Below are 105,157 nucleotides of genomic sequence, written 5' to 3' on the forward strand. Positions count from 1 at the left end.
CCATCTAGAAGACAGAGACATATCATTACATACAGTATAGAACACCATCTAGAAGACATAGACATATCATTACATACAGTATAGAACACCATCTAGAAGACATAGACATATCATTACATACAGTATAGAACACCATCTAGAAGACATAGACATATCATTACATACAGTATAGAACACCATCTAGAAGACATAGACATATCATTACATACAGTATAGAACATCGTCTAGAAGACATAGACATATCATTACATACAGTATAGAACACCATCTAGAAGACATATCATTACATACAGTATAGAACACCATACATTTACATTTACATTTAAGTCATTTAGCAGACGCTCTTATCCAGAGCGACTTACAAATTGGTGCATTCACCTAATGACATCCAGTGGAACAGCCACTTTACAATAGTGCATCTAAATCTTTTAAGGGGGGGGGGGGGGGGGGGGGCAGAAGGATTGCTTTATCCTAGGTATTCCTTGAAGAGGTGGGGTTTCAGGTGCCATCTATAAGACATATCATTACATACAGTATAGAACACCATCTAGAAGACATAGACATATCATTACATACAGTATAGAACACCATCTAGAAGACAGAGACATATCATTACATACAGTATAGAACACCATCTAGAAGACATATCATTACATACAGTATAGATCACCATCTAGAAGACATAGACATATCATTACATACAGTATAGAACACCATCTAGAAGACATAGACATATCATTACATACAGTATAGAACACCATCTAGAAGACATAGACATATCATTACATACAGTATATCATAGACGACATGTATAAATCCTTACTTTATATTTCCTGTAACACTTTCCATTACAGTATCCTTATTACTGGTTAGGGTTACTGCTGCTAGTACAGTGGAAGAATGAGGTATCACAGTACTTGTTACACCACTGTACTAACAGGAACAATTACACACCAATAAACACTGTAATGTAAAGTATTACCTCATTCTCAATGATCAGTCAATACATCCAGTATTAATTTCCCCTACAGTACATTGTATCCACTTCAAGTCCCCCTCCCCCCATTGTAGCTAATCATAACACATTGTTCAGTTTTACAACCACGTATGAGTTATTATGGAGGCTTATAGTTAGTGTCATAGCACATCAGTTTAAGACATTACAACATTCATTAAAAACATTATAATATGTACTTCATAGAAACTGTTACCCTTTATATATTCTAAACACTCTATTTAATGTATTCCATAATAAGGGTCCTAACCTAGGAACTAAAATATTTGTCTCTATTAACATTAAATACAGCTCTCTCCCTCTAATCCCACCCCTCTGGCAAAACCAGGAAGTCCCTCCCCTTCACAAACTCACTTCTGAGGAAACGAAACTGATCTGAGTCTCTGTGTCGTCTGTGTGAGAGTGAACAACCGTCCAAATGGCTCAGCAGGGAGTTCTGCTGGACCAGGACCAATTTTGTTGTTCTGTCTGTCTGGATCTACTGAAGGAGCCGGTGGCTATTCCCTGTGGACACAGTTACTGTAGAATCTGTATTGATGGCTGCTGGGATCAGGATGTTCTGAAAGGGGTCTACAGCTGTCCTCAGTGCAGAGAGACCTTCACTCCAAGGCCTAATCTGAGGAAAAATAACATGTTGGCTGAGCTGGTGGAGAAACTGAGGAAGGCAGGACTCCAGGCTGCTCCCCCTCCTGCTCTGTGCTATGCTGGACCTGGAGATGTGACGTGTGATTCCTGCACTGGGACCAGAAAGCAGAAAGCCCTCAAGTCCTGTCTGGCATGTCTGGCCTCTTACTGTGAGACTCACCTCCAACCTCACTATGAATCTCCTGCTTTCAAGAAGCACAAGCTGGTCAAAGCCACCGCACAACTACAGGAGAAGATCTGCTCTCATCATGACAAACTGCTGGAGGTTTACTGTCGTACAGATCAGCAATGTATCTGTTATCTGTGTACAATGGATGAACATAAAGGCCATGATACAGTGTCAGCTGCAGCAGAGAGGACTGAGAAACAGGTAAGACCAGAACAACTTGTTGGTGACTGTCTGATAAACAAAGAATTAAAGATACAGTAGGAACTAAGGCTGTTTGAATATGAGATCATTCAAATGAAATCGATCCTCAGCAGAACAAATATGAACACAAACCTTGATTATGTTAACCCAGATTCTCCAAATGTATCACCATTTTCTAAAGTCAAACACTAATATCATTATGAATGTCTAAACTCATTGATACATGGCCGACTGTAAAACTATAATCATTCACATAGCAACATAATAATATAATTTCACACAGATACATATGAATACTAACACTCTATGGGCCCGATGTCACATTACTATACTATTGATCTACTGGACTAATAAAGCTTGATAACTCATTGAAGAGTGATTCTCCACAGATGCAGCTGGGGAGGAGTCAGCAGAAGGTCCAGCAGAGATTCCAGGAGAGAGAGAAGGAGCTGAAGGAGCTCCAACAGGCTGTGGAGTCTCTCAAGGTAAGTATTGTTGACCAGAGGAGACACACCATTACACCAAGAGGACATTCCCTATTGGGCCGACACTGAATTTGTAGTTGCAGGCGGGGCTACGTCATCACATAGCCTTGAGTAACCATGACTGATTCATGTCCCTATACATTAACATGGAGCTCTCTCTTTCTCTCTCTCTCTCTCAATCCAATTAAATGGGCTTTATTGGCATGGGAAAAATATGTTTACAATGCAAGTGAAATAGATAATAAACAAAAGTGAAATATACAATCAGAAGATAACAGTAAACATTACACAAACAAAAGTTTCAAAGGAATAGAGACATTTCAAATGTTATAATTCAAGTGTAAACAGAGAGCCGTGCGCCAGACTGAGTTCTGGAGGTGAAATGGAAATGAATGAGGGAGAGTTAAGTGAGGTAGAAGGTGTGGTGAAGAGCTCAGAACCAGAGCCTGGCATCAATGGACATGATAAAGAAGAATCTGGTGCAGTAGGAGTTACATTTTTGGAGAAAGTGGATCCATACCTTTTGGCAGATCCATTAGTGGTTTCAGGGTGGGTGGGAAAGGAGTTGGGTGCAGTTGAATCAGTGAAGGTAACCTAGGTAACCTGTAGTGACTTGTGATATTTGTTTGTGTTTCTTCTGACCAGAGGGAGTGGAAGCTCCGTGTCACACAACTTGGTCAATATCTGTTTCTTGCTTCGCTCTTAGGAACAGCACACCATTGAAATGTGTGATTTCTGGTGTAGTGTTAAGTGTGGAGGTGGAGCAATTGAAGTTGAAGATTCCAGGTGTTTGTAATGCCCGCGGTTTGGTGTGACGCAGACCCGGTGGTGAGCGTGGTGAAAAAGAGGAGTCACTGTCAGTCCTTTTGAGTTTTGAGTCTTTACCCGACAAAGTCATGTTAGGATATATCAGTTATCCTGTTAGAGTCTTTGTGTTGAATCCACTGAGCTGTTTCAGGTGCAACGTTTATGGTCAAGTTGCAGCAGTTTGTAGGAGGGAGATTCCAAGATGTGGGAAGTGTGCAGGAGGTCATGGGATAGAGGATTGTGTCGTTTTGGTGGATAAAGTTGTGTGTCAACTGTAGGGGTGTCCATGTTGCTGGGGATCAGAAGTGCCCGGTGAGAGAGAGGCAGGTTGGGGTGGATAGAGTCAGAGTTGTGCAGAAGGTGTCGTATGCTGAGGCAGTGAAGAAAGTAGAGGAGGATGGGTCAAGGGTGAAGGATCCTGAGAGGATCCCTGTGAGTAGTAGATCTGTGCAGCACAGAGGGATAGGCCAACGAGTGATATATGCTTCAGGAAGGTTAGCTTCTTAGCGTTCATAGAAATGGTTATCAACTGTACCACAGAAATGGAACATACATCACAGAAAATAGATGTTGTGGTGGCAGCTGCAGAGAAGTATTTGGTCATACGAGATTTGACTTCAGAAGAGTTCCAGGGTGTGTTGAGTGGTGGTGTCCCGTCCTCCCAGGCCGTTGGCATGGTGCAGGAGCAGATAGGGTCAATGCAGTTGAATGGGGTAGTGGGTTTTTAATGACTGCAGGGTTAGTTGTAAGGGTTTTATTTAGTATTATTATAATTTCTCCTTTTCCCATGTTGTATCACAAAGTAAATAGATTTATATTATAGTCCAGTTGGGGGAGGTAATGCAACATATTGGATGCCAACTGCCGTTAAACTCCAAAGAAGAATAAAAGTTATATTAAGGGGAATACCTAGTCAATTGTACAACTGAATGTATTCAATTGAAATGTGTCTTCCCCTTTTAACCCATCCCCTCTACATCAGAGATGTGCAGAGGGCTGCCTTAATCTACATCCACGGCACCCCGGGAACAATTTCATTCATTAATTAACAAAAGTTAATTGCCTTGCTTAGGAGCAGAATGACAGGTTTTTCCTTGTCAGCTCAGGGATTCGATCCAACAATCTTTCGGTTACTGGCCCAATGCTCTAACCACTAGGCTATGGCTAGTGTTGTAAAGATGTAAATTCAATTCAAGGGGCTTTATATAATATCTTAACATTCTCAAAGCAAGTGAAGTAGATATTAAACTAAAGTGATGAGTTGGTTGTGTGTGGGTGCTGTGGGTCGTGTGGAAGGATACTATACTTTTTCTTTACTTTTGGTTCTTGCGTATTTTCTTTGTTTTTCCAAATGTATTTTCTGATGGTGGAGGGTTTGTTTGTTGGTTTCCGCTGTTTATCGTTTAGAGTTGAGTAGGGGTCATTTGTTTGGGTGGTGTGATGGCCATCATAGTGTCAGTCGAATGGGGAAGAAACGCTGTCGCTTCGGAATGGCTTTCGATACGTTCTGGAGAATGGGGTGGAGTACGTTTTTGCTCATGGTCGGCGAACAGGTGGGAGTGGAACATATACACTCTGCATCCAGAATGAACAAGGCAGTGGTTGTGTTAATGAAAAGTCTTGTATCCTGGCTAGTTGCGAGTGGGGTGTAATTGTTCTGATTACGCCTCTTTCGACCCCGTCAACAAGAGTAGTGGTGGCTAATCTGCCTCAGTTTATTACGTACGAACAGATCAACATGGAGTTGGTTTTATTTTCGTAAATTTGCAATTGGTTTTCAAGTGGTCTGGCTAGGTGCCAAGCCTTTTGCATTTTGGTACACCAGAAGTACATTCATTTCCAATGGAACCCTGCGTTTTCCTTGCAGCATTGCGTTGCAGAGGAAGTTGCAGTGTGTTCGTTGTGGTGCGTATGTTGGATGTATCGTATGCGTCAAACTGTATGTGTAGATGGCTTGACAGAAATGTTTGTTGCATATATTTCCAGCTGCGTACTATTTTGCGCAAAACTCCATCGGTGTGATCAAGGCTTTCAAGGTTAATCAGGGGGAGATTTTGTATGTTTACTAACACAGATAGTTTATGGTGTTTTGAGGGGACATAGAGCATAATGCTAGTGCAGACAAGTGAGACCAGCCGGCGGCGGGGACTGTACCTGCCTGTCCAGGAGGGGGGACAAGGCCTGGTGGACCTGGAGAGCAGGGTGGCAGCGTTCTGACTCAAAGCAGCACAGAGGCTACTGTACCGTATGGAGGTGGGCTTAGCGGGAGTGAAGGGGCATCAGTGGCAGGGGGTTGTGGGGGCTGAGAGCATGGCAGGGTATAGGTGGAGGGTGCTCTATAAACTCCGAGTGCTGGAAAGGTCAGGGGTCGTCCAGTGGATGGTATTACATGGAGCCCTCGACACCAATAGCTGGTTGGCTCGGGATGACCTGGGAGTTGGGGAGGGGTGTCCGTTTTCTGCAACGACAGACTGTTCATCATGTCTTTTCTGTGTTGCCAGGGTAATGCCATTACTGTTGACGCCTTAGGGTTGAGTTTGAGTTTTACAAAATGATCAACAGTGTGGAGATGTTTCAGGAGGTATGGGGGCTCAGGGGGGCTGTCTGTACGGCTGGAGAGGAGGGGTTGGATGTATGGTTGGAATGTGGTGCTGGATGGTGTATTGTACTGTGGTGTTGGGTACTGTATAATGTGGTGCTGGATGGTGTATTATACTGTGGTGTTGGGTACTGTATAATGTGGTGCTGGATGGTGTATTGTACTGTGGTGTTGGGTGCTGTATAATGTGGTGCTGGATGGTGTATTATACTGTGGTGTTGGGTACTGTATAATGTGGTGCTGGATGGTGTATTGTACTGTGGTGTTGGGTACTGTATAATGTGGTGCTGGATGGTGTATTGTACTGTGGTGTTGGGTGCTGTATAATGTGGTGCTGGATGGTGTATTGTACTGTGGTGTTGGGTGCTGTATAATGTGGTGCTGGATGGTGTATTGTACTGTGGTGTTGGGTGCTGTATAATGTGGTGCTGGATGGTGTATTATACTGTGGTGTTGGGTGCTGTATAATGTGGTGCTGGATGGTGTATTATACTGTGGTGTTGGGTACTGTATAATGTGGTGCTGGATGGTGTATTGTACTGTGGTGTTGGGTGCTGTATAATGTGGTGCTGGATGGTGTATTGTACTGTAGTGTTGGGTACTGTATAATGTGGTGCTGGATGGGGTATTGTACTGTGGTGTTGGGTACTGTATAATGTGATTGTGTGGAGGTTGTGGTGGCACGCAATGTGTTTTTATGAAGGGGGGGTGTTAGTGTAATGAGGATGGCTCATTAAATTAAGACAAGTCAGTCTCTCTCTCTCTTTCTCTCTTTCTCTCTCTCTCTCTCTCTCTCTCTCTCTTAACAGCACTCTGCACAGGCAGCAGTGGAGGACAGTGATCAGATATTTACTGAGCTGATCCGCTCCATTGAGAGAAGGCGCTCTGAGGTGAAGGAGCTGATCAGAGCCCAAGAGAAGGCTCAAGTGAGTCAAGCTGAAGGACTCCTGGAGCAACTGAAGCAGCAGATAGCTGAGCTGAGGAAGAGAAGCACTGAGCTGGAGCAGCTCTCACACACAGAGGATCACATCCATTTCCTCCAGGTAACTAAACTGCCTTGTTACATGTGATATGAAATTAACTTAATGTGAAACTACTCATCTCAATCATTATGTTGCCCTGTCCCTCCCCCTTTCCCTGTCCCTCTCTCTCACCCTTTCCCACCTTCTCTCTCTCTGTCCCTCACTCTCTCTGTCCCTCTCTCTCTGTTTCTCCCCTCTCTGTGTCCCTCTCTGTCTCCATCTGTGTCTCTCCATCTCTGTCTCTCTCTCTCTCTCTCTTTATCCCTCTGTTCCTCTCTCTCTCTCTCTCTCTCTCTCTCTCTCTCGATCTCTGTCTCTCTGTCTGTCTCTCTCTGTCCAGAGTTATCAGTCTCTCTCCAGTATCAGTGTATCTTCAGACTTAGCCAGCATCGTTGTCCGTCCTCTTCAGTACTTTGGAGATGTGAGTAAGACTGTGTCTGAACTGAGAGAGAAACTAGAAGACTTCCTTAAAGGAGAATGGACCAAGATCTCCACTACAGGTGTGTTGAAAATAATAACAACATCAACTTTAGACCATTGAAAGTTCCCTACTAGTCACATACATGTGGAATATGGTATGATGATAACATTCCCTCTCTCTGTCAATGTGTTTGTGTGTCTGTAGTGAATATAGTGGAGGTTGTACTGCCTCCAGAGCCCAAGACCAGAGAACAGTTGTTACAATGTGAGTCTCTTTATTGTGAAGTAACTAACAGTCTCTTTTTACTGACACTCCTAACAATCCCTCTAGAAATATATAGCAATAGTAGATCTAATCAAAGACTGGGTATCTATCTGACTCCTCATATTTCTCTGATTTGATCTCTGCTGTGCTCTAATCAAAGACAGGGCAGATACAGTATCTGACTTAACTTATTGTTCTAACTCTCCTCATTGGTCTCTGCTCTGCTCTTCTCCCAGATTCCTGTCAGCTCACACTGGACACAAACACAGCAGGCACACGCCTTTCTCTGTCTGAAGGGAACAGAAAGGTGACCTATACACGCCAAGTCCAACCATATCCTGACCATCCAGACAGATTCACCAACTACGAGCAGGTTCTGTGTCGAGAGGGTCTGTCTGGACGCTGTTACTGGGAGGTGGAGTGGAGTGGGGAGGATGTTGAAATAGCAGTCTCATATAAAGACATCAGCAGAACAGGGACAGAGACAGGTAATGATGGTGCATTTGGATACAATAACAAGTCCTGGAGTTTACAGTGCTATACTGGTGGTTATTGTTTCAGACACAATAATGTTGAGACTAAAGTATCAGACCCTCAGTCCTCCAGAGTAGGAGTGTACCTGGATCACAAGGCAGGTACTCTGTCCTTCTACAGTGTCTCTGACACAATGACCCTCCTCCACAGAGTCCAGACCACATTCACTCAGCCCCTCTATCCTGGGTTGTGGCTCAATGGTACTGCCGAGCTGGTTAAACTGTAGTAGGGTCCACATAGATACTAGTCATGCTGGTGTAGTCTATAGCTGAGCTGGTTAAACTGTAGTAGGGTCCACATAGATACTAGTCATGCTGGTGTAGTCTATAGCTGAGCTGGTTAAACTGTAGTAGGGTCCACATAGATACTAGTCATGCTGGTGTAGTCTATAGCTGAGCTGGTTAAACTGTAGTAGGGTCCACATAGATACTAGTCATGCTGGTGTAGTCTATAGCTGAGCTGGTTAAACTGTAGTAGTGTCCACATAGATACTCGTCATGCTGGTGTAGTTTATAGCTGAGCTGGTTAAACTGTAGTAGGGTCCACATAGATACTAGTCATGCTGGTGTAGTCTATAGCTGAGCTGGTTAAAATGTAGTAGGGTCCACATAGATACTAGTCATGCTGGTGTAGTCTATAGCTGAGCTGGTTAAACTGTAGTAGGGTCCACATAGATACTAGTCATGCTGGTGTAGTCTATAGCTGAGCTGGTTAAACTGTAGTAGGGTCCACATAGATACTAGTCATGCTGGTGTAGTCTATAGCTGAGCTGGTTAAACTGTAGTAGGGTCCACATAGATACTAGTCATGCTGGTGATGATGGTCCCCAGATATAATGGTCTGTTTTTCTGTAGAATCATTTGACTGACTGTATAGTTGAATTAAAATGTAATGTACTTATTTTTATTAAATACAATGTTTTAGTCTTGTACATTTCCATGAATCATGATGTGTGGTGTTGATGTATATTGGTTGTCATTCAGAACCATTGATATGTTTTCTCAATTGGTTCTCTGTCTCTATGTAATTCTCCTCAGTGGCATTGAACAGGTAGTATCACTAACTAACTAACTAAACTATATAGGACGGACACAGATTAATCCTAGTCCTAGACTAAAAAGTATGTTCAATGTAGATGTCCAGGAAACCGGCCCCAAATTTGGCATCTTTCATCCTCCCATACTGCTCAGTCCAGCAACATTAAACCTGTCCAGCAGGTGGTGATATTGACCAAACAATAAAACCAGCAGATATCTTGACTTGCCACTCAGTAATGTTCAGAATAGTACTTTAATATCATTGGAGATTGATGGTCTTTTTAATCCGCTATCCAGAGTCAGGAACAGATGAAGTTAGGTCTGCTACTGTTCAGTGATTAAATATGATTTATGGTGATGGGAAATAAAAAATCCAACACTCAACTTCATCTAGTAATAGTTTTCCTTTGTTATTTATTCCAAGGTGTCTTTAACTTATAAATGGATTGTGTGGAGGTGAGCTAGTGGTGTGGCTGATAGAATATAATGAAAAGGGAGGATGGGAGGGGAAATGGGCAGATATATCAGACAGATGAGGGAGAGAAAGATTTTCATACAGGAGTTAGTGTCTCTGTTCCAAATAGCTCCCTATTCCCTGCGTAGTGCACTAGGCTTCTTTAGTATAGATCTAAAGTAGTGTTCTAGATGTTAGATTGTTTCTCCCTGTCATTACAACATGACAATATGGTAATGACTTCAGTGGTTTCCACCTCTTTGTTGTTATTGTTATTTTGTTATGTGTGTTGTCAGGTTGTTCCTCTGTGTTCCTAATTGAAAATCCATTAACAATGAATCACAAACAAATTATATTCCAGTTGTTTAGACAATTTCATGTCTGACATCCCCAAGTTCTGTTCAGACCTATTGAACTGGGTCACATTCTACATGGTGACTTGTATTGATAGTCCATACTGGACCTAACTGTGGTTAACCAGACTGGAGGGGTTCTGATCATATATTCCCTCATCTCCACCTGATTATTATATATTTCTCTCTCTCTCTCTCTCTCTCTCTCTCTCTCTCTCTCTCTCTCTCTCTCTCTCTCTCTCTCTCTCTCTCTCTCTCTCTCTCTCTCTCTCTCTCTCTCTCTCTCTCTCTCTCTCTCTTTAATACAGTAGTAGTCTGGAGGGAATAACAATGTCCCACTTTTGTATGTGCAATTCATTATATTTAACCTTAATTTAACTAGGCAAGTCAGTTATTAAGAACAAATTCTTATTTACAAGGATGGCCTTCCAAAATGTAAAATGCTTCTTGCTGTGACAGGGGCCTGGGATTTAAATAAATAAATAAATACATTATAAATATAGGACAAAACACACATCACAACAAGAGAGACAACACAACACCACATAAAGAGAGACCTAAGACAACGACATAGCAAGGCAGCAACACATGACAACACAGCATGGTAGCAACACAACATAACAACAACATGGTAGCAACACAACATGGTAGCAGCACAAAACATGGGACAAGCATTACTGGGCACAGACAACAGCACAAAGGGCAAGAAGGTAGAGACAACAATACATCACACAAAGCAGCCACAACTGTCAGTAAAAGTGTCCATGATTGAGTCTTTCCTATTCCCCCTCAGGAAACAAAAAAACATTTGGCATGGGTCCTCAGATCCTCAAAAGGTTCTACAGCTGCAACATCGAGAGCATCCTGACTGGTTGCGTCACTGCCTGGTATGGCAACTGCTCGGCATCTGACTGCAAGGCACTACAGATGGTAGTGCGAACAGCCCAGTACATCACTGGGGCCAAGCTTCCTGCCATCAGGACCTCTACACCAGGCGGTGTCAGAGGAAGGCCCTAAAAATTGTCAAAGACCCCAGCCAGACTGTTCTCTCTACTACCGCATGGCAAGCGGTACCAGAGCGCCAAGTCTAGGACCAAAAGGCTTCTGAACAGTTTTTACCCCCAAGCCATAAGACTCCTGAACAGGAAATCAACCCGGACTATCTGCATTGTTGTTTTCATGACATTGTTGACGGCGCTCTTCTAAAGTCACATCCCTTATTTTCAGAGAAACTGAATGCAGATTGTTCTGTACACGGATCAAATAGACATCTGGAATCCACTAGGATCCTTTGCATCAAAAAACAAGTTGTTAATGGTGTACTACACCCTAGGAAATATACATTCAAAATGCAGCTCTAAACTGGCTGCTATCAGGCTACCTGCCGTGGCTAGATCAGCAGACCTCCGTCAATCTGGTGGAGATGGAATATTGAATAGAATCTATGAAGACATGGATGCATTGTACAGTGGGGTTAAAATGCTAACTATTAACGGAGAGAAAATGATATATGGTGCCATGGTCTCTCTCTGTGGAGACACTCTGACACAACATGAACTAGCAGGGCTCAGAGGGTGTGGGCTTTGCCTACAGGAAGTGCAGACACTGTGAGGGTTCTTTTGAGGACATGCAGACACATATGCTAAAAGGACCTTGGAGAAGCATGTCAGACAATGTGATGAAAGAGAAAAGGTAAAGATGGACTTGCTTCACAACAGCCTGAGAACAACCTATGGGATCAATAGAAGGAGCAAGTTAGTTGAATTCCCAGCCTTTGATATCATACAACAAACTCCGCAAGACGTTATGCATGTAATTCTGGAGGGTGTTGCCCCATTGGAAATCACATGTGTTTTGAATCATCTTGTTGAGTCAGGACATATTGATTTGGACTCAGTGAATTCGTCTCTTCTTTGTTTCCCTTATTCCCCTCTAGACATTAGAGATCAGACATCCCCCATGTCTGTTAGTACATTAACGTCAATAATGGAAACTTAAACAGGCATCTGCTTGTCCTGCTAAGGATATTGCCATTTGTTTTGGAGAGTTAGGAATTCAATGCATATATACAACTGATAATTGAGCTAATGGAGATTGTACAGATATTATTTGCACCTGTTCTTTCTATTGTGACTGTGTCTAGGTTGAAGTTACTCATTGAAAATCATTTGAAGCATTGGAAGGAGCTTTTTCCAGGACCACAACGTTACACCTAAACAGCATTATGTGATACATTTGTCATCACAGATAAAGTCATTGGGTCCACTGGTTAGACATATGTGTAAGTGGTTTGAGTCTAAACATTGTTTCTTTAAACAACGGGCTTCCAAGCTCCATTTAAAAAATATTTGCAAGTCTTTGATCAATCAGAACCAAATATGAAAGCTGCCAAAATGTAGACAGTTCAATGCAGTCAATTGTTTCAAATGAAAAGGAGACGGGACCTGTATCAGAGGTAAAGATCTACAATATGTATGTGGAAAAATGAGGGACTTCCTAGGTTTCAATTAAGTAAACCATGCTGTATCAGTCAAATGGCTTGTAATAAATTGTAATAAATATGTAACTCAGAAGTCTAAGATCTTTGAATGGTAATATGCCAGAATTTGGACTGGTCAAAAACATATTTCTTGTTGATTCTAGGCTTAATTGTTAGGAATATCAACCATTTCAAACTCTACGCTTTGATAGAAATGTCATGGCTTATCAAGTTGACTTATCACCTTGCTCAGGCCACTGAGTTAGTGGAGGCTGAAAAACTGGTTGATTTGACCTCTCATTACACAATTAGCAACAAGAGCCAAACTTATGTACAAGTCAAATACCATCTTGGGGATGTAATAGAATTGTACAACAGTTCAAATGTCTCATAGTGTGTACCCCGAATATGAAAAGTGTACTCTTTGTTCTGTACTGTATTTTGTCTACATGATTACTGTCCTGTGTGTAAGATTGACAATAAAACAGTGAATTCCATTTGGTCATTATCTGTTCTTAATATGTGAAGACAAAGCAGTTTTGTACTTGTCAGTGTTGATCAAACAGCTTTTTAATTCTGGTAATTCTAGTTCCGAGCATTAAGTTACTCAGAACCAGTAATACAATCTCAGTAACAAGTTACATTATCTTATTAAGATAATTATGGACAAGCTTGAAACAAGTGAAATGCTCTAACATAAAAACTGCCTGGTAAGAAGAAATATCTTGTCAGACAAAAAACAAGCATATATTGCCTAGATTTAAGATATTTAATCTTACTTAGATTTCATTTTTTGCAGTGTAACCAGCTCAGCTATAGACTACACCAGCATGACTAGTATCTATGTGGACCCTACTACAGTTTAACCAGCTCAGCTATAGACTACACCAGCATGACTAGTATCTATGTGGACCCTACTACAGTTTAACCAGCTCAGCTATAGACTACACCAGCATGACTAGTATCTATGTGGACCCTACTACAGTTTAACCAGCTCAGCTATAGACTACACCAGCATGACTAGTATCTATGTGAACCCTACTACAGTTTAACCAGCTTAGCAGTACTATAACAGAGCCAAAACCCAGGATAGAGGGACTGAGTGAATGTGGTCTGGACTCTGTGGAGGAGGGTCATTGTGTCAGAGACACTGTAGAAGGACAGAGTACCTGCCTTGTGATCCAGGTACACTCCTACTCTGGAGGACTGAGGGCCTGATACTTTAGTCTCAACATTATTGTGTCTGAACCAATAACCACCACGATAACACTGTAAACTCCAGGACTTGTTATTGTATCCAAATGCACCATCTGTCCCTGTTCTGCTGATGTCTTGATATGAGACTGCTGTATCAACATCCTCCCCACTCCACTTCACCTCCCAGTAACAGCATCCAGACAGACCCTCTCGACACAGAACCTGCTCGTAGTTGGTGAATCTGTCTGGATGATCAGGATATGGTTGGACTCGACTTGTGCATTTCACCTTTTTGTTCCCTTTAGACAGAGAGAGGTGTGTGTGTGCTGTGTTTGGGTCCAGTGTGAGCTGACAGGAATCTGGGAGAAGAGCAGAGCAGAGACCAATGAAGGGAGTTAGAACAATAAGTTAAGTCAGATACTGTATCTTCCCTGTCTTTGATTAGAGCACAGCAGAGATCAAATCAGAGAAATATGAGGAGTCAGATAGATACCCAGTCTTTGATTAGATCTACTATTGATATATATTTCTAGAGGGATTGTTAGGAGTGTCAGTAAAAAGAGACTGTTAGTTACTTCACAATAAAGATACTCACATTGTAACAACTGTTCTCTGGTCTTGGGCTCTGGAGGCAGTACAACATCCACTATATTCACTACAGACACACAAACACATTGACAGAGAGAGGGAATGTTATCATCATACCATATTCCACATGTACAGTGGGGAGAACAAGTATTTGATACACCGCCGATTTTGCAGGTTTTCCTACTTACAAAGCATGTAGAGGTCTGTCATTTTTATCATAGGTACACTTCAACTGTGAGAGACAGAATCTAAAACAAAAATCCAGAAAATCACATTGTATAATTTTTAAGTATTTAATTTGCATTTTATTGCATGACATAAGTATTTGATACATCAGAAAAGCAGAACTTAATATTTGGTACAGAAACCTTTGTTTGCAATTACAGAGTTCATACGTTTCCTGTAGTTCTTGACCAGGTTTGCACACACTGCAGCAGGGATTTTGGCCCACTCCTCCATACAGACCTTCTCCAGATCCTTCAGGTTTCGGGGCTGTCGCTGGGCAATACGGACTTTCAGCTCCCTCCAAAGATTTTCTATTGGGTTCAGGTCTGGAGACTGTCTAGGCCACTCCAGGACCTTGAAATGCTTCTTACGGAGCCACTCCTTAGTTGCCCTGGCTGTGTGTTTCGGGTCGTTGTCATGCTGGAAGACCCAGCCACGACCCATCTTCAATGCTCTTACTGAGGGAAGGAGGTTGTTGGCCAAGATCTCGCGATACATGGCCAAATCCATCCTTCCCTCAATACAGTGCAGTCGTCCTGTCCCCTTTGCAGAAAAGCATCCCCAAAGAATGATGTTTCCACCTCCATGCTTCACGGTTGGGATGGTGTTCTTGGGGTTGTACTCATCCTTCTTCTTCCTCCAAACACGGCGAGTGGAGTTTAGACCAAAAAGCTCTATTTTTGTCTCATCAGACCACATGACCTTCTCCCATTCCTCCTCTGGATCATCCAGATGGTCATTGGCAAACTTCAGACGGGCCTGGACATGCACTGGCTTGAGCAGGGGGACCTTGCGTGCCCTGCAGGATTTTAATCCATGACGGCGTGGTGTGTTACTAATGGTTTTCTTTGAGATTGTGGTCCCAGCTCTCTTCAGGTCATTGACCAGGTCCTGCCGTGTAGTTCTGGGCTGATCCCTCACCTTCTTCATGATCATTGATGCCCCACGAGGTGAGATCTTGCATGGAGCCCCAGACCGAGGGTGATTGACCGTCATCTTGAACGTCTTCCATTTTCTAATAATTGCGCCAACAGTTGTTGCCTTCTCACCAAGCTGTTTTTCTATTGTCCTGTAGCCCATCCCAGCCTTGTGCAGGTCTACAATTTTATCCCTGATGTCCTTACACAGCTCTCTGGTCTTGGCCATTGTGGAGAGGTTGGAGTCTGTTTGATTGAGTGTGTGGACAGGTGTCTTTTATACAGGTAACGAGTTCAAACAAGTGGAGTTAATACAGGTAATGAGTGGAGAACAGGAGGGCTTCTCAAAGAAAAACTAACAGGTCTGTGAGAGCCGGAATTCTTACTGGTTGGTAGGTGATCAAATACTTATGTCATGCAATAAAATGCAAATTAATTACTTAAAAATCATACAATGTGATTTTCTGGATTTTTGTTTTAGATTCCATCTCTCACAGTTGAAGTGTACCTATGATAAAAAGTACAGACCTCTACATGCTTTGTAAGTAGGAAAACCTGCAAAATTGACAGTGTATCAAATACTTGTTCTCCCCACTGTATATGACTAGTAGGGAACTTTCAATGGTCTAAAGTTGATGTTCTTATTATTTTCAACACACCTGTAGTGGAGATCTTGGTCCATTCTCCTTTAAGGAAGTCTTCTAGTTTCTCTCTCAGTTCAGACACAGTCTTACTCACATCTCCAAAGTACTGAAGAGGACGGACAACGATGCTGGGTAAGTCTGAAGATACACTGATACTGGAGAGAGACTGATAACTCTGGAGAGAGAGAGGTACAGAGAGACAGAGAGCAGGAGGGAGAGAGACAGAGAGGGAGAGAGAGAGAGAGAGCGGGAGAGAGAGAGACAGAGAGAGAGAGACAGACAGACAGGACAACATAATGATTGAGATGAATAGTTTCACATTAAGTTAATTTCATATCACATGTAACAAGGCAGTTTAGTTACCTGGAGGAAATGGATGTGATCCTCTGTGTGTGAGAGCTGCTCCAGCTCAGTGCTTCTCTTCCTCAGCTCAGCTATCTCCTGCTTCAGTTGCTCTAGGAGTCCTTCAGCTTGACTCACTTGAGCCTTCTCTTGGGCTCTGATCAGCTCCTTCACCTCAGAGCTCCTTCTCTCAATGGAGCGGATCAGCTCAGTAAAGATCTGATCACTGTCCTCCACTGCTGACTGTGCAGAGCGCTGTTGAGAGAGAGAGAAAGAGTGAGAGAAAGAAATAGAGAGAGAGAAAAACAGAAGAAAAAAAGAGAATGAGAAACAGACAGTTGAAAAAAGAGAGAGAAAAAGAGAGAGAGACAGTAGGTACAGAAGCCTCTCTGCTGCTTTGAGTCAGAATGCTGCCACCCTGCTCTTCACGTCCACCAGGCTTTGTCCCCCTCCTGGACAGGCAGGTACAGCACAAACCCCCAACGGTGACGCCCCGACCAGAAAATAATTCTCTAAGTTGCTCTGTAGTTCCACAAGAAGACCACCGGGGGGGTTGAGAATGGCCAGTTTCTGCCATAGGGAGGATTCTGCCAAGTTGTTGATGATCAGCACCCTCCCTCTGTGTGACACTTGGGAGAGGAGCCACCTCCACTTTGTCAGCCTCGACACCACCACTTGTGACACTCCTTCTCAGAACTTCCTAACCTGGGCCCTCCGCCTGACTGGCTGTCAGCTCTGGATCCAATGAGCCGTTTGAAAACAAGGCCTCCCCCCCCCCCCCCTTCATCCTCCATCGGCACAATACCGTCCTCCTCCTCCCCAGTCTGTCCCCCTGGACTTCCTCCCTGATCAGTGCCTCTTCCCCAATGACAGGCAATATTTCCTGGGATGAGCCCACCAAGCCCTTACCCACTGGAGTCTCCGTTACTACAGCAACCTGCCTCTGCTAAATGACTCACTAGCTGAACAATCTTTAAATCGCCTTTTTTTTAGGAAGATTTAGGCTCTTAACCCTAGTGGCTCTGGATAAGAGTGTCTGCTAAATGACTCACATGTAAACTAGGGCTCTTTGAAAGCGTGGCAATAACTTATTAACTTTTCATTATTCACAGACAGACTCCTCTGAAGGCAGGCAGGCAGCACACGCCTGATCCCACTGATCCTCAACACTGGGGTACCACAAGGGTGCGTTCTCAGCCCTCTCCTGTACTCCCTCTTCACCCATGACTGCGTGGCCATGCACGCCTCCAACTCAATCATCAGGTTTGCAGACGACACAACAGTGGTAGACTTGATTACCAACAACGACGAGACGGCCTACAGGGAGGAGGTGAGGGCACTCGGAGTGTGGTGTCAGGAAAATAACCTCACACTCAATGTCAACAAAACAAAGGAGATGATCGTGGACTTCAGGAAACAGCAGAGGGAGCACCCCCCTATCCACAGACGGGACAGTAGTGGAGAAGGTGGAAAGTTTTAAGTTCCTCCGCGTACACATCACGAACAAACTGAAATGGTCCAACCACACAGACAGCGTGGTGAAGAAGGTGCAACACTGCCTCTTCAACCTCAGGAGGCTGAAGAAATTTGGCTCGTCACCAAAAACACTCAAACTTTTACAGATGCACAATCGAGAGCATCCTGTCGGGCTGTATCACCGCCTGGTAGGGCAACTGCTCCGCCCACAACCGTAAGGCTCTCCAGAGGGTAGTGAGGTCTGCACAACGCATCACCCGGGGAAAACTACCTGCCCTCCAGGACACCTACACCACCTGATGTCACATGAAGGCCAAAAAGGACAACAACCACCCGAGCCACTGCCTGTTCACCCCGCTATCATCCAGAAGGCGAGGTCAGTACAGGTGCATCAAAGCTGGGACCGAGAGACTGAAAAACAGCTTCTATCTCAAGGCCATCAAACTGTTAAACAGCCATCACTAACATTGAGTGGCTGCTGCCAACATACTGACTCAAATCTCTAGCCACTTTAATAATTAAAAATTTGATGTAATAAATGTATCACTAGTCATTATAAACAATGCCACTTTATTTAATGTTTACATGCCCTACATGACTCATCTCATATGTATATACTGTACTCTATACCATCTACTGCATCTTGCCTATGCCGTTCGGCCATCGCTCATCCATATATTTATATGTACATATTCTTATTCATTCCTTTACACTTGTGTGTATTAGGTAGTTGTTGCGAAGTTGTTAGATTACTTGTTAGATATTACTGCATGGTCGGAACTAGAAGCACAAGCATTTCGCTACACTCGCATTAACATCTGCTAACCATGTGTATGTGACCAATAACATTTGATTTGAGTAGTATATACACTTTATTCAGTACTGTTGCTAAATAATTCCAATAGATGGGAGCATAAGACAGTTAAGATTAGTTTAGGTCAAGTACAAGCAGCCAACTCAACAAGCCTCGCCAAAAGCTTGTTCCGTCAGCGGCAGCGATCACTCTGCCTTCTCCCACAAGAGAGCGGCATGTTGAGGTAAATCTACTAACCGTGAGGGTTGTATGATGTCATTTATTGTCGGGCTGGAAGATGCATCGTCTTTTCTATTCCGAGGCTGTTTACTCCCAATCTGACATATTAACATGATGTCAAAATGCATGTTTACTAGGGTTGAGGTTAACACATCTGACTAGTGATTATTTGACTGGGGTTCAATACCTGCTATAGTTAATATTGTTTTGTTCTACCAAAAGCAACACAGGACTAATACGAGATATATAGCTAACTGTAAAGTAATGAATGAACATTTTAGAAAATCATGGGACATATAGTCTTTGGTTGCATGCTATTTTATGTCAATCATATTGCTGCTTGTAGCCTATAACTGATCAAATCAAAGTTTTTTTGTTACGTGCACCGAATACAACAGGTGTAGACCTTACAGTGAAATGCTTAATTACAGGCTCTAACCAACAACGCAAAAAAAGGTATATTGTGAACAATAGGTAAGTAAAGAAATAAAAACAACAGTAAAAAGAGTGAAAAATAACAGTAGCGAGGCTATATACAGACACCGGTTAGTCAGGCTGATTGAGGTAGTATGTACATGTAGATATGGTTAAAGTGACTATGCATATATGATGAACAGAGAGTAGCAGTAGTGTAAAAAGAGGGGTTGGTGATGGGACACAATGCAAATAGCCCGGTTAGCCAATGTGCGGGGGCACTGGTTGGTCGGGCCAATTGAGGTAGTATGTACATGAATGTATAGTTAAAGTGACTATGCATATATGATAAACAGAGAGTAGCAGCAGCTTCGTGGTCTTATGCTGCCATCTATTTGGAATATTTTGCAATTAAAAGTTATTTATTCACATAAAGACATTGGTGATGCAGCTGAGAAATTAAGTGTATTTTTCTTATTCATTCCAGAGATCAGTCTCAAACCTGCCCAACGCCAATTGCAGCCATTTAGAAACAACATATCATAACAAAGGTTATTTATTAATTTAAAGAAATGTCTTCTGGCTGTTTAAAATCGGTCACATCTTGAAAAAGAGAACAGGGACATGCGTTTTGTTTAGGTTTTACACCTTTATCTGAATTTAAAAAAATTGATAACCATGACAAATCTTTAACGTTTGATGGCTATGTGCCAACCATCGCTAGCAATGTTTTTAACCACAGGCGTACCCAGGTGAACAGTGACCAAGTATCTGTAACCTAGTTAATAATAAGTTACCTGAGGTAAACCTACAAGGTTAGCGTGGGCTGATCTCATTGATAACAATAGTGAAGCTGACATTGTGACGCAGAACAATGGACTGGGAATATAACTTTTAGAAGGTGAGTTGGTGCCACAGTGTTCAATACCACTAATAGGAGCTGGCAGGGTGAAACATCACCTAAAATAAGACCTGTTTGTTCAATACAACTAATAGGAGCTGGCAGGGTGAAACATCACCTAAAATAAGACCTGTTTTTCAATACAACTAATAGGAGCTGGCAGGGTGAAACATCACCTAAAATAAGACCTGTTTGTTCAATACAACTAATAGGAGCTGGCAGGGTGAAACATCACCTAAAATAAGACCTGTTTGTTCAATACATCTAATAGGAGCTGGCAGGGTGAAACATCACCTAAAATAAGACCTGTTTTTTCAATACAACTAATAGGAGCTGGCAGGGTGAAACATCACCTAAAATAAGACCTGTTTGTTCAATACATCTAATAGGAACTGGCAGGGTGAAACATGACCTAAAATAAGATCTGTTTTTCAATACAACTAATAGGTGCTGGCAGGGTGAAACATGACCTGAAATAAGACCTGTTTTTCAATACAACTAATAGGAGCTGGCAGGGTGAAACATCACCTAAAATAAGACCTGTTTTTCAATACAACTAATAGGTGCTGGCAGGGTGAAACATGACCTGAAATAAGACCTGTTTTTCAATACAACTAATAGGAGCTGGCAGGGTGAAACATCACCTAAAATAAGACCTGTTTTTCAATACAACTAATAGGTGCTGGCAGGGTGAAACATGACCTGAAATAAGACCTGTTTTTCAATACCACTAATAGGAGCTGGCAGGGTGAAACATGACCTGAAATAAGGCCTGTTTTTTTGCAATTACTTCAAAACTACGGCAAACAGCTGGGACATTTGATAATATTATATAACTGGGCTCCTTGGCGAATGCAATGAACTAGTTTTATCAGAAAATGTTGTTAAAAATGTCCAGGCTAGTCCTAGCCCCCGCTGCTGGCTGGTAGCGCTTGTCTGCCCTAAATCCCCACACTATCTGTGCTAACAAACCCTTTGTACCACCACTCCTCCTGTTTAACCTTGAATTTTGTTAACAAACACTTGCCTACGAAAAGAGACACCTAGCTGACAGTACACAAAACAAAAACCACTCACACATGTACCAAAACGAACCAACTCTTTACGGATCTGTTCATTCTTAATAAACGGAGGCAGATTTGACACCACTACTCTTGTCGAAATCGGCACCAACACACCCCTCACAAAAATCATACTGGTAACTAGCCGGGCAACAAGACTCACCTTTTTCATTACCACAACCACCGCCTTGTTCATTCTGGCATGGCGCCACCTACTGTGCTGGAGTGTGTTCAATCACGGTTTACAACATTTCTAAATCCTCTGACCTCACTCAGTACTTCTGAGAAGAAAAAAAAATAGCCCTACTAACTTCTAATAGACCCTCCCCCATCCCCAAAATCCCTTCCAAACCCCCCCAACCCCGTCCAACCTCAATGACCCTACACTTCAATCTCCCTCTCTTCAACATACTTACAACAATATAACAACACATGCTCCACCGTTTCATTGATCATACCCTCCAGACACAAACCATTCACATGCTGCCTGTCACGACTTCCGCCGAAGTTGGCTCCCCTGCCTGTTCGGGCGGTGCTCGGCGGTCGTCGTCACCGTCCTACTAGCCGCCACCGATCCCTTTTTCGATTGTCTGTTTGTTTTGTCTAATTAGTTTCACCTGTGTTTCTGTTGTTTGGTTTAATGAGCTTCCCTATTTTTAGTAGGTGGACCCGCCCTTGTTTTGTGCGGGATTGTCTTTATGTTACGTGTGTGCGTTTTAGGTAGAGGTGGATTTATTTTCTATTTTACTTGGCACCCTGTGTTTTTGGGTTGTCACGTTGTTGTCTGCGCCCTCTATGTTTGGGCTTCTCATTTTTGTGTGCATAAGTAAAAAGCACTTTTCCCCAGTAGAACTCTCTGCGTCTCATTCCTTCACCCACCTAGTCCCGCGTGACACTGCCAACCAGATGGAATGACCAGTTCAATGTACAATGTCCTAAACACAATCGAGTAAACACCACCTCTTCCTTCCTTATCACCCATTCCCTCAATTCTCCATAATAACATTAATACCTCCAATAGTAGGTCACTCCTATTAGATTTACCAGATGATAAACTATTCAATACAGACAGAGAATCTGAGCATACTATCATTCTAACAGGTTGTACGTCCTCAACCCACTGGAGGACAACTATTATCACCAACAGTTCAACTGAGTATACTGACAGTTCATCTGTTAGTCTTCTACATATCTGCACATCAAATTCAGGAAGGTAAACGCCTGCTCCTGTGCTCCACCATCTGGGTCCTTGGATCCATCTGTGAAAAGTGGTAAAAAAACACAACAACTTCTACCAATGTAATTGTCAACCAGTTTCCCTTCATCACTGACTTCTGACCAATCCTTCCTTTTCTCTACCAAGGTTAGATCAACAACAGGATCTGGGAGTAACCATGGAGGAACATCCCCTCTCACCACAGAAGGGCCAACCTCCAACTCCCTCAAACCACTCTCATCAGCAAGCTTTCCAACTGTCCAACCAAAACCACCGCCTTGTCTACTAGTATATTCCCACAGTCATCTAGAACAGTAGCAGTGGGATGCTCAACCTCACAGCCTTTCAACCCAATAAGCTAATGACAATTTATTACACCGTATATCCAAAGGCATCTCACCTGCCTCCACTAGTAAGACACATACAGATGTTGATTTAAATGCACCAATACATATCCTTAAAGCTATATAGTGGATTCTGTCCAGCTTCTGAAGACAAGTCTTTGCTGCTGTTCCATAAACTATACACCCGTAATCAATTGTCGTCCTGATCAGAGCTCTATAAATATCCATCAACAATTGTCTGTCAGCACCCCATTCATAACCAGAGACCCACACAACCAACTACCACGAAAGTGATGGAATGAGAGAGAGAGAGAGACATCGTTACAACACTGTACAACACCCTCACCCTTGACCCATCCTCCTCTACTTCACTGCCTCAGCATATAACACCTTCTGCACTACTCTGACTCTAACCACCTCAACCTGCCTCTCTCTCACCGGACACTTCTGATCCCCAGCAACATGGACACCCCTACAGTTGACACACAACTTTATCCACCGAAACTACACAAACCTCTATCCCATGACCTCCTGCACACTTCCCACATCTTGGAATCTCCCTCCTACAAACTGCTGCAACTTGACCATAAACGTTGCACCTGAAACAGCTCAGTGGATTCAACACAAAGACTCTAACAGGATAACTGATATATCCTAACATGACTTTGTTGGGGAAAGACTCAAAAGGACTGACAGTGACTCAACTGTTTCACCACGATCACCACCGGGTCTGCGTCACACCAAACCGTGGGCATCACAAACACCTGGAATCTTCAACTTCAACTTCAATTGCTCCACCTCCACACTTAACACTACCCCAGAAATCACCCAGAAATCACTCATTTCAATGGTGCCCTGTTCCTGAGAGCAAAGCAAGAAACAGATCTTGACCCAAGTTGCGTGACACGGAGCGCCCACTCCCTCTGGTCAGAAGAAACACAAACAAATATCACAAGTCCACTACAGGTTACCTAGGTTACCTTCACTGATTCAACTGCACCCAACTCCTTTCCCACCCACCCTGAAACCACTAATGGATCACAAATGGATCTGCCAAAAGGTATGGATCCACTTTCTCCAAAAATGTAACTCCTACTGCACCAGATTCTTCTTGATCATGTCCATTGATGCCAGGCTCTGGTTCTGAGCTCTTCTATAACACCTTCTACCTCACTTAACTCTCCCTCCCCCGTTCATTTCCATTTCACCTCCTCCAATATCTCTATTCCTTTGAAACATTTTTAGTGTAATGTTTACTGTTCATGATTGTTTATTTCACTTTTATTTATTATCTATTTATCTTGCTTTGGCAATGTAAGCATATGTTTCCCATGGAAAGAAAGCCCTTTGAATTGATTTGAATTGAGAGAGAGAGCTCCATGTTAATGTATAGGGGACATGAGTCGGTCATGGTTACTCATGGTTATGTGATGAGGTAGCCCCGCCTGCGACTTCAAAAACAGTGTCTGCCCTCAGCCCAATAGGGAATGTTGTCTTGGTGTAACGGTCAAGACGTTGGTTTCTCCTGCAGTAGACCTGGGTTCATATCCTGTCGGTTACATTAAACAGTCTATTCTCTGAAAGGGGTCCAGACATAGTGGGGTCAGTGGGATTGAAGAGGGGCCCCTCTCTCTTTCTGACTGGAGGAGAGAAGTGAACTGGTGTGTCTCCTCTGGTCAACAACACTCACCTTGAGAGACTCCACAGCCTGTTGGAGCTCCTTCAGCTCCTTCTCTCTCTCCTGGAATCTCTGCTGGATCTTCTGCTGACTCCTCCCCAGCTGCCTCTGTGGAGAATCACTCTTCAATGAGCTATCAAGCTTTATTAGTCCAGTAGATCAACAGTATAGTCATGTGACTTAGGGCCCATAGAGAGGAAGGTCTAAAATGAGGAAGTCCATTTACAATATGATATTATGTTGCTATGTGAATGATTATATTTTTATGGTAGGCGTACATGTAGCAACTTTGGACTCATAAAAAGGCATTCAGAATGATAATAGTGTTTGACTTTAGAAAATGGTGATACATTTGGAGCAAACTCAATATACTCAAGGTTTGTGTTCATATTTGTTCTGCCGTGGACTGATTTCATTTGAATGATCTCATATTCAAACATCCTTAGTTCCTACTGTATCTTTAATTCTTTGTTTTTCAGACAGTCACCAACAAGTTGTTCTGGTCTTACCTGTTTCTCAGTCCTCTCTGCTGCAGCTGACACTGTATCATGGCCTTTATGTTCATCCATTGTACACAGATAACAGATACACTGCTGATCGGTACGACAGTAAACCTCCAGCAGTTTGTCATGATGAGAGCAGATCTTCTCCTGTAGTTGTGCGGTGGCTTTGACCAGCTTGTGCTTCTTGAAAGCAGGAGATTCATAGTGAGATTGGAGGTGAGTCTCACAGTAAGAGGCCAGACACACAAGACAGGACATGAAGGCTTTCTGCTTTCTGGTCCCAGTGCAGACATCACACGCCACATCTCCAGGTCCAGCATAGCACAGAGCAAGAGGGGGAGCAGCCTGGAGTCCTGTCTTCTTCAGTTTCTCCACCATCTCAGCCAACATGTTATTTTTCCTCAGATTAGGCCTTGGAGTGAAGGTCTCTCTGCACTGAGGACAGCTATAGACCCCTTTCAAAACATCCTGATCCCAGCAGCCCTCAATACAGCTCCTACAGTAATTGTGTCCACAGGCAATAGTGACCGGCTCCTTTAGTAGGTCCAGACAGACAGAACAACAGAACTGGTCCTGATCCAGCAGATCTCCCTGCTGAGCCATTTGGACAGTTGTTCACTCTCACACAGACAGACGACAGACTCAGATTAGTTTTATTTTCTCAGAACATAGTTTGTGGGAGGGGGAGGGACTTCCTGGTTCTGCCAGAGGGGTGGGGTTAGAGGGCGGGACTGAGAAGTTAGAGGAAGGGAGGGAGAGAGAACTGCATGCAACGTCAAGAAGGAGACAAAGAGTTTAGTTCCTAGGTTAGGGCCCTTAATATGGAATAAATCCAACAAATGTGAGTTGTTAGAATATTTTAAGTGTAACAGTTTCTATGAAGTACATATTATAATTATTTTAATGACCTTTATAATGCCTTATAATACACTTATGTGTTATAACACTGATTATAAGTGTCTATAATAATTAATAAGTGGTTGTAATGGGGGGAGGGGTGGGACTTGATATTGATACAATGTACTGTAGTTGAAATGAATACTGTATGTATTGACTGATCATTGAGAATGAGGTAATACTTTACATTACAGTGTGGTTATTACTGTTAGGTCTAGGGTCAGGGTTAGAGGTACTACATTCAGCAGTAACCCTAGACATATCTAGGACTAAACAGAGAAGACGTTTTACAATCAGAGTACTTTGTATCTCTTCTTAGTCATACAGATCCCCCACATCTTATAGGTGGACGGGGTTATGAACATATTCAATACATTACTTCTGAAACCAGATGAAATGAAACTGTATTTCAGCAGGAAAAGCTTCTCTAATAATCCTAACCATGGCTGGGTGTCTTCAGAGACTGAGAGGTATAGAGACACACTGTCAAGTCAAAACATCTGGCTGTGATTTCATGTCAAAACCCTTATTCTATTCTAGTCTTTATATTATATTGTATTATATTCTATGATAATATATTATATCCATAGGCTCCACTCAGTATAGTGTTAATGATGACTGTTTGTTGTGTACATTGATTGAATGGTTAGGACTATCTCTCTGTATTCACAGTTTAAATCCCAAGAGACCAAGAGACCTAAAGGAAGCCTTCAACACTGCATCCCTTCATCCTGTCATAGTAAACAACCTGTCTGTCTATCTATTGTGACAGATGTAGACACAGCCAACTTCTCTGCTGTGGTTGTTGCTGCTATCAGTGTTCAGGTCAAGGTACAAGGTGATTGTCCTCACTGTGACCCATATACAGAGTTCAACCCCTCTGGGTCACGGGCGCCGTGGACGTAGATTAAGGCAGCCCTCTGCACCTCTCTGATTCAGAGGTGTTGGGTTAAATGCGAAAGACACATTTCAGTAGAACGCATTCAGTTGTAAGTCTAAAAATATATTTTGCTTCGTTGTTTTTACAGCATAGTTCCAATATGATATTGTGAAGTAGCATGTACATGAATAACGTTTTTTTTTAACCTTTATTTAGCTAGGCAAGTCAGTTAAGAACAAATTCTTATTTACACTGACGACCTAGGAACAGTGGGTTAACTGCCTTGTTCAGGGGAAGAACGACAGATTTTTACATTGTCAGCTTAGGGATTCAATCTAGCATAGCAACCTTTTGGTTACTGGCCCAACGCTCTAACCACTAGACTACCTGCCGCCACATTAATAATAAAATACTCAGCCTGTAGTTGTTTCACCTGGTCGTTGTTTCTCAAAGGCACCAGGTAAATGTGTTTCATAGATACCTGGTGCCTCTTCAAAACCACAGTTAGGTCCAGTATGGACTATCAATACAAGTCACCATTTAGAATGTGACCCAGTTCAATAGGTCTGAACAGAACTGGGGGATGTCAGACATGAAGTTGTCTAAACACAACTGAAAAATCATTAGTGTGTGATTCATTGTTAATGGATTTTCAATTAGGAACCAGAGGAACAACCTGACAACACACATAACAACATAACAATAACAACAAAGAGGAGGACCCCACTAAAGTCATTACCATATTGTCATGTTGTAATGACAGGGAGAAACAATCTAACATCTAGAACACTACTGTAGATCTGGTCTAAAGAAGCCTAGTGCACTACGCAGGGAATAGGGAGCTATTTGGAACAGAGACACTAACTCCTGTATAACATTTTTTCTCTCCCTCATCTGTCTGATATATCTGCCCATTTCCCCTCCCATCCTCCCTTTTCATTCTATTCTATCAGCCACACCACTAGCTCACCTCCACACAATCCATTTAGAAGTTAAAGACACACCTTGGAATAAATAACAAAGGAAAACAATTACAAGATGAAGTTTAGTGTTGTATTTTTTATTTCCCATCACCATAAATCATATTTAATCACTGAACAGTAGCAGACCTAACTTCATCTGTTCCTGACTCTGGATAGCGGATTAAAAAGACCATCAATCTCCAATGATATTAAAGTACTATTCTGAACATTACTGATATACTGAGTGGCAAGTCAAGATATCTGCTGGTTTTATTGTTTGGTCAATAGCACTACCAGCTGGACAGGTTTAATGTTGCTGGACTGAGCAGTGTGGGAGGATGAAAGATGACAAATTTAGGGCTGGTTCCTGGACATCTACATTGAACATACTTTTTAGTCCAGGACTAGGATTAATCTGTGTCTGGGAAACCAGACCATATAGTTTAGTAGAAAGTAAGTGATACCAGCTGTAGTGGGCTGACTAGTCCTGAATTGTCCTTTTGTTCCTGGACCATTTTCCATGCAGCTCCAGCTGACAGAAAACACATCAATTAGGGCCGAGCCTCTAAACTGTTCAATGATACTGAAGTGAATTACATAGAGACAGAGAACCAACTGATTGTTTGGTCAATAGCACCACCTGTTTATCAGGTATCTCCACTTATAATCTCTAATGAACTTGCTGTTTAGTCTAGGACTAGGCATAATGTGTGTCCTGGAAACCGGCCCATATAGTTAAGTTAGCAAGTAAGAAATACTACCTGTTTCATGCCACTGAGGAAAATTACAGAGAACCAACTGAGAAAACATATCAATGGTTCTGAATGAGAACTAATATACATCAACACCATACATCATGATTCATGGAAATGCACAAGATTATTTTTTTTTTAATTATATATAAGCACCTTAAATCTCTTAAAATTCAAATCAATCAAAGTGAAAGTATACACGTACAAATCAAAATGAAAGTATTGAATTTTAATTCAGAACATCTGAAGATCAAATCAGTTAAATCTTTCTAGATAAAACAGAACAGAATTAATCATCACATCTGGGGACCATCACCACCAGCATGACTAGTATCTATATGGACCCTACTACAGTTTAACCAGCTCAGCTATAGACTACACCGGCATGACTAGTATCAATGTGGACCCTACTACAGTTTAACCAGCTCAGCTATAGACTACACCAGCATGACTAGTATCTATGTGGACCCTACTACAGTTTAACCAGCTCAGCTATAGACTACACCAGCATGACTAGTATCTATGTGGACCCTACTACAGTTTAACCAGCTCAGCTATAGACTACACCAGCATGACTAGTATCTATGTGGACCCTACTACAGTTTAACCAGCTCAGCTATAGACTACACCAGCATGACTAGTATCTATGTGGACCTTACTACAGTTTAACCAGCTCAGCAGTACCATAGACATAAAACCCAGGATAGAGGGACTGAGTGAATGTGGTCTGGACTCTGTGGAGGAGGGTCATTGTGTCAGAGACACTGTAGAAGGACAGAGTACCTGCCTTGTGATCCAGGTACACTCCTACTCTGGAGGACTGAGGGCCTGATACTTTAGTCTCAACATTATTGTGTATGAAACAATAATCATCACTAAAGCACTGTAAACTCCAGGACTTGTCATTGTCTCCAAATATATTACCTCTCACTGTTCTGCTGACGTCTTTATATGAGACTGCTGTAATAACACCCCTTCCACTCCACTCCACCTCCCAGTAACAGCGTCCAGACAGACCCTCTTTACACAGAACCTGGTAGTGGTTGGTGAATCTGTCTGGATGATCAGGATATGGTTGGACTTGGTTTGTATAAGTCACCTTTCTGTTCCCTTCAGACAGAGAGAGGCATGTGTGTGCTGTGTTTGGGTCCAGTGTGAGCTGACAGGAATCTGGGAGAAGAGCAGAGCAGAGACCAATGAGGGGAGTTAGAACAATAAGTTAAGTCAGATACTGTATCTACCCTGTCTTTGATTAGAGCACAGCAGAGATCAAATCAGAGAAATATGAAGAGTCAGATAATACCCAGTCTTTGATTAGATCTACTATTGCTATATATTTCTAGAGAGATTGTTAGGAGTGTCAGTAAAAAGAGACTGTTAGTTACTTCACAATAAAGAGACTCACATTGTAACAACTGTTCTCTGGTCTTGGGCTCTGGAGGCAGTACAACATCCACTATATTCACTACAGACACACAAACACATTGACAGAGAGAGGGAATGTTATCATCATACCATATTCCACATGTATATGACTAGTAGGGAACTTTCAATGGTCTAAAGTTGATGTTGTTATTATCTTCAACACACCTGTGGTGGAGATCTTGGTCCATTCTCCTTTAAGGAAGTCTTCTAGTTTCTCTCTCAGTTCAGACACAGTCTTACTCACATCTTCAAAGTACTGAAGAGGACGGACAACGATGCTGGGTAAGTCTGAAGATACACTGATACTGGAGAGAGACTGATAACTCTGGAGAGAGAGAGACAGAGAGACAGAGAAAGAACAGAACCAAATAATTGACCGTTTTAATTTCATATCACATGCAGCAAGGCAGTTTAGTTACCTGGAGGAAATGGATGTGATCCTCTGTGTGTGAGAGCTGCTCCAGCTCAGTGCTTCTCTTCCTCAGCTCAGCTATCTCCTGCTTCAGTTGCTCCAGGAGTCCTTCAGCTTGACTCACTTGAGTCTTCTCTTGGGCTCTGATCTGCTCCTTCACCTCAGAGCGCCTTCTCTCAATGGAGCGGATCAGCTCAGTAAAGATCTGATCACTGTCCTCCACTGCTGCCTGTGCAGAGCGCTGTTTAGAGAGAGAGAGAGAGAGAGAGAGAGAGAGAGAGAGAGAGAGAGAGAGAGAGAGAGAGAGAGAGAGAGAGAGAGAGAGAGAGAGAGAGAGAGAGAGAGAGAGAGAGAGAGAGAGAGAGAGAGATAGAGAGAGAGAGACTGACTTGTCTTTTTTATTATTATTTTTTATTCCACCTTTATTTAACCAGGTAGGCCAGTTGAGAACAAGCCAAGTTCTCATTTACAACTGCGACCTGGACAAGATAAAGTAAGCAGTGCGACAAGAACAACACAGAGTTACACATAAACAAACGTACAGTCAATAAAACAAAAGAAAAGAAAAATAGAAAAATCTATGTACAGTGTGTGCAAATGTAGAAGAGTAGGGAGGTAGGTAATAAATAGGCCATAGAGGCGAAAATAATTACAATTTAGCATTAATACTGGAGTGATAGATGTGCAGGTGATGATGTGCAAGTAGACATATTGGGGTGCGAAAGAGCAAGAGGGTAAGTAATAATATGCTATTTACAGATTGGCTGTGTACAGGTACAGTGATCGGTAAGCTGCTCAGACAGCTGATGCTTATAGTTAGAAAGGGAGATATAAGACTCCAGCTTCAGAGATTTTTGCAATTCGTTCCAGTCATTGGCAGCAGAGAACTGGAAGAAAAGGCGGCCAAAGGATGTGTTGGCTTTGGGGATGACCAGTCCAATATACCTGCTGGAGCGCGTGCTACGGGTGGGTGCTGCTATGGTGACCAGTGAACTGAGATAAGGCGGGGATTTACCTAGCAAAGACTTATAAATTACCTGGAGCCAGTGGGTTTGGCGACGGATATGTACTGAGGGTCAGCCAACGAGAGCATACAGGTCACAGTGGTGGGTAGTATATGGGACTTTGGTTATTAAATGGATGGCACTGTGATAGACTGCATCCAGTTTGCTGATTAGAGTGTTGGAGGCTATTTTGTAAATGACATCGCCGAAGTCAAGGATCGGTAGGATAGTCAGTTTTACGAGGGTAAGTTTGGCGGCATGAGTGAAGGAGGCTTTGTTGCGAAATAGGAAGCCGATTCTAGATGTAATTTTGGATTGGAGATGCTTAATGTGAGTCTGGAAGGAGAGTTTACAGTCTAGCCAGACACCTAGGTATTTGTTGTTGTCCACATATTCTAGGTCAGAGCCGTCCAGAGTAGTGATGCTAGTCGGGCGGAATGGTGCGGGCAGCAATCGGTTGAAGAGCATGCACTTAGTTTTACTAGCATTTAAAAGCAGTTGGAGGCCAAGTAAGGAGTATTGTGTGCCGTTGAAGCTCGTCTGGAGATTAGTTAACACAGTGTCCAAAGAAGGGCCAGATGTACAGTATACAGAATGGTGTTGTCTACGTAGAGGTTGATCAGAGAATCACCAGCAGCATGAGCGACATAATTGATGTATACAGAGAAAAGAGTCACCCCGAGAATTGAACCCTGTGGCACCCCCATAGAGACCGCCAGAGATCTGGACAACAGGCCCTCCGAATTGACACGCTGAACTCTATCGGAGAAGTAGTTGGTGAACCAGGCGAGGCAGTCATTTGAGAAGCCAAGGCTATTGAGTCTGCCGATAAGAATGCGGTGATTGACAGAGTCGAAAGCCTTGGCCAGGTCAATGAAGACGGCTGCATAGTACTGTCTTTTATCGATGGCGGTTATGATATTGTTTAGGACCTTGAGCGTGGCTGAGGTGCACCCATGACCAGCTCGGAAACCAGATTGCGTAGTAGAGAAGGTACGGTGGAATTCGAAATGGTCGGTGATCTGTTTATTAACTTGGCTTTCGAAGATTTTAGAAAGGCAGGGCAGGATGTATATAGGTCTATAACATTTTGGGTCTAGAGTGTCTCCCCCTTTGGAGAGGGGGATGACCGCGGCAGCTTTCCAATCTATGGGGATCTCAGACAATATGAAAGAGAGGTTGAATAGGCTAGTAATAGGGGTTGCAACAATTTTGGTGGATAATTTTAGAAAGAGAGGGTCCAGATTGTCTAGCCCAGCTGATTTGTAGGGATCCAGATGGATAAGTGGATAAGTTGCTGCAGGGGCTGCTGAGATGTTGGCCGGGGTCGGGGTAGCCAGGTGGAAAGCATGGCTAGCCGTGGAAAAAATGCTTATTGAAATTATCGATTATCATGGATTTATCGGTGGTGACAGTGTTTCCTCTCCTCAGTGCAGTGGGCAGCTGGAAGTAAGTGCTCTTATTCTCCATGGACTTTAAAGTGTCCCAAAACTTTTTGGAATCAGTGCTACAGGAAGGAAATTTCTGTTTGGAAAAGCTACCCTTAGCTTTCCTAACTGACTGAGTATATTGGTTCCTGACTTCCCTGAAAAGTTGCATATCGCGGGGGCTATTCGATGCTAATGTAGAACGCCACAGGATGTTTTTGTGCTGGTCAAGGGTAGTCACGTCTGGGGTGAACCAAGGGCTGTATCTGTTCTTAGTTCTACATTTTCTAAATGTGGCATGCTTATTTAAGATGGAGAGGAAAGCACTTTTGAAGAGCAACCAGGCATCCTCTACTGACGGAATGAGGTCAATATCCTTCCAGGATACCCGAGCTAGGTCGATTAGAAAGGCCTGCTCGCTGAAGTGTTTTAGGGAGCGTTTGACAGTGATGAGGGGTGTTTGTTTGACCGCAGACCCAGTGCGCACGCAGGCAATGAGGCAGTGATTGCTAAGATTCTGGTTGAAGATGGCAGAGATGTATTTAGAGGGAAAGTTGGTCAGGATGATATCTAAGAGGGTGCCCATGGTTACGGATTTAGGGTTGTACCTGGTAGGTTCCTTGATTATTTGTGTGAGATTGAGGGCATCTAGCTTAAATTGTAGGAAGGCCAGGGTGTTAAGCATGTCCCAGTTTAGGTCACCTAACAGTACGAACTCTGAAGATAGATGGGGGTGATCAATTCAGATATGGTGTGCAGGGCACAACTGGGGGCAGAGCGGGGTCTATAACAAGCGACAACGGTGAGAGACTTGTTTCTGGAAAGGTGGATTTTTAAAAGTAGATGCTCAAATTGTTTGGGCACAGACCTGGATAGGATGACAGAACTCCGCAGTTCTATCTTGTCAGAAATTGCTATAGTTATAGTATAGTACAGGATTTTTGGTGGCCTTCCTAGGCCAGGATTCAGACATGGCTAGGACATCTGGGTTGGCGGAGTGTGCTAAAGCAGTGAATAAAACAAACTTAGGGAGGAGGCTTCTAATGTTAACATGCATGAAACCAATGCTTTTACAGTTACAGAAGTCAACAAATGAGAGCGCCTGGGGAATGGGAGTGCTGCTGGGGGCTGCAGGGCCTGGGTTAACCTCTACATCACCAAAGGAACAAAGGAGGAGTAGGATAAAGTCTAAAATAACTGGTCATCTAGTGCGTTCGGAACAGAGAGTAAAAAGAGCAGGTTTCTGGGCGCGGAAGTATAGATTCAAGGCATAATGTACAGACAAAGGTATGGTAGGATGTGAGTACTGTGGAGGTAAGCCTAGGCATTGAGTGATGATTAGAGAGGTTTTGTCTCAAGAGGCACCATTTAAGCCAGGTGCGGTCACCGCATGTGTGGGGGGTGGAACATGAGGGCTAGCTAAGGCATATTGAGCAGGGCTGAAGGCTCTACAGTGAAATAAAAACAGCAATAGACAAGGCATATTGACATTAGGGAGAGGCATGTGTAGCCGAGTGATCATAGGGTCCAGTGAGTAGCTAGGTGTGCTAGAGGCACGGCAATTCAGACAGCTAGCAGGCCGGGGATAGCAGCAGGCTAGCAGATGGGCCTCAGGCAGACGTCGCAATTGGAGCGTCTGTTGAAAACCCCTCGGACGGTTACGTCGGCAGACCAGTCGTGATGGATCGGCGGGACTCCGTATCGGCGGCAAAGGGTCCAGGCCAAATGTCAAAAGAAGTATTAAAGCCCAGGAATTATCTAATGGAATTCTTAGGCTAGCCGGGAGAAGGGCCTAGCTTGAGGCTAGTTCCAGGCTAACTGGTGCTTGCTTCAGGACAGAGACGTTAGACAGGAGTAGCCACTCGGATAGCAGCTAGCTAGCTGCGATGATCCAGAGTAAAGGTTCAGAGCTTGCGGTAGGATTACGGAAATGTGGTAAAGTAAAGCAGTCCGATATGCCCTGCTGATGACCGCTAGCTGTGGCTAACTGACTACTAGCTAGTAGCTAGCTATCTGGCTGTCTTCTGATGGGGGTTCCGGTTCAAAAGTGTAAAAATAGCAGATCCATTCCACATCGGGTGAGGCGGGTTGCAGGAGAGTATGTTCAGTCCGTAGATGGAAAATGAGATTTAAAAAAGAATACAAATATATACGAAATATATACAAAGATAAACTTTTTATACAAGGGACGGGACAAGACAATCAAAACAGACATCCCCACTGCTACGCCATCTTGGAGCCATCCTCATTACACTAACACCCCCCCCCCCCCCCTCCTAAAAACACATTGCGTGCCACCACAACCTCCACACAATCACATTATACAGCACCCAACACCACAGTATAATACACCATCCAGCACCACATTCCAACCGTACATCAAACCCCTCCTCTCCAGCCATACAGACAGCCCCCCTGAGCCCCCATACTTCCTGAAACATCTCCACACTGTTGATCATTTTGTAAAACTCAAACTCAACCCTAAGGCGTCAACAGTAACGGCATTACCCTGGCAACACAGATAAAACATGATGAACAGTCTGTCATTTCAGAAAACAGACAACCCTCCTCAACTCCCAGGTCAACCCGAGCCAACCAGCTATTGGTGGCCAGGGCTCCATGTAATACCCTCCACTGGGTGACCCCTGACCTTTCCAGCACTGGGCGCATATAGAGCACCCTCCACCTATACCCTGCCATGCTCTCAGCCCCCACAACCCCCTGCCACGGATGCCCCTTCACTCCCACTAAGCTCCTAATGTGTCTAACCCATTAAACTTTTTAGGGATAGGGGGCAGCATTTTCACTTTTGGATGAATTGGTGCCCAAATTGAACGCCCTCCTACTCTGTCCCAGATGATAATATATGCATATTACTATTACTATTGGATAGAAAACACTCTGAAGTTTCTAAAACTGTTTGAATTATGTCTGTGAGTATAACGTAACTCATATGGCAGGCAAACTTCCAAACGGGAAGTGAAAATTCTGAAAAGGGTCGATGTGAAAGTCATCGCCTATTCAAATCCCTGTAATTTATGGATCTGTTTGCACTTCCTACGCCTTCCACTATATGTCAACAGTCAGTAAAACGTGGAATGAAGCCTCTAGTGTGATGTGGGACCGGATGGGAGGTGTTTCAGTCACTGGTCTGGCAGATTGCCAGTTGCTGGTCACGCACGCTAGTCATGGAATGTGCATGTGTGCCATTACTTTTACAGACATGAAGAAATGCTCCGGTTGGGACGTTATTGGTTATATATGATAACAACATCCTGAAGATTGATTCTCAACTAAGTTTGACCAGTTTATTCGACTTGTAATATAACTTTTTGAAGTTTTCGTCCGACGTTTGCCTTCCCTTGCGCCAGTGTTTGGACACGTGTACTACACATGCTAGCTAAAGTTGCTAATTTTACATAAGTAATGGACACTATCGAACAAAAAAACCCGATTTATTGTGGAAATAGGATTCCTGGCATTGCATTCTGATGAAGATAATCAAAGGTAAGGGAATATTTATGATATAATTTCGTATTTCTGTTGACTCCAACATGGCGGAGAAATGTTATTTATATTTGAGCGCCTTCTCAGATTATTGCATGCTGTGCTTTTTACAAAAGTTTTTTTAAATCTGACAGCGGTTGCATTAAGAACCAGTGTATCTTTAATTATATGTAAAACATGTATCTTTCATCAAAGTTTATGATGAGTATTTCTGTTATATGACGTGGCTCTCTGTAATTACTCCGGATATTTTGGAGGCATTTCTGAACATGGCGCCAATGTAAACCGAGATTTGTGGATATAAATATGCACATTATCGAACAGAACATAAATGTATTGTGTAACATGATGTCATATGAGTGTCATCTGATGAAGATGTTCAAAGGTTAGTGATTCATTTTATCTCTATTTCTGGGTTTTGTGAAAGCTATCTTTGGCTGGGAAAAATGTCTGTCTGTTTTTTGGATTTGGTGGTGAGCTAACATAAATATATGTTGTGTTTTCGCTGTAAAACATTTTAAAAATCGAACACGAACACCACCCACCCTGAAATCACAAATGGATCTGCCAAAAGGTATGGATCCACTTTCTCCAAAAATGTAACTCCTACTGCACCAGATTCTTCTTTATCATGTCCATTGATGCCAGGCTCTGGTTCTGAGCTCTTCACCACACCTTCTCACTCACTTAACCCTCCCTCATTCATTTCCATTTCACCTCCAGAACTCGGTCTGGCGCACGGCTCACTCTGTTTGCACTTGAATTATAACATTGAAATGTCTCTATTCCTTTGAAACTTATGTTAGTGTAATGTTTACTGTTAACTTCTGATTGTTAATTTCACTTTTGTTAATTATCTATTTCACTTGCATTGTAAACATATGTTTCCCATGCCAATAAAGCCCATTTTATTGGATTGAGAGAGAGACAGAGAGAGAACTCCATGTTAATGTATAGGGGACATGAGTCAGTCATGGTTACTCAAGGCTTTGTGATGACGTAGCCCCGCCTGCGACTTCAAATTCAGTGTCGGCCCAATGGGGAATGTCCTCTTGGTGTAATGGTGTGTCTCCTCTGGTCAACAATACTCACCTTGAGAGACTCCACAGCCTGTTGGAGCTCCTTCAGCTCCTTCTCTCTCTCCTGGAATCTCTGCTGGACCTTCTGCTGACTCATCCCCAGCTGCCTCTGTGGAGAATCACTCTTCAATGAGCTATCAAGCTTTATTTGTCCAGCAGATCAATAGTATAGTCATGTGACATAGAGAGGAAGGTCTAACATATTGAGGAAGTCCCTTTCCAATATTATATTTTCTATGTTGCTATGTGAATGATTATAGTTTTAACAGTCGGTGTAAATGTATCAAGGGATTGAGACTGAACTTTGGACTCATTAAATGGCATACAGAATCATAATAGTGTTTGACTTTAGAAAATGGTGATACATTTGGAGAATCTGGGTTAACATAATCAAGGTTTGTGTTCATATTTGTTCTGCTGTGGATAGATTTCATTTGAATGATCTCATATTCAATCAGTCTTAGTTCCTACTTTATCTTTAATTCTTTGTTTATCAGACAGTCACCAACAAGTTGTTCTGGTCTTACCTGTTTCTCAGTCCTCTCTGCTGCAGCTGACACTGTATCATGGCCTTTATGTTCATCCATTGTACACAGATAACAGATACACTGCTGATCTGTACGACAGTAAAACTCCAGCAGTTTGTCATGATGAGAGCAGATCTTCTCCTGTAGTTGTGCGGTGGCTTTGACCAGCTTGTGCTTCTTGAAAGCAGGAGATTCATAGTGAGATTGGAGGTGAGTCTCACAGTAAGAGGCCAGACACACAAGACAGGACATGAAGGCTTTCTGCTTTCTGGTCCCAGTGCAGACATCACACGCCACATCTCCAGGTCCAGCATAGCACAGAGCAAGAGGGGGAGCAGCCTGGAGTCCTGTCTTCTTCATTTTCTCCACCATCTCAGCCAACATGTTATTTTTCCTCAGATTAGGCCTTGGAGTGAAGGTCTCTCTGCACTGAGGACAGCTATAGACCCCTTTCAAAACATCCTGATCCCAGCAGCCCTCAATACAGCTCCTACAGTAATTGTGTCCACAGGCAGTAGTGACTGGCTCCTTCAGTAGATCCAGACAGACAGAACAACAGAACTGGTCCTGGTCCAGCAGAACTCCCTGCTGAGCCATTTGGACGGTTGTTCACTCTCACACAGACAGACGACACAGAGACTCAGATCAGTTTCGTTTTCTCAGAACATAGTTTGTGTGGAGGGGGAGGGACTTCCTGGTTCTGCCAGAGAGGTGGGGCTAGAGGGAGGGAGGGAAGGAGGGAGCCAGTGAGGTAGAAGTTAGAGGGAAGGGCGTGAGAGAGAGAGAGAGAGAACTGCACGTCTAGAGGGAGACAAAGATTTCAGTTACTAGGTTAGGACCCTTAATTTTGAATAAATCTAACAAATGTGAGTTGTTAGAATATATTAAGTGTAACAGTTTCTATGAAGTACATATTATAATTATTTTAATGACCTTTATAATGCCTTATAATACACCTATGTGTTATAACACTGATTATAAGTGTCTATAATAATTAATAAGTGGTTGTAATGAGGGGGGACTTGATATTGATACAATGTACTGTAGTTGAAATGAATACTGTATGTATTGACTGATCATTGAGAATGAGGTAATACTTTACATTAGTGTGGTTATTTCTGTTAGGTCTAGGGTCAGGGTTAGAGGTACTACATTCAGCAGTAACCCTAGACATATCTAGGACTAAACAGAAAAGACGTTTTACAATCAGAGTTCTTTGTATGTCTTCTTAGTCATACAGATCCCCCCCACATCTTATAGGTGGATGGGGTTATGAACATATTCAATACATTATCTCTGAAACCAGATGAAATGAAACTGTATTTCAGCAGGAAAAGCTTCTCTAATAGTCCTAACCATGGCTGGGTGTCTTCAGAGACTGAGAGGTATAGAGACACACTGTCAAGTCAAAACATCTGGCTGTGCTTTCATGTCAAAACCCTTATTCTATTCTAGTCATTATATTATATGCTATTATAAGATAATATATTATATCCATAGTCTCCACCCAGTATAGTGTTAATGATGACTGTTTGTTGTGTACATTGATTGAATGGTTAGGACTATCTCTCTGTATTCACAGTTTAAATCCCAAGAGACCAGGAGACCTAAAGGAAGCCTTCAACACATCCAGTCATAGTAAATAACCTACCTGTCTGTCTGTCTGTCTGTCTGTCTGTCTGTCTGTCTGTCTGTCTGTCTGTCTGTCTGTCTGTCTGTCTGTCTGTCTGTCTGTCTGTCTGTCTGTCTGTCTGTCTGTCTGTCTGTCTGTCTGTCTGTCTGTCTGTAGATGCAGCCAACTTCTCTGTGGTGGTTGTTGTTGCTATCAGTGTTTAAAAAAAGTACAACTCTATGCACAACGACTACTTTTAATAAAAAACAAAATAATTAAACACATTGACTTGAAGAACAATGCAGATGCAACGTTTGGTAACATAATGACGTCACAAAGAGCACAAACCCTCATTCTATTTGACATTTTATAGTGTAAATCTGAGTCTCAGTGTCACTCTGCTACTGTGGAATTGTCCAGTTGTTAAAGAAAGTTCAGGATAACAGCTTATTCCGTTCAACAATAATACATGTTAAAGAGGTTTGGAGCTTCTTCATCAAAGCACTATTGCAACATAGTGTCAGAATGTTACAAATACACAATCACTGCAGGCCACCCTCTTGGTTCTGGAAGACCAGAGGATTCAGTGGTGTAAACAAGACACCACTGAATCCTCTGGTCTTCTAGAACCAAGAGGTTGGCCTGCAGGTGAACAAGACAGCACTGAATCCTCTGGTCTTCTAGAACCAAGAGGGTGTCCTGCAGGTAAACAAGACACCACTGAATCCTCTGGTCTTCTAGAACCAAGAGGGTGTCCTGCAGGTAAACAAGACACCACTGAATCCTCTGGTCTTCTAGAACCAAGAGGGTGTCCTGCAGGTAAACAAGACAGCACTGAATCCTCTGGTCTTCGAGAACCAAGAGGGTGGCCTGCAGGTAAACAAGACACCACTGAATCCTCTGGTCTTCGAGAACCAAGAGGGTGTCCTGCAGGTAAACAAGACACCACTGAATCCTCTGGTCTTCTAGAACCAAGAGGGTGGCCTGCAGGTAAACAAGACACCACTGAATCCTCTGCAGCTTCTATTAGGGACAGGAGTTTTCCTGGCTACGTCTCCTGGCAGGAAAGACTTTGTCTCAAGTTATATTATTGTTTACAGAGTGAGTCCATGTAACTTATTTAGTGACTTGTTAAGTACATTTTTACCATTTCCCCTCCCATCTTCCCTTTTCATTCCATTCTATCAGCCACACCACTAGCTCACCTTGGAATAAATAACAAAGGAAAACTATTACTAGATGAAGTGAAGTGTTGCATTTTTTATTTCCCATCACCATAAGTCATTTTTAATCACTGAACAGTAGCAGACCTAACTTCATCTGTTCCTGACTCTGGATAGTGGATCAAAAAGACAATCAATCTCCAATGATATTAAAGTACTATTCTGAACATTACTGATATACTGAGTGGCAAGTCAAGATATCTGCTGGTTTTATTGTTTGGTCAATAGCACCACCTGCTGGACAGGTTTAATGTTGCTGGACTGAGCAGTATGGGAGGATGAAAGATGACACATTTAGGGCCGGTTTCCCGGACATCTACATTGAACATACTTTTTATTCTAGGACTAGGATTAATCTGTGTCTGGGAAACCAGACCATATAGTTTAGTAGAAAGTAAGTGATACCAGGTTGTAGTGGGCTGACTAGTCCTGAATTGTCCTTTTGTTCCTGGACCATTTTCCATGCAGCTCCAGGTGACAGAGAACACATCAATTAGGGCCGAGCCTACAAGCTGTTCAATGATACTGAAGTGAATTACATAGAGACAGAGAACCAACTGAGAAAACATATCAATGGTTCTGAATGAGAACTAATATACATCAACACCAGACATCATGATTCATGGAAATATACAAGATTAATTTTTTATTTTATTATATATAAGCACCTTAAATCTCTTAAAATTCAAATCAATCAAAGTGAAAGTATACACGTACAAATCAAAATGAAAGGATTGAATTTTAATTCAGAACATCTGTAGATCAAATCAGTTAAATCATTGTACATAAAACAGAGCAGAATGAATCATCACATCTGGGGACCATCACCACCAGCATGAGTAGTATCTATGTGGACCCTATTACAGTTTAACCAGCTCAGCTATAGACTACACCAGCATGACTAGTATCTATGTGGACCCTACTACAGTTTAACCAGCTCAGCTATAGACTACACCAGCATGAATAGTATCTATGTGGACCCTACTACAGTTTAACCAGCTCAGCTATAGACTACACCAGCATGACCAGTATCAATGTGGACCCTACTACAGTTTAACCAGCTCAGCTATAGACTACACCAGCATGACTAGTATCTATGTGGACCCTACTACAGTTTAACCAGCTCAGCTATAGACTACACCAGCATGACTAGTATCTATGTGGACCCTACTACAGTTTAACCAGCTCAGCTATAGACTACACCAGCATGAATAGTATCTATGTGGACCCTACTACAGTTTAACCAGCTCAGCTATAGACTACACCAGCATGACTAGTATCTATGTGTACCCTACTACAGTTTAACCAGCTCAGCTATAGACTACACCAACATGACTAGTATCTATGTGGACCCTACTACAGTTTAACCAGCTCAGCTATAGACTACACCAGCATGACTAGTATCTATGTGGACCCTACTACAGTTTAACCAGCTCAGCTATAGACTACACCAGCATGACTAGTATCTATGTGGACCCTACTACAGTTTAACCAGCTCAGCAGTACCAATGAGATTAAACCCAGCATAAAGGGGCTGAGTGAATGTGGTCTGGACTCTGTGGAGGAGGGTCATTGTGTCAGAGACACTGTAGAAGGACAGAGTACCTGCCTTGTGATCCAGGTAGACTCCTACTCTGGAGGACTGAGGGCCTGATACTTTAGTCACAACATTATTGTGTCTGAAACAATAACCATCACTAGAGTGCTGTAAACTCCAGGACTTGTTATTGAGTCCAAATGCATTATCTGCCTCTGTTCTGCTGATATCTTTATATGAGACCGTTGTAATAACATACACCCCACTCCACTCCACCTCCCAGTAACAGCCTCCAGACAGACCCTCTCTACACAGAACCTGGCACTGGTTGGTGAATCTGTCTGGATGATCAGGATATGGTAGGACTTGGCGTGTAGTGGTCACCTTTCTGTTCCCTTCAGACAGAGAGAGGTGTGTGCATGCTGTGTTTGGGTCCAGTGTGAGCTGACAGGAATCTGGGAGAAGAGCAGAGCAGAGACCAATGAAGGGAGTTAGAACAATAAGTTAAGTCAGATACTGTATCTACCCTGTCTTTGATTAACCTGTTAGTGTGTAGGGGGCGCTATTTTCACTTTGGGGAAAAATCGTGCCCAATTTAAACGGCCTCGTACTCTATTCTAGATCGTAAAATATGCATATTATTATTACTATTGGATAGAAAACACTCTCAAGTTTCTAAAACCGTTTGAATTATATCTGTGAGTAAAACAGAACTCATTTTGCAGCAAACTTCCTGATAGGAAGTGAAAAATCTGAAATCGAGGCTCTGTTCCAGGGCCTTCCTATTCAATTGTTTGAAACCTATGGATATACATGCACTTCATACGCCTTCCACTAGATGTCGATAGAAAGTGGGAGGTGGAATGGGGTGACTAGCTTGATCTGAGGTCGAACAAGAGCTCTTGGAATGACGTGACCACAATTTCCTTTGTCTACCAAGGCGCGGGAAGGACATCAGCATTGGCTTCTGAAAAGCGTTCGGTGTAGACGGCTAATATCTCCGGCTTTGATTTTATTTGATACATGTGACAATATCATCGTAAAGTATGTTTTTTCAATATAGTTTTATCAGATTATTCAACGTTTATCGGGAGTTTTGGAGTTTTCCGTTCTCTGCGTTAGGTGAAGATGGACATCTTCGCGCCACTTGGCTAGCTAAGGTTGCTAATTCGACAGGAGAAGAGGACATTCTAAAACCAAACAACGATTTATTCTGGACAAAGGACTCCTTGTACAAGATTCTGATGGAAGCTCAGCAAAAGTAAGAACCATTTATGATGTTATTTCATATTTCCGTGGAAAATGTTTAGTCCTATTTTCCTTCCTTTTTGCGGGCGCTGTCTCGCTATAACGTAAGCTGTTTGTTATGGTGAAGTTATTTTTTTAAATCTAACACGGCGATTGCATTAAGAACTAGTGTATCTTTCATTTGCTGTCCAACATGTATTTTTTAGTAAAGTTTATGATGAGTTCTTTGATTAGATTAGGTGACTGTCCAAAATATCTCCGGAGATTCTGGTGAATCGATGCTATGTATAACTATGTATAACCACGGTTTGCAGCTCAAAATATGCACATTTTCGAACAAAATATAAGTGTATTGTATAACCTGATGTTATAGGACTGTCATCTGATGAAGTTGGTCAAGGTTAGTGATTAATTTGATATCTTTTGCTGTTTTTTTGCGATCGCTACCTTTTGCTGCTGATAAATGCGGTTGCGTGTTTGGCTATTGTGGTAAGCTAATATAATGCTATATTGTGTTTTCGCTGTAAAACACTTAAAAAATCGGAAATATTGGCTGGATTCACAAGATGTTTATCTTTCATTTGCTGTACACCATGTATTTTTCATAAATGTTTTATGATGAGTATTTAGGTATTTCACGTTGCTCTCTGTAATTAGTCTGGCTGCTTCGGTGCTATTTGTGATTGTAGCTACAATGTAAAACTATGATTTATACCTCATGTCACGTCCTGACCAGAGTTCTTATGTGTTGTGCTTGTTTTAGTGTTGGTCAGGACGTGAGCTGGGTGGGCATTCTATGTTGTGTGTCTAGTTTGTCTGTTTCTGTGTTCAGCCTAATATGGTTCTCAATCAGAGGCAGCTGTCAATCGTTGTCCCTGATTGAGAATCATATATAGGTGGCTTGTTTTGTGTTGGGGATTGTGGGTGGTTGTTTCCTGTGTCAGTGTTTGTGCCACACGGGACTGTGACGGTTAGTTTGTTTTGTTATTTTGTAATTGTATATTGTTTTCATGTTATTAAATCATGGAAACTTACCACGCTGTACATTGGTCCTCCGATCCTTCTCGCCTCTCCTCGTCCGATGAGGAGGACGACTTAGACTGCCGTTACACCTCAAATATGTAAATTTTTCGAACAAAACATAAATGGATTGTGTAACATGTTATAAGACTGTCATCTGATGAAGTTGTTTCTTGGTTAGTGACTAATTATATCTATATTTTGTCAGTTTTTTGAAAGCTACCTATGCGGTCGATAAATAGCGTTGTGTGTTTGGCTATTGTGGTGAGCTAACATAAATATATATTGTGTTTTCGCTGTAAAACATTAAAAAAATCGGACATGTTGGCTGGATTCACAAGATGTTTATCTTTCATTTGCTGTATTGGACTTGTTAATGTGTGGAAGTTAAATATTTAAAAAACTTTTTTTTTGAATTTCGCGCTCTGCGAAGGCAGCGGAATGTTGTGGGTGTTCCGCTAGCGGAACCCCGGGGCGAGAAAGGTTAAAGCACAGCAGAGATCAAATCAGAGAAATATGAGGAGTCAGATAGATACCCAGTCTTTGATTAGATCTACTATTGCTATATATTTCGAGAGGGATTGTTAGGAGTGTCAGTAAAAAGAGACTGTTAGTTACTTCACAATAAAGAGGCTCACATTGTAACAACTCTTCTCTGGTCTTGGGCTCTGGAGGCAGTACAACCTCCACTATATTCACTACAGACACACAAACACATTGACAGAGAGAGGGAATGTTATCATCATACCATATTCCACATGTATATGACTAGTAGGGAACTTTCAATGGTCTAAAGTTGATGTTCTTATTATTTTCAACATACCTGTAGTGGAAATCTTGGTCCATTCTCCTTTAAGGAAGTCTTCTAGTTTCTCTCTAAGTTCAGACACAGTCTTACTCACATATCCAAAGTACTGAAGAGGACGGACAACGATGCTGGGTAAGTCTGAAGATACACTGATACTGGAGAGAGACTGATAACTCTGGAGAGAGAGACACAGAGAGAGAGAGAGACAGAGTGAGAGAGACAGAGAGAGAGGGGCAGAGAGAGAGGGACAGAGAGAGACACAGAGAGACACACACAGGGAGAGAGAGACAGAGAGACACAGACAGACAGAGACAGAAACAGAAAGAGAGAGACAGAAAGAGACAAAGTGAAAGACAGACACAGCCAGACACAGACAGAGACAGAAAGAGAGACACAGAGACAGAGACCAAGACAGACAGAGAGAGAGACAGAGAGAGAGACAGACAGACAAAGAGAGACAGAGACACAGAGAGAGAGAGAGACAGAGGGAGACAGACAGACAGACAGACAGGACAACATAATGATTGAGATGAATAGTTTCACATTAAGTTAATTTCATATCACATAACAAGGCAGTTTAGTTACCTGGAGGAAATGGATGTGATCCTCTGTGTGTGAGAGCTGCTCCAGCTCAGTGCTTCTCTTCCTCAGCTCAGCTATCTCCTGCTTCAGTTGATCCAGGAGTCCTTCAGCTTGACTCACTTGAGCCTTCTCTTGGAGAGAGAGAGAGAGAGAGAGAGAGAGAGAGAGAGAGAGAGAGAGAGAGAGAGAGAGAGAGACTTTGACTTTTGGTCTTTCTTTATTGAAACATTCTCATTTCATTTAACACTCACCCCCCCCCCCCCCCCCCCCTAAAATAAAAAAATATATCCTGTACTGCATACATGTACCATACTCACCTTTCCATCTACCACATGATACAAATCACCATACACAAAAACAATACCCTCTCCTACAACCGTATATCCAAAACATCTTCCCCAGCAATACAGACAGCCCCCCCAACACATCATATCTCCTCAAACATCTCCACACATTTGATCAGTTTATAGAACTCAAACTCAACCCTAAGGCGCGCAGAGACCATCCCATTAAACAGTAGTAAAGGGTCTGTTATCCCCCCACCTTTGACCCTGTTTCTCCTTGTTAGCCAAATAGCTAATTTTGCCTGAGCAAACAGAAAATTCAACAAAACACATTTTTCTTTCTCCTTACTCGAATACCTGTATCCCATTATAAACATCCCAACAGCAAAAACCACCCCCAACCTGTCACACAGACATTCCAACAGAGACATTAATGGCATTAACCTGGTGCACACAGAAAACACATGAATCACAGTTTCTTTCATTTGACAGAAAGGACACCCCTGCCCAATTCCCGGATCAACCCGTGCCAACCAGCTGTTAGTGGCCAGGGCTCCATGAAGAACCCTCCACTGGAGGTCCCCTGACCTCTTTGGTACTGGGGGTTTGTAGAGCGCCCTCCATCTAAAACCCACCATACTCTCCGCCCCACATACCCCCTGCCACTGATGTGCCTTCACTCCTGTTAGGCTTCTAATGTTCCTAACCTTAACGCAGAGGTTGTAGAGGGCTTTACCTCCCACCCCCTCAAACTCCCCCAGGCTCGGAGTGTTAAAATCTAACAAGTCCTCCAGACCCCCTTGCCAGTCTCCAGTCTCTGCCGTCACCTGCAGTGGCGGAAACATTGGTGGCCCCTCTCCCTTTGGCCTCTCAAACACCCCCCTTACCGGCTCAGACAGTGCCTCCTGGACCTCCTCCAGGAATCTCTCCAGCAGCCTAAGCGACGTTATTCCTGTTTGTTGCGCCAAGACCTCCGGGGTTTTCCACCCCTCCTCTCCCAGCAGTCTCAGGTCACCTAGCCTTTGTAAACCCCCTGCCATCAGTTGCCTCTGCAGGGTGGCCGACTGAACCGATCTCAAAGGGATGGCTGGGTTGTGGAAAATAGGCTCCTCCCACACCCACTGCCCAGGCTCCACACCCCCTTCTCGTGTGGGCCTTAGCAGCTGCCAGGCCCTCAGCACCGCAGAGTAAAACTCTGAGAGACCTGCTGTACTCAGCCTCTCCAGCTTCATGAGGAACAGCTGCCGGTCCAACCCTAATCCGCCAGCTCTCCTCAGCAGCGCGCATGCTGGTTCCCTCCAGCCAACATCAGTATGGTACAGCAGTCTCTGCACCGCCTTTAGCCGGAAAGCAGCCATCCTGCTCTCCAGTTCCACCAGGCCCTGTCCTCCTTCGTGGACGGTCATGTACAACACTGCTGCCTTCAGCCAGTGATGTCCCGACCAAAAGAAGTCCACCAGCTTGCGTTGCAGGTCTGCAAGCAGACCGGCGGGGGGGTTGAGGACAGCCAGTTTATGCCACAAGGAAGATGCCACCAGGTTGTTGATTATCAGCACCCTCCCTCTATATGACACTTGGGACAGGAGCCACCTCCACCTGGCCAGTCTTGACACCACTGCCTGTGACAGCCCCTCCCAGTTCTTGCTGACCCACCTCTCCGAGCCCAGGTACACCCCCAACACTTTAAGCCCTTCACAACCCCACTGCAAACATCCTGGAAGCAGAGGAGGAGCCCTATCCCCCCATGCCCCACATAACAGAGCTTTGCTCTTTCCCCAGTTTACCTTAGCTGATGAAGCTCCCTCGTACACCTTCAGACTGGTCTCTAGTTCCTGCATATCTTGCCCATCCCTGACCATCACAGAAACATCATCTGCATATGCTGAGACTGCTATTCCTGTCACCACCTCCATGGCTGTCCAGCACACTCCCCGCAGTCTCCTGCGTAGCAGTCCTAAAAAAGGCTCAATGGCTAGTGTGTACAGCTGCCCAGATAGAGGGCATCCTTGTCTAATGCCCCGTCTCACCCAGACAGGCCTACTGAGCCCCCCCCCCACCTTAACCATACATGACGCCCCAGCATACAACAGCTTCACACAGTTCACAAAGCTCTTCCCAAACCCAAACACAGACATCACATTAAACAGATACTCATGATCCACTCTATCAAAAGCCTTCTCTTGATCTAAAGAGACCAGTCCAAAGTTCACATTAGAACCTCTCGACAAGTCCAACATGTCCCTAATCAAGAACAAGTTGTCCGTGATTGAGCGTCCCGGTACACAATATGTCTGGTCCTTGTGTATTATAGAGTCCAGATGGGACTTCAGTCTGTTAGAGAGGACCTTGGCAAATATCTTGTAGTCCGCACAGAGTAATGCCACAGGCCTCCAGTTCTTAAGTTCACACAAGTACCCTTTTTTGGGCAGGAGAGTCAGAGCCGCCCGACGGCAGCTCATCGGCAACTCTCCTACCTCGACGCATTCACGCAACACGTAAAAGAAATCCTGTCCAATAGTTCCCCAGAATTTTTTGTAAAACTCCACTGGAAGTCCATCGACCCCGGGTGCACGACCGGGGGACATCTGGGTTACGGCCTCTGCCAGTTCATGTGACAACAGAGGAATGTCCATTTCATCTCTCTGTGCCCGAGAGAGCTTAGGGAGTCCTGCGAACAAGACCTGAGCACACATAGGATCACACATTTCTGCCCTATACAATTCAGTATAAAACTCCACAGTCCGCTCCCGCATCTCCCCCACCACAGAGGTCACCCGCCCATCAGACAGCCGTAGACAATGCATACCCTTGGCTTCACTGCTCTGTCTTTCCAAACCAAAGAAGAAGGAGCTGGGAGCATCCATCTCCTTGAGCATGGAGAACCTAGCTCTTACAAGTGCTCCCTTTGCTTTAACCTGGAAAAAACTACCCAGGTCCCTACGTAATTCGGCTAAGTTAGCCTGGAGGCCTACATTGCCTTGCCCCACCATCTCTACCTCCATCTCACTAATACACCGCTCTAGTTCCCCCAATACTCTCCTAGCCTCTGAGGATGAGAGAGCTGTGTACTGTTGACAGAAAAGCCGAATTTGCACTTTCCCCACATCCCACCATTGACTCAGAGACTCATACTCCTCTCTTCGCTGCCCCCATCTTTCCCAAAAAGTCTGGAAACCTGAGCAAAAAGTGGCATCTTGTAAGAGCTTTACATTGAACTTCCAATAAGATGCCTGCCGGGGCCCTGGTGAAATAGACAGCCGAGCCATGGTTATGTGGTGATCCGAAAAACCCACTGGGAGAATGGTAGCACCCAGCAGCCTATTGCTCTGATTCCTGGACATGTAAAAACGATCAAGTCGAGCTGCACTCACCCTAGCCCCAAAAACCTTCACCCACGTATACTGTCTTGTGTTTGGATGTTTAGTTCTCCAAACATCCACTAGGTCAAACTGATTAAAGATGTCCCTTAACACTCCCACTCCCACTGACACTGAATGAGGCTCTTCCCCATTTCTGTCTTTTGTAAAATCCATTGTACAGTTCCAGTCACCTCCGATCACCAGCGTCTCCTCAGGCGCTACTTGTGAGAGTTCCTGTCTAAGACTCCCAAATAGAACCCCTCTTTCTCTCCCTGTGTTAGGCGCATACACATTTATAAAGACAAAACCCATGTTGTTAATTTCTGCTTTAACAACAAGCAACCTGCCCCTACACACCTCCTTTGAGGAGCAAATTTTTACAGCCAGACCCGGTGCAAAAAGGACTGCCACCCCTGCACTAAGATTTGTCCCATGGCTCAACACACTTGCCCCTTTCCACCAGAGCCCCCAATCAACTTCATTCACCACATCACTATGCATCTCCTGCAGAAACATCACCTGTACTTTTATTTGTTTTACATATTCACCCAACACACTCCTCTTTCCCGCATCTCTGGCGCCATTTATATTGAGCGAGCCTACCCGAAGAGTCTCCATAAGAAGTGGGAGAAAAGCCAGCAGAGAAATAGACCAATAGCAAAGCTCAAAAAGCCCCAGTGTCAGTAAGAAATTAAACATTTAAACAGTGTCTGAAGGTAAACCTTTACGCACTGTTGTGACCCACTTCCTCAACCTAAAACGTTTCCTGGGTGAGAGGACACCATGCCCCTCATTTCTCATAGCATGTTGTACTGATCTTACAAACTTTCTAGTATCAGGAAAAAAAGCCTCAAGATTAACTTTTTTCCCCTTAGTCTCATTCAGGAACCTTGTCAGTTCTCTCAACGTGTACTTAGACCCCTCTGGTTGACTGGCTGTCAGCTCCGGGCCAATTGAAGAGGAGTCTGAAAAAAATAACTCCTCATCCTCTTCCTCAGACTCACTTTCCTCCTCTTCTCTATCTCCCACCCTGACCACCTGCCCTTTCTCTCTGGTTAGGGCCTCACCCACAGCAACAGGCAACATTTCCATGGTGCCTTTGTCCACACCCTTTTTCCTTTTCCTCTTGACACCCTCCTCCTCCCCCCTACTCTCTTACTCTTCCCCACTATACTCTCCTCATCCACTAGAATAACCTGACTAGACCCAGTATCATCTACACCACCCTCCATAGCGTGATTCGGCCCAGCATCATCTGCACCACCCTCCATAGCATGACTAGGGCCAGCCTCAGCTACCCCACCATCCATAGCTTGACTAGACTCAGCCTCTGCTATACCACCATCCATAGCCTGCCTAGACCCAGCACCCTCTACACCACCCTCCATAGCATAACTAGGCCCAGCCTCAGCTACCCCACCATCTCTAGCCTGACTAGACCCAGCCTGTGCTTCCCCACCATCTCTAGCCTGACTAGACCCAGCCTCTGCTTCTCCACCATCTCTAGCCTGACTAGACCCAGCCTCTGCTTCTCCACCATCTCTAGCCTGACTAGACCCAGCCTCCACTACCCTACCATCTCTAGCCTGACTAGGCCCAGCCTCATCTACACCACCATCTCTAACCTGACTAGGCCCAGCCTCTGCTGTCTGCATCTCCTTACCCCCTGCACTTTGACCTCGATTTCCCCCACTGGCGCTTGTACCCTCACCTTGTCTACAGCCTTTGTGTGGGCACGCAAAACTCTTGTGCCCCAAATCCCCACATTCAAAACACCGTAGACTATCTGTGCTGGCAAAACCTGCATAGAGCCCCTCCCCATGTCTCACTTTAAAGTGCACATTTAGCTGTTGCTCGTTGTTGTTCAGAAACATAAACACTTGCCTCCGGAACGAAACAACGTGTTTAACGGCATCTGCCTGAAACCCTGCTGACAGTACACGGAAACCGCTAGCAAACTTACCAAAACGACTCAGCTCTTTCCTAATTTGATCATCCGTGATAAACGGAGGCAAATTTGCCACTACAACTCTCGTTGAAGGGGTAGAGAGAGGTGAAATTGACACCAACACATCCCTTACAAATATTCCGCTAGCAATTAGCCTACCGACCAAATTAGCCCTTTTCATGAACACAACCACAGCTTTGTTCATTCTAGAAGCAGAATGTATAAACTCAGCTCCTACCTGTTCACCGACCGCGAGCAGAACCTCCTCCACCTTAACTCCGTTCTCAGGAACACACCTGAATCCATGCTGAATCGACAGCGTCTCCTCCGCGCTAGGCTGAGAAGCCATCGCGCACACTACACCTTCCAACCCCCAGGAAAGTTACTCTGTCCTCTTCCACCCTAACTTTGAAAAAAAACTTTGGATACCGCTAAAAACAAATATTGCATTAACCCTCCACCATAGAAAATAACATGTAAAGAAAAGAATCAAGAAAGTTAGTTAGGATAGAGCTTTCCACACCAAACACTCAGACTCCAAAAACACCCAGCATGCACCGAGAGAGAGAGAGAGAGAGAGAGAGAGAGAGAGAGAGAGAGAGAGAGAGAGAGAGAGAGAGAGAGAGAGAGAGAGAGAGAGAGAGAGAGAGAGAGAGAGAGAGAGAGAGAGAGAGAGAGAGAAATGATCAAATATACACACAAGAAATTCCAATTGGCTATACTAAAACTCTTTAACATCATCCTTAGCTCTGGCATCTTCCCCAATATTTGGAACCAAGGACTGATCACCCCAATCCACAAAAGTGGAGACAAATTTGACCCCAATAACTACCGTGGGATATATGTCAACAGCAACCTTGGGAAAATCCTCTGCATTATCATTAACAGCAGACTCGTACATTTCCTCAGTGAAAACAATGTACTGAGCGAATGTCAAATTGGCTTTTACCAAATTACCGTACAACAGACCACGTATTCACCCTGCACAACCGAATTGACAAACAAACAAACCAAAACAAAGGCAAAGTCTTCTCATGCTGTGTTGATTTCAAAAAAGCCTTCGACTCAATTTGGCATGAGGGTCTGCTATACAAATTGATGGAAAGTGGTGTTGGGGGAAAAACATACGACATTATAAAATCCATGTACACAAACAACAAGTGTGCGGTTAAAATAGGCAAAAAACACACACATTTCTTCCCACAGGGCCGTGGGGCGAGACAGGGATGCAGCTTAAGCCCCACCCTCTTCAATATATATATTAACGAATTGGTGTGGGCACTAGAACAGTCTGCAGCACCCGGCCTCACCCTACTAGAAACTGAAGTCAAATGTCTACTGATGATCTGGTGCTTCTGTCCCCAACCAAGGAGGGCCTGCTACAGCAGCACCTAGATATTCTGCACAGATTCTGTCAGACCAGGACCCTGACAGTAAATCTCAGTAAGACCAAAATAATGGTGTTCCAAAAAAGGTCCAGTCACCAGGACCACAAATACAAATTCCATCTAGACACTGTTGCCCTAGAGCACACAAAAAAACTATACATACCTCGGCCTAAACATCAGCACCACAGGTAACTTCCACAAAGCTGTGAACGATCTGAGAGACAAGACAAGAAGGGCATTCTATGCCATAAAAAGGAACATAAAACTCAACATCCCAATTAGGATCTGGCTAAAAATACTTGAATCAGTTATAGAACCCATTGCCCTTTATGGTTGCGAGGTCTGGGGTCTGCTCACCAACCAAGAATTCACAAAATGGGACAAACACCAAATTGAGACTCTGCATGCAGAATTCTGCAAAAATATCCTCCGTGTACAATGTAGAACACCAAATAATGCATGCAGAGCAGAATTAGGCCAATACCCGCTGATTATCAAAATCCAGAAAAAGAGCCGTTAAATTCTACAACCACCTAAAAGGAAACGATTCCCAAACCTTCCATAACAAAGCCATCACCTACAGAGAGATGAACCTGGAGAAGTGTCCCCTAAGCAAGCTGATCCTAGGGCTCTGTTCACAAACACACTCCACAGAGCCCCAGGACAGCAACACAGTTAGACCCAACCAAATCATGAGAAAACAAAAAAATAATTACTTGACACATTGGAAAGAATTAACAAAAAAACAGAGCAAACTAGAATGCTATTTGGCCCTTAACAGAGAGTACACAGTGGCAGAATACCTGACCACTGTGACTGACCCAAACTTAAGGAAAGCTTTGACTATGTACAGACTCAGTGAGCATAGCCTTGCTATTGAGAAAGGCCGCCGTAGGCAGACATGGCTCTCCAGAGAAGACAGGCTATATGCACACTGCCCACAAAATTAGGTGGAAACTGAGCTGCACTTCCTAACCTCCTGCCCAATGTATGACCATATCAGAGACACATATTTCCCTCAGATTACACAGATCCACAAAGAATTTGAAAACAAACCCGATTTTGATCAACTCCCATATCTACTGGGTGAAATACCACAGTGTGCCATCACAACAGCAAGATTTGTGACCTGTTGCCACAAGAAAAGGTCAACCAGTGAAGAACAAACACACTTTTGTAAATACAACCCATATTTATGCTTATTTATTTTCCCTTAACCATTTGTACATCGTTACAACACTGTATATATACATAATATGACATTTGTAATGTCTTTATTCTTTTGGAACTTCTGTGAGTGTAATGTTTACTATTAATTTTTATTGTTAATTTCACTTTTGTGTATTATCTACCTCACTTGCTTTGGCAATGTTAACATATGTTTCCAATGCCAATAAAGCCACTTGAATTGAATTGATTTGAGAGAGAGACTGACTTGTCTTAGTGTAATGAGGATGGCTCGTTACACTAACACCCCTCCCTCCTAAAAACACATTGCGTGCCACCACAACCTCCACACAACCACATTATACAGCACCCAACACCACAGTACAATACACCATCCAGCACCACATTCCAACCGTACATCCAACCCCTCCTCTCCAGCCATACAGACAGCCCCCCTGAGCCCCCATACCTCCTGAAACATCTCCACACCGTTGATCATTTTGTGAAACTCAAACTCAACCCTAAGGCGTCAACAGTAATGGCATTACCCTGGCAACACAGACAAAACATGATGAACAGTCTGTCATTGCAGAAAACGGACACCCCTCCCCAACTCCCAGGTCATCCCGAGCCAACCAGCTATTGGAGTCCAGGGCTCCATGTAATACCCTCCACTGGATGACCCCTGACCTTTCCAGCACTGGGAGCTTATAGAGCACCCTCCACCTATACCCTGCCATACTCTCAGCCCCCACAACCCCCTGCCACTGATGCCCCTTCACTCCTGCTAAGCTCCTGATGTGTTTAACCTTGACACTGAGGGTGTACAGCACCTTACCCCCCACCTCTGAAAACTCTCCCAGGCTCAGAGTGTTAAAAGTCAGTAAGTTCTCTGGACTCTCCTGCCCGTCCCCAGTCTCTGCTGTCACTTGCAGTGGTGGAAACGGTGGTTGCCCTTCCTCAGGTTGCTCCAGCCCCCTCCTCACTGGGTCAGGCAGAGCCTCCTGGACCTCCCCCATGACTCTCTCCAGCCCATAGATCTTGCTCATCCCTAACCAACACAGAGGTCATCAGCGAGGCCCCTCAGGCTTTCTAAAGTCTTCGAAAGACAAGTTAATAAACAGATCACCGACCATTTTGAATCCCACCGTACCTTCTCCACTATGCAATCTGGTTTCTGTGCTGGTCATGGGTGCACCTCAGCCACGCTCAAGGTCCTAAACGATATCGTAACCGCCATCAATGAGAGACAATACTGTGCAGCTGTATTCATCGACCTGGTCAAGGCTTTCGACTCTGTCAATCACCACATTCTTATCGGCAGACTCAATAGCCTTGGCTTCTCAAATGACTGCCTCGCCTGGTTCACCATCTACTTCTCAGATAGAGTTCAGTGTGTCAAATCGGAGGGCCTGTTGTCCGGACCTCTGGCAGTCTCTATGGGGGTGCCACAGGGTTCAATTCTCGGGCCGACTCTTTTCTCTGTATATATCAATGATGTCGTTCTTGCTGCTGGTGATTCTCTGATCCACCTCTACGCAGACGACAACATTCTGTATAAATATGGCCCTTCTTTGGACACTGTGCTAACAAACCTCCAAACAAGCTTCAATGCCATACAACTCTCCGTCTGTGGCCTCCAACTGCTTTTAAATGCTAGTAAAACTAAGTGCATGCTCTTTAACCGATTGCTGCCCGTACCCGCCCGCCCGACTAGCATCACTACACGGTTCTGACCTAAAATATGTGGACAACTACAAATACCTAGGTGTCTGGTTATACTGTAAACTCTCCTTCCAGACTCACATTAAGCAACTCCAAACCAAAATGAAATCTAGAATCGGCTTCCTATTTCGCAACAAACCTCCTTCACGCATGCCGCCAAACATACCCTCGTAAAATTGACTATCCTACCGATCCTTGACTTCGGCGATGTAATTTACAAAATAGCCCCCAACACTCTACTCAGCAAACTGGATGTAGTCTATCACAGTGCCATCCGTTTTGTCACCAAAGCCCCATATCCTACGCACCACTGCGACCTGTATGCTCTCGTTGGCTGGCCCTCGCTTCATATCCGTCGCCAAACCCACTGGCTCCAGGTCATCTATAGGTCTTTGCTAGGTAAAACCCCACCTTATCTTAGCTCACTGGTCACTATAGCAACACCCACCCGTAGCACACGCTCCAGCAGATATATTGCACTGGTCATCACCAAAGCCAACACTTCCTTTGGCCGCCTTTCCTTCCAGTTCTCTGCTGCCAATGACTGGAACGAATTGCAAAAATCTCTGAAGCTGGAGACACTTATCTCCCTCTCTAACTTTAAGCATCAGCTGTCTGAACAGTTTACTGATCACTGTACCTGTAAATAGCACACCCGACTACCTCATCCCCATATTATTACTTACCCTCTTGCTCTTTCGCACCCCAATATGTCTACTTGCACATCATCACCTGCACATCTATCACTCCAGTATTAATGCTAAATTGTAATTATTTTCACCTCTATGGCCTATTTATTACCTACCTCCCTACTCTTCTACACTTGCACACACTGTACATAGATTTTTCTATTTTTCTTTTCTTTTGTGTTATTGACTGTATGTTTGTTTATGTGTAACTCTGTGTTGTTGATTTTGTCGCACTGCTTTGCTTTATCTTGTCCAGGTCGCAGTTGTAAATGAGAACTTGTTCTCAACTGGCCTACCAGGTTAAATAAAGGTGAAATAAAATATACATACAAAAATTAAAAGGCTGCTCCTCAGGCTGCTTATGCTTCATTGTTTGTGATGCTATAAATTGTTATTTTATGGTTGTAAGTGATAAAATGAACTGGAGCATTTTATATTTTGATGATGATGAAAGATAATTTGTCAACAAAATTACCTGAGGAAATATATTTTCCATGGTCCTCTTCTAGCTTTTAAAGGTCCCGCCATATCTCATAGCTAACGTTACCTCAAAAAAGAAAGATAACTCGAACAAAATGACTTAAAAGGAAATACATTTTTCCATGGTCCTCTTGACTAGAGTTTAAAGGTCCCGCCATAGCTCTATCCTCATTGGTCAATTCTTGGTTACTTCTTGGTTGCACTGGCGTCTCGGATTGGTTGGCGAGGGCAATTCTTGGTTACTTCTTGGTTGCACTGGCGTCTCGGATTGGATGGCGAGGGCAATTCTTGGTTACTTCTTGGTTGCACTGGCGTCTCGGATTGGTTGGCGAGGGCAATTCTTGGTTACTTCTTGGTTGCAGACGGCGATATGATTGGTTGTCGCAACCAGAAATTTCCTCGACTCACCCTAGTCAAGGGGGCCGGGGTTCAATACCTGCAATAGTTAATATTTGTTGGTTCTCCTAAAAGCAACGCAGGCCTAATACCAGATATATAGCTAACTGTAAAGTAATGAGTGACCATTTTAGAAAATCTGATATTTTATGTCAATCATATTGCTGCTTGTAGCCTGTAACTGATGCTTCGTTGTCCTTCGTTCCTGCCCCACCTATCCCACGACAATTGCTGGTTACTATTGCCTTGCAATAATAACTATAATAAAATAAAAAATAAAAGGCAAATGCTTACATAGCATTTATTGTAATAAAACATATATTTAGTACCATAATGGTATTTACTAACATAATATTATTATTAAAATAGTTCTAGGCTACCCTACCCTAGAATTAGGGTTAAAGCTAAAATAGGTTATACGTAGGGTTAGAGTTTCTGTATAGCACTTTGATATCTGCTGATGTAAAAAGGGCTTTATACATGTGATTGATTGTTAGGTTCAGGGTATTTAAAGAGAATTACTGTTTGGGTTTATAGCTCTCTTGCTCCTCCCTGTGGTCGTCTGTGGGTACTATATACCTCATTAACAACACTTGATAGGCTCATAATCTGAGGTAGCAACTGCATCAGAGTTACAAATCAATGAGCTCCAACTATCCATTTGGTTTACAACTCAGTGAACATGCGCAGCATTCTCTCTATTTGATGCCTACTAACTAATAGATTTTGACCCATATCAAATTACCCAACAGCCATTTAGAAACATTACGCTGTAATAAAACAATTGAAATAAGGTTATTTCTTAGTTTAAAACATGTATTCTGGCTGTTTAAATTGGCCACATCTTGAAAAAGAGGCTAGAAACATGCGTTTTGTTTAGGTTTTAAATATTTTTATGGCAAAAAATATGGTTAACCATGACCAGAAAATATTTAATATTTGACGGGTATGTGCCAACCATCTATTTCAGTATGATATATCAGAATTGCATTCACTTACAATGAAATTCTGTTTTTCCCTTGCAGCATTGCGTTGCAGTTGCAGTGCATTTTGTGTGGTACATATGTAGGATTTATTGAATGTATGTAAGGCAATAAATAGGCCATGGTGGCGAAGTAATTACAATATAGCAATTAAACACTGGAATGGTAGATGTGCAGATGATGAATGTGCAAGTAGAGATACTGGGGTGCAAAGGAGGAAGTTAAATAAATACAGTAAGGGGATGAGGTAGTTGGATGGGCTGTTTACAGATGGGCTCTGTACAGGTGCAGTAATCTGTGAGCTGCTCTGACAGCTGGTGCTTAAAGCGAGTGAGGGAGATATGAGTCTCCAGCTTCAGTGATTTTTGCATTTCGTTCCAGTCATTGGCAGCAGAGAACTGGAAGGAAAGGCGACCAAAGGAGGAATTGGCTTTGGGGTGAACAGTGAGATATACCTGCTGGAGTGCGTGCTACGGATGGGTGCTGCTATGGTGACCAGTGAGCTGAGATAAGGCAGGGATTTACCTAGCAGAGACTTGTAGATGACCTGGAGCCAGTGGGTTTGTCGACGAGTATGAAGCGAGGGCCAGCCAATGAGAGCGTACAGGTCGCAGTGGTGGGTAGTAGATGTTGATTTAAATGCACCAATACATATCCTTAAAGCTATATACTGGATTCTGTCCAGCTTCTGAAGACAAGTCTTTGCCGCTGTTCCATAAACTATACACCTGTAATCAATTGTCGTCCTGATCAGAGCTCTATAAATATCCATCAACAATTGTCTGTCAGCACCCCATTCATAATCAGAGACCCACACAACCAACTACCACAAAAGTGATGGAATGAGAGAGAGACATCATTACAACACTGTACATAGACATAATATAACGTTTCTTCTTCTTTGGAGTTTAACGGCGGTTGGAATCCAATATGTTGCATTACCTAACTTTATCCACTGAAACTACACAATCCTCTATCCCATGACCTCCTGCACACTTCCCACATCTTGGAATCTCCCTCCTACAAACTGCTGCAACTTGACCATAAACGTTGCACCTGAAACAGCTCAGTGGATTCAACACAAAGACTCTAACAGGATAACTGATATATCCTAACATGACTTTGTTGGGTAAAAATTCAAAACTCAAAAGGACTGACAGTGACACCTCTGTTTCACCACGCTCACCACCGGATCTGCGTCACACCAAACGACGGGCATCACAAACACCAGGAGTCTTCAACTTCAATTGCTCCACCTCCACACTTAACACTACCCCAGAAATCACTTCTTTCAATGGTGCCCTGTTCCTGAGAGCAAAGCAAGAAACAGATCTTGACCCAAGTTGCGTGACACGGAGCTTCCACTCCCTCTGGTCAGAAGAAACACAAACAAATATCACAAGTCCACTACAGGTTACCTAGGTTACCTTCACTGATTCAACTGCACCCAACTCCTTTCCCACCCACCCTGAAACCACTAATGGATCTGCCAAAAGGTATGGATCCACGTTCTCCAGAAACGTAACTTCTACTGCACTAGATTCTTCTTTATAATGTCCATTGATGCCAGGCTCTGAACTCTTCTCCACACCTTCTACCTCACTTAACTCTCCCTCATTCATTTCAATTTCACCTCCAGAACTCAGACTGGCTCACAGCTCACTCTGTGTTTGCACTTGAATTTTAACGTTTGAAATGTCTCTATTCCTTTGAAACTTTTGTGAGTGTAATGTTTACTGTTAATTTCTGATTGTTTATTTCACTTTTGTTTAGTATTTATTTAACTTGCTTTGGCAATGTAAACATATGTTTCCCATGCACATAAAGCCATTTGAATTGAATTGAATTGAATTAAGAGAGGTGTGTATAGGGGACATGAGATAGTCATGATTTTTCATGGTTATGTGATGAGGTAGCCCCGCCTGTGACTTCAAAATCAGTAACGGTCAAGATGCTGGTTTCTCCCGCGGTAGATCTGTGTTCATATCCCGTTGGTTACATTAAGAAGTCTATTCTCTGAAAAGGCTTCCCAACAGTGGGGTCAGTGGGATTGGAGAGGGGCCCCTCTCTCTCTCTCTGACTGAGGAGAGAAGTGAAATGGTGTCTCCTCTGGTCAACAAGACTCACCTTGAAAGAATCCACAGCCTGTTGGAGCTCCTTCAGCTCCTTCTCTCTCTCCTGGAATCTCTGCTGGACCTTCTGCTGACTCCTCCCCAGCTGCCTCTGTGGAGAATCACTCTTCAATGAGCTATCAAGCTTTATTTGTCCAGTAGATCAATAGTATAGTAATGTGACATAGGGCCCATAGAAAATAGGGATAAACATTTTGAGGAAATGTCTGTGTGAAATTATATTATTATGTTATGTGAATGATTATTGTTATTGGGTGTTTGATAACGAATAACAATGGTGTTTGACTTAAGAAAATAGTGATAAATTTGGAGAATCTGGGTTAACATATCTATATACTCAAGGCTGGTGTTCAAATTTCTTCTGCCGTGTGTCAATTTTATTTGAATGATCTCATATTCAAACAGTCTTAGTTCCTACTGTATCTTAATTATTTGTTAATCAGACAGTCACCAACAAGTTGTTCTGGTCTTACCTGTTTCTCAGTCCTCTCTGCTGCAGCTGACACTGTATCATGGCCTTTATGTTCATCCATTGTACACAGATAACAGATACACTGCTGATCGGTACGACAGTAAACCTCCAGCAGTTTGTCATGATGAGAGCAGATCTTCTCCTGTAGTTGTGTGGTGGCTTTGACCAGCTTGTGCTTCTTGAAAGCAGGAGATTCATAGTGAGGTTGGAGGTGAGTCTCACAGTAAGAGGCCAGACACGCCAGACAGGACATGAGGGCTTTCTGCTTTCTGGTCCCAGTGCAGACATCACACGCCACATCTCCAGGTCCAGCATAGCACAGAGCAGGAGGGAGAGCAGCCTGGAGTCCTGTCTTCTTCAGTTTCTCCACCAGCTCAGCCAATATGTTATTTTTCATCAGCGTAGGCCTTGGAGTGAAGGTCTGTCTGCACTGAGGACAGCTATAGACCCCTTTCAGAACATCCTGATCCCAGCAGCCCTCAATACAGCTTCTACAGTAACTGTGTCCACAGGGGCTGGTGACTGGTTCCTTCAGTAGATCCAGACAGACAGAACAACAGAACTGGTCCTGGTCCAGCAGAACTCCCTGCTGAGCCATTTGGACTGTTGTTCACTCTCACAGAGACAGATGACACAGAGACTGATCAGTTTCCTTTTCTTATAAAATAGTTTTGGGGTGTGGGATGGTCTTCCTGCTTCTGCCAGAGAGGTGGGGTTAGAGGGAGGGAGTGGTGCAGGCAGGGAGGGAGGGAGGGAGGGAGATAACTGCATGCAACATCAAGAAGGATCGAGAAGATTTTAGTTCCTAGGTTAGGGCCTTTAATAAGGAATAAATCTAACACGTGAGTTGTTGGAATATATAAAGAGTAAAACTTTCTATGAAGTACATATTATAATGATTTTAATGACCTTAATAATGCCTTATAATACACTTATGTGTTATAACACTGATTATGAGTGTCTATAATTATTCATAAGTGGTTGTAATGAGGGGGGACTTGATATTGGGGCGGCAGGTAGCCTAGTGGTTAGAGCGTTGGGCCAGTAACCGAAAGTTTGCTAGATTGAATCACTGAGCTGACAAGGTATAAATCTGTCGTTCTGCCCCTGAACAAGGTAGTTAACCCACTGTTCCTCGGCCGTCATTGTAAATGAAAATGTGTTCTTAACTGACTTAGTTAAATAAAAATGTAATAAAAATATTGATACAATGTACTGTAGTTGAAATAAATACTGTATGACTGATCATTGAGAACGAGGTAATACTATCTCTCTGTATTCAGAGTTTAAATCCCAGGAGACCTAAAGGAAGCCTTCAACACATGGCTTCATCCAGTCATAGTAAACAACCTGTCTGTCTGTCTGTCTGTCTGTCTGTCTGTCTGTCTGTCTGTCTGTCTGTCTGTCTGTCTGTCTGTCTGTCTGTCTGTCTGTCTGTCTGTCTGTCTGTCTGTCTGTCTGTCTGTCTGTCTGTCTGTCTGTCTGTCTGTCTGTCTGTCTGTCTGTCTGTCGATGCAGCCAACTTCTCAGCGGTGGTTGTTGTTGCTATCAGTGTTAAAAAAAATGTACAACTCCATGCTCAATGACTACTTTTAAACAAAAATAATAATAATTAAACAATTAAACACATTTACTTGAAGAACAGTGAAGATACAGAACAAAGAGGGTGGCCTGCAGGTAAACAAGACACCACTGAATCCCCTGCAGCTTCTATTAGGACCAGGAGTTTTCCTGGCTACGTCTCCTGGCAGGAAAGACTTTGTCTCAAGTTATATTATTGTTCACAGAGTGAGTCCATGTAACTTATTATGTGACTTGTTAAGTATATTTTTACTGGCCTACAGAGCATTCTAGAAGTATTCAGCTCCTTTGACTTTTTCCACATGTTGTTACCTTACAGCCTTATTCTAAAATGGATTAAATTATTTTTCTACCTCATCAATCTACACACAATGCCCCCATAATGACAGAGCAATGACAGGTTTTTGAAATGTTGGCAAAAATAAAAAATGTAAAAATACTGAACTATCACATTTACATAAGTATTCAGACTCTTTACTCAGTACTTTGTTGCATCACCTTTAGCAGTGATTACAACCTCGAGGCTTCCTGGGTATGACGCTACAAGCTCGGCACACCTGTATTTGGGAGTTTCTCCCATTCTTCTCTGCAGATCCTCTCATGTTCTGACATGCACTGTCAGCTGTGGGACCTTATATATATTTTTATTTTTATTTATTTCACCTTTATTTAACCAGGTAAGCTAGTTGAGAACAAGTTCTCATTTACAACTGCGACCTGGCCAAGATAAAGCAAAGCAGTGTGACACAAACAACAATACAGAGTTACACATGGAATAAACAAGCGTACAGTCAATAACACAATAGAAAAAAAGAAAGTCTATATACAGTGTATGCACATGGCATGAGGAGGTAGGCAATAAATAGGCGATAGTAGCGAAGTAGTTACACTTTAGCAAATTAACACTGGAGTGGTAGATGAGCAGATGATTATGTGCAAATAGAAATACTGGTGTGCAAAAGAGCAGAAATATAGCGAGGGTGTGTGCCTTTTCAAAGCATGTCCAATCAATTGAATTTACCACAGGTGGACTCCAATCCAGTTGTAGAAACATCTCGAGGATGATCAATGTAGACAGGATGCACCGGAGCTAAATTTCGAGTCTCATAGGAAAGGGTCTGAAAATAAGGTATCTGTTTTTTATTTTCATACATTGCAAAAAATTCTAAAAACTGGTTTTCGCTTTGTCATTATGGGATAATGTGTGTAGATTGATGAAGGAAATTATTTATTTAATCTATTTTAGAATGGATATAAGGCTGTAACGTAACAAAATGTGGAAAAAGGGAAGGGGTCTGAATACTTACTGAAGGCTCTGTATGTATGTTAATAGAATGTGTTCTCCCCAATAGTAAAGTTTGTCCAACATGTTTTTCTCCATTTCTCTAAATACCATCTTATTAGATGGAGCCATTTCCCCCCATTAGTTTGGGATTCAGACCTGCAGTCATCTTGATTTCAGAACACTTTGGAGAAGTGTTCCACAGGCAGTAAATCTATTGTAGAATAAATGGAACCTGGATCCATTTCATTCTAGTAACATGGTTTATGTGTGTTATAGCAGTAATGGGGTTAAACTGATATTAAAATGACAACTCCATCGGTGGTACCAGGTCAGGGGAGTTCATCTCTGCTCCCAGCATCCCTGGGACAGTACTGATCAACATAGCTGACCTGATGCAGAGGTGGACCAGTGATGTTTTCCTCTCAGTGGTGAGACCTGCCCTTCCATTTGACACACCTTTACCTGATAAGATCATACAAGATGTTGCAGGCTTATTGCATGTGGAAACAGACCTGCGTTCAAATACTATTTAAAATAATGTTGAATACTTAATAATCAGTGGTTGATTGAGTTTGTTGTAATGGAACCAATAGAAAAGTCCTAAAAGTACAAACAAACCCCGCCCACCTGGAGGACTAAAGGAAATGTTCAAAGTGTTTGTAAGATTTCAAATAGTATTTGAATCCAGGGTCGTATTAGTTAAGTGTCACGTCCTGACCATAGTTCTTATGTGTTTTGCTTGTTTAGTGTTGGTCAGGACGTGAGCTGGGTGGGAAGTCTATGTTGTGTGTCTAGTTTGTCTGTTTCTGTGTTCAGCCTAATATGGTTCTCAATCAGAGGCAGCTGTCAATCGTTGTCCCTGATTGAGAATCATATATAGGTGGCTTGTTTTGTGTTGTGATTTTGTGGGTGGTTGTTTCCTGTGTCAGTGTTTGTGCCACACGGGACTGTGACGGTTAGTACGTTTGTTATTTTGTCTAGTTTTCTTGTTATTAAATCATGGAAACTTACCACGCTGTACATTGGTCCTCCGATCCTTCTCGCCTCTCCTCGTCTGAGGAGTAGGACGACTTAGACTGCCGTTACATTAAGGAACATTGTAGCAAAACATTTAGCAACAGAAAACGAAAACAAACTTTTATTTTCTTAAGTGCAGTTAGTCCCTGCCTGTTTCAGTTAGTCCCTGCCCGTTTCAGTTAGTCCCTCCCTGTTTCAGTTAGTCCCTCCCTGTTTGTTAGTCCCTCCCTGTTTCAGTTAGTCCCTCCCTGTTTCAGTTAGTCCCTCCCTGTTTCAGTTAGTCCTTTCCTGTTTCAGTTAGTCCCTCCCTGTTTCAGTTCATTTTCTTCAGTTTGGTGCCTAGTGAATATGACTCAGGTCTCTGTGGAAACATTAATGTAAATTCACCTTTGATTTTTACTCCTCACTTTCCCTTTCAGGTTCATAAGGTTTTTCTTCCCCCTGCTGGAGACTAGAGCACACTGCAGTCCCTGGCTTTCTTTGTGCAGCCGGAGGATGAGGTCCTCATCACCTGTTGTGACGGATCCAACAATTACAGTACAACCATTATCTCTCTCCTCTTTCACATCCCTCTATCATCACTCCATGGGGGAGTACAACTATTACCTCTCCTCTTTCACATCTCTCTATCATCACTCCATGGGGGAGTACAACCATTACCTCTCTCCTCTTTCACATCCCTCTATCATCACTCCATGGGGGCGTCCCAATAATCTCTCCTTCCTGAAGTGTAGCATTCTTTCACTACTCCTCACAAATGTAAAAGTATTGGATTGGTGTTGACATGGGGTAGAGGGAGTTTACATATACCAGTCATTTCCTTTTAAATCCATGAAGGGGAGTGGACAAGTTCACACTTAGAAAGGAGAGATAATTGGGACACAGCCCATGTGTCCTGATAACTACAGGAATTAAACTATGTTGAGGGTGTCTGCTTTCTATAAGGTAGAGAAAGCGAGGGCGAGAGAGAACATGAGGTAAAGTTGTGGAGATGAGGGAATATGTGATCAGAACCCCTCCAGTCTGGTTAACCACAGTTAGGTCCAGTATGTACTAGCAATACAAGTCACCATTTAGAATGTGACCCAGTTCAATGGGTCTGAACAGAACTGGGGGGATGTCAGACATGAAGTTGTCTAAACACAACTGGAATATCATTAGTTTGTGATTCATTGTTAATACATTTTCAATTAGGAACACAGAGGAACAACCTGACAACACAGGAACAACCTGACAAAACAACAACAACAACAAAGAGGGAACCACTAAAGTCATTACCATATTGTCATGTTGTAATGACAGGGAGAAACAATCTAACATCTAGAACACTACTGTAGATCTGGTCTAAAGAAACCTAGTGCACTACGCAGGGAATAGGGAGCTATTTGGAACAGAGACACTAACTCCTGTATGAACATCTTTCTCCCCCTCATCTGTCTGATATATCTGCACATTTCCCCTCCCATCCTCCCTTTTCATTCTATTCTATCAGCCACACCACTAGCTCTCCTCCACACAATCCATTTAGAAGTTAAAGACACACCTTGGAATAAATAACAAAGGAAAACTATTACAAGATGAAGTTTAGTGTTGTATTTTTTATTTCCCATCACCATAAATCATATTTAATCACTGAACAGTAGCAGACCTAACTTCATCTGTTCCTGACTCTGGATAGTGGATTAAAAAGACCATCAATCTCCAACGATATTAAAGTACTATTCTGAACATTACTGACATACTGAGTGGCAAGTCAAGATATCTGCTGGTTTTATTGTTTGGTCAATAGCACCACCTGCTGGACAGGTTTAATGTTGCTTGACTGTGCAGTATGGGAGGATGAAAGATGACACATTTAGGGCCGGTTTCCCGGACATCTACATTGAACATACTTCTAGGATTCATCTGTGTCCGTCCCATATAGTTAAGTTAGTTAGTGATACTACCTGTTCAATGCCACTGAGGAGAATTACATAGACAGAGAACCAATTGAGAATGACAACCAATATACATCAACACCATACATCATGATTCACGGAAATGTACAAGATTAAAATATTGCATTTAAAATATGAGCAGAATGAATGATCACATCTGGGGACCATCACCACCAGCATGACTAATATCTATGTGGACCCTACTACAGTTTAACCAGCTCAGCTATAGACTACACCAGCATGACTAGTATCTATGTGGACCCTACTACAGTTTAACCAGCTCAGCAGTGTCTCCTACAAAGAGCCAAAACCCAGGATAGAGGGGCTGAGTGAATGTGGTCTGGACTCTGTGGAGGAGGGTCATTGTGTCAGAGACACTGTAGAAGGACAGAGTACCTGCCTTGTGATCCAGGTACACTCCTACTCTGGAGGACTGAGGGCCTGATACTTTAGTCTCAACATGATTGTGGCTGAAACAATAACCATCACTAGAGCACTGTAAACTCCAGGACTTGTCATTGTATCCAAATCCACCATCTTCCTCTGTTCTGCTGACGTCTTTATATGAGACTGCTGTATCAACATCACCACTCCACTCCACCTCCCAGTAACAGCGTCCAGACAGACCCTCTCTACACAGAACATGGTAGTAGTTAGTGAATCTGCCTGGATGGTCAGGATATGGTTGGACTTGGTCTGTATAAGTCACCTTTCTGTTCCCTTCAGACAGAGAGAGGCATGTGCCTGCTGTGTTTGGGTCCAGTGTGAGCTGACAGGAATCTGGGAGAAGAGCAGAGACCAATGAGGGGAGTTAGAACAATAAGTTAAGTCAGATACTGTATCTACCCTGTCTTTGATTAGAGCACAGCAGAGATCAAATCAGAGAAATATGAGGAGTCAGATAGATACCCAGTCTTTGATTAGATTTACTATTGCTATATATTTCTAGAGGGATTGTTAGGAGTGTCAGTAAAAAGAGACTGTTAGTTACTTCACAATAAAGAGACTCACATTGTAACAACTCTTCTCTGGTCTTGGGCTCTGGAGGCAGTACAACATCCACTATATTCACTACAGACACACAAACACATTGACAGAGAGAGGGAATGTTATCATCATACCATATTCCACATGTATATAACTAGTAGGGAACTTTCAATGGTCTAAAGTTGATGTTCTTATTATTTTCAACACACCTGTAGTGGAGATCTTGGTCCATTCTCCTTTAAGGAAGTCTTCTAGTTTCTCTCTCAGTTCAGACAGTCTTACTCACATCTCCAAAGTACTGAAGAGGACGGACAACGATGCTGTGTAAGTCTGAAGATACACTGATACTGGAGAGAGACTGATAACTCTGGAGAGAGGGACAGAGAGAGAGGGACAGAGAGAGAGAGTGAGAGAGAACAGAACCAAATGATTGAAAGTTGTAATTTCATATCACATGTAACAAGGCAGTCTAGTTACCTGGAGGAAATGGATGTGATCCTCTGTGTGAGAGCTGCTCCAGCTCAGTGCTTCTCTTCCTCAGCTCAGCTATCTCCTGCTTCAATTGCTCAAGGAGACCTTCAGCTTGACTCAATTGAGCCTTCTCTTGGGCTCTGATCAGCTCCTTCAACTCAGAGCGCCTTCTCTCAAGGGAGCAGATCAGCTCAGTAAAGATCTGATCACTGTCCTCCACTGCTGTCTGTGCAGAGCGCTGTAGAGAGAGAGAGTGACTTGTCTCAATTTAATGAGCCATCCTCGTTACACTAACACCCCCCCTCCTAAAAACACATTCCGTGCCACCACAACCTCCACACAATCACATTTTACAGTACCCAACACCACAGTACAATACACCATCCAGCACCACATTATACAGTACCCAACACCACAGTACAATACACCATCCAGCACCACATTATACAGTACCCAACACCACAGTATAATACACCATCCAGCACCACATTATACAGCACCCAACACCACAGTACAATACACCATCCAGCACCACATTTTACAGTACCCAACACCACAGTATAATACACCATCCAGCACCACATTCCAACCGTACATCCAACCCCTCCTCTCCAGCCGTACAGACAGCCCCCCTGAGCCCCCATACCTCCTGACACATCTTGTCAGAGCTGCTAGGAGTACTGGGTGGAGTCGTCAAGCGCAGAGAGCAGGTATACAAGAACGTGGATTTATTTCCAGTAGACAGGGAAAACGATCATGCCCAAAACACACGGGCGCATGAAAATACCAGTCCAAACACACAGGACTAAACTGTCCGGAAAAATATAATATCCACATAACAATCCAACACCAAATAACAGAGAAACAAGCCCGCACAAAAGCCAGCAGGCCTACTGCCCTTAAATAGGCTACCCACAAAACTAAACTCAAAACAGGTGCACCCAATCAGCCCAAACTAACAGAAACAAAAAGAAGAGAATCGATGGCAGCTAGTAGGCCGGTGACGACGACCGCCGAGTGCCGCCCGAACAGGAAGAGGCACCATCTTCGGCGGGATTCGTGACACATCTCCACACTGTTGATCATTTTGTAAAACTCAAACTCAATACTAAGGCATCAACAGTAACGGCATTACCCTGGCAACACAGACAAAACATGATGAACGGACACCCCTCCCCAACTCCCAGGTCATCCCGAGCCAACCAGCTATTGGTGTCCAGGGCTCCATGTAATACCCTCCACTGGATGACCCCTGACCTTTCCAGTACTGGGAGCTTATAGAGCACCCTCCACCTATACCCTGCCATGCTCTCAGCCCCCACAACCCCCTGCCACTGATGCCCCTTCACTCCCGCTTGGCCCACCTCCGTACGGTACAGTAGCCTGAATGTGCTGGGACCCAGCAGAATCTCACTACTACACTCATTCTCTCAATTCTCCATAATAACATTAATACCTCCAATAGTAGGTCACTCCTATTAGATTTACCAGATGATAAACTATTCAATACAGACAGAGAATCTGAGCATACTATCATTCTAACAGGTTGTACGTCCTCCACCCACTGGAGGACAACTATTATCACCAACAGTTCAACTGTCAAGCAGTTTCCCTTCATCACTGACTTCTGACCAATCTTTCCTTTTCTCTACCAAGGTTAGATCAACAACAGGATCTGGGAGTAACCATGGAGGAACACCCCCTCTCACCACAGAAGGGCCAACCTCCAACTCCCTCAAACCACTCTCATCAGCAAGCTTTCCAACTGTCCAACCAAAACCACCGCCTTGTCTACTAGTATATTCCCACAGTCATCTAGAACAGTAGCAGTGGGATGCTCAACCTCACAGCCTTTCAACCCAATAAGCTAATGACAATTTATTACACCGTATATCCAAAGGCATCTCACCTGCCTCCACTAGTAAGACACATACAGATGTTGATTTAAATGCACCAATACATATCCTTAAAGCTATATAGTGGATTCTGTCCAGCTTCTGAAGACAAGTCTTTGCTGCTGTTCCATAAACTATACACCCGTAATCAATTGTCGTCCTGATCAGAGCTCTATTTATATCCATCAACGATTGTCTGTTAGCACCCCATTCATAACCAGAGACCCACACAACCAACTACCACGAAAGTGATGGAATGAGAGAGAGAGAGAGACATCGTTACAACACTGTACATAGACATAATATAATGTTTCTTCTTCTTTGGAGTTTAACGGCGGTTGGAATCTAATATGTTGAATTTACGCCCCCAACTGCACTATAATATAAATCTATTTTACTTTGTGATACAAAATTAACATTTAAAAAATAAAAATAATAATAATAATACCAGAAAAAATCCTTCCAACTAACCCTACACTCATTAAAAACCCACTACCCCATTCCACTACTTTGACCCTATCTGCTCCTGCACCATGCCAACGACCTGGGAGGACGGGACACCACCACTCAACCCACCCTGGAACTCTTCTGAAGTCAAATCTCGTATGACCAAATACTTCTCTGCAGCTGCCACCACAACATCTATTTTCTGTGATTTAGGTTCCATTTCTGTGGTACAGTTGATAACCATTGCTATGAACGCTAAGAAGCTAACCTTACTGAAGCATATATCACTCGTTGGCCTATACCTCTGTGCTGGCACAGATCTACTACTCACAGGGATCCTCTCAGGATCCCTCACCCTTGACCCATCCTCCTCTACTTTCTTCACTGCCTCAGCATACGACACCTTCTGCACTACACTGACTCTATCCACCTCAATCTGCTTCTCTCTCACCGGACACTTCTGATCCCCAGCAACATGGACACCCCTACAGTTGACACACAACTTTATCCACCAAAACGACACAATCCTCTATCCCATGACCTCCTGCACACTTCCCACATCTTGGAATCTCCCTCCTACAAACTGCTGCAACTTGACCATAAACGTTGCACCTGAAACAGCTCAGTGGATTCAACACAAAGACTCTAACAGGATAACTGATATATCCTAACATGACTTTGTCGACTCAAAACTCAAAAGGACTGACAGTGACTCAACTATTTCACCACGCTCACCACCGGGTCTGCGTCACACCAAACGGCTGGCATCACAAACACCAGGAGTCTTCAACTTCAACTTCAATTGCTCCACCTCCACACTTAACACTACCCCAGAAAACACTCCTTTCAATGGTGCCCTGTTCCTAAGAGCAAAGCAAGAAACAGATCTTGACCCAAGTTGCGTGACACGGAGCTTCCACTCCCTCTGGTCAGAAGAAACACAAACAAATATCACAAGTCCACTACAGGTTACCTAGGTTACCTTCACTGATTCAACTGCACCCAACTCCTTTCCCACCCACCCTGAAACCACTAATGGATCTGCCGAAAGGTATGGATACACTTTCTCCAAAAATGCAACTCCTACTGCACCAGATTCTTCTTTATCATGTCCATTGATGCCAGGCTCTGGTTCTGAACTCTTCACCACACCTTCTACCTCACTTAACTCTCCCTCATTCATTTCCATTTCACCTCCAGAACTCGGTCTGGTGCATGGCTCTCTCTGTTTGCCCTTGAATTATAACATTTGAAATGTCTCTATTCCTCTGAAAATTTTGTGAGTGTAATGTTTACTGTTCTTTTCTGATTGTTTATTTCACTTTTGATTAGTATTTATTCCACCTGCTTCGGCAATGTAAACATATGTTTCCCATGCCAATAAAGACCTTCGAATTGAATTGAGAGAGGTATGTATAGGGGACATGAGTCAGTCATGGTTATTCATGGTTATGTGATGAGGTAGCCCCGCCTGCTACTTCAAAATCAGTGTCGGCCCAATAGGGAATGTCCTCTTGGTGTAACGGTCAAGATGTTGGTTTCTCCCGCAGTAGACCTGGGTTCATATCCCGTCAGTTACATTAAGCAGTCTATTCTCTGAAAGGGGTCCAGACACCCTGTTCCCAACAGTGGGGTCAGTGGGATTGGAGAGGGGCCCCTCTCCTCTCTCTGACTGGAGGAGAGAAGTGAACTGGTGTGTCTCCTCTGGTCAACAAGACTCACCTTGAAAGACTCCACAGCCTGTTGGAGCTCCTTCAGCTCCTTCTCTCTCTCCTGGAATCTCTGCTGGACCTTCTGCTGACTCATCCCCAGCTGCCTCTGTGGAGAATCACTCTTCAATGAGCTATCAAGCTGTAGTAGTCCAGTAGATCAATAGTATAGTAATGTGACATAGGGCCCATAGAGAGGAATTGTGATAGAAAAATGACATACTTATCTGATTTATTTGATATTAATAGTAAACAATGATATAATTATCTAAGAGTAAGACTGGCCTGCTAAGGCTGAGGTTTATTGTGTCCACTCTATCTTCCTGCAGCTAGTCTGGGTTTTACTAGAGATAGTCTGGGTGTAGAGGACATGGGTTTTACTAGAGATAGTCTGGGTGTAGAGGACATGGGTTTTACTAGAGATAGTCTGGGTGTAGAGGACATGGGTTTTAACAGAGATAGTCTGGGTGTAGAGGACATAGGTTTTACTAGAGATAGTCTGGGTGTAGAGGACATGGGTTTTAACAGAGATAGTCTGGGTGTAGAGGACATGGGTTTTACTAGAGATAGTCTGGGTGTAGAGGACATGGGTTTTAATAGAGATAGTCTGGGTGTAGAGGACATGGGTTTTAACAGAGATAGTCTGGGTGTAGAGGACATGGGTTTTACTAGAGATAGTCTGGGTGTAGAGGACATGGGTTTTAACAGAGATAGTCTGGGTGTAGAGGACATGGGTTTTACTACAGATAGTCTGGGTGTAGAGGACATGGGTTTTACTAGAGATAGTCTGGGTGTAGAGGACATGGGTTTTACTACAGATAGTCTGGGTGTAGAGGACATGGGTTTTACTAGAGATAGTCTGGGTGTAGAGGACATGGGTTTTAATAGAGATAGTCTGGGTGTAGAGGACATGGGTTTTAACAGAGATAGTCTGGGTGTAGAGGACATGGGTTTTACTAGAGATAGTCTGGGTGTAGAGGACATGGGTTTTACTACAGATAGTCTGGGTGTAGAGGACATGGGTTTTACTAGAGATAGTCTGGGTGTAGAGGACATGGGTTTTAATAGAGATAGTCTGGGTGTAGAGGACATGGGTTTTAACAGAGATAGTCTGGGTGTAGAGGACATGGGTTTTACTAGAGATAGTCTGGGTGTAGAGGACATGGGTTTTACTAGAGATAGTCTGGGTGTAGAGGACATGGGTTTTACTAGCGATAGTCTGGGTGTAGAGGACATGGGTTTTACTAGAGATAGTCTGGGTGTAGAGGACATGGGTTTTACTAGAGATAGTCTGGGTGTAGAGGACATGGGTTTTACTAGAGATAGTCTGGGTGTAGAGGACATGGGTTTTACTAGAGATAGTCTGGGTGTAGAGGACATGGGTTTTACTAGAGATAGTCTGAGTGTAGAGGACATGGGTTTTACTAGAGATAGTCTGGGTGTAGAGGACATGGGTTTTACTAGAGATAGTCTGGGTGTAGAGGACATGGGTTTTACTAGAGATAGTCTGGGTGTAGAGGACATGGGTTTTACTAGAGATAGTCTGGGTGTAGAGGACATGGGTTTTAATAGAGATAGTCTGGGTGTAGAGGACATGGGTTTTAACAGAGATAGTCTGGGTGTAGAGGACATGGGTTTTACTAGAGATAGTCTGGGTGTAGAGGACATGGGTTTTACTACAGATAGTCTGGGTGTAGAGGACATGGGATTTACTAGAGATAGTCTGGGTGTAGAGGACATGGGTTTTAATAGAGATAGTCTGGGTGTAGAGGACATGGGTTTTAACAGAGATAGTCTGGGTGTAGAGGACATGGGTTTTACTAGAGATAGTCTGGGTGTAGAGGACATGGGTTTTACTAGAGATAGTCTGGGTGTAGAGGACATGGGTTTTACTAGCGATAGTCTGGGTGTAGAGGACATGGGTTTTACTAGAGATAGTCTGGGTGTAGAGGACATGGGTTTTACTAGAGATAGTCTGGGTGTAGAGGACATGGGTTTTACTAGAGATAGTCTGGGTGTAGAGGACATGGGTTTTACTAGAGATAGTCTGGGTGTAGAGGACATGGGTTTTACTAGAGATAGTCTGAGTGTAGAGGACATGGGTTTTACTAGAGATAGTCTGGGTGTAGAGGACATGGGTTTTACTAGAGATAGTCTGGGTGTAGAGGACATGGGTTTTACTAGAGATAGTCTGGGTGTAGAGGACATGGGTTTTACTAGCGATAGTCTGGATGTAGAGGACATGGGTTTTACTAGAGATAGTCTGGGTGTAGAGGACATGGGTTTTACTAGCGATAGTCTGGATGTAGAGGACATGGGTTTTACTAGAGATAGTCTGGGTGTAGAGGACATGGGTTTTAATAGAGATAGTCTGGGTGTAGAGGACATGGGTTTTACTAGAGATAGTCTGGGTGTAGAGGACATGGGTTTTACTAGAGATAGTCTGAGTGTAGAGGACATGGGTTTTACTAGAGATAGTCTGGGTGTAGAGGACATGGGTTTTACTAGAGATAGTCTGGGTGTAGAGGACATGGGTTTAACTAGAGATAGTCTGGGTGTAGAGGACATGGGTTTTAACAGAGATAGTCTGGGTGTAGAGGACATGGGTTTTACTAGAGATAGTCTGGGTGTAGAGGACATGGGTTTTAACAGAGATAGTCTGGGTGTAGAGGACATGCGTTTTACTAGAGATAGTCTGGATGTAGAGGACATGGGTTTTACTAGAGATAGTCTGGGTGTAGAGGACATGGGTTTTACTAGAGATAGTCTGGATGTAGAGGACATGGGTTTTACTAGAGATAGTCTGGGTGTAGAGGACATGGGTTTTACTAGAGATAGTCTGGGTGTAGAGGACATGGGTTTTACTAGAGATAGTCTGGGTGTAGAGGACATGGGTTTTAATAAAGATCGCTTGAAGCTGACAATTGATTAATGTCTTGATGATATTAACCAAACAGCCACATTCCAGTCTATGATTAGTGATGCATGTGAGACAAATGTCTCCGGTCTGACTGAGCCTGCATTCTATAGATAAGATTGTGTGAGTGACTCGAGATAGAGATAGCCTGAAAGAATAGAGCAAACATGTCAGTGTTTGTTCTCATCCTTTCATCTGGGAAACGTAGCCTGAAGGAGTAGAATAACCCCCCCATGCAGATAAACATCAGGATGAACACAGGGTGGGTTATAGTGTCCAATCTACATGGGGGGCAGCCATGGTTGAAGCAGTGTTAGGTTTGGTATATAAAGACCCGCTATTCTCTGTATGATTCAAGCACTCGGTCCGACAGTCAAGACTGTTGGATTGACGGCTTCATTATTGTAAAAGTTAATCGATATTAAATAAAGATGGTAGTTGATGAAATTACCAAGTCTCTCTCAGAACTGATTTTCCACAACACTATCAAGCTGTATTTGTCCAGCAGATCAATAGTATAGTCATGTGACATAGGGCTCAGAGAGAGGAAGGTTCACAATCTTGATGACCTCTACCCCCTCCCTCCCTCTCTAAATCACTCTAACCTCTACCCCCTCCCTCCCTCTCTAAATCACTCTAACCTCTACCCCCTCCCTCCCTCTCTAACTAACTCTAACCTCTACCCCCTCCCTCTCTAAATCACTCTAACCTCTACCCCCTCCCTCCCTCTCTAAATCACTCTAACCTCTACCCCCTCCCTCCCTCTCTAAATCACTCTAACCTCTACCCCCTCCCTCCCTCTCTAAATCACTCTAACCTCTACCCCCTCCCTCCCTCTCTAAATCACTCTAACCTCTACCCCCTCCCTCCCTCTCTAAATCACTCTAACCTCTACCCCCTCCCTCTCTAAATCACTCTAACCTCTACCCCCTCCCTCCCTCTCTAACTAACTCTAACCTCTACCCCCTCCCTCCCTCTCTAACTCACTCTAACCTCTACCCCCTCCCTCTCTAAATCACTCTGACCTCTACCCCCTCCCTCCCTCTATATATCACTCTAACCTCTACCCCCTCCCTCTCTAAATCACTCTAACCTCTACCCCCTCCCTCCCTCTCTAAATCACTCTAACCTCTACCCCCTCCCTCCCTCTATATATCACTCTAACCTCTACCCCCTCCCTCTCTCAATCACTCTCACCTCTACCCCCTCCCTCCCTCTCTAAATCACTCTGACCTCTACCCCCTCCCTCCCTCTCTAAATCACTCTAACCTCTACCCCCTCCCTCCCTCTCTAAATCACTCTAACCTCTACCCCCTCCCTCCCTCTCTAAATCACTCTAACCTCTACCCCCTCCCTCCCTCTCTAAATCACTCTGACCTCTACCCCCTCCCTCCCTCTATATATCACTCTGACCTCTACCCCCTCCCTCCCTCTATATATCACTCTAACCTCTACCCCCTCCCTCCCTCTATAAATCACTCTAACCTCTACCCCCTCCCTCCCTCTATAAATCACTCTAACCTCTACCCCCTCCCTCCCTCTATATATCACTCTGACCTCTACCCCCTCCCTCTCTAACTCACTCTAACCCCACACCTCTGGCAGAACCAGGAAGTCCCTTCCCCTCCCACAAACTCTCTTCTGAGGAAACAAAACTGATCTGAGTCTGTCTCATCTGTCTGTGTGAGAGTGAACAACCGTCCAAATGGCTCAGCAGGGAGTTCTGCTGGACCATGGCCAGTTCTGTTGTTCTGTCTGTCTGGAGCTACTGAAGGAGCCGGTCACTATTGCCTGTGGACACAGTTACTGTAGAATCTGTATTGAGGACTGCTGGGATTACAATGTTCTGGAAGGGGTCTATAGCTGTCCTCTGTGCAGAGAGACCTTCAATCCAAGGCCTACTCTGAGGAAAAATAACATGTTGGCTGAGGTGGTGGAGGAACTGAAGAAGACAGGACTCCAGGCTGCTCCTCCTCCTGCTCTGTGCTATGCTGGACCTGGAGATGTGACGTGTGATGTCTGCACTGGGACCAGAAAGCAGAAAGCCCTCATGTCCTGTCTGGCGTGTCTGGCCTCTTACTGTGAGAGTCACCTCAAACCTCACTATGAATCTCCTGCTTTCAAGAAGCACAAGCTGGTCAAAGCCAACGCACAATTACAGGAGAAGATCTGCTCTCATCATGACAAACTGCTGGAGGTTTACTGTCGTACCGATCAGCAGTGTATCTGTTATCAGTGTGTGATGGATGAACATAAAGGCCATGATACAGTGTCAGCTGCAGCAGAGAGGGCTGAGAAACAGGTAAGACCAGAACAACTTGTTGGTGACTGTCTGATAAACAAAGAATTAAAAATACTGTAGGAACTAAGGCTGTTTGAATATGAGATCATTCAAATTAAAATGATCCTCAGCAGAACAAATATGAACACAAACCTTGATTATGTTAACCCAGATTCTCCAAATGTATCACCATTTTCTAAAGTCAAACACTATTATCATTCTGAATGCCCTTTAATGAGTCCAAAGTTCAGTCTCAACTCACTGATACATTTACACTGACTGTTAAAACTATAATCATTCACATAGCAACAAATCAATATCATATTGTAAAGGGACAATCAAGATTGTGGACCTTCCTCTCTATGGGCCCTATGTCACATGACTATAATATTGATCTGCTGGACAAATACAGCTTGATAGTGTTGTGGAAATTCAGTACTGAGAGAGACTTGGTAATTTCATCAACTACCATCTTTATTTAAAATCGATTAATTATTACAATAATGAAGCCGTCAATCCAACAGTCTTGACTGTCGGACCGAGTGCTTGAGTCATACAGAGAATAGCGGGTCTTTATATACCAAACCTAACAATGCTTCAACCATGGCTGCCCCCTATGTAGATTGGACACTATAACCCACCCTGTGTTCATCCTGATGTTTATCTGCATGGGGGGGTTATTCTACTCCTTCAGGCTACGTTTCCCAGATGAAAGGATGAGAACAAACACTGACATGTTTGCTCTATTCTTTCAGGCTATCTCTATCTCGAGTCACTCACACAATCTTATCTATAGAATGCAGGCTCAGTCAGACCGGAGACATTTGTCTCACATGCATCACTAATCATAGACTGGAATGTGGCTGTTTGGTTAATATCATCAAGACATTAATCAATTGTCAGCTTCAAGCGATCTTTATTAAAACCCATGTCCTCTACACCCAGACTATCTCTAGTAAAACCCATGTCCTCTACACCCAGACTATCTCTAGTAAAACCCATGTCCTCTACACCCAGACTATCTCTAGTAAAACCCATGTCCTCTACATCCAGACTATCTCTAGTAAAACCCATGTCCTCTACACCCAGACTATCTCTAGTAAAACCCATGTCCTCTACATCCAGACTATCTCTAGTAAAACGCATGTCCTCTACACCCAGACTATCTCTGTTAAAACCCATGTCCTCTACACCCAGACTATCTCTAGTAAAACCCATGTCCTCTACACCCAGACTATCTCTATTAAAACCCATGTCCTCTACACCCAGACTATCTCTGTTAAAACCCATGTCCTCTACACCCAGACTATCTCTAGTAAAACCCATGTCCTCTACACCCAGACTATCTCTAGTAAAACCCATGTCCTCTACACCCAGACTATCTCTAGTAAAACCCATGTCCTCTACACCCAGACTATCTCTATTAAAACCCATGTCCTCTACACCCAGACTATCTCTGTTAAAACCCATGTCCTCTACACCCAGACTATCTCTAGTAAAACCCATGTCCTCTACACCCAGACTATCTCTAGTAAAACCCATGTCCTCTACACCCAGACTATCTCTAGTAAAACCCATGTCCTCTACACCCAGACTATCTCTGTTAAAACCCATGTCCTCTACACCCAGACTATCTCTATTATAACCCATGTCCTCTACACCCAGACTATCTCTAGTATAACCCATGTCCTCTACACCCAGACTATCTCTAGTAAAACCCATGTCCTCTACACCCAGACTATCTCTGTTAAAACCCATGTCCTCTACACCCAGACTATCTCTAGTAAAACCCATGTCCTCTACACCCAGACTATCTCTATTAAAACCCATGTCCTCTACACCCAGACTATCTCTAGTAAAACCCATGTCCTCTACACCCAGACTATCTCTAGTAAAACCCATGTCCTCTACACCCAGACTATCTCTAGTAAAACCCATGTCCTCTACACCCAGACTATCTCTAGTAAAACCCATGTCCTCTACACCCAGACTATCTCTAGTAAAACCCATGTCCTCTACACCCAGACTATCTCTATTAAAACCCATGTCCTCTACACCCAGACTATCTCTGTTAAAACCCATGTCCTCTACACCCAGACTATCTCTAGTAAAACCCATGTCCTCTACACCCAGACTATCTCTAGTAAAACCCATGTCCTCTACACCCAGACTATCTCTGTTAAAACCCATGTCCTCTACACCCAGACTATCTCTAGTAAAACCCATGTCCTCTACACCCAGACTATCTCTATTAAAACCCATGTCCTCTACACCCAGACTATCTCTGTTAAAACCCATGTCCTCTACACCCAGACTATCTCTAGTAAAACCCATGTCCTCTACACCCAGACTATCTCTATTAAAACCCATGTCCTCTACACCCAGACTATCTCTGTTAAAACCCATGTCCTCTACACCCAGACTATCTCTAGTAAAACCCATGTCCTCTACACCCAGACTATCTCTATTAAAACCCATGTCCTCTACACCCAGACTATCTCTATTAAAACCCATGTCCTCTACACCCAGACTATCTCTAGTAAAACCCATGTCCTCTACACCCAGACTATCTCTAGTTAAACCCATGTCCTCTACATCCAGACTATCTCTAGTAAAACCCATGTCCTCTACACCCAGACTATCTCTAGTTAAACCCATGTCCTCTACATCCAGACTATCTCTATTATAACCCATGTCCTCTACACCCAGACTATCTCTAGTAAAACCCAGACTAGCTGCAGGAAGATAGAGTGGACACAATAAACCTCAGCCTTAGCAGGCCAGTCTTACTCTTAGATAATTATATCATTGTTTACTATTAATATCAAATAAATCAGATAAGTATGTCATTTTTCTATCACAATTCCTCTCTATGGGCCCTATGTCACATTACTATACTATTGATCTACTGGACTACTACAGCTTGATAGCTCATTGAAGAGTGATTCTCCACAGAGGCAGCTGGGGATGAGTCAGCAGAAGGTCCAGCAGAGATTACAGGAGAGAGAGAAGGAGCTGAAGGAGCTCCAACAGGCTGTGGAGTCTTTCAAGGTGAGTCTTGTTGACCAGAGGAGACACACCATTTCACTTCTCTCCTCCAGTCTGATAGAGAGAGACAGGGGCCCCTATCCAATCCCACTGACCCCACTGTTGGGAACAGGCTGTCTGGACCCCTTTCAGACAATTGACAGCTTAATGTAACCGATGGGATATGAACCTAGGTCTACTGCGGGAGAAACCAACATCTTGACAGTTACACCTAGAGGACAGTCCCCATTGGGCCGACACTGATTTTGAAGTCGCAAGCGGGCCTACCTCATCACATAACCATGACTGACTCGTGTCCCCTATACATTAACATGGAGCTCTCTCTCTCTCTGTCAAATGGGTTATATTGGCATGGGAAACAGATGTTTACATTGGTCAGGATATGTTTCTTGCTTTGGTCTTGGGAACAGGACACCATTGAAAGTAGTGTTTTCTGGGATAGTGTTAAGTGTGGAGGTGGAGCAATTGAAGTTGAAGACTCCTGGTGTTTGTGATACCCGCCGTTTGGTACGACGCAGACCCGGTGGTGAACGTGGTGAAACAGTGGTGTCACTGTCAGTCCTTTTGAGTTTTGAGTCTTTACCCGACAAAGTCATGTTAGGATATATCAGTTATCCTGTTAGAGTCTTTGTGTTGAATCCACTGAGCTGTTTCAGGTGCAACGTTTATGGTCAAGTTGCAGCAGTTTGTAGGAGGGAGATTCCAAGATGTGGGAAGTGTGCAGGATGTCATGGGATAGAGGATTGTGTCGTTTTGGTGGATAAAGTTGTGTGTCAACTGTAGGGGTGTCCATGTTGCTGGTGATCAGAAGTGTCCGGTGAGAGAGAGGCAGGTTGAGGTGGATAGAGTCAGAGTAGTGCAGAAGGTGTCGTATGCTGAGGCAGTGAAGAAAGTAGAGGAGGATGGGTCAAGGGTGATGGATCCTGAGAGGATCCCTGTGAGTAGTAGATCTGTGCAGCACAGCGGGATAGGCCAACGAGTGATATATGCTTCAGTAAGGTTAGCTTCTTAGCGTTCATAGCAATGGTTATCAACTGTACCACAGAAATGGAACGTAAATCACAGAAAATAGATGTTGTGGTGGCAGCTGCAGAGAAGTATTTGGTCATACGAGATTTGACTTCAGAAGAGTTCCAGGGTGGGTTGAGTGGTGGTGTCCCGTCCTCCCAGGTCGTTGGCATGGTGCAGGAGCAGATAGGGTCAAAGTAGTGGAATGGGGTAGTGGGTTTTTAGTGACTGTAGGGTTTGTTGGAAGAGTGTTTTTTAGTATTGTTATTTTTATTCAATAAAATGTTCATTTTCCCATTTTGTATCACGAAGTAAAGTAGATTGCTATTATAGTTCAGTTTTGGGAGGTAATGCAACATATTGGATTCCAATCGCCGTTAAACTCCAAAGAAGAAGAAACGTTATATTATGTCTATGTACAGTGTTGTAACGATGTCTCTCTCTCTCATTCCATCACTTTCGTGGTAGTTGGTTGTGTGGGTCTCTGATTATGAATGGGGTGCTGACAGGCAATTGTTGATCTCCAAACAGTACCTGACAATAAACACACACAAAGGTTTAGACAGGTATAACCGCCTGCTTTTTGGCATTGCATCATCCCCAGCCATTTGGCAACGAACTATTGACCAGATTTGTAAGGAATCCCAGGAACCCAGTGCATCTTTATGACAAAGACCATAACATGGCACACAGACAAATAGCACCTGGCTAACCTGGAAGAGGTCAAAAATATATATATTATTTCACCTTTATTTAACAAGGTAGGCCAGTTGAGAACACGTTCTCATTTACAACTGCGACCTGGCCAAGATAAAGCAAAGCAGATTGAGATAAAACTGTTCAGTTTGAGTGTTTCTTCCAGCTCATTCCAGTCTCTAGCTGCAGCGAACTGAAAAGAGGAGCGACCCAGGGATGTGTGTACTTTGGGGACCTTTAACAGAATGTGACTTGCAGAACGGGTGTTGTATGTGGAGGATGAGGGCTGCAGTAGATATCTCAGATAGGTGGGAGTGAAGCCTAAGAGGGTTTTATAAATAAGCATCAACCAGTGGATCTTGCGATGGGCAAACAGAGATGACCAGTTTACAGAGGAGTATAGAGTGCAGTGATGTGTCCTATAAGGAGCATTGGTGGCAAATCTGATGGCCGACTGGTAAAGAACATCTAGCCACTCGAGAGCACCCTTATCTGTCGATCTCTAAATGGCATCTCTGTAATCTAGCATGGGTAGGATGGTCATCTGAATCAGGGTTAGTTTGGCAGCTGGGGTGAAAGAGGAGTGATTACGATAGAGGAAACCAAGTCTAGATTTAACTTTAGCCTGCAGCTTTGATATGTGCTGAGAGAAGGACAGTGTACCGTCTAGCCATACTCCCAAGTACTTGTATGAGGTGACTACCTCAAGCTCTAAACCCCCAGAGGTAGTAATCACACCTGTGGGGGGAGGGGCATTCTTCTTACCAAATCACATAACCTTTGTTTTGAAGGTGTTCCAAACAAGGTTAAGAGAAAGCTTGTTGGACAATAAGAAAGCTTTGTTGTAGAGCGTTGAACACAGAATCCGGGGAGGGACCAGCTGAGTATAAGACTGTCATCTGCATATAAATGGATGAAAGAGCTTCCTACTGCATGAGATATGTTGTTGATGTAAATTGAGAAGAGCGTGTGGCCTACGACTCAGGGGGCCACTGGAGGGAGTACCAGGAGGGAAGAGAGTAGGGCAGGGCAAAGTGGTGGTGCGCAGGCTGTGGTGAAAGACTGGGGGAGGGGTCGGGGCTGGTGGAAGTGAGGCAGGTTGCAGCTGGGCAACATGAGCAGAGGCAGGTTGCTGTAGTAACGAAGACTCCAGTGGGTAATTGCTTGGTGGGCTCATCCCATGAAATATTGACTGTCATTGGGGAAGAGGCACTGATCAGGGAGGAAGTCCAGGGGGGCAGATGGAGGAGGAAGGTGCTTTGCTCATGGAAGAGGAAGGGGGGGGCACGAGGGGACCCTGATGGGTGGGTAACTTCTGTTGTGGGGAGATGAGGGAGTCTGATGGGTGGGTAACTTCTGTTGTGGGGAGATGAGGGAGTCTGATGGGTGGGTAACTTCTGTTGTGGGGAGATGAGGGAGTCTGATTGGTGGGTAACTTCTGTTGTGGGGAGATGAGGGAGTCTGATGGGTGGGTAACTTCTGTTGTGGGGAGATGAGGGAGTCTGTTGGGTGGGTAACTTCTGTTGTGGGGAGATGAGGGAGTCTGATGGGTGGGTAACTTCCACTGGCTTCCAGTTGAAGCTCGCATCCGCTACAAGACCATGGTGCTTGCCTACGGAGCTGTGAGGGGAACGGCACCTCCGTACCTTCAGGCTCTGATCAGGCCCTACACCCAAACAAGGGCACTGCGTTCATCCACCTCTGGCCTGCTCGCCTCCCTACCTCTGAGGAAGTACAGCTCCCGCTCAGCCCAGTCAAAACTGTTCGCTGCTCTGGCACCCCAATGGTGGAACAAACTCCCCCACGACGCCAGGTCAGCGGAATCAATCACCACCTTCCGGAGACACCTGAAACCCCACCTCTTTAAGGAATACCTAGGATAGGATAAAGTAATCATTCTAACCCCCCCCCCCCTTAGAGTTAGATGCACTATTGTAAAGTGGTTGTTCCACTGGACATCATAAGGTGAATGCACCAACTTGTAAGTCGCTCTGGATAAGAGCGTCTGCTAAATGACTTAAATGTAAATGTAAATGTGGGAGATGAGGGAGTCTGATGGGTGGGTAACTTCTGTTGTGGGGGAGATGAGGGAGTCTGATGGGTGGGTAACTTCTGTTGTGGGGAGATGAGGGAGTCTGATGGGTGGGTAACTTCTGTTGTGGAGAGATGAGGCAGCGGGCTGTGGAGTTGTACTCTGATTTATAGAGGGCAGAACTCTGTGATCCTGGGTGTTTTCAGGTTCTGCTCACAGACCTTTCCAAACTCTCTCAGTCGCAGAGAAATCAAATGGACATTTCCCTGGCCTTTCACAAACTCTCAGCTGCCGTCTCTGACGGTCTGCCTGTGGATTTTTATGAAAAGTTCAGGGAATTATTGGACAGGACTTGTTTTGCGTGTTGCGTGAGTGCGTCGGGGTGGAAGAGCTGCTGCTAAGCTGTAGACGGGCGGCTTTGACTCTCCTGCCCAAAAAAGGGGACCAACTGTACTGTGTACCAGGACGCTCAATCATAATCAGGAGAAAGTCTTTGATAGGGTGGACCATGAATATCTGTTCAATGTGTTGTTTTGGTTGTGGAGAGAATTTTGTGGCTGTGTTCAAATGTTATATGCTGGGGCTTCATGTATGGTCAAGGTGGGGGGAGGGCTCAATAGGACAGTCTGGGTAGGGCGGGGCATTCACCAGGGATGCCCTCTGTTGGGGCAGCTATACACTCTTGTTATTGAGCCATTTCTGAGCCTGCTACACAGGAGTCTACAGGGAGTGTGGGAGCCAGGCACAGGGTTGGGGACAGGCATAGCAGTGTCAGCATACGCTGATGACGTCTGTGTTGGTTAGGGATGAGCAGGACCGACGGGCCCTGGAGAATAGTTTGAGGGTGTTGAGGGGGCGTCTTCTGCTTAGGTAAACTGGGGCAAGAGTGATGCTCTGTTATGTGGGGCATGGAGGGACAGGGCACCTCCACAGCTCAAGATCATTGGTGTGTCTCTGGGCTCGGAGGGGTGGCTAGGAAGAACTGGGAAGGAGTGTCACAAGTGGTTGTGTCGAGGCTGACAAAGTGGAAGTGGCTCCTCTCCCAAGTGTCACACAGAGGGAGGGTGCTGATCATCAACAACTTGGCAGAATCCTCCCTATGGCAGAAACTGGCCATTCTCAAACCCCCCGGTGGTCTGCTTGTGGACCTGAAGAGCAAGTTAGTGATTTATTTTCTGGTCGGGGCGTCACCGGCTGAGGGCGTGACCCAGTGAGGAGGGGGCTGGAGCAGCCTGAGGAGGGGCCACCACCATTTCCACCACTGCAAGTGACAGCAGAGACTGGGGACTGGCAGGAGAGTCCAGAGAACTTACTGACTTTTAACACTCTGAGCCTGGGGGAGTTTTCAGAGGTGGGGGGTAAGGTGCTGTACACCCTCAGTGTCAAGGTTAAACACATCAGGAGCTTAGCGGGAGTGAAGGGGCATCAGTGGCAGGGGGTTGTGGGGGCTGAGAGCATGGCAGGGTATAGGTGGAGGGTGCGCCATAAGCTCCCATTGCTGTAAAGGTCAGGGGTCATCCAGTGGATGGTAATACATGGAGCCTTGGACACCAATAGCTGGTTGGCTCGGGTTGACCTGGGAGTTGGGGAGGGGTGTCCGTTTTCTGAAATGACAGACTGTTCATCATGTTTTTTCTGTGATACCAGGGTAATGCCGTTACTGTTGACGCCTTAGGGTTGAGTTTTACAAAATGATCAACAGTGTGGAGATGTTTCAGGAGGTTCAGGGGGGCTGTCTGTATGGCTGGAGAGGAGGTTGGAATGTGGTGCTGGATGGTGTATTGTACTGTGGTGTTGGGTGCTGTATAATGTGGTGCTGGATGGTGTATTGTACTGTGGTGTTGGGTACTGTATAATGTGATTGTGTGGAGGTTGTGGTGGCACACAATGTGTTTTTAGGAGGGGGGATGTTAGTGTAATGAGGATGGCTCATTAAATTAAGACAAGTCAGTCTCTCTCTCAACAGCGCTCTGCAGTGAAGGACAGTGATACGATATTTGCTGAGATGAGCCGCTCCATTGAGAGAAGGAGCTCTGAGGCGAAGGAGCTGATCAGAGCCCAAGTGAAGTCTCAAGTTGGTCAAGCTGAAGGACTCCTGGAGCAACTGAAGCAGGAGATAGCTGAGCTGAGGAAGAGAAGCACTGAGCTGGAGCAGCTCTCACACACAGAGGATCACATCACTTTCCTCCAGGTAACTAAACTGCCTTGTTACATGTGATATGAAATTATCTTAATGTGAAACTATTCATCTCAATCATTTGGTTCTGTTCTCTCTTTGTCTCTGTCTCTGTCTCTCTCTCTCTCTCTCTCTCTCTCTCTCTCTCTCTCTCTCTCTCTCTCTCTCTCTCTCTCTCTCTCTCTCGGTGCATGCTGGGTGTTTTTGGAGTCTGAGTGTTTGGTGTGGAAAGCTCTATCCTAACTAACTTTCTTGATTCCTTTCTTTACATGTTATTTTCTATGGTGGAGGGTTAATGCAATATTTGTTTTTGGCGGTATCCAAAGTTTTTTTTTCAAAGTTAGGGTGGAAGAGGACAGAGTAACTTTCCTGGGGGTTGGAAGGTGTAGTGTGCGCAATGGCTTCTCAGCCTAGCGCGGAGGAGACGCTGTCTATACAGCATGGATTCAGGTGTGTTCCTGAGAACGGAGTTAAGGTGGAGGAGGTTCTGCTCGCGGTCGGTGAACAGGTAGGAGCTGAGTTTATACATTCTGCTTCTAGAATGAACAAAGCTGTGGTTGTGTTCATGAAAAGGGCTAATTTGGTCGGTAGGCTAATTGCTAGCGGAATATTTGTAAGGGATGTGTTGGTGTCAATTTCACCTCTCTCTACCCCTTCAACAAGAGTTGTAGTGGCAAATTTGCCTCCGTTTATCACGGATGATCAAATTAGGAAAGAGCTGAGTCGTTTTGGTAAGTTTGCTAGCGGTTTCCGTGTACTGTCAGCAGGGTTTCAGGCAGATGCCGTTAAACACGTTGTTTCGTTCCGGAGGCAAGTGTTTATGTTTCTGAACAACAACGAGCAACAGCTAAATGTGCATTTTAAAGTGAGGCATGGGGAGGGGCTCTATGCAGGTTTTGCCAGCACAGATAGTCTACGGTGTTTTGAATGTGGGGATTTGGGGCACAAGAGCTTTGCGTGCCCACATAAAGGCCGTAGACAAGGTGAGGATACAAGCGCAAATGGGGGAAATCGAGGTCAAAATGCAGGGGGTAAGGAGATGCAGACAGCAGAGGCTGGGCCTAGTCAGTCTAGAGATGGTGGTGTAGATGAGGCTGGGCCTAGTCAGGCTAGAGATGGTAGGGTAGTGGAGGCTGGGTCTAGTCAGGCTAGAGATGGTGGAGAAGCAGAGGCTGGGTCTAGTCAGGCTAGAGATGGTGGGGTAGCTGAGGCTGGGCCTAGTTATGCTATGGAGGGTGGTGTAGAGGGTGCTGGGTCTAGGCAGGCTATGGATGGTGGTATAGCAGAGGCTGAGTCTAGTCATGCTATGGATGGTGGGGTAGCTGAGGCTGGCCCAAGTCATGCTATGGAGGGTGGTGTAGATGATGCTGGGCCGAGTCATGCTATGGAGGGTGGTGCAGATGATGCTGGGCCGAGTCATGCTATGGAGGGTGGTGTAGATGATACTGGGTCTAGTCAGGTTATTCTAGTGGATGAGGAGAGTATAGTGGGGAAGTGTAAGAGATTAGGGGGGGAGGAGGAGGGTGTCAAGAGGAAAAGGAAAAAGGGTGTGGACAAAGGCACCATGGAAATGTTGCCTGTTGCTGTGGGTGAGGCCCTAACCAGAGAGAAAGGGCAGGTGGTCAGGGTGGGAGATAGAGAAGAGGAGGAAAGTGAGTCTGAGGAAGAGGATGAGGAGTTATTTTTTTCAGACTCCTCTTCAATTGGCCCGGAGCTGACAGCCAGTCAACCAGAGGGGTCTAAGTACACGTTGAGAGAACTGACAAGGTTCCTGAATGAGACTAAGGGGAAAAAAGTTAATCTTGAGGCTTTTTTTCCTGATTCTAGAAAGTTTGTAAGATCAGTACAACATGCTATGAGAAATGAGGGGCATGGTGTCCTCTCACCCAAGAAACGGTTTAGGTTGAGGAAGTGGGTCACAACAGTGCGTAAAGGTTTACCTTCAGACACTGTTTAAATGTTTAATTTCTTACTGACACTGGGGCTTTTTGAGCTTTCCTATTGGTCTATTTCTCTGCTGGCTTTTCTCCCACTTCTTATGGAGACTCTTCGGGTAGGCTCGCTTAATATAAATGGTGCCAGAGATGCGGGAAAGAGGAGTGTGTTGGGTGAATATGTAAAACAAAAGAAAGTACAGGTGTTGTTTCTGCAGGAGACGCATAGTGATGTGGTGAATGAAGTTGATTGGGGGCTCTGGTGGAAAGGGGCAAGTGTGTTGAGCCATGGGACAAATCTTAGTGCAGGGGTGGCAGTCCTTTTTGCACCGGGTCTGGCTGTAAAAATTTGCTCCTCAAAGGAGGTGTGTAGGGGCAGGTTGCTTGTTGTTAAAGCAGAGATTAACAACATGGGTTTTGTCTTTATAAATGTGTATGCGCCTAACACAGGGAGAGAAAGAGGGGTTCTATTTGGGAGTCTTAGACAGGAACTCTCACAAGTAGCGCCTGAGGAGACGCTGGTGATCGGAGGTGACTGGAACTGTACAATGGATTTTACAAAAGACAGAAATGGGGAAGAGCCTCATTCAGTGTCAGTGGGAGTGTTAAGGGACATCTTTAATCAGTTTGACCTAGTGGATGTTTGGAGAACTAAACATCCAAACACAAGACAGTATACGTGGGTGAAGGTTTTTGGGGCTAGGGTGAGTGCAGCCCGACTTGATCGTTTTTACATGTCCAGGAATCAGAGCAATAGGCTGCTGGGTGCTACCATTCTCCCAGTGGGGTTTTCGGATCACCACATAACCATGGCTCGGCTGTCTATTTCACCAGGGCCCCGGCAGGCATCTTATTGGAAGTTCAATGTAAAGCTCTTACAAGATGCCACTTTTTGCTCAGGTTTCCAGACTTTTTGGGAAAGATGGGGGCAGCGAAGAGAGGAGTATGAGTCTCTGAGTCAATGGTGGGATGTGGGGAAAGTGCAAATTCGGCTTTTCTGTCAACAGTACACAGCTCTCTCATCCTCAGAGGCTAGGAGAGTATTGGGGGAACTAGAGCGGTGTATTAGTGAGATGGAGGTAGAGATGGTGGGGCAAGGCAATGTAGGCCTCCAGGCTAACTTAGCCGAATTACGTAGGGACCTGGGTAGTTTTTTCCAGGTTAAAGCAAAGGGAGCACTTGTAAGAGCTAGGTTCTCCATGCTCAAGGAGATGGATGCTCCCAGCTCCTTCTTCTTTGGTTTGGAAAGACAGAGCAGTGAAGCCAAGGGTATGCATTGTCTACGGCTGTCTGATGGGCGGGTGACCTCTGTGGTGGGGGAGATGCGGGAGCGGACTGTGGAGTTTTATACTGAATTGTATAGGGCAGAAATGTGTGATCCTATGTGTGCTCAGGTCTTGTTCGCAGGACTCCCTAAGCTCTCTCGGGCACAGAGGGATGAAATGGACATTCCTCTGTTGTCACATGAACTGGCAGAGGCCGTAACCCAGATGTCCCCCGGTCGTGCACCCGGGGTCGATGGACTTCCAGTGGAGTTTTACAAAAAATTCTGGGGAACTATTGGACAGGATTTCTTTTGCGTGTTGCGTGAATGCGTCGAGGTAGGAGAGTTGCCGATGAGCTGCCGTCGGGCGGCACTGACTCTCCTGCCCAAAAAAGGGGACTTGTGTGAACTTAAGAACTGGAGGCCTGTGGCATTACTCTGTGCGGACTATAAGATATTTGCCAAGGTCCTCTCTAACAGACTGAAGTCCCATCTGGACTCTATAATACACAAGGACCAGACATATTGTGTACCGGGACGCTCAATCACGGACAACTTGTTCTTGATTAGGGACATGTTGGACTTGTCGAGAGGTTCTAATGTGAACTTTGGACTGGTCTCTTTAGATCAAGAGAAGGCTTTTGATAGAGTGGATCATGAGTATCTGTTTAATGTGATGTCTGTGTTTGGGTTTGGGAAGAGCTTTGTGAACTGTGTGAAGCTGTTGTATGCTGGGGCGTCATGTATGGTTAAGGTGGGAGGGGCGCTCAGTAGGCCTGTCTGGGTGAGACGGGGCATTAGACAAGGATGCCCTCTATCTGGGCAGCTGTACACACTAGCCATTGAGCCTTTTTTAGGACTGCTACGCAGGAGACTGCGGGGAGTGTGCTGGACAGGCATGGAGGTGGTGACAGGAATAGCAGTCTCAGCATATGCAGATGATGTTTCTGTGATGGTCAGGGATGGGCAAGATATGCAGGAGCTAGAGACCAGTCTGAAGGTGTACGAGGGAGCTTCATCAGCTAAGGTAAACTGGGGAAAGAGCAAAGCTCTGTTATGTGGGGCATGGGGGGATAGGGCTCCTCCTCTGCTTCCAGGGGGTTTGCAGTGGGGTTGTGAAGGGCTTAAAGTGTTGGGGGTGTACCTGGGCTCGGAGAGGTGGGTCAGCAAGAACTGGGAGGGGCTGTCACAGGCAGTGGTGTCAAGACTGGCCAGGTGGAGGTGGCTCCTGTCCCAAGTGTCATATAGAGGGAGGGTGCTGATAATCAACAACCTGGTGGCATCTTCCTTGTGGCATAAACTGGCTGTCCTCAACCCCCCCGCCGGTCTGCTTGCAGACCTGCAACGCAAGCTGGTGGACTTCTTTTGGTCGGGCCATCACTGGCTGAAGGCAGCAGTGTTGTACATGACCGTCCACGAAGGAGGACAGGGCCTGGTGGAACTGGAGAGCAGGATGGCTGCTTTCCGGCTAAAGGCGGTGCAGAGACTGCTGTACCATACTGATGTTGGCTGGAGGGAACCAGCATGCGCGCTGCTGAGGAGAGCTGGCGGATTAGGGTTGGACCGGCAGCTGTTCCTCATGAAGCTGGAGAGGCTGAGTACAGCAGGTCTCTCAGAGTTTTACTCTGCGGTGCTGAGGGCCTGGCAGCTGCTAAGGCCCACACGAGAAGGGGGTGTGGAGCCTGGGCAGTGGGTGTGGGAGGAGCCTATTTTCCACAACCCAGCCATCCCTTTGAGATCGGTTCAGTCGGCCACCCTGCAGAGGCAACTGATGGCAGGGGGTTTACAAAGGCTAGGTGACCTGAGACTGCTGGGAGAGGAGGGGTGGAAAACCCCGGAGGTCTTGGCGCAACAAACAGGAATAACGTCTCTTAGGCTGCTGGAGAGATTCCTGGAGGAGGTCCAGGAGGCACTGTCTGAGCCGGTAAGGGGGGTGTTTGAGAGGCCAAAGAGAGAGGGGCCACCAATGTTTCCGCCACTGCAGGTGACGGCAGAGACTGGAGACTGGCAAGGGGGTCTGGAGGACTTGTTAGATTTTAACACTCCGAGCCTGGGGGAGTTTGAGGGGGTGGGAGGTAAAGCCCTCTACAACCTCTGCGTTAAGGTTAGGAACATTAGAAGCCTAACAGGAGTGAAGGCACATCAGTGGCAGGGGGTATGTGGGGCGGAGAGTATGGTGGGTTTTAGATGGAGGGCGCTCTACAAACCCCCAGTACCAAAGAGGTCAGGGGACCTCCAGTGGAGGGTTCTTCATGGAGCCCTGGCCACTAACAGCTGGTTGGCACGGGTTGATCCGGGAATTGGGCAGGGGTGTCCTTTCTGTCAAATGAGAGAAACTGTGATTCATGTGTTTTCTGTGTGCACCAGGTTAATGCCATTAATGTCTCTGTTGGAATGTCTGTGTGACAGGTTGGGGGTGGTTTTTGCTGTTGGGATGTTTATAATGGGATACAGGTATTCGAGTAAGGAGAAAGAAAAATGTGTTTTGTTGAATTTTCTGTTTGCTCAGGCAAAATTAGCTATTTGGCTAACAAGGAGAAACAGGGTCAAAGGTGGGGGGATAACAGACCCTTTACTACTGTTTAATGGGATGGTCTCTGCGCGCCTTAGGGTTGAGTTTGAGTTCTATAAACTGATCAAATGTGTGGAGATGTTTGAGGAGATATGGTGTGTTGGGGGGGCTGTCTGTATTGCTGGGGAAGATGTTTTGGATATACGGTTGTAGGAGAGGGTATTGTTTTTGTGTATGGTGATGGTGGTTTGTATCATGTGGTAGATGGAAAGGTGAGTATGGTACATGTATGCAGTACAGGATATATTTTTGTTTTTTTATTTTAGGGGGGGGTGAGTTTTAAATGAAATGAGAATGTTTCAATAAAGAAAGACAAAAAGTCAAAAGTCTCTCTCTCTCTCTCTCTCTCTCTCTCTCTCTCTCTCTCTCTCTCTCTCTCTCTCTCTCTCTCTCTCTCTCTCTCTCTCTCTGTCTCTCTCTCTCTCTGTCTCTGTCTGTCTCTGTCTGTCTCTGTCTCTCTCTGTCTCTCTCTGTCTCTGTCTCTCTCTGTCTCTGTCTCCAGAGTTATCAGTCTCTCTCCAGTATCAGTGTATCTTCAGACTTACCCAGCATCGTTGTCCGTCCTCTTCAGTATTTTGGAGATATGAGTAAGACTGTGTCTGAACTGAGAGAGAAACTAGAAGACTTCCTTAAAGGAGAATGGACCAAGATCTCCACTACAGGTGTGTTGAAAATAATAACAACATCAACTTTAGACCATTGAAAGTTCCCTACTAGTCACATACATGTGGAATATGGTATGATGATAACATTCCCTCTCTCTGTCAATGTGTTTGTGTGTCTGTAGTGAATATAGTGGATGTTGTACTGCCTCCAGAGCCCAAGACCAGAGAAGAGTTTTTACAATGTGAGTCTCTTTATCGTGAAGTAACTAACAGTCTCTTTTTACTGACACTCCTAACAATCTCTCTAGAAATATATAGCAATAGTAGATCTAATCAAAGACTGGGTATCTATTTGACTCCTCATATTTCTCTGATTTGATCTCTGCTGTGCTCTAATCAAAGACAGGGTAGATACAGTATCTGACTTAACTTATTGTTCTAACTCCCCTCATTGGTCTCTGCTCTTCTCCCAGATTCCTGTCAGCTCACACTGGACCCAAACGCAGCAGGCACACGCCTCTCTCTGTCTGAAGGGAACAGAAAGGTGTCCCAAACATGCCAAGTCCAACCATATCCTGGTCATCCAGACAGATTCACAAACTACTACCAGGTTCTGTGTAGAGAGGGTCTGTCTGGACGCTGTTACTGGGAGGTGGAGTGGAGTGGGGTGTATGTTATTACATCGGTCTCATATAAAGACATCAGTAGAACAGAGAGAGGTAATGCATTTGGATGCAATGACAAGTCCTGGAGTTTGCAGTGCTCCAGTGATCGTTATTATTTCAGACACAATGATGTTGAGACTAAAGTATCAGGCCCTCAGTCCTCCAGAGTAGGAGTGTACCTGGATCACAAGGCAGGTACTCTGTCCTTCTACAGTGTCTGTGACACAATGACCCTCCTCCACAGAGTCCAGACCACATTCACTCAGCCCCTCTATCCTGGGTTTTGGCTCTCTGGTACTGCTGAGCTGGTTAAACTGTAGTAGGGCCCATATAGATACTAGTCATGCTGGTGGTGATGGTCCCCAGATGTGATGATTCATTCTGCTCTGTTTTATGTACAATGATTTGACTGATTTGATCTTCAATACTTTCACTTTGATTTTTCTGACTGATTTGAATTTTAATAGATTTAAGGTGCTCATATATAATTTAATAAAAAATTAATCTTGTATATTTCCATGAATCATGATGTATGGTGTTGATGTATATTGGTTCTCATTCAGAACCATTGATATGTTTTCTCAGTTGGTTCTCTGTCTCTATGTAATTCACTTCAGTGTCATTGAACAGCTTAGAGGCTCGGCCCTACTTGATGTGTTTTCTGTCAGCTGGAGCTGCATGGAAAATGGTCCAGGAACAAAAGGACAATTCAGGACTAGTCAGCCCACTACAAGCTGGTATCACTTACTTTCTACTAAACTATATGGTCTGGTTTCCCAGACACAGATTAATCCTAGTCCTAGACTAAAAAGTATGTTCAATGTAGATGTCCGGGAAACCGGCCCGAAATGAGGCAACTTGCATACTCCCATACTGCTCAGTCAAGCAACATTAAACCTGTCCACCAGGTGGTGCTATTAACCAAACAATAAAACCAGCAGATATCTTGACTTGCCTTCAGTATATCAGTATTGTTCAGAATAGTACTTTAATATCATTGGAGATTGATGGTCTTTTTAATCCACTATCCAGAGTCAGGAACAGGTGAAGTTAGGTCTGCTACTGTTCAGTGATTAAATATGACTTATGGTGATGGGAAATAAAAAATACAACACTCAACTTCATCTAGTAATAGTTTTCCTTTGTTATTTATTCCAAGGTGTCTTTAACTTATAAATGGATTGTGTGGAGGTGAGCTAGTGGTGTGGCTGATAGAATAGAATGAAAAGGGAGGATGGGAGGGGAAATGGGCAGATATATCAGACAGATGAGGAAGAGAAAGATGTTCATACAGGAGTTCGTGGCTCTGTTCCAAATAGCTCCCTATTCCCTGCGTAGTGCACTAGGCTTCTTTAGACCAGATCTACAGTAGTGTTCTAGATGTTAGATTGTTTCTCCCTGTCATTACAACATGACAATATGGTAATGACTTTAGTGGTGTCCTCCTCTTCTGTTGTTATTGTTATTTTGTTATGTGTGTTGTCAGGTTGTTCTTCTGTGTTCCTAATTGAAAATCCATTAACAATGAATCACTAACTAATGATATTCCAGTTGTGTTTAGACAACTTCATGTCTGACATCCCCCAGTTCTGTTCAGACCCATTGAACTGGGTCACATTCTAAGTGGTCACTTGTATTGATAGTCCATACTGGACCTAACTGTGGTTAACCAGACTGGAGGGGTTCTGATCACATATTCCCTCATCTCCACAACTTTACCTGGTGTCCCCTGTCCCTCTCTCTCTCTCTCTCTCTCTCTCTCTCTCTCTCTCTGCTTCTCTCTCTAAACCGTATAGAAAGCAGACAACTTCAATATGGTTTTATTCCTGTAGTTTTCAGAACACATGGCGTGTGTCCCAATTATCTCCTTTCTCTCTAAGTGTGAACTTGTCCACTTCCCTTCATGGATTCAAAGGAAATGACTGGTATATGTAAACTCCATCTACACCATGTCAACACCAATCTAATGCTTTTACATTTGTGATGAGTAGTGAAGGAATGCTACACTTCAGGAGGAAGGAGAGATAGTTGACCTTCATCAGTAGTTGATGTCGGGTTTCATCTGTCAAAAGGTTCATCATCCTGGTGACTTAGGAGTTATAAAGGTTGTTACAGTGGGGTCACCGTGATCTGATTACTGTGGGGTCACCATGATCTGATTACTGTGGGGTCACCATGATCTGATTACTGTGGGGTCACCCTGATCTGATTACTGTGAGGTCACCGTGATCTGATTACTGTGGGGTCACCGTGATCTGATTACTGTGGGGTCACCGTGATCTGATTACTGTGGGGTCACCGTGATCTGATTACTGTGGGGTCACCATGATCTGATTACTGTGGGGTCACCATGATCTGATTACTGTGGGGTCACCGTGATCTGATTACTGTGGGGTCACCGTGATCTGATTACTGTGGGGTCACCATGATCTGATTACTGTGGGGTCACCGTGATCTGATTACTGTGGGGTCACCGTGATCTGATTACTGTGGGGTCACCGTGATCTGATTACTGTGGGGTCACCGTGATCTGATTACTGTGGGGTCACCGTGATCTGATTACTGTGGGGTCACCGTGATCTGATTACTGTGGGGTCACCGTGATCTGATTACTGTGGGGTCACCGTGATCTGATTACTGTGGGTACACCGTGATCTGATTACTGTGGGGTCACCGTGATCTGATTACTGTGGGGTCACCGTGATCTGATTACTGTGGGGTCACCGTGATCTGATTACTGTGGGGTCACCGTGATCTGATTACTGTGGGGTCACCGTGATCTGATTACTGTGGGGTCACCGTGATCTGATTACTGTGGGGTCACCGTGATCTGATTACTGTGGGGTCACCGTGATCTGATTACTGTGGGGTCACCGTGATCTGATTACTGTGGGGTCACCGTGATCTGATTACTGTGGGGTCACCGTGATCTGATTACTGTGGGGTCACCGTGATCTGATTACTGTGGGGTCACCGTGATCTGATTACTGTGGGGTCACCGTGATCTGATTACTGTGGGGTCACCGTGATCTGATTACTGTGGGGTCACCGTGATCTGATTACTGTGGGGTCACCGTGATCTGATTACTGTGGGGTCACCGTGATCTGATTACTGTGGGGTCACCGTGATCTGATTACTGTGGGGTCACCGTGATCTGATTACTGTGGGGTCACCGTGATCTGATTACTGTGGGGTCACCGTGATCTGATTACTGTGGGGTCACCGTGATCTGATTACTGTGGGGTCACCATGATCTGATTACTGTGGGGTCACCATGATCTGATTACTGTGGGGTCACCATGATCTGATTACTGTGGGGTCACCATGATCTGATTACTGTGGGGTCACCATGATCTGATTACTGTGGGGTCACCATGATCTGATTACTGTGGGGTCACCATGATCTGATTACCATCACCATGATCTGATCTCAAGATTTATTTTTTATCCTCTATTAAAATATGTGGTATATTTATCATGGAATGTAAGACCAAAGAAGAGTTGTATCTCTGTAAGAGATATTCAAACACCCTCTCAAAGACAACATACATGTTCTTTCTTTTACTTGTGTTTTTATCTCCATCTGTCAGACGTCCTCCAGCTGACGTTGGATCTGAACACAGCTGATCCAGAACTCAGCCTGTCTGAGGGAAACAGGAAGGTGACAGGCACTGATAAAGCTCAGCCCTCTCCTGACCAGAGAGATGTTCCTACTGGAGACAGGTGCTGTGTAGAGACGGCCTGTCTGGAGTCTGCTACTGGGAGGTAGAGTGGAGCAGTGGATGGCTTGAAATAGCAGTGTCATATAAAGGGATCAGCAGGAAAGGAAAGGCCCCAGAGTGTACATTTCTAGGTACCAGTCAGTCCTGGACTTAGGAGTGCTATCCCCCCATTGTAGGTTTTGGCACAATGATAATAAACCAGAAATATCTGTCCCCTGCTCCTCCAGAGTAGGAGTGTACCTGGACCACAAGGCAGGTACTCTGTCCTTCTACAGTGTCTCTGATACAATGACCCTCCTCCACAGAGTAGGAGTGTACCTGGACCACAAGGCAGGTACTCTGTCCTTCTACAGTGTCTCTGACACAATGACCCTCCTCCACAGAGTAGGAGTGTACCTGGACCACAAGGCAGGTACTCTGTCCTTCTACAGTGTCTCTGACACAATGACCCTCCTCCACAGAGTAGGAGTGTACCTGGACCACAAGGCAGGTACTCTGTCCTTCTACAGTGTCTCTGACACAATGACCCTCCTCTACAGAGTCCAGACCACATTCACTCAGCCCCTCTATCCTGGGTTTGGCATTGGTACAAAATCACATCTCTAAATAATGACCAATAGATACAGATCAACTATTTCAGATATTCCGGGTTATTAACAGTCTTCCACTAGGTCTATGATCTGGTTAGACTCCCCTTTTTTATTGTAATAAATACATTGTTTAGACAGCACATTGTACTTAGCCTGGTCCCAGATCAGTTAGTGCTCTTGATAAACAGATGGCATGATAGCACATTGTAATTAGACTGGTCCCAGATCAGTTAGTGCTCTTGATAAACAGATGGCATGATAGCACATTGTAATTAGACTGGTCCCAGATCAGTTAGTGCTCTTGATAAAACAGATGGCATGATAGCACATTCTAATTAGCCTGGTCCCAGATCAGTTAGTGCTATTGATAAACAGACGGCATGACAGCACATTGTAATTAGACTGGTCCCAGATCAGTTAGTGCTATTAATAAACAGATGGCATGATAGCACATTCTAATTAGCCTGGTCCCAGATCAGTTAGTACTCTTGTTAATCAATGTGATCTTTCAAAATAAAAGTCATCATCATGACATTAGAAATGCTCTATTATTGAATTGATTGACACAATGAATCAGTTATTTACAATAATCTATTTACCAGTATATCCATTTAGACAAATATATGACACATAATACATTCCCACATCATATCCATGTAGACTAATAGACAGTACATAACACACTCCCACATCATATCCATGTAGACTAATAGACAGTACATAATACACTCCCACATCATATCCATGTACACTAATAGACAGTACATAATACACTCCCACATCATATCCATGTAGACTAATAGACAGTACATAATACACTCCCACATCATATCCATGTAGACTAATAGACAGTACATAATACACTCCCACATCATATCCATGTACACTAATAGACAGTACATAATACACTCCCACATCATATCCATGTAGACTAATAGACAGTACATAATACACTCCCACATCATATCCATGTAGACTAATAGACAGTACATAATACACTCCCACATCATATCCATGTACACTAATAGACAGTACATAATACACTCCCACATCATATCCATGTAGACTAATAGACAGTACATAATACACTCCCACATCATATCCATGTACACTAATAGACAGTACATAATACACTCCCACATCATATCCATGTACACTAATAGACAGTACATAATACACTCCCACATCATGTCCATGTAGACTAATAGACAGTACATAATACACTCCCACATCATATCCATGTAGACTAATAGACAGTACATAACACACTCCCACATCATATCCATGTAGACTAATAGACAGTACATAACACACTCCCACATCATATCCATGTAGACTAATAGACAGTACATAACACACTCCCACATCATATCCATGTAGACTAATAGACAGTACATAACACACTCCCACATCATATCCATGTAGACTAATAGACAGTACATAACACACTCCCACATCATATCCATGTAGACTAAGAGACAGTACATAACACACTCCCACATTATATCCATGTAGACTAATAGACAGTACATAATACACTCCCACATCATATCCATGTAGACTAATACACAGTACATAATACACTCCCACATCATATCCATGTAGACTAATAGACAGTACATAATACACTCCCACATCATATCCATGTAGACTAATAGACAGTACATAATACACTCCCACATCATATCCATGTACACTAATAGACAGTACATAACACACTCCCACATCATATCCATGTAGACTAATAGACAGTACATAACACACTCCCACATTATATCCATGTAGACTAATAGACAGTACATAATACACTCCCACATCATATCCATGTAGACTAATAGACAGTACATAATACACTCCCACATCATATCCATGTACACTAATAGACAGTACATAATACACTCCCACATCATATCCATGTAGACTAATATACAGTACATAATACACTCCCACATCATATCCATGTAGACTAATAGACAGTACATAATACACTCCCACATCATATCCATGTAGACTAAAATACAGTACATAATACACTCCCACATCATATCCATGTAGACTAATAGACAGTACATAATACACTCCCACATCATATCCATGTAGACTAATAGACAGTACATAATACACTCCCACATCATATCCATGTAGACTAATAGACAGTACATAATACACTCCCACATCATATCCATGTAGACTAATAGACAGTACATAACACACTCCCACATCATATCCATGTAGACTAATAGACAGTACATAATACACTCCCACATCATATCCATGTAGACTAATAGACAGTACATAATACACTCCCACATCATATCCATGTAGACTAATAGACAGTACATAACACACTCCCACATCATATCCATGTAGACTAATAGACAGTACATAATACACTCCCACATCATATCCATGTAGACTAATAGACAGTACATAATACACTCCCACATCATATCCATGTAGACTAATAGACAGTACATAATACACTCCCACATCATATCCATGTAGACTAATAGACAGTACATAACACACTCCCACATTATATTTCAGTAGGAAGAAACACAAAGGTTTAAGTCTCTGATCATCTAAAGTGACTGTCTAAAACTGACTGTCAATGAACACAATCCACAGTACAGACATCAATAAACCAAGAGGAACTCCAGCTACAGGGGACAAAGGTCGTGTAGAGGTCACTGTTTCTATGGAGACTGTTGTGGAGGAGCGTTCCATGGTGTGGTAGAATCACAGGCAGGTCTTGTACTGCTGGAGCTTCTCCCACTGTCACCTGTCTCAATGCTGTCACCTGTCTCAATACTGCCACCTGTCTCAATACTGTCACCTGTCTCAGTACTGTCACCTGTCTCAATGCTGTCACCTGTCTCAAAACAGTCACCTGTCTCAATACTGCCACCTGTCTCAATACAGTCACCTGTCTCAATACTGCCACCTGTCTCAGTACTGCCACCTGTCTCAATACTGCCACCTGTCTCAATACAGTCACCTGTCTCAATACTGCCACCTGTCTCAATACAGTCACCTGTCTCAATACTGCCACCTGTCTCAGTACTGCCACCTGTCTCAATACTGTCACCTGTCTCAATACAGTCACCTGTCTCAATGCTGTCAACTGTCTCAATACTGTCACCTGTCTCATCTACACAGACTATATTGACACTTTGTTCAGGTCACCTCAAGAGTTTTGTATCAATAAAAATCTTGAAGTCCAGGATTGAAAGAACTCTAATGTCTTCCTGTCCTCCTCATGTCTTCCTGTCCTCCTCATGTATTCCTGTCCTCCTCATGTCTTCTGTCCTCCTCATGTTCTTTGCCTCATCTGTAATGACTATACTGATACACGAGAGGTGCTAATACTGTACCTGTCAGATATCCAGCAGAACACCAGAGTGTTTATGGTCATCAACATGGCTAAGAAGAAGAAACGCTACAGATTCCCTTCATGCAGTGTGTTTAGGTACCAGTTACCTGTAGTTGGACAGGAGAACAGATTCCCTTCATGCAGTGTGTTTGGGTACCAGTTACCTGTAGTTGGACAGGAGGACAGATTCCCTTCATGCAGTGTGTTTAGGTACCAGTTACCTGTAGTTGGACAGGAGAACAGATTCCCTTCATGCAGTGTGTTTGGGTACCAGTTACCTGTAGTTGGACAGGAGAACAGATTCCCTTCATGCAGTATGTTTAGGTACCAGTTACCTGTAGTTGGACAGGATAACAGATTCCCTTCATGCAGTGTGTTTGGGTACAAGTTACCTGTAGTTGGTCAGGAGAACAGTGCTATAAGTGGCCATAGGACTGAATCACCATAATGCAGACAGACCCCCATCAACCATTCCAACATGAATGTATGTTCCTCTTCAGTTTCTATGGTTACGATGATGCATCTGTTAGTGAAGCATTTACCTCCAGAGAGTAGGTAGACCAGCTGGATGATGAGGGCTCCCAGGAAACAGCCCCCTCCGTAGGACAGGGTGAGGAAGTGCAGGGAGATGCTTCTGATATGACTGGGTGTCAGGTGGAAGGAGATCACAGAGCCTGGAACAGAGAGGAGAGGAAGGCTGGGAACAGAATGAATCATTCATTTGGTTCAAACGTCTCTTGTCTGTCTCTAATAAACCAGTAGGGGTCATCCTAACCGTAGCTTCCAGAGTTCAGAATACTATCCACCATGTTGGCAGTTGGTTCCAACACTCCACATTCTAACTACATATGGCGTCCATTGACATTCTAAATACATATGGTGTCCATTTACATTCTAACTACATATGGTAGTATGCTCTAACGCTAGTTGGCACTGGCTCCCAAAATGACCTCTAACTTCCTTCATACTGGATGCAGAGACATAAAACGGGTATCCATGAGTTCATCTGACTCTGGGTCAGTAGATAAAGGGCTTCATCTGACTCTGGGTCAGTAGTTTAAGGGCTTCATCTGACTCTGGGTCAGTAGATAAAGGGCTTCATCTGACTCTGGGTCAGTAGATAAAGGGCCTCATCTGACTCTGGGTCAGTAGTTTAAGGGCTTCATCTGACTCTGGGTCAGTAGATAAAGGGCCTCATCTGACTCTGGGTCAGTAGTTTAAGGGCTTCATCTGACTCTGGGTCAGTAGATAAAGGGCCTCATCTGACTCTGGGTCAGTAGTTTAAGGGCTTCATCTGACTCTGGGTCAGTAGATAAAGGGCTTCATCTGACTCTGGGTCAGTAGTTTAAGGGCTTCATCTGACTCTGGGTCAGTAGTTTAAGAGCTTCATCTGACTCTGGGTCAGTAGTTTAAGGGCTTCATCTGACTCTGGGTCAGTAGTTTAAGGGCTTCATCTGACTCTGGGTCAGTAGTTTAAGAGCTTCATCTGACTCTGGGTCAGTAGATAAAGGGCTTCATCTGACTCTGGGTCAGTAGTTTAAGGGCTTGATCTGACTCTGGGTCAGTAGATAAAGGGCCTCATCTGACTCTGGGTCAGTAGATAAAGGGCTTCATCTGACTCTGGGTCAGTAGATAAAGGGCTTCATTGCCTAAATCCTAAGTATCCCTTCAACCTTTAAACTGAGTTGTTAAGTGATTGCCCAGTGATTACGCTCTGAGGAGAGATACGTATTTTATTATGCCTTTTGAAAGTGTTTTGTGAAACATTTATTTTTGAGAAAACTCCAGGACATTTTCCTATTTAAACCGGTCCTTTACCTCCAGTGTCCTGGTCAGGCCCTGAAAACACCCTCCAGACAGAGTATTCTACTACATGGGATGGACAGAAATTATTGCATTTATTAATTTTACATTTACATTTTAGTCATTTAGCAGACACTCTTATCCAGAGTGACTTTCAATTAGTGCATTAGTATATCTTAAGACAGCTAGGTGAGACAACAATATATTACAATCGTATCAAGTACATTTTCCCTCAACAAAGTATTTATCAATATTTTTACATATACATTTATATTTAGTTAATTTAGCAGATGCTCTTATCACACCATAGTACTATCAGACTTCTGATATCATTGTTGTCATTTAGCAGACAGTCTTATCACACCATAGTACTATCAGACTTCTGATATCATTGCAGGGTGAAAGGGGGCCACAAAATGTGAACACTATAAAAAATGGAATAGAAAACTATTTAGTATTTTGAAAATAAAAAATACAAAATGCAATGGACTGTAGTTCAGCCCAGTGTAATTCAAATGACAAAATACTCAGAAGTAATTAAAATACATATTTCAAATACGTGTAACAGAAATAATAACCATCTCTGTCTACTAACCAACACTCTGTCATACTTCCTTATCAAAGAAACCACACCCCCTCTACATACAGAGAACCCCGTCAAGTAGGAAGCCACTCCCCGTCCTCTGGTGTAGAGTTCAATGAAACAGAAAGTCATCTTTGACACTGAACAGAAAGTCATCTATGACACTGCCATTGCTTAACCTACGGGAGAGAGCACCAAAATGGCAGAGAATCAGGAACTGTTCTGTTGCTCCATCTGTCTGGATCTACTGAAGGATCCGGTGACTACTGCCTGTGGACACAGTTACTGTATGGGCTGTATTAAAGAATGCTGGGATCAGGATGATCTGAAAGGTTTCTACAGCTGTCCACAGTGCAGACAGACCTTTACCCCAAGGCCTGTTCTGAACAGGAGCACTGTGCTGGCTGAGGTGGTGGAGAAACTGAAGAAGACAGGACTCCAGGCTGCTCCCCCTCCTGCTCTGTGCTATGCTGGACCTGGAGATGTGGCGTGTGATTTCTGCACTGGGACCAGAAAGCAGAAAGCCCTCATGTCCTGTCTGGCGTGTCTGGCCTCTTACTGTGAGACTCACCTCCAACCTCACTATGAATATCCTGCTTTCAAGAAGCACAAGCTGGTCAAAGCCACCGCACAACTACAGGAGAAGATCTGCTCTCATCATGACAAACTGCTGGAGGTTTACTGTCGTACCGATCAGCAGTGTATCTGTCTGCTGTGTACAATGGATGAACATAAAGGCCATGATACAGTGTCAGCTGCAGCAGAGAGGACTGGGAAACAGGTAAGACCAGAACAACTTGATGGTGACTGTCTGATAAACAAAGAATTAAAGATACAGTAGGAACTAAGACTGATTGAATATGAGATCATTCAAATTAAATTGATCCACAGCAGAACAAATATGAACACAAACCTTGAGTATATATTTTTTTATTTATCCTTTATTTAGGCAATTCAGTTAAGAACAAATTATTTCATACAATTAATTGTTTTACCTTTCAATAACTAAGCAAGTTGGTTAAAAACACATTCTTATTTACAATCACGGCCTACCAGGGAACAGCGGGTTAACTGCCTTGTTCAGGGAAAGAACAACAGATTTTTACCATGTCAGCTCAGAGATTCAATCCAGCAACCTTTCGGTTACTGTCCCAACGCTCTAACCACTAGGCTACCTGCCACCTCTACACTCTAACCACTAGGCTACCTGCCACCTCTACACTCTAACCACTAGGCTACCTGCCACCTCTACACTCTAACCACTAGGCTACCTGCCACCTCTACACTCTAACCACTAGTCTACCTGCCACCTCTACACTCTAACCACTAGTCTACCTGCCACCTCTACACTCTAACCACTAGACTACCTGCCACCCCTACAGTATAACCACTAGTCTACCTGCCACCTCTACACTCTAACCACTAGACTACCTGCCACCCCTACAGTATAACCACTAGTCTACCTGCCACCTCTACACTCTAACCACTAGACTACCTGCCACCTCTACACTCTAACCACTAGACTACCTGCCACCCCTACAGTATAACCACTAGTCTACCTGCCACCTCTACACTCTAACCACTAGACTACCTGCCACCTCTACACTCT

General features: G+C 44.0%; 6 protein-coding genes across 7 annotated transcripts in view; 3 read left to right on the forward strand and 3 right to left on the reverse strand.

Annotated features, from left to right (window-relative positions):
- The first annotated feature begins 1,394 nt into the window (after window positions 1–1,394).
- Window positions 1,395–9,105, forward strand: LOC139577513 (tripartite motif-containing protein 16-like). Its single transcript, XM_071404554.1, has 6 exons — window positions 1,395–2,030; window positions 2,420–2,515; window positions 6,731–6,964; window positions 7,284–7,443; window positions 7,569–7,628; window positions 7,865–9,105. Exons 1-6 carry the CDS (start codon window positions 1,434–1,436, stop codon window positions 8,386–8,388), a joined length of 1,671 nt encoding a protein of 556 aa, XP_071260655.1. The 5' UTR covers window positions 1,395–1,433; the 3' UTR covers window positions 8,389–9,105.
- Window positions 8,493–25,676, reverse strand: LOC139577515 (E3 ubiquitin/ISG15 ligase TRIM25-like). Of its 2 annotated transcripts, XM_071404557.1 has the most exons (7): window positions 25,031–25,676; window positions 24,534–24,629; window positions 16,420–16,653; window positions 16,072–16,231; window positions 14,278–14,337; window positions 13,971–14,041; window positions 8,493–11,736 (listed from the first exon to the last, which is right to left on the reverse strand). In XM_071404557.1, the coding sequence occupies exons 1-7, from the start codon at window positions 25,625–25,627 to the stop codon at window positions 11,716–11,718; spliced, it is 1,239 nt and encodes a 412-aa protein (XP_071260658.1). In that variant the 5' UTR covers window positions 25,628–25,676; the 3' UTR covers window positions 8,493–11,715. The 2 variants fall into 2 exon arrangements, with proteins under 2 accessions (XP_071260658.1, XP_071260657.1); XM_071404556.1 differs by lacking the exon at window positions 8,493–11,736 and having other exon boundaries at window positions 13,038–14,041.
- Window positions 25,677–27,845: 2,169 nt separating this feature from the next.
- LOC139577516 (E3 ubiquitin/ISG15 ligase TRIM25-like) lies at window positions 27,846–38,555 on the reverse strand. The gene is made up of 6 exons (XM_071404558.1): window positions 37,897–38,555; window positions 37,383–37,478; window positions 30,360–30,593; window positions 30,106–30,265; window positions 29,921–29,980; window positions 27,846–29,685 (listed from the first exon to the last, which is right to left on the reverse strand). Exons 1-6 carry the CDS (start codon window positions 38,491–38,493, stop codon window positions 29,174–29,176), a joined length of 1,659 nt encoding a protein of 552 aa, XP_071260659.1. The 5' UTR covers window positions 38,494–38,555; the 3' UTR covers window positions 27,846–29,173.
- Window positions 38,556–41,451: 2,896 nt separating this feature from the next.
- On the reverse strand, window positions 41,452–61,563 carry LOC139577973 (tripartite motif-containing protein 16-like). Its single transcript, XM_071405092.1, has 7 exons — window positions 60,951–61,563; window positions 60,427–60,568; window positions 54,815–55,123; window positions 45,930–46,057; window positions 45,360–45,519; window positions 45,175–45,204; window positions 41,452–42,723 (listed from the first exon to the last, which is right to left on the reverse strand). The coding sequence occupies exons 1-7, from the start codon at window positions 61,545–61,547 to the stop codon at window positions 42,212–42,214; spliced, it is 1,878 nt and encodes a 625-aa protein (XP_071261193.1). The 5' UTR covers window positions 61,548–61,563; the 3' UTR covers window positions 41,452–42,211.
- A 15,216-nt stretch (window positions 61,564–76,779) lies between these two features.
- LOC139577520 (tripartite motif-containing protein 16-like) lies at window positions 76,780–94,560 on the forward strand. Its single transcript, XM_071404564.1, has 6 exons — window positions 76,780–77,497; window positions 80,432–80,527; window positions 86,227–86,451; window positions 92,709–92,868; window positions 92,994–93,053; window positions 93,285–94,560. The coding sequence occupies exons 1-6, from the start codon at window positions 76,901–76,903 to the stop codon at window positions 93,794–93,796; spliced, it is 1,650 nt and encodes a 549-aa protein (XP_071260665.1). The 5' UTR covers window positions 76,780–76,900; the 3' UTR covers window positions 93,797–94,560.
- Window positions 94,561–103,680: 9,120 nt separating this feature from the next.
- The window catches only part of LOC139577518 (tripartite motif-containing protein 16-like), an 8,349-nt gene continuing 6,872 nt past the window's right edge, over window positions 103,681–105,157 (forward strand). The window contains exon 1 of the mRNA XM_071404562.1: window positions 103,681–104,329. Coding sequence (XP_071260663.1) covers window positions 103,748–104,329 — 582 coding nt within the window. The 5' untranslated portion in view covers window positions 103,681–103,747. The remainder of the gene's footprint in view (window positions 104,330–105,157) is intronic.

The sequence above is a fragment of the Salvelinus alpinus genome, chromosome 6 (assembly GCF_045679555.1).
Source record: "Salvelinus alpinus chromosome 6, SLU_Salpinus.1, whole genome shotgun sequence".
NCBI lineage: Eukaryota > Metazoa > Chordata > Actinopteri > Salmoniformes > Salmonidae > Salvelinus > Salvelinus alpinus.

Bases quoted from the DNA above. Each gene is read 5' to 3' on its own strand.
- LOC139577973 (XM_071405092.1), bottom strand. From the start codon at position 61,547: ATGGCTCAGCAGGGAGTTCTGCTGGACCAGGACCAGTTCTGTTGTTCT. The intron at 45,205-45,359 runs GTATGTTGAAAA...TACTGCCTCCAG, and splicing joins GACCAAGATTTCCACTACAG to AGCCCAAGACCAGAGAAGAG. The intron at 42,724-45,174 runs GTGAGCCTCTTT...CTCTTCTCCCAG, and splicing joins CAGAGAAGAGTTGTTACAAT to ATTCCTGTCAGCTCACACTG.
- LOC139577515 (XM_071404556.1), bottom strand. From the start codon at position 25,627: ATGGCTCAGCAGGGAGATCTGCTGGATCAGGACCAGTTCTGTTGTTCT. The intron at 16,232-16,419 runs GTAACTAAACTG...CTCTCTCTCCAG, and splicing joins ATCACATCCATTTCCTCCAG to AGTTATCAGTCTCTCTCCAG. The intron at 14,338-16,071 runs GTGTGTTGAAAA...GTGTGTCTGTAG, and splicing joins GACCAAGATCTCCACTACAG to TGAATATAGTGGATGTTGTA.
- LOC139577513 (XM_071404554.1), top strand. From the start codon at position 1,434: ATGGCTCAGCAGGGAGTTCTGCTGGACCAGGACCAATTTTGTTGTTCT. The intron at 7,444-7,568 runs GTGTGTTGAAAA...GTGTGTCTGTAG, and splicing joins GACCAAGATCTCCACTACAG to TGAATATAGTGGAGGTTGTA. The intron at 7,629-7,864 runs GTGAGTCTCTTT...CTCTTCTCCCAG, and splicing joins CAGAGAACAGTTGTTACAAT to ATTCCTGTCAGCTCACACTG.
- LOC139577516 (XM_071404558.1), bottom strand. From the start codon at position 38,493: ATGGCTCAGCAGGGAGTTCTGCTGGACCAGGACCAGTTCTGTTGTTCT. The intron at 30,266-30,359 runs GTAACTAAACTG...CTCTCTCTCCAG, and splicing joins ATCACATCCATTTCCTCCAG to AGTTATCAGTCTCTCTCCAG. The intron at 29,981-30,105 runs GTGTGTTGAAGA...GTGTGTCTGTAG, and splicing joins GACCAAGATCTCCACCACAG to TGAATATAGTGGATGTTGTA.
- LOC139577520 (XM_071404564.1), top strand. From the start codon at position 76,901: ATGGCTCAGCAGGGAGTTCTGCTGGACCATGGCCAGTTCTGTTGTTCT. The intron at 80,528-86,226 runs GTGAGTCTTGTT...CTCTCTCAACAG, and splicing joins AGGCTGTGGAGTCTTTCAAG to CGCTCTGCAGTGAAGGACAG. The intron at 93,054-93,284 runs GTGAGTCTCTTT...CTCTTCTCCCAG, and splicing joins CAGAGAAGAGTTTTTACAAT to ATTCCTGTCAGCTCACACTG.